The sequence below is a fragment of the Gobio gobio genome, assembly GCF_949357685.1.
Source record: "Gobio gobio genome assembly, chromosome: 20".
NCBI classification, from domain to species: Eukaryota; Metazoa; Chordata; class Actinopteri; order Cypriniformes; family Gobionidae; genus Gobio; species Gobio gobio.
In genome coordinates, this window is record NC_137113.1 from 23,088,003 (window position 1) to 23,232,181 (window position 144,179).

At 39.8% G+C, this 144,179-nt stretch overlaps 4 protein-coding genes across 5 annotated transcripts in view; 1 reads left to right on the forward strand and 3 right to left on the reverse strand.

The window, feature by feature from the left end:
* Positions 1-33,086: 33,086 nt before the first annotated feature.
* On the reverse strand, positions 33,087-39,156 carry bambia (BMP and activin membrane-bound inhibitor homolog a). Its single transcript, XM_079801161.1, has 3 exons — positions 38,285-39,156; positions 36,057-36,335; positions 33,087-35,229 (listed from the first exon to the last, which is right to left on the reverse strand). Exons 1-3 carry the CDS (start codon positions 38,358-38,360, stop codon positions 34,802-34,804), a joined length of 783 nt encoding a protein of 260 aa, XP_079657287.1. The 5' UTR covers positions 38,361-39,156; the 3' UTR covers positions 33,087-34,801.
* A 5,984-nt stretch (positions 39,157-45,140) lies between these two features.
* waca (WW domain containing adaptor with coiled-coil a) lies at positions 45,141-96,841 on the reverse strand. The gene is made up of 13 exons (XM_079801745.1): positions 96,604-96,841; positions 96,390-96,423; positions 95,434-95,617; positions 86,336-86,427; positions 77,549-77,664; positions 72,299-72,414; positions 56,958-57,209; positions 52,323-52,445; positions 49,149-49,297; positions 48,956-49,071; positions 48,454-48,703; positions 46,687-46,814; positions 45,141-46,595 (listed from the first exon to the last, which is right to left on the reverse strand). The coding sequence occupies exons 1-13, from the start codon at positions 96,642-96,644 to the stop codon at positions 46,526-46,528; spliced, it is 1,671 nt and encodes a 556-aa protein (XP_079657871.1). The 5' UTR covers positions 96,645-96,841; the 3' UTR covers positions 45,141-46,525.
* A 3,755-nt stretch (positions 96,842-100,596) lies between these two features.
* mpp7a (MAGUK p55 scaffold protein 7a) overlaps positions 100,597-144,179 on the forward strand; it is a 164,851-nt gene continuing 121,268 nt past the window's right edge. Inside the window, exon 1 of one of the 2 annotated variants that reach the window (XM_079801430.1) lies at positions 100,597-100,824. The gene's annotated coding sequence lies outside the window, so the exon portion shown is untranslated. The remainder of the gene's footprint in view (positions 100,825-144,179) is intronic. The other variant, XM_079801431.1, reaches the window with a different exon arrangement.
* LOC307116914 (uncharacterized protein) overlaps positions 117,686-144,179 on the reverse strand; it is a 39,643-nt gene continuing 13,149 nt past the window's right edge. The window contains exon 2 of the mRNA XM_079801433.1: positions 117,686-119,515. Within this exon, the coding sequence (XP_079657559.1) occupies positions 118,027-119,181 (1,155 nt within the window). The 5' untranslated portion in view covers positions 119,182-119,515 and the 3' untranslated portion in view covers positions 117,686-118,026. The remainder of the gene's footprint in view (positions 119,516-144,179) is intronic.

Consider the following 144,179-nt stretch of genomic DNA (forward strand, 5'->3'; position numbering starts at 1 on the left):
TTTTTCCATAGACATAATGATTTTTATACTCTACAAATTGTATATTCTATCTCCTAACACTAAACCTACCCATCACAGAAAACTTTCTGCATTTTTACATTTTCAAAAAACATAATTTAGTTTGATTTATAAGCTGTTTTCCTCATGGGGACCAAAGAATGTCCCCACAAGGACAAGGATTTCGGATATTGCCTTCTTTGTAGGGCCATTTTATATATATATGCTTTGGGCAATGTTCTGCTGGGAAACCTTGGATCCTGCCATCCATGTGAATGTTACTTTGACACGTACCACCTACCTAAGCATTGTTGAGGACCATGTACACCCTTTCATGGAAACATTTCATATCCTCTTTCAGCAGGATAATTCGCCTTGTCACAAAGTAAAAATGGTTCAGGAATGGTTTGGGGAGCACAAAAATGAGTTTGAGGTGTTGACTTGGCCTCCAAATTCCCCAGATCTCAATCCAATCGAGCATCTGTGGGATTTGCTGAACAAACAAGTCCAATCCATGGAAGCCCCACCTCGCAACTTACAGTACTTAAAGGATCTGCTACTAACATCTTGGTGCCAGATACCACAGCACACCTTCGGGGGTTTAGTGGAGTCCATGCCTCGATGGGTCAGGGCTATTTTGGCAGCAAAAGGGGGAACAACACAATATTAGGTGATAATGTTATGCCTGATCAGTGTATATATATATACACTCACCTAAAGGATTATTAGGAACACCTGTTCAATTTCTCATTAATGCAATTATCTAATCAACCAATCACATGGCAGTTGCTTCAATGCATTTAGGGGTGTGGTCCTGGTCAAGACAATCTCCTGAACTCCAAACTGAATGTCAGAATGGGAAAGAAAGGTGATTTAAGCAATTTTGAGCATGGCATGGTTGTTGGTGCCAGACGGGCCGGTCTGAGTATTTCACAATCTGCTCAGTTACTGGGATTTTCACGCACAACCATTTGTAGGGTTTACAAAGAATGGTGTGAAAAGGGAAAAACATCCAGTATGCGGCAGTCCTGTGGGCGAAAATGCCTTGTTGATGTTAGATGTCAGAGGAGAATGGGCCGACTGATTCAAGCTGATAGAAGAGCAACTTTGACTGAAATAACCACTCGTTACAACCGAGGTAGGCAGCAAAGCATTTGTGAAGCCACAACACACACAACCTTGAGGCGGATGGGCTACAACAGCAGAAGACCCCACCGGGTACCACTCATCTCCACTACAAATAGGAAAAAGAGGCTACAATTTGCACAAGATCACCAAAATTGGACAGTTGAAGACTGGAAAAATGTTGCCTGGTCTGATGAGTCTCGATTTCTGTTGAGACATTCAGATGGTAGAGTCAGAATTTGGCGTAAACAGAATGAGAACATGGATCCATCATGCCTTGTTACCACTGTGCAGGCTGGTGGTGGTGGTTTAATGGTGTGGGGGATGTTTTCTTGGCACACTTTAGGCCCCTTAGTGCCAATTGGGCATCGTTTAAATGCCACGGCCTACCTGAGCATTGTTTCTGACCATGTCCATCCCTTTATGACCACCATGTACCCATCCTCTGATGGCTACTTCCAGCAGGATAATGCACCATGTCACAAAGCTTGAATCATTTCAAATTGGTTTCTTGAACATGACAATGAGTTCACTCTACTAAAATGGCCCCCACAGTCACCAGATCTCAACCCAATAGAGCATCTTTGGGATGTGGTGGAACGGGAGCTTCGTGCCCTGGATGTGAATCCCACAAATCTCCATCAACTGCAAGATGCTATCCTATCAATTTGGGCCAACATTTCTAAAGAATGCTTTCAACACCTTGTTGAATCAATGCCACGTAGAATTAAGGCAGTTCTGAAGGCGAAAGGGGGTCAAACACAGTATTAGTATGGTGTTCCTAATAATCCTTTAGGTGAGTGTATATATATATATATATATATATATATATATATATATATATATATATATATATATATATATATATATATATATACACTGTAAAAAATGGCTGTGAAATCTACAGTTATTTACTGTAGATTTCACAGTAACAGTACTGTAAACGATTTTTACAGTAGAATATTGTAAAGTTTACAGTAAGACCGTAAAAAACACAGTAGTCCAAGCATTACAGTTGAAATCACAGTAGTCAAAGCATTACTGTAAAAAAATCACAATTTAGCCACTATAGTACTGTAAATAGTAAAGTAAACTACTGTAATTTTCCTTTTTTTTATCATATCTTTCTTTGTACCCCTTTCACATGGACGGCCCCAGATTATTGTTGTTCAGAATTCATTACCGGAATATGATATAAATACTCGAAGGTGAGCTTTAAGTCAGGGCCGTGCAGAGAGTTCGTCAGGGGCAGGGGCTCAAATGTAAATGGAAGTAGGGCTGGGCGATATATATCGTGAGATTGTTATGCGCTTCTCATCAGTAAAGCCGGTTAATTGATTAGTAGTAAATCGCCTTCACCTGCTTTCAGATGGCGCGGCATTTACTACAAAGCTAAAACTCCAGTGTTAAATTAAGAAAGAAGTTAGAGAAGTTAATGAGATAATTAAGTGATTAATTTAGTGATGATTGAGCATTATTGAAGACACCTGATGTTAACAAGCAGAATCACTGAAGGAGAAAATCATAAATTGTAAGCCACCGTTATGGGGATGGGTGTGTGCATTAGTTGGGCTCTTGACCCTTATATTCTTAACTTTAGATTTTGTTTGTCTGCTGTTATTGATTTATAGCAGTCAAATTAACAAAGAAAAGTGTGATCTGATAGTGTTGGCTATGTTTTGACATAATCATGCGATGATCAGAAAAATGAAACATTTTGAGAAAGTTTGGTTTAACTTGTTAACAGCAGCTTTGTGATTTTACAGTATGTGATTATAATTTTTTTTCTTATAATCTAAAATATTTAATAAACATCGTTCTGATCAAAAAACTTTCAAATTAATTTATTTAGAAACACAGACATCAATAATCAGCCTGTGAGTCTCAACAATGGTGACAATAATAAAGCATGTTGCAGTGGCTACCACCAATCACAACTCATTAATGGCTCCCATCATGCATTGCGGTATGAATAAATTATGATCTGAATTGTCTATGTAATTTTCTTTTCCTAATTGACTATTCTTCTCGTCACCATTGTTGAGATGCATAGACTGAATCTTGACGTCTGTGTGTGGCTAAAAGAAAAGCTTTTTTTTTTAAAAACAACTTTTAAGAAATCCTTTATATTATGTCTAAAACTTTGTATATTTATGCAGAATCACAGTTATGCTGTAAACCGCAACATAAATTAAAAATATAGTTCAAATGATGATTGTCATAATATAACCAACAGATCACTTTTTATCTTTGTTCTTCTGGCAGTTATAACTCAGATACAGCAGCCAGACAAAATCTAAAGTTAGTAACATAAGGGTCAAGAGCCCAACTAAAGCAAACACCCATCCCCATAACGGTGGCTTACAATTTGAGATTTTCTCCTTCAGAGATTCTGCTTGTTATCATCAGGTGTCTTCAATAATGATCAATCATCACTAAATTAATCACATAATTATCTCATTACCTTCAACACTCTTGAGTGGACTCATATACACTCCCAGGAGTGTTAATTTAACACTGGAGTTTTTGCTGTGTACAAAGAGCCGTAGTTAACTGACAAGCTGAGCCATATCGCATTAATTATCGCTGGCGATACGTCCACGATATTAATGCGATATGGCTCAGCTTGTCAGTTAACTACGGCTCTTTCAACGCTATCTCACGACCAATTCGTACATATTTTACGAGGTGGCTAATTCGTACGAATTTGTACGACCTCACTCGTACGAATTTGTACGTTTTGTCTAAACCCCAGTGACGGGTAGGTTTAGGGGCGGGGTTTGAGGTAGGTCATTCGTAAGAATTCATACGAATTTGTCAACTCGTCAAATACGTACGAATTAGCAAAAATCGTACACATTCGTACGAGTGGGGTCGTACAAATTCGTACGAATTAGCCACCTCGTAAAATATGTACGAATTGCCGTGAGATCGGGTTGGCTCTTTGTAGTAAATGCCGCGCCATCTGAAAGCAGGTGAAGGCGATTTACTATTAATCAATTAACCGGCTTTACTGATGAGATGCGCATAACAATCTCACGATATATATCGCCCAGCCCTAAATGGAAGTACAGTACCCTTACTGTAAAAAGTATTCACAGTAACTTACTGGCCAATCGTTGCCAGTAAGTTACTGTAAATTTTACGGTAAATTTTTTACAGTGTATATATATATATATATATATATATATATATATATATATATATATATATGTGTGTGTATTTATTTATTTATTTATATTTATATTTATATTTATATTTATATTTATATTTATATTTATATTTATATTTATATTTATATTTATATTTATATTTATATTTATATATATATTATAATGCAAGTTAATATTTTATACATTTTGATGACATCAAAATGTTTGCATAACTAAAAAATGTCACTACCATCGCACACAATATCAAAAATCCATCACATATTATGCCAAGTTTATCAAAGACATGATCAGATCTTTATTCTAGGAATGTGAAAAATGTTTTAACATAGATGAAACATAATTTGAAGAAGTTTTCAAGAAGTCAGACATGCCCCTAATTGAGGAATTACATACCGTGAAGTCATAATTGTTCATGGCCTGTAGCTGTATGGTTACTGCGAGTGAAAGACATCCAAAATGTTGTTCATTGCACACCTGATGGAGTATAACCCGTTTTGTCAGTGTTCTCTCAGGCATTTAGACAGGTAGACTCTGGTTTTTGGGAAAAGGGTTATTTTTTAACAGTGACTCTGTGATTTTTAACTCTGGACAACTGTCAATTCCAATTTACCCCCATTGTTTACATTCAGGAGACAGCAATTGTCCAGGTTACTGCTCTTTCTCCATATGGAAGTTCAGATTGTATAACGTCTCGGGTTATGACTATAACCCTTGTTCCCCGAGAAGGGGAACGAGACACTGCGTCATCGTGACGACACTCTGGGGAACGCCCCTTCGCGTAAAGCGTCTGAAGAAACTGTAGAATCAGCCCAATCCGATTGGTGTTGCGTGATGACGTCGTATGTGACGGCATACCCGGAAGATACAAAGAGACGTCTGAACGAAACAGAGATAGCGTTCTTTGCGATGAAGTGAGCGCTCTGATGATTGGGTGGACACGAGACGCAGTGTCTCGTTCCCCTTCTCGGGGAACAAGGGTTATAGTCATAACCCGAGACGTTCCCCTTCGAGGGAACTCGAACTGCGTCATCGTGACGACACTCTGGGGAACGAGTACCAACTATCCCGCACCAATCATACCCACCCCAGTGTGAAGCTGGAACCAGGCACAACTAGGGGACGAGCACTCTCGCGCCAGGCGTCTCAGGGAGATGCAGACTATAAAAACGAATGAAGGTGTGAGGATGGGACCCTGGAATGAGCCGCAGGCCTCATCCTCCGAGCCCCACGGAGGAAACGTACAACCAGATGGTGCCTTCCCAACGTCGCATCACCTAAAGGTGCGTGGAAAGCCCCAATGGCAGCCACATACACCTTAAGTGTGGACGGGGAAAGACCGGCGGAGAAGCGGTCTTGAAGGAACTCCAGCACTGAAGCCACTGGGCAGTTAACTGGGTTCACCTCCCGCTCTCTACACCAAGTGGAAAATACATTCCACTTTAGGCTGTACAACCTCCTGGTGGATGGAGCTCTGGAACTGAGTAGGGTCTCCACAACACCTGCCGACAGGCCCTCTGCTAGGAACTGAGCCCCCTCAGGGGCCAGACCCAGAGATCCCATACCTCTGGCCGGGGGTAGAAAATCGTACCCCTGGCCTGAGACAGCAGGTCCCTCCTCAGAGGGACCTGCCATGGGGGACCGTCCAGCAGGTCGATGATGTCGGAGAACCATACTCGAGTGGGCCACCGGGGTGCTACTAAGAGAAGGCTGACGCCCTCCCGGCGGACACGTTCCAGAACTCCCGGGAGCAGAGCAATCGGGGGAAAAGCGTACAGACGCAGCCTCGGCCACGTCTGTGCCATGGCATCCAGCCCCAGAGGGGCCGGATGAGTGAGGGAGAACCACAGCGGGCAGTGGGACGTCTCTCGAGACGCAAATAGATCCACTTCCACCGGGCCCAGCCGCTCGCACATAGCCTCCACCACCTCGGGGTGGAGCCGCCATTCCCCGGGCCTCAGCCCCTGCCTCGACAGGATGTCTGCTCCCTGATTTTGGTCCCCGGGAATGTACATCGCCTTGAGGGATGACAACTTCCCCTGGGACCACAGAAGGACCTGATGCGCCAGTCTGCAAAGAGGGCGCGACCTCAGGCCCCCCTGATGGTTCAGATACGATACCGCCGACATGTTGTCGGATCGTATCAGGACATGGTGGCCGCGGAGGTCAGGGAGAAAGCTCCTCAGAGCCTTGAAGACCGCCAGCATTTCCAGGCAATTGATATGCCAGGAAGAATGCCGGGTCCCCCACAGACCCCTGGAAAAGCGGCCTTCCATGACCGCGCCCCAACCAGTGAGGGAAGCGTCTGTTGAAACGGACTTCCGGCAACACGACGCTCCCAACACTGGCCCCTGGGACAGGAACCAAGGTTTCTTCCACATGACGAGGGAACGAAGGCATCTGCGCGTTACCCTGATCATGCGGAAAGGATTCCCCCTGGGGGAAAACCCCTTGGTTCTCAGCCACCACTGGAGGGGTCTCATGTAGAGCAGACCGAACGGAATCACGTTGGCTGCTGCTGCCATGAGACCCAGCAGTCTCTGAAACTGCTTCACAGTGAGGCTGCGGCCCAGTTTCACTCTCGAGACCATCGCCAGTATGGACTCCACGCGTGCGGGGGACAGTTGTGCCCGCATCAGCGTCGAATTCCATACAACCCCCAGGAACGTGGTCCTCTGGGAGGGCGTCAACACGCTCTTCTTCGTGTTGAGTCTGAGACCCAAGCACCTTATGTGGGCTAGAACGACATCTCGATGTCGAACCGCCATATCGTACGACTGAGCCAAAATCAGCCAGTCGTCGATATAATTGAGTATACGGATGCCCTGGAGTCTCAACGGAGCCAGTGCTGCATCCATACACTTCGTGAAGGTGCGAGGGGAGAGAGCTAGGCCGAACGGAAGAACCCGATACTGGTACGCTTTTCCCCCGAAAGCGAACCGCAGGAACTTCCTGTGAGCTGGAAGGATGGAGATATGGAAGTATGCGTCCTTCAGATCTATCGTGACGAACCAGTCCTCGAACTGGATCTGAGTCACGATGGCTGGAATTGTGAGCATCCTGAACCTGTATCTCCTCAGAGACCGGTTCAGGTGCCTGAGATCTAGAATTGGACGCAACCCCCCATCCTTCTTGGGAACTATGAAGTACCGGCTGTAGAACCCGGACTCCCTGTCTGGTGGAGGAATATACTCTATAGCCTCCTTGACCTGCAGAGAGCGTACTTCTTGCTCCATCACCCGCACCTGCTCGGGACCGACCACAGTTCGAACCACCCCGTTGAATTTCGGGGGAGGGAAACCGAACTGCAGTCTGTAACCCCGTTCCACAGTACGCAGGGCCCATGCAGATATACTTGGAAGGCATGACCATGCGCCGAGATAATCTACTAAGGGAACTAGCCTCTCGAGGCCAGCCTCGGGTGTTATTCGAGCCCCTACCCCAACGCCCTGAAGCGGCTGACCGGCAGGGTGTCGTCGGGGAAGAGGTCCGTGAGGCGCACGCGGCTGCTGAACTGTCGCAAGTCCTAATGGAGGCGACTGGTTCAGTGCGCGCGCGCAGGGAACCGATGCGGCCCGAAACGTCTTGGACGGCGGGAGCGCAACAACGATTCCCCGAGAGTCCCAGAGTGGAAACGACCTCGATTTGCTCCACCCTGTGGGGGACGACTCTCAGCGGTCCTGCCGAAGCTAGGACCGCTTGGGAGCCTTCTTAGCCTGGATAACGTCCCTCAGGTCGCTCTTAGGCTGAGAAGGCTTCCTGCGAGAGCGCCGTCTCTTTTGCCAAGCTCCCTCGGGAGGGGCGCGGGAGGCGACACTCTGCCTCTGCGCATCGCGGTGCGGGGCTGCCCACCCGGGCCTGCTGTAACTGCAGAGCCCGAGCGGCGAGGGAAGAACTTCTGGAAGGCGGCTGACTGCTTCCTCGCCTCCTGAAACCTCTCGACGACAGTATCCACTGCCCCGCCGAAGAGACCAGAAGGCGAGATCGGAGCATCAAGGAGAAAATGTTTCTCTCTCTCCTTGATTCCCGACAGCGTCAGCCAGAGATGCCTCTCAACGCATACCATTCCAGCCATAGAGCGGCCCACAGCGCGAGCCGTCTCTTTGGTAATGCGGAGAGACAAATCCGTTGCCTTCCTGAGCTCAGTGAAGTCATCCGGAGATGGTCCCTCGCCCTCATCCAGTTCTTTGAGGAGGTCGGCTTGGTATGCCTGCAGGACCGCCATGGTGTGCAGACAACCAGCAGCTCGACCTGCCGCACTAAAAGCCCTGCCGACTAACTTGGACGTGTCGCGGCAAGGTTTAGTGGGCAGCGACGGAGCCTTCAATGATGCAGCGGCCCCGGGTGAGAGGTGGCCCGCAAGCGCCTCTTCCACCTGTGGCAACGCTGCATACCCCAACTCAGCCGTCCCCAGCACATTAGCAAAATCAAGTACTGGGGGATTAGCTACACGGGCTGAGAAGGGTTTTTCCCACGATCTACACAACTCGTTATGCAGATCGGGGAAAAAAGGAAGACCCCGCCGTGGAGGTTGAACCCGACGCCTGAAAAAGCGTTCATCCAGCTTAGATGGTGGCTGGATGTCCACTATTTCTTGTGGCCAATCCAAACTCAGTTTGGCCACAGCGCGGACTAAAACCTCCACTAGCTCCTCAATAGCGGGTGTGTGGGGTGGCGAAAGCCCCACATCATCCACCTCGATCCTCAAATTGTCTGATTCCTCAGAATCAGACAGCCTGAGAATCGGATCCTCCGCCCCGCGGGAAGAAGCCGCATCGCGGGCTTCCACACGGGGCGGGAGGATATCAGAATCGTCAGAGGAGGATAGGGAGGATGCCTCAGCAGTCCCATATCCTCTTGACAGATCCCGCTGTGAGCCCCACGATCTACGGCGCCGCGCTGCCTCAACAGACGCAGGCCCAGAACCGCGGGGCTCACGAGGCTGACCGGTCTCCTCAAAGACGGCCAGCCGCGAGCGCAGCACCCTCAGCGGCAGCAGTTCACAATCACCGCAAGCCGCCCCCTCAAGAGCGGCTTGGGCGTGCTGCACGCCGAGACACTGCACACAAAGCTGATGTGTGTCCGTGCCCGTAATATAGCGCGGACACGGGTGCACACACAGCCTGAAACGCTCGCTCGCCATAGTAAATATATTTTACTTACTTTCACTGCAACAACACCTTCAGACTGAACAAACAGAGCGCTCACGCTGAAGAGCAAAAAAGCTATCTCTGTTTCGTTCAGACGTCTCTTTGTATCTTCCGGGTATGCCGTCACATACGACGTCATCACGCAACACCAATCGGATTGGGCTGATTCTACAGTTTCTTCAGACGCTTTACGCGAAGGGGCGTTCCCCAGAGTGTCGTCACGATGACGCAGTTCGAGTTCCCTCGAAGGGGAACTGGGGGTTTGTTCACATAATTTGTTTGAGTGAAACACATTAAATGCTCTGCGTCCATAATGAATCACACTGTGAAATCACAAAGACTGCATAATCCACACCAGAGGGTACAGTGTCATATTCACCAACCACCCTAAACAAACCCAGTGTTTACAGTATGACCATGACCGTGTCATGCAAACCTGTCTATTAAACAAACATGCAAAAAGGAAGAGGGAGAAAAACACATTTTCCATGGAAGAAAGTAAGTAATACAGGATTGGATCAACACGAGGATCAGTGCATTTTTATATTTAGATGATCTATCCTTTTAAAAATGTTAGTGCATATACTTTATTCAAAGTCAAAAGGCAGTTCATTCTTCATTTATAGGGTTATGAATACATGTCATTTGCATATCATCCAATGTTATTGGAAAGAAAATGAAGACTCTTCTTGATCGACTATTCTTAGAACAAAGGCATCATTACCTTTTCTTGACAGAAATCCTAAAGATAGAAATGCGGAGAAGCTGATATTGCCTCCGAGTTCATGCTTGAGAGATTTATATTTATGTCTCTGGAGCACAAACTCTGTTTCTTCCCTAAAAAACAGAAAGCAAAAAAGAGTGCCCAGCATCAATGCACATTACAACCAGATGTTCCGCCAACCAGAGAGAGCGGATCTATGACCAGACCAAGCTTCCTAGTAAGAGAAAGAAGGAAAAAATGAATTGAATTATATGACATTTCTTTAATAAGATTCACTGGAAGGCTTTCAAAGGCCCTCTTCACATTGGGAAGTTCCCAAAGAGAGAGGAAATGATAGTCTTTAAAATATCAACCGACATGCTCGCAGTGGTTATGACAAAGACAGAGATGCTGCTTATTTTGTGTGTGTGTGATTATACAGAGCGGCTGGATGAATCCATGCGGGACAAAATGGAGATTCGGGAACGGAGATGGTTTTAACGGCGAAAAAAGGCAAAACAAAAATAACTTCTTTAGTTCAGATCCAAAAGGCCCAACAAATGGTTTCCTGATTATATATTTCCTTCTCTGCCCATTTGTTTTGGTTTTGGTTTTGTAACTCACTCAATTCATTGTCTGTGAAAACTGAAACTGTCATAAGGCATTTGTTTTATTTATCCCAGAATCCTATTATTTTTCCTAGTCCAATATAGAAACTGACAGGGGATTTTTTTGTGTGATGGGATGATTGTGTTTGAAAAAGTCTTGGAATGATGCAGTTAGTTGACCTTTGGAAACTGAGTTCTGTAACAGGAATATCTTATCTTTTACTCAAACTAATATTTTTGTCCCCCTCATTTTTGTAATCACAGAAATTAGACAGTGCTCAGCCTTCAGACTCACACACACACACATAAACATGGTTTCAGACAGCATTGTTTTAGAGATAGACACATGGTACTGGACAAACTGATAACTGTGCATACTTGTCTGGGTTTTATTTTTCTTGGATTTAACACACATACGATTAAGTACTTTGCGGTACATGTCATCTGTTAGTCCCTGTTATCCAAGGACAGGAAAAAGGAAAGACAAAAGAGAGACAATGCTCGTTTGCTTATCATTCTACACTTTTCAATGGACATCATGTCCATTAAAGGAAGTGTTTTCTTAAGACTGACAGAAATACTTATCCTGATGTTGTTTCAAACCTGTAAGACTGATGTTTTACAGGGGACATAACAGGAAGGGAAAATTGTGGATGAATACTTGAAGATATTTGGGGACCATTTACTTCCAATGTATGGACAATAAACACATTGAGATTCTCAAAATATCTTCTTTTATTTTCAGCAGAAGAAGTTATACAGTCTGTTTCTTAAGCCTGGAACACACCAAGCCGATGGTTGGCCGTCGGGCAGTTTTTGTGCATCGTCCGACAAAGTTTTCTCAGTGTGTCCCAGTGTGTTTTTTTGGCCGATTCGACATGTTGAATCGGCATCAGAGCTTGTCGCTCAGTCAGGCCATCTGATCATTCTGATTGGCTGTTCAGCTAGTGAATCAGTGCACGAGAAATGCTAAAAATAAGTGTTATATAATGATTTTTGTGCAAGATTTATGTTAAGTGAGAGATTTAGTATATGTTTTGCTATGCTAGTTTCTGTTATGTTGTGTTTTTGGAGGGTTACCATCATGGTGACGAGTGGAGAATGCGGCTTGGTTTGAGAACAGATATTCAGTATGTTATATTTTTTATGCATACTCTATTATCAGCTGATATGCTTTGCTAATGCTATCAAAGTATTGTGTTACCAAGTAGCAAGTTCTCATTGACTTAATTAACCTAAAACTAACCACGTTTCCACTACTAATAATATTTTAATTGAGATTACATGATCATTTTAAATTAAATGTACAAATTAGCTTACTCAATTTTTTCAAGTTAAGAGCAATTGAAATGTATGAGTACAAAATAAAAATCTTTTTATCTTTTTTGATGTTTTTTGAGTTTTGCCAACTTATTTGGGTTGTAATTGTCATGCATATCCTTGATCCTCCTTTAAATATTTGTAATCTCTCTCCACATTTTCCATCCACTCGTTATTTCATTCTCTGATCTGCCCATCTTTTCTACCTCCGCACACAATCTCTGGTCCAATCCTGGACAGAAAAAAAGAAAAGAAAGAGAAAAACACAATGAGATTATTGAGAAGAAAAAGCGAGGGATGGATATTTTCTCAGGAGGAAGACAATGGGCGCTCTCCTCTGTTCGCGTTCCCCCTCTTTCATCCTCAGAGGTCCACAAGGGAAGCTATTGTTAGGACACAATGTGAAATGAGAAAACTTTTGAGAAGACACATCGCATTTAATTAACTAGTGGTAATGATCTCATTACTCTCTGAGTCCAAAGCCCACACACACACACACACACACAGTAGAGAGGTGAGACAGAGGTCAGTAGAGCAGAACCGGCCCTCAGTGCTATTGAGAGAATGAGTGGTCAGTCTTCTCTATTCTCTGTTTTCGGTGCATGGCGGTCCGCTTTAAACTGTGGATTTTCATCCAAGGTTTTTTAGACATTTGCCTTTACTCTAAAATCCTTATCCCTGTCTAAGGGGTCTTCATAATATTTTCTTTAGCAGATAAATAGGCCTAATAGAGAAGAGAATGTCATGAATTCCTGTGAAGCCAACGGCCCAATTCATGTTCCCGCTTTTTTCTTTTGAGAGATGAGAGTTAATCTTTTGATATCGCTGAACAAACATTCTTTCGTCTATTTTCCAAAGCTTGCCTTGTCTGAGAGTGTTTTTGTTTGGTCTGTCGTTTGCTGAATGGCCTGTTATGCTTTTTTTATTCAAGAAAACTACTAGAGAAAGATGTTGCCGCGTTCAAGCACATGCAAACTACAGAATATGGTTCGGATGGAACTATATTTAGATCAAACTTTCGGTGGGTTGAGTGAATGCTGTAGATTACTGATGAAGGACAGACTGGCTAATGGACATTAATGAGTTTTAGGTATCACCAAATGCTATAATCCTTACTGGAATGATGATAGTCTGCTAACTGCAGGGCACATGTTTGAAAAGACGCAAAACAGAATTCAGATTTAACTGATTAACGTCCTCTCCAAGTTGCTATCTGGTCCCTCGTAAAGTCAGTGAGTTGAACTTACGAACCAGTGCTAAGGTTTTTTTTGGCACCAATGGTCTCTACGACCAACTTGGCTCACAATGATTTTGAGAATCTCAGCCCAGATAATTTTCGGAAAACCGTTCTCTCCAACACAGGTTTTAAATCCAGTGATTTTTACTAATTTTAATGTTTATTTTTAGCTTTATTTTTCTTCAGTTTAAGTCATATTAGTCCTTCAACTAATTTTTCTATTTCGTATTTAAGTCCTTTTTTTACTGTATTTTATTTTATATTATATTTTATTATTTCAATTGACAAAAAAAAATCATAACATAACAACACTGTTTAAATCTCATTCAAAAAGATACATTTAAGCACAAAAAGCAAATAACATTTGACATACATCCGGTCTTAATGCTTCTTGACGCGGCAACCTTTAAATGAGTATAAATGAGATTTCGGAGCTGTTAAGAAGATTAAAGGGGAGGATTTAGATTCGGTGAATAACGACTTAAATATTAGTACGTTCCTAAGATCTTTTATTTATATATAGAACATAGCACACAAGTAAATGTGTATTTTTATAAAAAGAACATCTCAGACATTTTACTCTAGAAAAGCTCATTTTGTTTTCCACAGAATTTTGATTTTGAACATCATGAGGGTGAGTAAATCATATAATTTTCATTTTAACCATGGGTTAATTAGAGAGCCTAGACAAGTTAAATGCACTCTCAGAAAAAAAAGGTACAAAAGCTGTCACTGGGGCAGTACCTTTTCAAAAGGTACACTTTTGTACATAAATGGTGCATATTGGTAACTTAAATGTATATATTAGTACCTAAAGTGTACATATTAGTACCTAAAAGGAAAAAAAGTGTACATTTTGAAAAGGTACCGCCCCAGTGACAGCTTGTGTACCTTTATTTCTGAGAGTGTACTGATGGACGGTTGAAAGTTTTTTGAAAACAGTACAAGAGAGACTTTTTGGTGGTGCAGGATAACACTGGATGGACTGATGTTTCCTTATGAGAATGCTAAAGATTTAATGAAAGAAAAAGACAGAGATGGAAGAGAGAGAGAGTGTTCAGTTTAAAAAAAGGGGGATGTTTTATGGTGAGAATGGGGTTGGTGCAGGAAGCATGCAGAGGAGGGTGAGAGAGGGGATTTTTGGCATGGAAGTGTTTCCTATCTCCAGACAGAGAGAGCCAGAAGGATAATGAGCTCAAGGGACCATGCAAACTATCACACACCACAACCTGTGTGTATGTGTGTGTGTGCTTTTGGGTGGAGCATTTGACTTTGCAAAATAACCTCTTATCTGTTTTATCAGACAGAGCACTGGTCACTCTGGACATGCTGTGAAACTCCCCTCACTTTTTAAAAGTTTATATAAATATGAGACTTCTTTCCTATGCGTCTGTGAGAAGATTGTATCATTAAGAATAACAGTGTTTAACAGTCGCTTTAATAGTGGTAAACCCGTTCTGCCATTTTTGTAGCATTATACTGTTAACGCAATATAAGCATCATGACACACATTATTTGATAATATTGCTGGGTCCCCCCAGCATCTCCAGGTATAGGTGAAACATCTCAATACCATGCCAATATTTTAATGTTAAATTAAAATTTTAACCCTGAATTACAATTTCAGTATTTATTTCCTTTTACAGTATATCATGATAAATTAAACACATTAAAATATTAACTTGTTAAATATTACATCAAAAATGATTAATTTAATCAAGTGAAATATTTCAATATTAATTTTAATTTAATCAAGTTAAATAGTTTAAATAGTTTTTTTAATGTAATCAAGTTACATGGCTCTTTTGCACAACAAACTTCTGAGACCATATGTGCATGATAGATGTCAGTTTAACGTTACTCCCTGAATGTTGCGTTCTTAAAATGATACCTGTAACGTCTAAATCTCAGGCATCAGAGTAACATTACATTAAAAAAAGAAAAAAAAAAACAGGTGGATTTTGAAACATGGCTGAACCAAGCCTGTAGCCCTACAACATGTGTGCCTAATCTAATCATTTCAGTTTATAGGCAGAGGTTAATGAGACCTGTTTAATGAGACCTAAAGCCAGCAGTTTGATACTGAAGGGTGTTAGTTTTCACACATATCTGCTCTTTTATAAACACAGACCAACTTCTAATATGAAGCTGCACGTCATGGCACAGGACCTGGCTAATTCATTTAGCATGCTGAAGTACCAGATGAGTCCACTTAAAGTACAGGATCATGTTAAATACCATTTATTCCATAGCCAATATAGGATACTATATGCTACCAATACTACAGCAGATCATTGTTCGGTTTATGCATTTTTGGCTAAATGCCCTGAGGCCTGTTTGCAGCTAATATGTAGACAAATGGAGAATTATCATGTAAACAATTGAGTCATAAAGTCTTTACAGAAATTTCACACTCTTTTTATATATATCTATATTTTGCTAAATATAAATATACACAACCAGTCAAAAGTTTGGGGTCAGTAAGATTGTGTTGTATTATTATTATTCAGCAAATATGTATTAAATTGATCAAAAGTGACAGTAAATACTTTACATTGTTACAAAAAAAATGCTGCTATTTTTAACTTTCGTTTTGTCTATAAAAATAAGAACTGTTTCTTGAACACCAAATCAGCATATTAGAATGATTTCTAAAATCTAAAGGATCATGAGACATTGAAGAATGGAGTAGTGGCTGCTAAAAATTCAGCTTTGCTATCAGAGAAATAAATTACCTTTTAATATATTAATTTAATAATTATATTAAATGAATGATACATTTAATTTAAATATATTTAATATATATATATATATATATATATATATATATATATATATATATATATATATATATATATATATATATATATATATATATATATATATATATATATATATATATATATATATATATATATATATATATATATATTAAATTGTAATAATATATCACAATGTTACTGTTTTACTGTATATGATCAAATAAATGCAGCCTCAGTGAGCGTAAGACACTATTTTCAGAAAACTTTCAGAAATCTTACAGACCCCCAAACCTTTTACTTTTCAAAAATATAAGTTACATGTACACTGATGTACAAACAATAGTGTTCATATAACTTATATTTTGTAAAAGTTGTGTCTGAACATGTTACAGTCTTCATTTTGGTGAAGCATCTGTGACATACAAATGCACCTGTGCATGTGTGTGTCCTGGAAAACCCTAAATTTGATGACATTATCCAAAATCCTTGTTCTCATGGGGACATTTTTTGGTCCCCATAAGAAAAACAGCTTGTAAATCATACTAAGTGATGTTTTTTGAAAATGTAAAAATGCAGAAAGTTTTCTGTGATGGGCCGGTTTAGGGTTAGGGGATAGAATATACAGTTTGTACAGTTTAAAATCATAATTTCTATGGAAAGTCCCCATAAAACAGAAAAACACAACTAGAGGATTTACTCCAAAGGTCCCCTCAGCATCCCAAGGGATAATTCCCTGCAGCCAATGTAAACAGTGCAAATAATGGCCTCTCCCTCAGAATCACACACACATACGCACTCCGCCCAGGACTTAAAGACTACAAAGTGTGTTTGCCGCTTACAGTAAACTCTGACCTGCCCGTGTTTGTCGCTGGTAATTAAAAGGATAAGTGCTCTCTGAAAACACCAAAAGTTTAGATAAGTCAATGAAGACGTAAAGTAAATATTTGTATAGTGTCAGGCTTACTTTAATTAATTGTTTGATAAAATATTGTCTGATAATTATAATAATAAAAACTTCTCATAGTTCCGCAAATATAAATGTGCAAGATATTTGTACCGTTACTTATTCAGGTTGTGAGTATCATAATGATCTTCTGTCAGTGAGTCAAAATTCCAAGTGTTGTGGTCATACAGCCACATGTTCAACCTCCACACAGCACAGGGAGAAGGAGAGATTACAGTGCAACAAACATAGTAATTAAACAGCTGTTCTTCCTCGAGCAGGTGTGTGATTATGTGAGCGTGTCGTCTTTGAGAACTGTCCTTTCTGAGAACTTTCCAGGTGCATGTTAACATTCTGTCTGTGGTATTTACAAACTCAGGAAAACATTCACATGGGAGAGAAAACACGCTCCCAGTCTCACTGTCCAAGAGGTCAGAGAGGCTATTTCTATTATCAGTCACAGGCAATGGGTGAACGATGGGTGAAATTATATATATAAATCAAGCAGTACCCCTGTACAATCTGTTATTGAATGTGAATGATCAAAGATTATACTGAACATGTAACCAAATCTAATAACGTTCATGTTTATGAGAGGCATTTGGTGTTTTTGGATTTGATCTTAAATGAGACTTCATGGAGCCAGTTTCTTAAACCATGGTTAGCTGGTTTGCCACAGAAAAATGTTACTAGGCTTGCTGATCTAAAAGGAAACGCTGCTCATAAACATACACATACCGATCAGGCATAACATTATGACAGGTAAAGTGAATAACACTGATTATCTCTTCATCACGGCACCTGTTAGTGGGTGGGATATATTAGGCAGTAAGTGAACATTTTGTCCTCAAAGTTGATGTGTTAGAACTTAGAAGCAGGAAAAATGGGACCAGGATGCACTATTGGAAGAAGGCAAGTTGGCGGAGGCAGTGTGATGCTTTGGGCAATGTTCTGCTGGGAAAGCTTGGGTCCTGCCATCCATGTGGATGTTACTTTGACACGTACCAAAGCATTGTTGCAGACCATGTACACCCTTTCATGGAAACGGTATTCCCTCTTTCAGCAGGATAATGCACCCTGCCACAAATCAAAAATGGTTCAGGAATGGTTTGAGGAGCACAACAACGAGTTTGAGGTGTTGACTTGGCCTCTACCAATCCAATTGAGCCTCTGTGGGATGTGCTGAACAAACAAGTCCGATCCCACCTCACACACCTTCAGGGGTCTAGTGGAGTCCATGCCTCGACGGGTCAGGGCAGTTTTGGCAGCAAAAGGGGGACCGGCACAAAGGGGGACCAGTCATAATGTTATGCCTGATCGGTGTACATTGCATAAATATATATATATACATTTTACTCATTTACACGTCTGACGTGAAAGAATCTGTTAAACAACCACGTGATGACTCGCATGTAATGTACATGTGCATGTGTTTTTAGATCAACAAGCCTTGTTTAATTTTCTATGGCAAACCAGCAAATCTTGATTTAAGAGAAAAAGTCTCATTTAAGATCAAATCCAAAACACAAACGACATTAGATTTGGTTGCATGTTCCAACTGGGTGGAGAGCTTAAATATTATTTTTCAGGAGGAACTGTAAATGTGTAAGTTCAGGTGTTGGGCAGGAGAACACAGAAAAGAGCAATAACTCCTGCTTTGCACCAGACATACATTAACAGTAAATGTACAGTGAGTGAGAATTAAATAAAATAGCATGAATATGGTTCTCTCTCTATTAAAATGCTCCTAGTGTGTGGTCTGTCTGCTTCTTAAGCGTGTGTGGTCACTGTTAAGAAAGTTCTTACACACTTTCTTCATTTCATCTAATCAGTGGCTGTTTTTCCATTAGCCGAGTGAAGCTATCGGGCCTCGCTTCTGAACATTGACTACCAGTAGATGTCTAACAGATTCAGCTTATAGTTTATTAAAGTTTGGTTTCTCTAAGTGGTGTTACAAAGCTTTGGTTGAAAGAGAGCTCATTTCATCTGTCACTCAATATAAATGATGCCAGCTCCCTGCTGCTGAGATCCTTGGTTTGTTTAATTGGCCAGCAAGCATAAACCACTTACCATACTTGAGTCATAAGGCATGATAGTGAGGCATGTGAAGACACAATCGATCAAATTGTGGCTTGATTGGAATTATAGAAGAAGGTGCAATGTGAAGTTTTATGTATGGCTTTATTTACTGACACATTATCAAATCAATAGTATGGCTCACAGTCAATAAAATGTGAATTGTTTATGTATTATTTAATATAAATATAATATGCCATGTATTTGTTGTCTATTTACATGTATCCATTCTATTTAAATTGCCATATGTTTTGTAGATAATAATTCAATAAAAATGCTATGTGTGTGTGTGTGTGTGTGTGTGTGTGTGTGTGTGTGTGTATATATATATATATATATATATATATATATACAGTACAAATGATTTTAGATGGAACATGGGTTGTAACGTGAAAGGCAGTTGGTGGACCGCAGTTGAAACAATATAACACAGTAGGACATTATTTATATGTCATCTAAATGACAGTTGTGTGTGCTTTTGTACAATAAACACACATTTTAAGAAAAGGCAGCATGCAGTAAAACACGTATGTACATGCACAGCCACACACACACACACACACACACACACACAATCCATAGACGAAATGGTTTTTATACAGTACAAATCGTACATACCATCCCCATACACTAACCTTACCCCTTAACCTACCCATCACAAAAAACTTGATGAACTATGATTTATAAGCTTGTTTACTGTGACACGAGTCCCCATGAGTCAGTGTGCATTCAGGTTGAAGTCCCCACAGGATAGAAAAACATGAACACACACACACACACACACACACACGTTTCATGTTTTATGCGGACTTTCCATAGCCATAATGATTTTATACTGTACAAACTGTATATTCTATCCCTTACCCCCATCACAGAAAACTTTTTTACATTTTCAAAAAGCACAATCCATACCTATTATGATTTATAAGCTCTTTTCCTCATGGGGACCAAAAATTGTCCCCACAAGGACAAGGATTTCGGATATTGCCATTTTTGTGCCATCATTAATAGGGTTTACCTGAACCACACACACACTGCCACAGTCTGTCTAATGCTCAGCAGACATTTGTGATGTTCCTTTCAATCACCCCAACAAAGCCACGCAGTTCAAAATGTAAGAAAAATTCAACCTCTTCAAAAGCCCTTATACAACCTTTAAACTTTGGGTGTGCATGTGTGTGTTCAAGTTTTTCTATTCCGGTGGGGACTTCAACCTGAAAGCACACTCACCCATGGGGACTCGTGTCACCGTGGGGACCTACATTGAGGTGTCCATGAGGAAACAAGCTTATATATCATACAGAATTCTTTTTTTGAAAATGTAAAAATGCAAAATGTTTTCTGTGATGTGTAGGTTTAGGGGTAGGGTTAGTGTGAGGGGATAGAATATAGAGTTTGTAAAGTATAAAAACCTATATGAGTCCCCACAAAGATAGCGAACCAGAGGTGTGTGTGTGTGTGTGTGTGTGTGGTAGGCAGAGTGTAAAGCTATAAGTTTAACAGCAATAGCTGCTCGAAAAGAACTCATAAACATGTCACTAGGACCTTGACCTTGCAGTAAACAGCTCCACTCCCCATGGTACCTCTCTTTCACTCTTTCCTATTTCTTTCTATCTCACCATGTCTGTCCCCTTCTAATCCTTTGACCCAAATTTGTCTTCACATATTTTTTTTAATGTTTGTGATTCTACATCATTCTATAACAAAGCACAACAGAGTCTGGATATCATCTTTGTTTAATTAAATGAATTCTATTGTCATTTGCGTTGAACTGCGCTTAAGCATTTAGTTCAATTCCTCATTCTCTCTCATGGCATCTACCCCGCTCCTCTTGAGCCCGACTCTGCTTTCAAACAATCCCTGTCGTTTAACATTAGCCAGAGAACTGCCATAAAACATCTCAAAAGAATAATTACCAAGCATTTAACCGAAGCAGAGCAACTGTCATAATTCACTTCCCACGAGCAGATGATGCTCAACACGTGGTGGTGATGATGTCGTTCTACAAAATAAACAAACAGATAAATTTTCTCTGTCCGTTTTATGACAAGAGGATATTTATTGCATAGCAATTCTTCAACTGCACAATTTGTTATTCTATTTATTGAATATTTCTCCCTGCTAATGAATTAATATTGGGTTTTTAAGTAGTGTTTGAAGCTCAAGTTTCAGTCTGACTACTCAAACACCTGGCGAAAGTGTTACGCTATAAATTTTTCTTTTCTTCAAAGAAAAGCCGAGCACAATGATGAAAACGTATAGTGATTTTAAGTCCTTCTCAAAAGGCATAATACTTCAGCAAACAGGTCTCTCAGAAGTGGAGCTGTTGCCAGCAGACTCATTGTCATATAGAGCGCTCTGTAACCACACCCTTTAAATAATTGCTCAGGAGGTGTGGTTACAGGTGTGGCCCTTGGCATTCTTCAGTTATCACCAGCTTGACTAAGAGATAATTGCCTTTACAACCTGTAATATACAGTCCTGGCAGAGTGTTTCGATAAGACGCACATAAAAGGTCACGTCCACTGTAACATGGGCTTTCATCTTGATCAAAACCAAGAGCTGGCAAAGAATAAAATACAGATACATACTCAGCAGCTGATTGAAGCTCTCTGTAGTTAAACCACTACATCTTACGCTACCTATTCACTACATACACTTCCATTTTTTTAATGATTTTGAAAAAAGTCTCGCCAAGGCTGCATTTATTTGATTAAAAATACAGTCAAATTTTTAATATGTAGAAAGATTATTACAACTGAACTGTTTTCTATTTATTCCTGTGATTTTTCAGCATCATTACTCCAGTCTTCTGTGTCACATGATCCTTTAAAAAACATTCTAATGAGGATTAGGTGCTCTGGAAACATTTCTTAAAATATATATTTTTTAATGTGTTTTTTTAAATGTAGTCTCTTAATCTCACCAAGATTGATTTGATCAAAAAATACTGTAAAACGTTAGTCTGGATGCCAGCCGAATTTAGCCCCGCCCACAAACTTTTTTGCTCGGGCAATTCGGTCTGGACTCGCTCCATAGAGGAGTAATTATGCCCGAACAGAAACTGTTCGGACCAATGAAATTGTCAGGGCGGGCTTTAGACGATGATTGACAGATGATCAACAGTAACGTAATCATCCACGTCATCGAACGGCTCTTGGGTTGAATTTGCTCTTATCCTAAACGGAGAACTTGTTCGTATATGCATTCACCTTCACTATTTCTCTCAGAAACGATGATCGTGTTGGTAAGTACTCTGTGTATCCTTAAATTATTTTATTACTGGCAAAGATCGTTTACACTCATCTTTTTCTTGTAACGTTACTTAATCCAGCGTGCGTGCAGACAGGGTTTCCAAGTGTTTTTGCAATGTCGCGCACAATTGCTACTCAAAACTATAGCCCAAAACAATAACTTTCCGGGGGGTTCTCCGGAAAAAAATGGCGTTTGGTTGGCAAAATATGTTATTTTGGCAAGGTTGCCTGCTAAAATTCGCATTCCTGGGTTTATATAATCACATAATTGGGGTCGCTTCAACCCGCGGACATGGAGAAAAACACGGACTTGGCAACACAGTGCAGTTGAGTTCTGTTGACATTTGACAACTAACGTTACGCGTCGCTCCGTTGCTCTGATTGGTTGTGGGTCTATCCAATTGAGGTCTTTCCTGGCTCGGTTGCAACACGCCCCATAATCAAAGCTCAATGGAGCGGTACCAGACTCAAATTCTGACTAGAATTGAGTATGGCCACGCCAGGCTAGTAAAACGTAATAAGTTGACTTTACTTAGAAAAAGTGAGGAAACCGATTGCCTTAAAATTTTCAAGTAAAGCAGCGTATTATTTTTTTGTCGGCGAAACTTACAAAATTTGTACAGAAAACTTGTTAATGAAGTATACTTAACTCAAAATTATTAGTTATGTTAACTTGTTATTAGTGCTCACATTACTAGGAAAATATTAGGAAACCGATTGCCTTAAAATTATCAAGTAAGCTGAACTTAAAAAAATAAGTGAAGACAAAAAGCAACAACTGAACTCCATTCAACACTTATTTATTACTTATCAATAGTCTACAGGTACTACACTGTAAAAACAATTAAGTAAGCATTACTTAATTGCATTAAGCTGTTCTTACTTAAACCGTTTAAGTTTTGTCAACTTAATTCTATCTGGGATCTGAGGAAGTGTACTCCCAGAGAGCATTGTGGCATGAATAAATTAATTGCTTCGTTTTTACTATTTTTAGCTTTATTTTACTATTTGTCTTTTGTCAGTATAACCCGAATAATGACAGCAAGTAAATTAGTATAGGTCATATTAATAAAAAAAAAAAAAATAATAAAAAATCCTTGTTACCATTGTTGTGTTTTGCATGCTGAATGTTGAAGTCTGTGTGCGACACACTCAAGCATGGTCAAATGATATTGTGACAAATATAGAGGGATTATATCAACTCAATTACAAGGTAATGCCATAAATACTAGCAAAAATAATGTTAAAAGATCATTATTTTACATTAAATATAGTTATGTTGTATATCATTAATGGACAAATATTATATATATATTAATTCCCTTTTGAAATCATACAATTATGATTTCTTGTTGCATTGCTGCATTAATAGGAAGTTAATTACTATAATTTGAATGAAGTTCCAAGTGTCCAACCAAAGGGAACACTAATCACAATTATGGTGAGAGGAAGTGGAGGAAATGAGTGATAAGTCTATACAAAATTGCACCACCTCAAAAACACTTTGCCCGCCCGCCCGTCCGCCTGCTTGTTTTTTTGCTTTGGCAAAATGGTACTCAAACCAGTCAAGTAATGTTTACTTGAGTTTTCTAAGTAACGAAGGCATAGCATGCAAATAGTTCAGATTACTTCATTGTTTTAAGTAAGTTCAACAAATTATTGGACATTAAGTAAAGTTTACTAAAAAAGTCTTAGTAAGAACAACTGTTGGTTTTTACAGTGACTGTGAAATATTATTACAATTTAAATGTACCGGTTTCTGTTGTAATATATTTTAAAATGTAATTTATTTTTGTGATGGAAAACTGAATTTTCAGCACCATGTAAAACACAGCTGTGCTGCTTAATATTTTTGTGGAAACTGGGATTTTTTTTTATCAGAATTATTTGATGAGTAGAACGTTCAAAAGAACAGCATTTATTATAAATAGACCTTTTTTGTAATGTTTAATCATTTCATAAATGTCTTTACTGTCTTTTAATCAATTTAATGTGCCTTTACATAGTAAGAGTATTTTTTTTATCTTACTTACCCCAAAGTTTTGAGTATCATGATTTCCCAAAAAAATAAATGATGATCCTAGAATTATTTCTAATATATCATGTGACACTGAGTAATGAAGTAATGAATAAGGAATACATTTCATTTTAAAATATATTACAAAACCAGTTCATTTAAATTGTAATAATATTTCACAGTATTACAGTTTTTACTGTATTTTTGATCAAATAAATACAGCTTTGGTGAGAGTAAGAGACTACTTTCAAAAAACCTTAATGTTTCCAAACTTTTGACAGGTAGTGTATATAAAAAAGAAAACAATACTATGTAAACGCATTTGTAATTGATAACATACAGGGTGTGGCTTAGTCAAGTTATTAAACTCTTGGTAAACTGTGTCAAATGTATTGAAAGTTCAAAACAGAAGGAAAAAAATCCAAAAAGGCTAAAAGGAAGTGCTGAGGTACATCAATGTCGGCGCTTTTCAGTGGCAGCGTAGCAAAGACAGAAGAGCGAGAGACACAGACTCCTCTTCTTTCAGTCCTGTAATCCAGGGCTCTGCACTCACAATACACACACATTATATCTTTGCAGGAGGCCTCAGGCTACGGCTGCCAAATCAGGGTGTGTGTCACAGTTTAAAAAGGAGAGAAGAAAAAAGATAAGAGGCTTCTCGGGCCAGGAGCCAATGCTGTCTCTGAAATCCATTATTAGTCTCAAGCATGCACGCAACCTTTAGCGCTTTTTTTCTACCATTCTCACCTTTGTTTTGTTTCCTGCCTCTCACTTCAAATTCATTACAGTACATAAACTGTGTCTACATTTACAAAGATACTGTATTGCCAAATCTGCTCAATAACTTGATCGACTTGAAATCCAGGTGAGATCAGATTTTTTTTTGTAGAGATGAAAATACCATATTCCACATTTTTAACATCATTATCATCATATGATATTGGTGTAATCTCACCAATATGGATTTCTACAGTTCAAAATCCACAATCACTTTGATATTCCTGTGCACCAGGGCCTAAATCTTTAGTCCAGGGATCATCAAAAATCAGATAGACAGACCGACAGACAGACAGACAGACAGACAGACCGACAGACAGACAGACAGACAGACAGACAGATTTGCATTATAAACATAATCTTGACTTTTGTGTAAATGTTTAGACATGAGAGGTAGATGGGGACATCGTTCCGGTTTGTGTTTTGTGGACTTCAAAGCATGTCTCTCGGCTCGAGTTGTTCAAATATTTAGGTTCTGTGTTATATTATATTTAGGTTCTGATTAAGTCCTCTCATCAGAGGACTGTCACTTGAGTTTCCATGCCAACAGGGTTCTTCCAAATTCTGCCTGTATAAATAAGCATTGTGGGATGACATGTTGTGTTTGTTTGTTGGGAGTGGCCTGGTTTATTTCATTGGTAGAACTAATAAATAATCAACTGAGGTATGGAGAATATCTGTTGTTATTGTCAGAATTAAAGATTGGATTTGTAAAATTTTAAAGGTGAACAGTATATATAACTAGAATGTACATTTCCTGAAGAAAATGTGAGTGGTGCTTGCCGTGGCAAAAAAATCCTCTCGGATGCTATGTTGTGTGTACTGGATTCTCACCTGAAACAAAAGAGGCCACCCCCAAGTCTGTACGATGTTCTGGAGCTGAGATATGTCCTATTCATGTGTTTGTACGGTTGCTAGGGTACTCTATATGGTTGCTATGGAGTGGCTATACAATTTATGGGGTGACATTTAAAGACTATTTGCCAGTCTGAGTCAAAAGACCCAACCCCCATGCCTCTACGATGTTCTGATGCAGAGATATAGGTCCTTGTAAACGGTTGCTAGGGTACTCTGTTTGGTTGCTATGGAGGGGCTTGGCAGCATCCAATGATGATACTGCTTGTCTGTATGAATGATATAAACCAACCCCCATGCCTCTATGATGTTCTGAAGCAGAGATATAGGTCTTGGTATACGGTTGCTAGGGTACTCTGTTTGGTTGCTAGGGGGGCTTGGCAGCATCCAATGATGATACTGCTTGTCTGTATGAATGATATAAACCAACCCCCATGCCTCTATGATGTTCTGAAGCAGAGATATAGGTCTTGGTATACGGTTGCTAGGGTAATCTGTTTGGTTGCTAAGGGGGCTTGGCAGCATCCAATGATGATACTGCTTGTCTGTATGAATGATATAAACCAACCCCCATGCCTCTATGATGTTCTGAAGCAGAGATATAGGTCTTGGTATACGGTTGCTAGGGTACTCTGTTTGGTTGCTAGGGGGGCTTGGCAGCATCCAATGATGATACTGCTTGTCTGTATGAATGATATAAACCAACCCCCATGCCTCTATGATGTTCTGAAGCAGAGACATAGGTCTTGGTATACGGTTGCTAGGGTACTCTGTTTGGTTGCTAGGGGGGCTTGGCAGCATCCAATGATGATACTGCTTGTCTGTATGAATGATATAAACCAACCCCCATGTCTCTACGATGTTCTGAAGCAGAGATATAGGTCTTGGTATACGGTTGCTAGGGTACTCTGTTTGGTTGCTAGGGGGGCTTGGCAGCATCCAATGATGATACTGCTTGTCTGTATGAATGATATAAACTAACCCCCATGTCTCTACGATGTTCCGAAGCAGAGATATAGGTCTTGGTATACGGTTGCTAGGGTACTCTGTTTGGTTGCTAGGGGGGCTTGGCAGCATCCAATGATGATACTGCTTGTCTGTATGAATGATATAAACCAACCCCCATGCCTCTATGATGTTCTGAAGCAGAGATATAGGTCTTTGTATACGGTTGCTAGGGTACTCTGTTTGGTTGCTAGGGGGGCTTGGCAGCATCCAATGATGATACTGCTTGTCTGTATGAATGATATAAACCAACCCCCATGTCTCTATGATGTTCTGAAGCAGAGATATAGGTCTTGTTAAACGGTTGCTAGGGTACTCTGTTTGGTTGCTAGGGGGGCTTGGCAGCATCCAATGATGATACTGCTTGTCTGTATGAATGATATAAACCAACCCCCATACGTCTATGATGCTCTGAGGCAGAGATATAGGTCTTGGTAAACGGTTGCTAGGCTGCTTGGTAATGGTTGCTAGGGCGTGGCTAGGAAGTGTTGACGGTGATTTGTGATTGGCTGTTGATGGCCTGAGTCAAACAAACCCACCCTCATGTTTGTAGGACACTTCTATCCAAAGATATCCCTTTGATCTCTTTCAATGGAAGTCTATGGGATCAGTTGCTAGGGAGCTGTAAATGGTTGCTAGGGCGTGGCTTGATAGCTTTACGATGATCCTGAGATAGTGATTGGCTGTCTGAGTAAATTGAGCCCACCCCCTTGTCTCTGAGACACTGTGAGCCAGAGCTGTGGTCAATACAAAATCCCTATGCAATTTCCCATTGTAAGAGAAACGCATGAGTTTTATGGGACGTCCCTCCCCATTATAAGTCAATGGGGAAATTTGAGGAATTTTGGGGAGCTCTAGCGCCCCAGGGGTACAACTTATACCCCATTGCGATGTGTCATCTTACAGGGCCTGTCAGGCTCTTCAAATGTGGTGACACACGAGTTTCTCCGAAATCCTCGCTCGGAGCTATGAGGGGTCAAAGTTTCCGCAATGTTAAATCCCATTGACTTTTCGGCTACTTTTTCGCCCCTGGGGCGAACATCGCACCCCTGATCCCTTAGAAAAGATATAGCACACCATTCCCGTATAAGGCGGTCGATTTGACGCCTCATTCATGGGTCTGTGACAAAATTTGTGGGAGGAGAAGCGCGCCGAAAAAGCGTCCGGAATTATAATAATTATAAATAATAATAATAATAAACCGATCCTGGGTTACATAGTATATATACGCCTTGCTAAACAAGCTCCACGAATATTAATAAGTATGGAGAATAACAATATTGATGCCTTGCTTCGCAAGGCCCACTAATAAGTGTGTTTGAGAGTGATGGTGATGCCTTGCTGCGCAAGGCATCACTAAAACCGTTCTGAGGCAAGATAGTAATAGTGATGCCTTGCTACGCAAGCACCACTAATAATGTATATACAGTATACACAGAGGCGTAGCAAGCTTTTCAAAAGTGTGGGGGATGGAAGTGGTTTGTTTGTTATCAATAAAAACGATGAATACAATGACAGAAGGGTACAAAAGGTATAACATACAAGATATATATATATATATATATATATATATATATATATATATATATATATATATATATATATATATATATATATATATATATATATATATATATATATATATATATATATCTTGTCTTATATATATATATACATACCTCGTTTTTTTTTTTAACCACAGTGTTCTGTTGGGTTCTGATGGCTTGTCACATCAGTTTTTTGCTATTCTATTCTTAGGCGACGGGAACAGAAAGAGGTTAAGGAGAAAAAAAAATGCTTAAAAGACTTGAAAAACCTTACTTAAACTTAAAACTTTACTTAAAAAAACCTTGTACACATTCCTAGTGTATAGTATAATATAAAATATATATATATATATATATATATATATATATATATATATATATATAAAGATTTACACTGGCAGCTCAGAGCTGTACAGCAGCATTTGAGTATGAAATTTAATGAATAGATGTAAAAATAAAACACTACATAAACTTCACTATAAAATATACACTGATTCTTATTAAAGCTACTGTATTCTGTTTTTCAGTCAAGAACAGAGAGTGCTTTTCTATGTCTTTTGTAGTTTTATTAACATTAAAGTCCCCATATTAGGAAATAATATGGAAGTCAATGGCTACCATCAACCGTCTGTGTTCAACAGAAGAAATTAATACAGGTTTGGAACAACATTAGATGAGTAAATAATTACATAATTTTAGAGGCTAACTGTCCCTTTAAGGGCTGCGCTCCTGTCAATTTATTAAGACGTGCATCTAATATATGACACATGCAAATTTACTTTCACTTTACACATAACCGAATGTGTTTATGTTAACCTTGTGTGTATTTGACATTATTAGCACAGTAAGATTACTTAGTCCAGTAATCAAGTGTTTGACAGGCTTTTAGTGCGCGCTCTGCGAGTTAAAACGGTGTATAAGCATGCGAATTACCGGCAAGGCTTTAAAACGCATGCAAATAATAAACTTTCGTGATTGTGAATAACTATAGTTCCGTGAGTATAACTCTGACACCAGCATTGCAAGCGTGTCTAGCACTGTGTATAGTGATTGGATATTTGCTCATATCAGCGCGTAGACTCACACTGCAAAAACAAAACAGCAAAAACAACGCAATTCAAGCGCTTATTGAACCGTGAATGCCATACCGAACGGTTTAATATTATAATGAGAATTGTGGCATCCCTAAAGCGTTTGTGCAAAACTGCGGGAAAACTACAGAAAAAGTGTGGGTGTTGAACCCTCTCACCGGGAAAAGTGTGGGTGTTAAAACACCCACATCCCCCACGGGTGCGACGCCCCTGAGTATACATACACCAAGCCACTTTTGCTGCCAAAACAGCTCTGACCCATCGAGGCATGGACTCCACTATACCCTAAAGGTGTGCTGTGGTATCTAGCACCAAGATGTTAGCAGCAGATGCTTTAAAGGGATAGTTCACCCAAAAATGAAAATTAGCCCATAATTTACTCACCCTCAAGTCATCCTAGGTTTATATGACATTCTTCTTTCAGACGAATAAAATCTGAGTCATATTACAAAAATCCAGGCTAATCCAAGCATTAGAATTGGATTCATGCCCTGTTTTTGAAGTCCATAAAAAGTGCATCTGCCCATCAAATAACGTGCTCCACGTGACTCTGGGGTGTTAATAAAGGCCTTCTGAAGCGAATCGATGCGTTTGTGTAAGAAGAATATCCATATTTAAAACTTTATCAAGTAAACTTTCGACCGATTGCCTTCCCTGTTCAATTTATGGAAAAATTGTTGAAAGTTCCCCTGTCGATCGAAAGACTAACGCGACCAGGTAGGCTCGTCATGACGTCACGTACGCATCTTGAGTTTCACTTTCAACATTCAACACTTTTCCATGGAAGGCGGTCGGTTGAAAGTTTATTTGATAAAGTTTTAAATATGAATATTTTTCTTACACAAACGTGTCGATTCACTTCAGAAGGCCTTTATCAGCACCCCAGATACGCGTGGAGCATGTTATTTGAAGGGCAGATGCACTTTTTATGGAGTTCAAAAACAACTATGAATCCAATTCTAATGCTTGGATTAGCCCGGACTTTTGTAATATAACTCAGATTTTATTCGTCTGAAAGAAGAATGTCATTTACACCTAGGATGACTTGGGGGTGAGTAAATTATGGACTAATTTTCATTTTTGGGTGAACTATCCCTTTAAGTCCTGTAGGTTTTGAGGTGGGGCCTCCATGGATTGGACTTGTTTTTTCAGCACATCCCACAGATGCTCGTTTGGACGCACGCACACAGTCATCCACGTGAAAGAAAACGTGATTCATCAGACCAGGCCACCTTCTTCCATGTCCAGTTCTGATGCTCACATGCCCACTGTTCGCACTCGGCAGTGGACAGGGGTCAGAATGGGCACCCTGACTGGTCTGCGGCTATGCAGCCCCATATGCAACAAACTGTGATGCACTGTGTATATTGCGACACCTTTTAATCAGAACCAGCATTAATTTCTTGAGCAATTTGAACTACAGTTGCTCGTCTGTTTGATTGGACCACACAGACCAGCCTTTGCTCCCCACGTGCATTAATGAAGCTTGGCCGCCCATCACCCTGTCGCCGGTTCACCACTGTTCCACTGTTGATAGATACTGACCACTGCAGACCGGGAACACCCCACAAGAGCTGCAGTTTTGGAGATGCTCTGACCCAGTCGTCTAGCCATCACAATTTGGTCCTTGTCAAACTCACTCAAATCCTTACACTTGCCTATTTTTCCTGCTTCTAACACATCAACTTTGAGGATAAAATGTTCACTTTCTGCCTAATATATCCCACCCACTAACAGGTGCCGTGATGAAGAGATAATCAGCGTTATTCACTTATATATGGTGTAAATACAGTATATATATATATATATATATACTGTATATAATATTATCTCTCGATATATATACACACAGTATACCGTGTGTGTGTGTGTCGGATGTAATCAAATGAACTTGAGACTATTAACTTGATTGGCTAATCACACAGACATTACAATCAGATTGTTAAAAATAATGGCCCTTGAGGCCACAGAATGATTTAAATGTTAAAATTTGAATATTATCCATCTAAAGGAACGACGCCCAGAGGGTACATGGGGAGGGAGCTCAATAAAGCTGCACTCCTGAATAGAAGGACAGCAATGGCAGTTTGAAGTCAATTCAAAACAAATTAAGCTTGTAAAGGAGGCTCAGCCGGTGCCCTTGTTAAATTTGCATGTCAATACAAATGGCCATGCTGACTACTGCCACAGCAATGAGTGATGCAAACAAACCTCATGCTGCTTTTATACAGACCAGTGAGGAAATATGTGTTTTTTATATGATCTTACAAAACAAATCGCAGCATCTCATTCAAAACTCTCTCGATTCATTGTTTATTTAATAAAATGTAAATGTAAAAATATTATACCAGAGTGGCCAGAACATAAAAAAGTGAACAAAAATGTACAAATAGGGAGGGAAAATAAAACTAATTTTGAGACACATAGCACATTTGTGACCCTGGACCACAAAACCAGTCATAAGGTTTTTTTTTCTTCTGAAACTTGAATAAATAAGCTTTCCATTGATGTGTGGTTTGTTAGGATATGACAATATTTGGCTGAGATACAACAATACATTAAAAAAATCTGGTCCAAAAAAAATCTAAATATTGAGAAAATCACCTTTAAAGTTGTCCAAATGAAGTCCTTAGCAATGCATATTACTAATAATAATACATTTTGTATATATTTACGGTAGGAAATTTACAAAATATCTTCATGGAACATTACTTAATATCCTAATGATTTTTGGCATAAAAGAAAAATCGATAATTTTGACCCCTACGATGTTGGCTATTTCCACAAATATACCCGTGCCACTTATGACTGGTTTTGTGGTCCAGGGTCACATTTAGTCTCAGAAGCAGGTGATTGGCCATAGTGAAGCTGAGAACACAATGAGATCATTAGCTCGTCCAAACTCTCAGGCTTTTGTTATCATTAACCGAGCGCTAATAGTCCAGGGGGAGGCTAAACTCACTAATGCTAGCGCCTGTTAAGTGGACCGCCAGCTAATGGCGTCTTCCTGGGGTCTTGACATATACAGCAAGGTCAGCTGAGACACATGGGAGAGAGAGAAAGAGGGAGGGCAGGCGTGAGAGGAAGCTGCAGACAGGACAACACCAGCCAGAGTAATACTGGAAACATTTAAATGCATTAAGTTCAATATTATAACTTTGTTATAGAGCATTTTGAAGGAATTGGTATTTCAATCTTTTGATTCAACTTGTTAATATTACACTATAGCTTTGTATAACAATATAACTTTCTGTAAAGCTGCTGAGACACAAATTTGGAGCTATTCACAAAAAAGTATTTAAATGTTCTTTTGTGTAAATGTAAAATAAATGAATAACAAATAAAAACCTATGAAACTCATTGCATGAAATAATATATCAAAGAGTAATCTACAAACACATGATGCTAGAGCTTTTCTTAGAACAAACTTTACGTTCTAAGCCAATTTTGCAGTGACGTTTTTTTGTTTATTGATGTATGAACCAAGCTAACAGGGAATGTTTGCAGAAATCCGACAAGGTTTTGCTCTCAAATGTTGTTTACAAACAAATACATTTTTGTTCAAAGTTATCTAGTCTTTAATAATGTTCTCAAACTTAATTTTTTGTAGACTTTTCCCCTGAAACATTAATTAGAAGTTCATATAACGTTTTTTAAATGTTACTACTTGTTTCAAAATGTTCAGAGAACATACAAAAGTAACACTCCAACAGAACATTAAGAAATAACATTTTCATACCTTAAGGCCAAATGGAAAAGATAGCAAAACACTCTTAGAACATAATGTTTTGTTAGCTGGGAAGTCAGTTATCCTTAAGTTCACACAGGTGTCATTCATCACATCAACTATGTACATGTTACAACCAGAAAGTGTGCACTTTGTCTTAACCACTAGTTTTAACCACTATATCAATTGGTATTTTTATTTTGCCAAATATTTTGCTTAAAAAATGTGCTTGTAATAAGTGTTTAATATTTTCTAATAATTTAAGTTAAGTGTGCTTTATTATTTTTCTTAATTTAAAATAAGTTTTTTGTGGTTAATGTATAAAAACCTAACACTTTTTTTGCCCTTCACAAAAGTATTTTATAATATAAAGCAGTTTGTTATTTGCTCTCAAGGAGTTGATTTCACCAACAATCCTCAGAAAAAGAGGGGCAGCTGTCACGTGGAGTCTATGCCGTATGCACATCTTCTCCAATGAACTATATCACAGAGGAATGTTAGCAATTGCTGCTGTTCTTAAGGACATTTGGTGTGTGAAGCTGCAAGCATAATTTCAAAGTAGGTCAAAAAAAAAAAAAAAACAGTTTCACAGTTCTCAAATCTGCCCGTGATTTGTGGATTGTAAAGTCAAGCCAGAGTGCATACAAGGGAATTACTGTGTTCAGCGAGTGCAGGCAAAGGACTCTGAACTCACAGCTTACCGACATTCCCTCACTTACTAAATAAATACTCGCTCTACCTCCAGTATTAATCCCAAGAGAGCAGCCGAGAAAGCCAGAGAGATGTAATGTGTCCCTTTTGGAGGGGTTTCAGAGATGACGCAGTCAGATGAAGGGCACTACTTTAGAACAAGGCCTCTGTGTCAGTTTCCCTGCTACTGACTGATCTTCATCACTCAAACACACACACACACACACACACAGTTGAGTAGAGCTAAAAAACACAACAAGCAGAGGCGCGTGATTTGTTACAGTCAAGATTGGATTCTTTATTCATACAATTTGACTACAACAAACCTTATTTGTACCCTGGTGTCAGTGTAAAATTCTTCAAAAAAAGCCGCTTCGAATGCAGCTTTCCAACCATCCCATAGTCATCTTGTCCGTTTTATACAAATGTGCAAAATAAGACCGTCTTTTACGAATCCTTCAGTCTTCAGTGTCATTCCAGGATCCACAGGACACGGCCTGGCGGGTAAAGGGCGGGGTTTGCAGTCCTTAGCCCCGCCCACTTTCATATTCACCATAACCCCACAGTGACCGGCCGTTCTAATTCAAGTAAAGTGCTCTTTTGAGAAAACACAAAGATTTGCGTCCTTGAAATTTCTTCACTCTCTATGGAGACAATAAAATAACGCACAAAGCGGGACGATAATAAAATTATGACAGCAAACTACACGGTTACCCTTTTGTGCCCGAACAAAGAACTTCCGAGTAGTCATACGAACTCCAGCTTGCCGTGCCCCGAGTACATCCCCCAGTGCACCAGAGATAGTAGGCGTTCGCCTCCGCTTCCTCCTCCCGTGCACAACTCCGTCTGCCGCAGTTTATCACAGCCCAGACAACAGTTCTCATGTCCTGTTACCGGCACCATGCACTCCAAGTCCAGCTTGGCCACGTGGCCTTTCTTGGCATGGTGGTGTCCATGAAAACTGTAATGCAGGCGAGACAGCATCTGTTGGCGCTGGGCCTGTAGACGCTTGTTTTCGCTACGGAGCATTCGCAACGCCAGCATAATCAGCAGAACCAGGATAAGGCCACCCGCAATGGGAACCGCTATCACTGCCGCCCGGAACCACACCTCTTTAGCAGACGTTAACTCTTGCACTCTTGTGATCAGGTTCTGATTGGAGCTGTGGTATCGGTCTAGACAGAGAGAGAAAGCAAAGTGAGAACAAAGTGAGATTTGGAGAATGCACTGGAAATTAAAAACAAAAACAGCATGAGGCTTAATGCTAACATGTTACATTTATACTTGTTCCACTCTCTTTAATATCTCAGTGCACCTTTTTCATTAAACAGGATTATATTAATGTGATTCGAGCCGTCTGTCAAGGGACGCTGTGAGAAGCACATTCCAGCACAGTGGGAACGTTTCATGATCCACGTGCAATAAAAAGTATGTGATCTGAATCCAAGTGCTAAAAGGTAAACTGCCGGCTAGCCGCAAACTCACGCTGCACTGGAAACCATTAAATGTCAGCCTGCAGTTCGGAGCCGTGAGAACAGTAAAAGTCAATGTGTGCGCACATATATGTCTGATACTAAAGTATCTGTCACAAGGGTCCATGTTTGCACAGGATTGACGTCAGGCATCAGTAAAGATAATAGCCTACTTCGATTAGATAAAAAAAAAAAATCTACTCATAAGGGAATCACTGTGTCCTATTCAATGCCTGACATTCTGTACCAAGGCAGGAAAACTTAAGTAAGGCTAACAGAACAATTCACCCGGAAATTAAAATCATTCCAAACCTGTATGGCTTTTTTCTTTCTTCTGTGGGATAAAATAGTTCATTGTATGGACATTTTTCAAAATATCTTTTACGTTCCACAGACGAAAGAAAGTCATACAGGTTTGAAACAACATGAGGATGAGCAAAAGGATGAGAATTTTCATTAAAACGTGAAATACACCTATGATACAATCTACTCAGACAGCTTTCGTTTATTGTCACATTTGAGTATCTCACCTGTTGAGTCGCCTCGAGGGTGCGTTAGGTCATGCAGACCCCTGTAGTTACACATATCATCATGGCAACACTCTACGGGAGAAGAGCTTCCGCCGGAAACATCCAAGTTTTTGCTGGAGCACACGTCTGTGTTTAAAAGCGAATCTACACAGCCGTGCGTTAGAGGTGAGTTTGTATTAAGTGGGTCCAGGACCTTAGTGAAGCAGGCGTTGAGCTCAGATTTACACATGTATCCAGTGGCAACGCAGTGCGGTGCGTCACAGTAGCACCTGATCTCTCCTGCAAAACAGAGCAGTCATGTTAGTTAAAAGTGATCATCTTCTGTGATAATAGATAACACTGACATTAATGCACCATCTAGGATGAATTAAATCACAGCATATGTATATATTAAAATATAAATCTGTCCAGATGTGTTTCCGGGAAACTAAACTTTCTTTTGTTAACATTTTAGACTAGCACCAAAAAGTGAAAATTTGCCCCGTAAAGCGTGGGAATGCTGAAATTCCCATCACATCCATTCCAACAGAAATTGAGCATTTTACTAGGAAATCAAACTGTGCAGTTTCTCTAACATTACCAAGATGCTGAAACTGGTTAACTTTATTACCAGGAAGGCATTCTTCATGTCGCCAAATAGGATGTGAGGGGAAAATAAGCAATTAATGCTAAACTATTCTGATCTTATGCCAGAAAAAGCCAAAAAGAGACAGTGTTAACACAGTGCTCTGACTAAGTGTTTGTGTCAGAACACTAATATATGGCAATTCTGTTCAACACTGTAACTGTGTCATGGCATTTCAAGCAAGGGATCCTTTTAGTCTGTCTTATAAAACAGGAACCGTGTAGCTTATAATTAGTGGTTTGTTTGCCAAAGTCAATTTCTTTCAACCCAAATGGAAACTTGTAAAGGGGGGTGAGAGCAGGACTCCTTTTTCAGTTAGCACGAAAGCTCACTTGTGGTCAAACCTGGCATTAAGTCGGAGGGTAACTTTTAAAGGGACAGTTCACCGGGAAAAAAAATCCCTCGTGTTGTTTCAAACCTGTATAACTTTCTTTCGTATGTAGAACACAAAAGAAGATGTTAAGAACATCTCTTTTGTTGCATCTTTTTTCAATACAATGAAAGTGAATGGTGACTAGGACTGTCACTCTGCTTAAAATCTACTTTTGTCATACAGATTTGGATCGACATGAGGAGGAATTAATAATTGCTTCAAGGTTTCCAAAGATTTGGTGTAAAAATGTTCATAACGTGGTCAGTTACAAGACTACGGATTGTTTAACATTTCGCGCTTGTATTTTTCACGGTTAAAATATACGCTGTTTCCGTAAATGGTCGGTCAGTCCGAGATTTTTACCCACCGCCGAAGTAGCACTGCGCGTGGACGTGAAACAAAACACTAAACACACACCACGACACGAACACAAATAAACACGGCCTTTGTGTTGTTGTAAGCTGCTTGTGTACACGGTCCAAGGCTGGACTTACAAGTCATCTCATTAGTGTGAGAAATCACTTCAGTTCTTCTTATCAGTTAGGCTAAATTTATTTATTTAGTTTGAGACCGGTTGTTGTGCTTATCCAGTAATGTATAAATACAAAGCATATTGTTTTTGATACCACTTCCCAATCAATATTTAGCAAAGGCTCCGAAAATGACATAGCCTAGATGTGTTTTAGTGCATAATAGCTGGTCTAAAGTTAGCAATATTATACCACTATAGATCAGTAACTAAATAGCTCAAGATGTTTTTTGGAACATGTTAGCTGGTCAACCAGTCTTTAGCAGCTAGAAACATTTTAAACGTCATATCAACGTGCTTAAGAGACTATATATATATATATATATATATATATATATATATATATATATATATATATATATATATATATATATATATATATATATTCGAAAATGGACGAGCAAAGCTAAATCCGTTCTAAAGGCAGTTAACGCACAGTTGTAAGAGTGAAATTTTAAGATTTATAATGAGTTGTTAGCATATAAGTATAATTTATAACCTAGTAATGTTATATTAACATTGTAGCCACGCGTTGAGACGTCAGTTTTTGTTTTCGGCAAACAAGGCCATTAGCCAACACACAAGTGTTGAGAAATGTATAGCCTACATAAAAATTTTGAATGATTTTTTGTGTGTTTGAGCGCTGCAGTTTTAGATTATTTTAGCGAGTTAGTTCTAATAGTATCGTGTCTCAATGTTACCTTTCGCGAGAAGAACAGCCATCGCACAAAGTTCCAGCTGAAACCAAAGAGAAACCAGGCTGGAATGACGATCCATTTACAACTGCTTTTCCTTGTCTTGATACCCAGTGGCAAGACCCTCCGAATGGCTTGAGTACTTGTTACATATGTCCTACATTGATTGCTGCATTCCAAGGGATCTGTGATCTACTCTGTATCCGAACACAAACGGGCAAAGCCTGTGTCTTGTTCCATCAGAGACCAATGCCGAACTGCTGAGATCCGAGCTACAGGCACATTCCTTGTGCGTACGAAACCAAACCAGTCCGTCATGCGTAAGAAACACGAATATATAAAACTGAATTCAAAAACGGCTTCGTTAAATAATAATAAAAATAAATGAGACATGGACAACTATCCTCGATCCCGGAGCAGCGGATCACTCACTGGTCGGATAAACTTCACTGGATCAGTTTTTGGGCTGTGTAGCCACTCCCACTGGCACGTTCATTGGTCAGACACGTCGACTCATTTGCATACACCGTCCTATTGGCATTGGTATTGGTTCACACAGCGGTCATACAATTTGTCTTTCCGCCTACAGATGCTGCTGAGACAGAATCGCATGATGAGGCAGGTAGCAAGGAGAAAAAAAGATATAATAACATAATGGTTATTAAAATGAAAGCTGGTGTGGCCGATTACGAAATAGAAACCTAGCATATTGTGTCATCAAGATTTAAAGATCTTATCAAAACCATTAAGATCTTTGTAGGGTAGGCTAGTATTAATATGGATTTTATTTTTTTGAGGAACGCATTAAAGTCAGAAGTATGTTTCAGGGCTTTGTCAGCCATATGACAGTGTTTCCCAGGCTGCTGCAGGTCTGCACTAGAGAGTGGATGTAGGCGGGTCGGTTAGAGAAATTAGCAATCCAAAGAGGCACATGGCGCCAGCGAGACGACACAGACAGACAGTGACACTCAATTACCCCCCAGACAATCCCATGCAAAACACACAGAGCACAACGATCGATATCTCAACTGCCCTACCCGCCCTAATGTGTTGAGCACTTTGGTCAGGGCATGTGCTTCCCAATTGAAGGCATTTTGGGCAACCTTGAAACCATAAATAAACGAATAACTGTTGTACAAATGTAACCAAGCCTGCATTATGAAAATTTTAAGCCCCCCCCCCCCCCCCCCCCCCCCCCGTCAAACATAGCCTACGAAGTGTTTCTATTTCAAAATAAAACAAAATCCACAGTTAGAATAGGCTAATTAAAGTGTGTTTTGGTTAAAATTTAGTTCTGTAATTTATGTAAGTTTGAAAAATCTCATATTTGTGCATTTAAATGTTTTGTTGTGTATCATGTAGGCTATGTCTTATAGTGTAGTGGGGAAAAACAGCTGAAAAAAATGTCCTCCCATGTTATAGCACACTGTAAAAAATATTGTAACTTGCAATTGTTATGCTACTTAAGAGCTATATAGCTATATATATATATATATATATATATATATATATATATATATATATATATATATATATATATATATATATATATATATATATATATATATATATATATATATATATATATATATATATATTGTTTGTATGCATTAATGTAGGCCTATTTAATGTATCCCATTCAGTGGCGTTAAATAACAGTTAATACAACCATACGTTTATGAATTGTAATCTTCATAACAGGATTCACTTATACCTTTGTTGGAAAATGGGGATATAGCCTATGATTTTATCTTATTATTAATTTATTGAGGCAAGTTCATGGACAGCCTATGCCGTAAACCGAATTAAAATAAAACTTAGCCTACTTAAAACTGACTAAACTTTAAAAATATTAATACTTAATTCATTAAAACATGTCTTGAATGTGTGGGGAATTTGTAGATAGTATACTGTGGTTTATTAGCCTATAGCTGGAGGTAGAGACGGTCGGCAGTGCAGGAGATAGGGAAGTGTTTGATGATGAGAGACAGACTGGGAGACGCTCACTTCTGATAGACGGCCATCGATTCAGTGTCAAAGGCTAAAGACAAGCGATTCCGCTTCAGGGGACACATTCAGAGACCTACAGAAATTACCGGATTGACAGCAATTATCCTAATTGTTGGTAATTTCACAGAGGCGCCAGTTCAAAACCAGTCCTCCCTTCAAATGGTGCGATTCACACCTCCATAGACTAATCCAAGAGCCTATGTGAAACTGCCCTTCGGAACATCACTACTGATACTTCTAATGCCAGGGTGAGTTGTTTTTGGGGGAAGTTACTTTTTTTTTGCAGTCGTTCTTAATTCGACCCACTTTAGCTAATTCAGCATAGGCCTATTCACTTTAATGTTAAGTAGTTTCACTATGAATAATGACTTTTCAGTAGCCTATATATTTCAGTAATCCACTCTAAAGAACAGTCTAGTCTTACTAATTATGAGGAATCACAAGATAATGAGGAATACAGTAATCAAGGCTTTCATCAGTCTAAATGTTCTCAAGCACATTGCAATTTAACAAATAACACGTTTTTCGTAATAGCTAGTTTAAGTAGGGAACCCACCTTTTTAGAGACATGAGTCATGTTTTAGATAAACACTTAAAACGTCGTCAAAAAATTGGAATATCCGTTCATTAACATTTCAAACAACGGCGTTAGACGATTTGCAGTGTTTCAGTTTGAATGATCAGGCGCTGCTCTCTGGTGTCCATGAGTGGGATTGACCAACTCGGGGTTTTTTTTTCCGCCATGTCCTTGTTCAGGTTCTAGTTTGTTCAAAAAGCAACCACTTACCAAAACATTATTAGTAGGTTACGAAGAGGAGTAGATAAGAAACTGTACTGACATTTGCAGACTAATTGGATGATTTATGCACATGATAAAAATGTCATGTAGGGCGAATACAGGGAACAATTTTTGTTTTTGACTTAGTTGATCAAACATAATATAGATGGCTCAAGCCTTCAAATGGTACAATTTTAGATAGCTCTACACCAAGTTTTTTGTTTTTGTTTTTTACCATGGACCCCTCCTCGTTTAAGGACTTCCCATCCTAAAATTCAAAAGGCATCTATCTTTTATATACTGAAAAATAATAGTATAAATCTAAAACGAGTTCCTATTACGTTACATTATTATAGTAGTGCCCTCAACTAACATTGGCACCCTTGGTAAATATGAGCAAAGGCGGCTGTGAAAATAAATCTGCATTGTTCATCCTTTTGACCTTTCATTCAAAAAATTCTCAAAACGTTGGGGGAAACTCACATTATTAATATTTTTTTCCTCCAATGCATGTTTGGCCACAATTATTGGCACCCAATTATTGCAACCTCCTTTTCCAGAGATAACAGCTCTGAGACTTCTCATAATGCCTAATGAGTTTGGAGAACACCTGACCTGACAAGAGACCAGAGACCATTCCTCCATACAGAATCTCTCCAGCCCCATGTTGGTGCTTCTTCTCTTCAGTTCACCCCACTCATTTTCTATAGGGTTCAGGTCAGGGGACTTGGATGGTCATGGCAGTCTGGCAGAAGATTAATTTTGTGCTCAGTGACACATTTTCACGAGTTCACACTCAGCGTGTCTGGGGGGAGGACTCAGAATTTGGCCCGATCTCAGAGTACTCCCCCCATGTAAGTGGTGAACTAGAAGTGTGGAGAAGGGGTGGTGGAGGGATGCTGATAAACAGTCAACAAACGGAGGTAAGACTGCTGAATATATATACCTCTTATTGTTGATTGGCTGAGTGCTCTCCACTCCTCGTGTCAATTATCTGAAGGTGCTCCTCCCGGACTTTGTTAATAAACATTTTGTGTTGATTTTGATGTTTGTTTTGGATCATTGTCCTGTTGGAAGATCTAACCACTGCCCATTATAAGATTTATAGCAGAAGCGGTCAGGTTTTGATTGTTTATTTGTTGATATTTGCGAGAATCCATACCATGTATCTGAACAAGATGTCCAGGTCCTCCAGCAAAAATAGGCCCACAACATTAAAGATCCAGCAGTATTTAAAGAAGGGTAAGTTCACCCAAAAATTAAAATAATGTATTTTATTCCTCACCCTCATGCCGTTCCACACCCGTAAGACCTCTGTTCATCTTCGAGACACAAATGAAGATATTTTTGTTGAAATCCGAAGGCTCAGTGAGGCCTCCATAGATAGCAATGAAATTTACACTCTCAAGATCCTTTAATGTACTAAAAACATATTTTAATCAGTCCATGTGAGTACAGTGGTTCAATATTAATACTATAAAGCGACAAGAATATTTTTGGTGCGCCAAAAACCCTGAAATAATGACTTATATAGTGATAACTGATTTCAAAACACTGCTGCATGAAGCTTCGGAGTGTATCGAATAAGTGAGTCAATTCAGTGGTTCGGAGCGCCAAAGTCACATGATTTCAGCAGTTTGGCGGTTTAACACGCAATCCGAATCATGAATCGACTCGCTGATTCATAATGGTTCGAATCTTCATGAATCAGTGTTTTGAAATCGGCCATCACTATATAAGTCGTTATTTAGGTTTTTTTTGCTGCACCAAAAATATTCTCGTCACTTTATAATATTAATACTGAACCACTGTACTCCCATGAACTGATTTAAATATGTTTTTAGTACATTAATAGATCTTGAGAGTGTAAATTGCATTGCTGCCTATGGATGCCTCACTGAGCCATCAGATTTCAACAAAAATATCTTAATTTGTGTTCCCGAAGATGAACGAGGTCTTACTGGTTTTTTTCTTGAAACCCTCCAAAACAACATGTGGTAATGTAGGTGCTGTTTGAAACATTTTTTTTGTCTTTCTGACCCCAAGACTCAACTAATCTCTGCAATTCTCCATCTGTGATCCTTTGGCCACTCAGACTATCCTCACTGTGCATTGGGAAGATGTCCTCTTCCAGGCAGATTTGTAACATCTTCAGTTAATTTGGAACTTCTTAATTATTGCTGAATTATTGAGGAAATGGGAATTGTCAATGCTTAAGCTATATATTCTTACATTCGCATTCTATTTTGTGAAGCTATACGATCTTTTGCTGCACATCAGAACTATATTCTTTGGTTTTACTCATTGTGATGAATGATTAAGGGAATTTGGCCTTTGTGTTTCCTCATATTTATTCTCCTGTGGAACAGGAAGTCATGGCTGGACAATGTTATGCTCGTAGTCACCCTGTTATGCTAAAAACACAAATATGAATGGGCATATACTTCAGGCATATTTTACACGTAAGAATGTCTAGGGGTGCCGATAATTGTGGCCAACATGCATTGGAGAAAAACATTTATTTCATAATGTGAGCTTCTCCCCACTTTCAATTGTTTCACGTCAATGAAAGGTTAGAATTTTGTGATTTAAAAAAACTTTTTCAGATTTATGTTCACAGCCGCCTTTGCTCATATTTACCAAGAGTGCCAATAGTGGAGAGCACTGTATATTTTTTTTTACTCACTATATAATGTAGCTTACTGTTAAATGTGTTTTAATTTTTTTATTTATAATAATCAAATTTTTTATTTGTAACTTCATCTAATTGATGAATAACTTTTTAATCATTTAAAAATATTATTTGTTGTTTTTTTCTTTAGACTTTTCCACAGAAGGATATTACATAGGATGCAAATGCTTCCTCAAATATAAATATCTGAAATACATGCTTTGTTGTTATAGTGAATGGGTCTGAATGCCACTAGATAGCAATCTTAAAAAGCACATTTTCATAAGACTTTCCCCCCACCTTGTGTCATGCTTTAAAAACACATTGAGCATTTGATGTCGAGTTACTCGGCATGCCAGCATAACCTTCTCTTCACATCTCCAGACCTCAAGCTGAGGCACATCTGAGTCCTATAGGGAACAGACATCCAGGCTCACCGTTTCCCGTTTCTCTCGGCTTTGAACTGCTCTTAAATGATGTGACGCGTCATGCTGCTGATGTGCTATTAGTCGAGAGGCATTCAGCTATTTAAAGTTCATGGTTGTGTTCCAACCCCTGTTGTTTCTCTTTGTGTCCACTCCACACAGGCAGTATGACATTTATTTTTATTAAGTGTATAAAGTACAATCTGCAGTTGTTTTTATTCCACAGATGGCCCCCGTGTTGGAATATTCGGACAGACTGGAGAAGCATAGAACACGGGCCAGGTAACTTCAGTCCAAACCTGACATGATACAACCATTAAAATGGAAAACCTAAGAAATATCAGGAAGACAAAAAGCTAGCAAATATTCACAAATCTGTAATAACAATGGCTCCTGGTGGACATCACCACCTTAGAAAAAAGTAGGGATGCAACTATATTTAGAAGACCCCATTAAGCTGATCATTATTAGTGACCACAGCCAATAAATGACCTGTATTAAAATGTATATGGTTTTATATAGATAAATTAAAACATTAAATTCATGCTTGTTACGCTAAAAATGCATTTAGACATCGACATATTGACAGTGAAAATTTTAGTTTTAGGAATTGTGCTTTCGTCCATTATTAGTTAGCTTTTATTTTTTAAATATTTAATTTTAGCTTAGTTTTACTTCAACAAACTTATTTCAGTTAGTTTCCAAAGCATGAACAAATATTCATTTTGAGATTTGAAGTGTAAGAGTTTTTAAAAATGAACAGTTGATGATGGCAAAGTTCAATTAAACGTACAAAAAGGGGAAAGAGCATAAACAAAATATCCAATATCGACTGATAAATTAACAAGCAAACAAATATCAACTGAAACCCAATCTGGTAACCAAGCTTTAAGCTTATTTAAGCATAATTTAAATGAATCAGTTAAACTCGACATGGAAGAAATTAAAAGCAAAATGACAAAATACTGACCACAAAAACATTTTTAGTTTAGCATGTTTATTACAATACATACATTTCACATTTGACCTTCCGACCCCAGGTGACCCTGCCCTGACCCAGGTATAACAGGGTTAGTGATGTCCAGTCCTTGGCTGACCCTCAGTTTCCTGTTTTCCAGTAGCACTTTATCCCCCCCATTCCATCCAATCAGGGTGCAAAGGAAAATGCGTGGTAATAATTTATGAATACAACATATCTGATAGACTAGTAATCACTGCAACTTTAATAAAACTTTAACTTCATTATTACTTAGCAACTGTACATAGGAATGAACTCTGGTTTTTAACGCAAGTCGCCACAGCAGCTCACGCTCATTTTTTCCTTTTTCAAAGTACAGTTTTTTTTTTTTTTTTTTTTAAACAAAACAAGGGTACAGAAAAGAAATGAAAAGAAAAAAATAACCTGGAAAGATTAAGAGAAAAGAAAAGGGGATTCTGGGTGACAACCAGTCTTCATCTCCTGCCAAGGGAGGTGAGGGAGGGGAACGACATCGGTTGAGCTGCAGGAATGATACTTTTTCTCCTTTCTTTCTTGCTCACATTCACTCCATCACTTAAGCAGGCACTGGTGTTGACCATGGGCATATCGCTGGGCCATTAGGGGCAGGTAGGAGACCACTGAACCATTGTGGACAAAAATGATGTAAACCCCCTCGAAAGGCATGGGGTGAGGGAATGAAACCATTATAGTGCAACCAGAGAAAGAAATAAACTAACCAAATAACCATGTAGCATTACTACCATTTTTCATATGTAGCGAGAGAGAAATGAACTGGTGGACACGTGTGCAGAGTCGTGAGAAGACAGTGTGTGCATCATCGTCCTCCTTAAACGTCCCGGTCGACTAGTCCACCTTTTCCATGCAGGTCTGGTACATGCTCAAGGCAAATGGTTCACCGATCGTATAACTGAAGAGCATTTGTTTTCTTTTGTTTTTTTAATCATGTCATTTAAAAATCTGCAGTCAAGAGTTCTACATATGGTGACAATGAGGGCACTTGAGATCCCAGTCTGCCTCGGTGCTGATTAGTTTAACGTTTGGATGTCAAAAGCTTTGATAGGCATGTCTTCCCATGGCTTCATCTACAAAATATATTTACAACATGGAAATAACATCTACAAATAATCTACATGTACAGGGACAGGGCAGCTCCTCTGAAAACCTCTCCGCACCCCTCTCCCCTCCCCCCTCAGTCCAAGCAAGACCTCGCTGCAGTTTGTTTAATGTAAGACTGGGCCCAGAGCAGAACGCGACAGAACTTTGGTTCTCCAGGGTTCCGCGCGCATGAAATGGGTTTTGCCCACTCATTCACCTACCCCCTCTCTCCTCCTGTTTCAAGACCACATCGAAAACTCAGAGTTCCTCAAACCATGAAGGAATTTTGATTCTTCAACTTTTCAAGTTCTTTAATTTGTTGTCTCAAAAACAGTATCCTGTCGAGAGAGAGAGAGCAAAGTTAGTACATTTGCTCAACAATGGCCGGCACATGCACATGACAATGCTATACGAGAAAAAGAAACGCACCTCTGCTCGCGCAATGTGGCCTGGATCTCGCACACTCGCACCAGTGAGCGCAGGTTCTTCAGCTCTGTGCAGTTCTCTGACATGTAGATGCTGCCCATGGTGTGAGCCTCTTCACGTAACCGCGAAGCCTGGACAGGAGAGCCGCATGCGAATCATTAGCAATGCAACAAAAAGTTCAATATTTTGTCACACAATGTTTTGTGTGGTCTCAACACTTCATGGCTCAGATGTTGTGCGCCATTTTTCAATGAGACCGTATATAGCGGCAGCCCTTTTCATGTTCCTAAATTGACCTGTCGGTAAGCCCTTCCCTTCAAACCCAGATGAGCCAATGGCAGTTGAGTATCAGTTGCACAGGGACCGGAACTCAGACATCTTTAGGTTTCAGCACCATAGAGAAACATTGGAAAATCCAAAGCTCTCATCGGTTTGATGGCGTTTACGCTACAAAAATGGTAAAACGATGTGTCTGGGATATTGTTACACTGACTCCAGGTATCCTGAGAGGATTTTATGGTTGTCATACTCTCATTAAGTTACAATTAAAGTTAGTGAGTCCCTGCTAATATAAAAACCGAGATAACTAACTGTTCTCGAGTCATGGTAAAAGTGTAATGTTAGGTCAAAAACATAAACAATGCTCTACATTTTAGTGCCTCTCCATATTAAACTGGTTAAATGTAAATTAATTTAATCTTACCCTGCAATTTGTGTTGAGAGAGTTTAGCATTTTGGAGAAGAGAAAACTTCAGAATAATGTCACGGAGGAAGCAATATTGTCAAAATACCATTATAAATTGCATTATGAGGGTGCAAGTAAACGCACTGACTGACAGCTGTCATTGAAAGACAGTTAGCAACTCTGTTTGTCCGAGTTAGCAACAGTAACTAAGGGGGGCGGGGCTTACCAAAGGTCAATTGGAATTAAGACCACTCTTGACTGATCAGATGGTCAGTGCTGTAAGAAACTAGAAGTGCAATTTATTTGAACCATTTCTTAATTTTCTAAATTTGTGCTATGTCAAAATAAGAGTGACGTAGCGAGTGCTGCATACTAGCACTCACATTTGGGGTTGAGAAGATAGTTTATAGATTTTGGAAAGAAGTCTCTAATGCTTACCAAGGCTTATGAGAACTTTGAGAACTATTACTACAATTTTAAACTTTTCTATTTGAATAGATTTTAAAATGTAATTTATTCCTGTGATGGCTAAGCTGAATTTTCAGTTTCATTACTCCAATCTGTGTCACATGATTCTTCAGAAATCATCCTAATATACTGATTTGGTGATTAAGAAACATTTATGATCAAGGTTGAAAACAGTTCTTCTGCTTAATATTTTTGTGGAAACATGATCTCTTTTTTTGGCTGAATAGAAAGTTCAAAAGAACAGCATTTATTTAAATAGATATATGTAACATTATAAACGTCTTTACTGTCAAGTATATATTTTTTTCTTTTACACCTGACCCCAAACTTTTTAATAGTCATGTATGTAGTCATGAAGTCCAAATCACAAAGGGTTTAGTTTAAATGTTTTCTGCCAATATCAGACCATTCAGGGCTCCTCAAACTCGGTCCTGGAGGGCCGCTGTCCTGCAGAGTTTAGCTCTAACCCTGATCAAACACACCTGAGCAACGTAATCAAGGTATTCTGGATCACAAGAAGGTGTGTTTGATCAGGGTTGGAGCTAAACACTGCAGGATAGCGGCCCTCCAGGACCGAGTTTGAGGAACCCTGCTCTAACGGATTCACGCTCTCATACCTGTTTCTCTACATGCTCAGCGGGCCACCCCTGCACATGTTTGATGAGGTTCTCATTGAAGTGTGCGGCCAGCGTGGGTGTGAAGGAACATGTTGCTCTGCCTGGGGTTGCGCCGGCAGGTACTGAGCCCGGGGGCATTGCTCCGCTGACTACACCTGGTCCTTGACCACCACCACCACCACCACCACTATTATTACTGCTGCTGTTACTCCCCATGTGGTTCGAAGCCGGAGATGGACTTCTCTGACTGCTGCAATTCACAAACAGTGAATGGGTCAATGTCTTTCAAAAATTTTTATGGAGAGCAAAACTACTTTGTTTGCACCAAGTCATTACAAATCCATTCATTTTAATGTGATCCTCGAACACCAAAAGCAGCAATACCACAAACAGCCAGAAGATGGCAGCTGACCACCACAAATATGTCGTGCAGTAAATAGCCATAAGCCTTCAATAAAGTTCTGATTGATCGGTTTAATCGCTTCCAAACGATTTATGTCACCTCTGTCTCTGCAGCGTCCGTGGAGAATTGCCGTTGTCGTGATGTTTGTCTGTGGGGAGGGAATGCTGGGACGACGGAGGAGGGAGAGAACTGGACTTAGCTGTCATAATGTTCATCTGAGAAAGACAGGGAGAGAGCATTACAAAGCAATAGTTTCCTTAGACATCTGTCATCCCATTTGACCACTGCATACCTTGGTCTGGGAGGAGACCGGCGTGGTGCTGAGGGGCGGTTTGAGGGAGGATGTGTTGGTCTGTGGCGTGCTGATTCTAGGAGACACGTACGACCGAGGAGAGGAAGCGTCTGATGTCAGAGACATCGGAGACTGGCTGGACTGCTGGGCTACTCCACAGGACAAAAAGAGAGCAATGAGGAAGAGATAAGGTGAAGAGTGCCTTAGGTAATCACAACAGGCATGTCATTGGCAACAAATGCAGTTCTGGTTCTGGCTCTGATTCCAATCTAGTTTTGCGCACTACTGTGTTATTAACCAAGATTATTAAAACATTTGTTAATTGAAAAAGCTAAAAATATTCCCGCAGATTCCACACTTATAAGATGGGAAATTTCCACAAACATTTATTCAATCAGTAATTTGAAAACTGTGAGAATTTCACAAACAGTGACATTGATTCAAAGAGAGAGAGTGATCTCTTTGAAAATGGGCACATGGCTTCATATCAACACTACATCTGTAAAAGTGAGCTGCACACTGCAATAAGACTTTCGCTTGATTTTGGGACAGAATTTCCACTTGCCTAATAGGGCCAGTGTTGCATTGTTATTAAAGTTTATCATGTTCACCTGCCTTTAATGTTTTAACTTGATTAGTTAGGCAAGTACTTTTTGCTGTGGTATCAATACTTAAAGTGAGCTTTAAGTAATAAATGGAAAGTAAAGCTTTTAGGCACATTTGGTTCTTGGTAAGAGTCATCTATAAATCACCAGAATAACCCAAAGTAGTGCATCTTACTTTATTTTTATTGTGGGAAAAAGTTTGAAACTTGCCACACTATCTGAAGGTATTAAAGGCTAACAAGTAGAGTTGCACGGATTGGAATTTTCTTGACTGATTCCGATTTTCGTTTTTTTTTTTGTAAGTGTGACCTGCCGTTACAGATTTTTGCAGATTCTGATTTTCTTTCAAAGAACTATAATTACACAAACTAGCATATACAAACTAAATATGTACTTTTCTACAAAGCAATTTTATTTTCATTAAAAAAAGTAAAAAGACTAGTAAAATAAGAACAAAAACAAATTTCAAACAACAGCACAAATAAATGCAATATAATAAAGAGATATGAAAGGATATATGAAATAAATTATTAATTTGTTTACAATAATAGGGCCCTATGATTTTTTTTAATACAAATTCTGTGTTGTGTATTTTAGTTTTTCTGGTCATCGAATAAAGACATAAAACTAATTATTTTTAATCAAATGATATTTAAATAAACACTTCAAATTTTTGGCAACAACGTGTAAACAGAGGGTTACTGTTAAAATTAAATCATGGAAGAAAAACTGTTATTCCTTTAAAAATAAAGTTAATAATTATTGTATTATTATTAGTAGTAGAAATATTAAATTAATAAGACATACATTATACTGTATAATAGTAATACAATAGTACATAGTACTATACAATAGTAATGTATTTCTGTCAAGTTAAACCAAACTTTTATTTTGAGAGGCTTCTGCGTATATATATGATATGACAATAGTTTCTCTCAAATTAAATGGTAAAATGTTCATGAAATTGAGCTCTTAATCATACATTATGATTATGAAAGCTTACAAGAAAAAGGTAATGGTCACCTTATCTCGCTATTCTGACTCTCACAATTGTGAGTTTACATAATTGTGATATAAACTCACATATTGTAGCAATTCTGAAAAAAAGTCTGAATTTTATCCTAAAAAAATTGGACTTTATAACTTGCAACTGCAGTTTATATCACAATTCTCTGAGAAAAGTAGTTTTTCTGAAGAAAAAGTCTGATTTGCGAATTTATATCACGCAATTCTAAATATATCTTGCAATTCTGACTTCATAACACACAATTGTAAGTTTATATCAAAATTATGTGATTAGCTGCTTACCAGTTAACATTCGCTGCATACATTTGAGCAGTCAATAACATTAGCGAACTGCTGCCAGTGGCAAAACAAGACTAAACATCATAACGTCAAAACACTACTCACGTGTCAAAACTCATTCCTGAATATCACACTTTCGGGAACTAGCGGTTATCTTTTGGGCCAGCAATAAACTCTTTATACTCGGCTACAGAAATAACTTTTAAAAAAAATATTTTCCCAGGACAACAAGATTTTCCAGGACATTTTACATTCTCTAAATTTCCCATGCATTTTCCAGGACTGGAAAAAAATGTTTCATATATTTTCAAGGTTTTGCAGGATGAGTGGGAACCCTGTTTTATCCATTGACTACATTATGAATATCTGAAAACTAATGTTAGAATAGGTCTGATCCCATTTCATATAAGATTCACACACTTTGGCGATGATAGAAAGTGCTACATTGTTTATATAGCAGTCTCTAAATAGATCCACGCATGACTAAAAGTAACTGACAGAGAGCGACAAAGAAACTAATGTTCCTTTTTTTTCATCTTTTTAAAGAGGCATACTTGACATTCAAAAGACTTTAAAAAAAAAGAAGGAAAAAAAAGGAATGAACTGCGAAAGAGAACTAAATTTTGTGCTGGCACACTGACAGCAGCTTTCTGTGCAGTCACAAATTGAGTTCTCTTTCGAGGATTTTTGCACTTAAATGGTCAAATACACAGAAATGTGTCAAAATGCCCATCTTGGCAAGTATTCACATAAACAATTGGTTACGATAGCTATCATTACTGTGAAATAAAATTATTCATATTGTGAAATAAGATTGGTGGTGATATTGCTCACCCCTATCTAACATACACAAATCTATATTCAATATGCAATTTAGACATTACCAAATAACAGATGCTGCATGACAAATCCATACACAAAGCTACTTGAGTTAAAACCAAAAATCATTTTTGAAGCCCATGTGGCTCATCCTTATTTGCTCAGACAGCAGCAGCCAAGCTGGTGTGTGTGTGTGGTCCTTGTTAAGCTACCAACCCCATCTGCTAACTCAAGGAAGCTGACTCAGAACCACACAGCTGACATGAGTCGGCAACACAATCTCGCGCCAACCATCAATCAAAACCATGAGCTCAAGTTATAAAGTTCAAGATCAGGTCACAAAACTGAACTGACCCTAAAACCACACAAAGAAATTTCCAAGCACAAATAAAACAACAGCAGGTTTGAGAGTAAGAGGTAGTAGCAGTACAGAGTGTGTGTGTACCTTGGCTGGACAGCTGGGTAGCCTGGGACAGCAGAGTTGTGATGTTGAAGGCAGACGGACCAGCAGTCAGGATCTTATGGAGCATGGACTGCAGCGAAGCCTGAGTTACTGCAGCCGTGAGAACTACAGAGACACAGAGAACACAGAGAATGAAGCAAGAAAGCAAGGACAAAAGGTGAAGACAGTAAGCAGTCAAAAAAAATAAAATAAAAACACCAAACTGTACTGAAATCATTCGGAGTGATAAATAAAAGGTTTCTACAGTAAAAAGATGGGGTGTAACAATTCACTCATTTTCTCAATCTTGAAACATGTATTTTTGAATCGTTGATTTGTCAATAATCCATTTAATTCGATAGCGATTCAGTGCTTTAAATGATATAAATATTAAATTAGTACATGCACAAATTAATAGAGATGTTGTGCGGCATCATTCGTGCCCTCACAGCTCTCCTTCACAGCCACGCTCTGCACTCTTTACCGCCTTCACTGGATTGCGCTCGCGCTCCGTCCGTTGCTTTCATTTACACATTTTTGAGCAGCCACGTTTGAACTCTAATCAGGACGGCCTCTGCTACTCACATGAATGGATGACAGCTCTCTATCGAGACACGAATAGTCCTGAGTCAAACCGCTCAAGCCATTGTCAACTGCCAAGTCACCGTGGTCACTATTGTTGAAATAAAACGCTTTCATTGCATGGAAACGTCACAGTTATTTAATATAAAATACTGAAAATATTTTACAGAACAGGGTCATACAATAGGCCAACTGAGCAGTTGAAGTAAAACCCCGCTTATTCAAGGATGCACATTTATTGCATGGATGGAGCAAACACAATGTACGAAGGGTACTAGTGAAATAACTACAACATTAACAACACTGAAATAAGAGCGCATGGTTTATCTATCAATCAGATGTGCATTAAAAATGCGTCCGATACTATAGCAACAGTAGACATCCGGCACGCTTTCAGAATCATCATAAGGAAAATGTTCCATAGAAAGAGAGCTTTTCTTTCTATTCCGTGGGGAAAAAAAGTTAGTCTAGGAAAAGTGCATGATATTCTAGTCTCTCCATGGAAGCATTGCATGTTTAATGTACCTGGAACACTAATAAGGTTGTGTATCCATTAACACTATCCTACACAATAGTTAGCATGAACTAACAATACTTTTAAAGTCTTTTTAAAAGTTATGTAAATTTCTACAAATGCCAATTTTTATAGGCTATTAAAATAATACAACTGTGTAATAATCCTAAAATAATAAAGTAATAACATGAACACATTAAAAATGGACAAAAGTGTTTTTTTGTCCACTCTCTGACCCCTGAAGGCCACTGTGTAATTTACACCCTGACTAAGACACATTGGGGGAAGCATTTTAATAGTCCTATGAATGCATGTATGCATGTGTATGTATGTATGTGTATGTATGTATGTATGTATGTATGTATGTATGTATGTGTGTGTGTATGTATGTATGTATGTGTGTGTGTATGTATGTGTGTGTGTGTGTGTGTGTGTGTGTGTGTATGTATGTATGTATGTATGTATGTATGTATGCATGTATGCATGTATGCATGTATGCATGTATGCATGTATGCATGTATGCATGTATGCATGTATGTATGTATGTATGTATGTATGTATGTATGTATATATATATATATATATATATATATATATATATATAAAAATGCAGAATCAAATTAATCACATCTAATTTGAATGTGAATCTAATCGTTCTAAATTGGCAAAAAAAAAAAAATTCATTCTTGAATCGAAAACCTATGAATCGAATCGATTTAATGCCTACCCAAAGATGCACAGCCCTAGTAAAAATAACTTCTCTATTTTAATATATTTAAAAAAAAAATTAACAAATTCAAATTAGCAGCCATTACTTCAGTCGCATAATCCTTCAGAAATCGTTCTAATATACTGATTGGTGCTCAAGAAACATTTATAAATAAATGTTTTGCTCAATTTCGCTGAATTGCTGGGGAAAAAAAAAAATCTTACTGACCCCAAACGATTGTGTTTATTTAACTTTCAATTGCATTTTTTTGTTAAGATAGTGTTATGTTTGTTATGTTATAATAGTAAAATTCCACAGGTACTGGTAACATGACAACCCTAGATCAGACAATATGTTGAAGTTTCAGTCTCAAGTAAAATGATTAAGAATTTAAGCAAACACTTCACCACAGCTTCTACAGGGGGACATTCACTGCAACTACTTAAATTCCAATATTCATGCAGAAAATGATCAGTGATGGGAATAACAGTGTTATAGATAAACGGCGTTACTAATGGAATTCTTTTTTTCAGTAACGAGTAATCAAACAAATGACTGTTTCTCCCATTACAACGCCGTTAGCGTTACTGAGAATCAAATGCAGCGTTACTATAATTGAGCAACTCACTGAAGCGGTTTTCATCTGAACAGGCTCTCTGTCAGTCGGACCCGCAACGTTTTTCTTTCTCTGGTTGATTGGTGTGTGTGCGTGCGTGCGTGCATGCCATGCGTGTTTATGGTACACATAACTGATGATGATTGGTGGGTGGGAGACGAGGTTGAGGTCACACACACACGACCAGGAGTCAGAGCGATGGCAAGTCCAACGACTTCAAAGGTAGCTTTCGCAAACTGGAAGTATAAGCACTACTTTTCCCTCGTTGAGGGGAAAGGTAAAAATGTTTATGTAACGTTAAACTTATGCTCAGGAAGAAAGTGTCTTTCTACGTCGGTGGCAAGTAATTCTAATCTAATGAAACACCTCAAATCACCACATGCCGCCACAAAATTAGTGGCTAAAAACCCAGGTGACCAAAGGAGTAGTATAGTACTGATAATATTACACAATATTTACACTATAGTAGGTCTACTGATAATATTTACAATAATGTATTGAATTTGATAGGCGTCTCACATTGTCCCACAGCAACATTACAATAGTGTAAATTAAATGTACAATGTTTTATAATAATAATTTATTCTATTTAGTGTCCAATTCATTCATTTAACATATTTAATATTGGGGGTTATTTGACATATTTGAACATTTGAAGTAGTTACTTTCCCTGGTAATTAATAGCTTTTATAATGATGTAACTCAGTTACTAACTCAGTTACTATTTGTAAGAAGTAACTAGTAAATATAACTAATTACTTTTTTAAAGTAACGTGCCCAACACTGGAAACGATGCAGCATGATCCAATATTTGAGAAAATTATGCAGCAGTCCAGGCACTGAATGATGCTAATTTCACTGTTTACACACATGCAATATGCAGCAGTTAGAGAGTTAGAGAACTCCAATCCAGACTATTTGGACCGAACTTCTCATTTGCCCGGGCTCTGGCTCTGAGAATCAGCGGGCAATTGTGTATCATAGTTTGCAAATGCGGCCAATGATGGAAAGTGAGAAGCAATGACACGCTCACAAATGGCAATTCACACAGGCCATGTTCAAGAAGCAGCTAAGCTATGATTCATCCCCGAGATGTGAAGTTAAGAGAGGAAAAGCTGACGCACGCCCAGCATGTACAAGAACATAAGCAATTACATGCACCTGCTTGAGTGGTACAAGAAACTAGGGGTATGCGATCATGACAACAACAAAAAAAAGGTATCTCAATATTCACTGGGATTTTATCAAAAACGATAATCAAACGATATTTTGCTGAGTGTTTATTGTGTTGGTACTTTGTCAGGTTTAGGATTGCAGTGGTTAGCTGATTCCTAAAGTAGATTTTTAAAGGTGATTTTTTAACCCCCCTTATAAAGCATTTTTAAACTTAACTGATCATCTTTTGTGTACATTTAATCAATAATAATAGGACACAATAGGGCTCGTTACCAATTAAATTAAATCAGTATCAACAAATTTCATCTTTGCAATGCAGAGGAAACAGAAGCTGCACCTGATGTGGCATTTAGATTCATTTACACAGTTTATTGCAGCTCAGAGGAGACATGAATGCATTTAACCTGCAGTTAAAAATGCATAAATAATGTTTTGTTTTAAACATAAAACGTTGAATATTGATATCTGTAATGATGATTTTAAAAAAATTAAAAGATCATTTAAATATGAAATTAAAACCGCCAGTAGGTGGCAGCATGTAAATGAGTTAATGTTAATGAGCGAGTCATTGAATCATTCATTCAAACGATTCCACTGATACGCAAAACAGTCCTCTGGCTTAGTTTGGAACTATTTTTGTTGACAAAATGGTGCAAAAACAGGCAAAATATAAGTCACTTAATATTAATGTTTATTGAACCGTTGTATAAAATCAATATCACATTTGTAATCATGCTGATATTTGGAGAAAAAAGGGACTCTGTGTGATATTGATTAACCATATTAAATGATATAAATATAAAAAAGACATACGGCGGTATTTTGCCCCCTTATCTTCGACATTGGGGCATTCTAAATGCATTTTAATTGACTAAATCACAGTGAAAGTGTGCACTTTAAATGTGCAAGTGCACGAGCACTGCAGTAGCATAAGCAAGATTTTTAACCTAAGGACTGTCTCTTAATGTTTTGGATAAAAATGTCTGCCAACTGCTTCAGCGATCCATATTCTATCCATTCACTGAGATGCAGTACACTTACCTTCATTAATCTTGGCCATGTCTACACTGGCGTTGTTCAACTGCAGGGCCGTTTGCAGAGCGGGGAGGAGCTGGCGTAAGAGGGAAGGGTCTTGAAGAAGAGTGGGCGGGGCCGGCGACTGCATCACCGGAGAAACTGGCACTGTAGAGCCAGAGGCGCCGCTGGCTGAGTTGACCATGCTTAAGCCAGACGCAGCAGCAGAGGAAGAGGAGGGTGTGAGTGAGGAAGGCTTCTCTGAGGCAATTGAAGACTCTGTTTATAAGGGGCAAAAGGATAAAAGAAAATCACAAAGAGGTTAATGATGTTTAGTAGGGATGGGAATCTTTAGGCACACAATCAGATCCAACTCTAGGAATCAGAATCCGATTAAAAAACATTGTTCAAAAAACCTAGTTCAAATTAAAAAAAAATATATATATTTTTAATGACAAAACGCACTCACTTACACGTATTTGAGAATCGGAATACAAGATAGATGACAAGTTGAGTATTTTAAATAAAAAAAGGAAGTGATACATCTGTAATACAGTGCTATTTTGGCTTATGGGAGTCAAGTGACAAGCATGACGATGTATCGTTCAACATCGCAATGTCTGTCAGCCATCGGCGATGGACGATGGCATCATCTATTGGCCCAACCCTAGTCCTAAGACACAACTGGCTGTGTTTACATTAATTTCACATCATAAAAGCATTTGAAGTTGGATGTCCATTTAACCGCTTGCACAAAATCACGCCCAGCCGCATCCTTCACAACAAACACGCACAAAGAGCAGAAGCATTTGAAAGCAGACGTCTGTTAGTAAGCAAGTTATGTCAAATGTATACTGCATTACAAACGGCATAACTGATGCCTTTGTCAGAGGATTTGGATTTGTATTTTGTGTCAAACATTAAACTATATGCAAGTTTATGTACTTCAATGGTTTTGTGTGTAAATGGCAGCAAGCAAAATACGTCTAGCATACACAATAGTGATGCACGGATTGTGGTTATATCCACGGACACTTCCGATAATCGCAGGGTGGACGGGCCAAGTAATAAAAAAAATAGCATTCCAATTAATTGTGGGTGGATGTGATAAAATATTAAATGGAAATATTAAAGTGTTTAAAGCTTAATTTTTCATCAGGGACTAATTTATAGACTTTTTAAGCTACACAGTTGCAGGATACACTTGTTTAAGCAGCAATTGAGGCAAAACAGAGAGACATTTCAAAAAGGAGAATTAAAAACAAAACAAAAGGAAGGAAAGGAAAGGAAAGTAGACTGTGGGAACATTTCAGAGAAGTACTTAACCAGGACAAATCAAGAGCTGGGTATGTGATCTGTAACAACGGTGAAGCGCTGTATATGACAAACTAATAAAGTCTATATAGTCTTTGCTTACTATACATTACAATTATTCAACTTTGCAATATTAAACGTGATATGGTAAAGTGACAATCGGGTGTGGTTCGAGTTTGGATCTAAATCAGAGAAAATCATAGGTTTGAGTTGGGTGGCATTTTTAACAGCTGATCGTGCATCTCTAGTACACAGTCCCCATCACACAAAAAAAAACTAAGCTTAGAATTGTTTTTCGAAACGATTCAAAATCATTAAGGGTGGGAGGAAAAAAATATTTTCCTCTTCAATGTTTAGCAGATGCAGTGGGGGGAAAAAAATCCTCCAAATTTTCTAAATTAGACCATGGTCATGTGGTGTTCATAAAATCTCAATCTGACACCAAGTAGATCAACAAAATTCAACCCTGAAAAACAGCCTAAGGACACCCAAAACATCTACAGTCAAGATTCACCTGAAAACAGTGGATTAAAAAAAACTGTAAATGAGAGCATGTTCATCTGTTGTGAATTCAGCTTAAGCTGAGCTCCACTGAAGCACCTAGTGAGAAACAAGTGATGAGCGTAAAAATGGAGCAGTTAAACTGTATGAATTTTAATAGTTTAATAACTGCTGTAGACGTCAGGATATGAAAATAGCCCACAATTCCCAAAGCTGGAAACATGGCGAGACTACTGAACATTTCTTAAAGGTCCCATGGCATGGCATTTTTCTATTATTTTATAATGTTTCCTGAGGTGTACTTATATTGTTAGTATGATTTTTACATCATAAAATGTCATAAATTAGAAATAAAAGGCATTTTTTTTCTATACTGCTGTTTGCCCTGTGGCTGAATGCGCTGTTTCAAGAGGCGTGTCTGCTGTGAGACAGTAAAAACGCCCACTGTTGTGATTGGCTGACATCTTTGCATTTGAAATGAGCGGAGGGGGCGGGGTTTAACGAGGTCTACGAGGCACGAGCTGCTGCCAGAGAGATGGATGGACCTGAGTTCACTTCACATCAGTTCTGTCAGTCTCAGTTCAGTGAACTGTTGTAGTTAAAGCATATACTTCAGGTTATTAGTTTATTTTTAGTCGGAGGGACTGTCACTCATGTCAGAAAGATTGTAACTTTAGTAAATTATGGATCAGCGCTGATTGGAGACGCGAACCGTTTAGAACGATTCAGTCCGATTTGGTGAACTGATTCGGTTCACTAAAAAGAACCGATTCAAAATAATGATTCGTTCGCGAACCGGACATCACGGAGAAGGAGCGATTGCTAACAAAGTTATTTATAGTAACTACAGAGTTATGAGAGAGCTGTCAGCGCGAGTTTATTTTTGTTTGTATCTGAGAGTTCTGAATAAACACGAGTCCCAGTCACACCGAGTCCGTCTTCATCATTATTACCAACTTTGTAACACATGCAAAGTACCATTACAGCTGTAGAGATGAACGAGTTACGAGTAAGTGTTGATAATAGCATTATTTTTTAGATATTTTCCTATCATATGAAAGGCGTCAGTGACGCGCATTGAGTACACAGCGCAAACAAAGACACAACAGCAGTAATCGAATGTAATCCAGTTTATTGTGGGGATAGGTTGCCTAGCCGGATACTCTCACGCTTACCCCCCTTCTGCTTAATCTCACGCCGCGTTTGGTGCCTCCGCTGTGGGCCAGATGCAGTACTGGGGGTCGGGATGTTGAAGGACGGGCTGCACTCAGCGCAGTGCAGCCCGAGCTTCGGCGTGTGTGAGGTTTATCTCTAAAGATGTGAGTCTGCTGACATTTTAGAACCGATAGACGCGACGAGGACGTACAAAAACACTGACTCACAAAATAATAAACACCGTTCTGTCGGGAGACAGAGAAGCCGCTGAGTGTGCACGAATAATAAATAATTAGCTACACATCAGAAATCACTGATCACAGATCAGAAGGAACTGAAAAACACTTCTGTTTTCATTTGTACATCCAAACACAGAAACTGCCAGCGTTCATTCGTTCACAAGCAATGATCTCTCGAGCGTTTGCATGGGCGTGCCAGATTCTCTGGGTGGAGGAAAGAGAGGTAACCGTTCCTGCTTGGACGTCAAACCAGGAGACTTCAGGATTGGCTAGTCTGGCCTGTCATTTTCTCAAAGGCAGAGAAATACAGCCAGAACTCGGGTTTACACCGATCAACATTTCTATCCACTTGGGGACAATATTCAGGCTAGGGGAACTCATACTAATGTTGAAAAACCTCATAAAATGACAATTTCATGCCATGGGACCTTTAACAGGTGCCCTCAGAACAAGCGCTCTGAGCTGCTTTAAAAACAATTAAGAGACTACGCACACAGCTTCTCATCATGAAAACACAGCAAGCGTTGGACTCAAAGATATAAAAATCATTACAGGCTCATCTCTGCAAATCTGCCTGGTTGGTCTGTGATGTGAAATGCATATTTGAAATATTTTTAATTAGAGAAACAATATCCCTATTTTTTAATAGGGCTGCAAGGGACATTTTCTTCCAATAAAATATGCATAATCTCAGCGCACAAGCGTACAATTCCGTCACATCACAGAATACACAAATTGAATTTTTGACGTTGTTGAAAAAGACATTGGATCCTGAGCATCTACATTAATAGAGTTATAGAACAGCGTTAATTTTGACAGCTAATTGGTTGTTAGTTTTTTGACTAAAATGCCATTTAGTATTTTTTTTGTCATCTGAATTATTTTAGTCTAGCCTTAGTTCACTTCTCATCACAAGATTTTAGTTGACTAAAATCCAACAGTCAGCAAACAAGAAACAAAAATAAGAACAAGTACATACAATAGAACAAAGATACCAATGACATGATACAGTAAAACAACATCACACGAGCAAGAGTGCGGTTTTCCTGAATACCATCATGATTGAAAATGTGACACTGATTTCATGACCGTTCCATAAATTAATTAACAAAAAGTCACTTACATTTTAGGCCCAATATTTACTGTTCATGTTCTATTTCAGCAGAGAAAATAGTTCCAAACAAAGATCATAGCAGAACCATAATGCATCTCACAGCAACAGTGTTACCGAATGATTCAGCAATTTGAATGAATCGGTTGACTCAAAGATTCAAGATTAAGTTATCTGTAACAGTCGTCTGAGAAACACAGAAACTACAATTTTATTTGATCCCAAAGGAGTTTGTTTGTTTTATTTATTTATTTATTTATATATATAAATAAATTATATTTATACATAAATTATACATTATATATATTTATACATAAATTATACATTATATATATATATATATATATATATATATATATAGGGCTGTCAACGAATATTCTAAATTCGAATATATATTCGAATAGTTTTTAAAAAACGAATTTCGAAGGTGAAAATTAATATTCGAATAAATAAAAAAATGTGGGGAAAAAACGCCCGCGGTAGTAGAGGCGTGGCTGTCTGCTTTGCGAGTGGGCGCGCTAGCGCGCCTGAAGCCTTGTGTACTTTGGCCCGTCTCCAGAGCGCGAGCCCCCGCTGACTGCGCGCGCTCCTCCCCAAACGGACGAGGCGTTTATATTTGACGCGCTCGGCGTTGTGCTTTTCTTTGAAATGACAGATGGCGACTCGGAGTAATTGTTCTATAAACTATCAGGAAAAGCGTCGAGAAGAAGTGGGCTAATGTACACAGGTGACGATATTTATTTTAGTACACTTCACCGAAAACCACACTACAAAAGAATAATGTAAAACAGATCAAAATAAACCTTGATATTACTTGTGACATGAGAACAAAATGTATGTAGAAATGTAACGTTAACTTATACAACTCAATTTATGATATCTAAATGTTTCATAATTTCACTAAACACTTTAGTGAGTTTTCACTTAGTTTCACTTTTCTTTATTAAACTGACTTTTTTATGCTTTTGTAGGCTCGTTTTATAAATATAAGCAACTCATTTGTATGTGCAAACTGGACCACCCTTAGGCCTACTTTGCATCGCCCGCCACAAGCTCTCTGTCTGCAACACGCGAGGCCATAACGGAGAAATTAATTTTGTTCATTTGTAAGGACATGAGAGCGATCAGTGTCGTGGATGGGGCAGGCTTCAGGGAGTTCTGTCAAGCAATGGAACCGAGGTACTGCCTGAATAGATATTGCATGAATGAAGGATAAATGCACTGCTTCCACTGGTTTGATTATTTACCGTTTCATGTCACAGAAAAGTTCCATGTTTACCACAGCACAGCTCGCTCGGAGCGTTCAATAATATGCTGTAAAACTTATATTAATATTTGTTTCAATCACTGAATGAAGCCTGCTATATTTTGGACAAGAGTCGCGACCTTAAATTGCTTGCACAAAACTCTTGATCAGCTCTCGAAATGTGTTTGTTCATTTAAGCCGTTATGAGCAGAGAGCGTGAGGGCGAGAGAGAGTGAGGTCTGCGGTCTTTAGCCATTAGTTGATTTACTTGTTTTTGTGTAGGTAATATGTTGTCAAATATGTTTAAACTTAAATAGACTATCTATATAAGTAGTTATGTCTCTTTGTATTCATTTGTCCTGTTATTGACGTAATGCGCGTCATTGATAAAATGCGCAACCAGATGTTCGAATAGTTCGAATATTCGTGCTTTTTTTAGAGGGAATATTCGAACGTCATTTTTGAGCAATTTTGACAGTCCTAATATATATATATATATATATATATATATATATATATATATATATATATATATATATATATATATATATATATATATATATATATATATATATATATATATATATATATATATATATATATATATATATATATATATATATATATATATATATATCTTCAAACTGTCTTGCTCTCCCTCCCTCGCGCATATTAATCAAAATCAATTGAGAATTGACACGATGGTAAAAGGTTGAAAGACCTAAGTTTCACGCTGAGCATTGGGAGATTTTTTCCTGAATTTCCGCTGGTGTTGCTCTACAAGAGATTAAGTTAAGTGCACCTAAGCATTAAATGACTAGGTTGTAAATAGTTGGTTACTTTTAAAATTAAGTATAGCACAGTCAGTGTGCACTTTATTATGCTGCTTGCTTGTTGCTACTGTGTGCAATAGTGTAATTATTTTATTTATGCTTAAATATTTATTTTCAGAATTTATTTTCACCACTGAACTCTTTTTTCTTGTTCTACCTCACCTGTTTTTACTATTTGTTAAATATAGTTCTTAAATATAGTTTTTTAAATATTCTCATATTTTAAATTATATTAAGCCTTAAAGTTCTGCATAATTAAGGGCGTGCCACTTGAGTGACGGTAGATTGCCACTATGGTCGAGCTACGTGAGCGTGGTTTCAGCTACTAGGCACCTCAGCTCCATCCATGTGCCGCCTCTTTGCCCATTGTCAGTTATCCGGGAGTGACGTGCTGCCAAGATGGCAAAGGCCGGCTTTTAGGCTTCAAAAAAGCTCTTCGGAAACCTATGGGAGATGTCACTGACGTAGTGTCCATATTTTTTTACAGTCTATGGAACACACACAGAAGCGAGACGACCAAATAGCGTTACTGGATTACATGTCATTCACCAGGGAGAAAACTTTACAGTACAGTGAGTAACAGTTCTACAATAACATATGTAAACAACTGTTTGCCTGCCATTCTTGCCCTGTCTACACAGCTCATGAATAAGGCGCTGATGACGTATGATGTCACAGTGTTTCCCACAGATAAGAAACCAATTTGTGGTGGTGGGCGGGCAGGGGTTAGGGGGGGGTATTTGGGGTTGGTGATTGGCACAAATACCGATTTATTTCTTGATTCAGTATCAATTCATATGTATATAGCCTACTGTACATAGAAGGAAAAATAAGTTTGCCTTTTTAGCACTATTTCAAACTATTTTATATGATATTTGCTCACATTCATTAATATTCACTTGTGTGTGCTTGTATAAGTATCATTAAAAATATTAGGATGCAAGTTATTAATGTTTTAAAATTTCACATTTAAAGAAATCTATTGTTTGATCATGTCTAAATGTATTCAAATGCAAAACCTAAAAATAAGTAAGCAGTTATGATCTGCAATACTTTGAGCAACTAGACTAGATACATGTATATTGATTAAAGCCATACAGACACCTATAGTGGTAAACCATGGCATTACAAATTAAATTAATTATTTTTCCAGACACATAATGACTCTAATTTGCATTGGATTTCTCCATTTTAACATTAATTACTACACTAATTGTAATATAAATAAGAAAAAATATATTAGAAGTATTTATTTTTATTTAATTCATTAAATGGTCATTAATGGGCCATAATTATTGCACAAATAACAGACCTATTTAGTACCAAAAGATCTCCTCAAAATATTCACTAAATATTATTAAACTAAAATATAGAACATTTATTTAATTGAAAAATAGTTAAGGTGTATGGTCACATTTGACCACCAATGAGTACAAGTGTAACCAATAAGTGAGGAATACCTGAGGGCTAAATACAAGAAAAACATTAACATTAATGTTAACAATGTTGCATCTCCATCACTCTCCATAATAAAATGATACTGTAAATGTGGTTGACGTAATAAGCTATGCACACTATGCTGTACTGTTTACCAAAACTTGCTGCAAACACCTGAATAGTGAAACTGTTGTCTATCCATTCAAATGTATTGACCCAGCGCTAGAAGTATAGAGAGCTCCGTGAACCACGTGACCGTGCGCGCCGCCGGCAGATGAGAGCATGTCGCCTCTGGCTTTAACTGTTATGCCACATTAGCGCCAAAACGCTATTTATTGTTTGAATTCCGGATTAAAACTTTTAAAAAATGTAAAAGCTTAGACTTTGCTTCATAACAAAAGCAGGTTTGGCGTTTGAGAGCGAGAGACGTGCGTGAGTGACAGAGAGACGGAGGGAGAGCAGGGAAAGAAAGTGCAGCTGAAAGAATACACTGCGTGTTTTAAATAGGGTAAAAAAAAAATTTTTTAAAAAAGAAGAACGACACGCAATATGTGGCGGCCGGTGTTGATTCTGTGGCGCACCGCCACGAATTAGTCTATGTGTGGGAAACACTGATGTCAGCTGCTGAGTGACATGCAAACACATGTTGACTGACAGGGAACACATTTAATTAGGACTAGGGATGAAACGGTATGGAAATTTAACATCACGATTATAGTGACCCAAATTATCACGGTTATCAATATTATCGCGGTTTTGTTCAAATGAGATGAAAGTGTTCAAAAAGAACAGATGCACACACTTAAAACATTTCAACAAGTTTTATATTTGAAAATCAACAAACAACAAATAAATCAAGCAGCTCTATGCACCTTTTTAAACTAGATTATATTCTGTGGGATTTCCTTCTTTATAATGGCCGTTGTCAATAGCAACACATAAATAATAATAATTTGTTGTGAATATAATATCTAATATTATCTCTGTAAATATATTCTCAAGCAATATTCTCATCAGTGTTCAGCAATGATGCATTTAAATCTAGCATATTTTGTGTAAGAGCCCAAACAGTATCTTAATGAAATAATGCATATCCATATTTCCATTTGATTTGACAGTTTATTTAATTAAATATCAAAAGGTGTGCATCATACCTGACACCTAGATGAACACTTTACAGTCAGTTTTATGACTGTCATTCTCTTCAGAAACGTGTATAACATTACCAATGTTGTATGTAACTTTAGAGACGGTCCTTAAATTCACCTGCGTTATGCCAGTCATATCAGATGCGCTGTGGTTCTGTTGTGTTTGTTTGAAACTATTTTCGCTGCTGAAATAGAACAGAAACAGTCAACCACTGTATGATGAATGAATCTCCTGCATACATCGCACGTTTTGAGTGCAGATTTCAGCGAGAGCGGCGCACGCTCTGAACAAAACTCCGGCTAAACTGAACGCCTCTGATTATGAGACATTGCATTCATAAACGCAATAGAAACACGTGTAAGTGGTTATAATGCGCAATGTGATTATTATAGTCTTCTCAAAAGCCATCTGTTATAAAGTTCAACAGCCAGAGTGGCAATAGTGTGCAGCAGAAATAACGTTACACCCGCAAATGGCGGTTGTTAATGTCAAGCCCTGATTATTGTCCCTTAAATGTCACCCTAGTCGTGTCTGAATTTGTTTGTTCACGTTATTATTTCCCAGACGTAGTTTTGGTATTGAGGTCAAAGTCCACTTGCCTTGCGTTCGTAGTTTTGAAGTGTTCCCCCGATTACAGCGACTTTCTTCTGGCATGTTCTGCAGACAGGGTGACCATCTTCGATTAAGTTTCCCTCAGGACTTTTGTAATGTAAAAGCCAAAATATGACCACGCCTCAGATTTGGTCCTTTTAGAAGTCTGAAAAATCTCCCGGCGCTGTCACTGCCTTCTGCCATTTCTTCTCATTAAAAAAAAAACAGTGTTGTGCGCTGCGCTGCCAGACTGACGCTGACTGGGCAAGATTTACCGCGAGTTTTCACAATCGTGATAAATCACACCCGGTTTTAATGATAATTAAATTTTATACGATATTACTAACCGTCACTAAATTTTATTGTGGTTTATCGTGAAACCGGTAATCGTTTCATCCCTAATTAGGACCCGATATACATTTATAAAAACACATTTAGTTTTAGATGGGGATTGCTACAAGGATATGAGGAGACTTTCAACCAGTATAACACAATTTTCTGAAGAGAATCTTAAGTAGGCCATTTCAAATGGTCTGTTAGACTAGTCGGTAACAAAATCCATTTAGTTAAAATTTCCATTTAAACTAACAAAATTTGTTGTAAATCCTCAAGTATTAGTAAAATATTCTCTTAACATTTAATGGACTTTGCATTAAAGTGCTTTAAGCGATTACAACTGCAGACAGAAGACCAACAAATAGATACTGCCTTCAGGGTTTTGACAAACAAATTACTTTGTCATTTGTGAATATTGGATAAGATCTTTTAAAATTCAATCAAATTCAGAACGTTTCCTTAACAAATCATTTAGACTAATTTGTGCTCTGGTTTGGCTGATTCATTGGAGAGAGAGAAAAAAAAAAAGAAGACTTTATTCATACAAAGTTGTAGATTGCTACTCTTGCAGGCTATTTTACCCAAGAGCAATATCTAATTGAAGAAATACTTTAAAGCAGAGCACAAAAAAAAAAAATATTATTCATTACAGAAATTTCCATGACTCAAGTCAAGGAAGTTAACATCTTTTCCAGGCCTGGAAAACGATTTTAAAATTCTCTGATTCTCAGGTTTTCCATGAGAGTGGGAACTCTGTTCCTTAAACCTGCTGCTTAGCATCGAACTGCTTTGATGTAGCCAAGAATTGAAAACAACTCAAAGAGAAGTACTTCTGTGATGACTGGCATATAAATAAGAAAACTAGCAGCATGCACCACAGAAGTGTTTAAAGAGCATTAACACATCATGCTGCATAAGGAAAATACTTCTAGCAGCATGGACAACGAGACCCTGACACTGCTTACATGGGTGGTGCGGATAAGCAGAAGTTTGAGACATAAAAACACTGCAAAATCTCTCATTCTATAAATACAAAACCAATTTGTCATTTGTGGAAAAAAGGCTGTGTAATGACAATTACACAAACACTTAGCAAACCCAATTACAGGGTTTTCCTGGGTCAAAAATGCTCTTCTGTGGTGGCTGACAGACATGGTCATCCACACACTCACACGCACAGTAAAAAGTACCCTACCCACGTGATCTGCAAGCGCAATACTGACAATAAATTTTAAATAAATTCAAAGAAACAGTTTGTAATTTTTGCTTCTCATTTTGATACCTTGATGTTTGTTTGTTTTTTTCAAATTTGTTACACTATTTACAGATAATTGTTTTGGTATATACTCATATCAATTAGGGGTGCACCGAAATTTCGGCCACCGAAAATGGCATTATCGGTTTTGGGCCGGAAAAAAAGAAAAAACAGCCGAAAACGTATACCGAAAATGAATGTCACCCGCCCCTCCCATCCGTGCGCAAGCGCTTACTTGTGCGTTCACACTGCTGCCAGCGAGAGCGTCAAAGTGGCCGGAAGTCATTCATTCTCAATGGGAGCCCGGCGGCAAGCTCCGGCGAGAGCGGCGCGTCTTTGACGATTTGGGCGTCGAGGGGAGTTGAAATCAGGTAAACTTTATGGTAACGAGCTACGATGCGGTTTGGCGGCAACCAGTGGGAATGTAGAAGTGCTCCGCTTGAGATGATTGCGCCGATCAACATGATTGTTTGCTTTGCAGCCCCTTTAAATGCCGTTTCAAAAAATATCAAGCATTCGATCTACGTCAGAGAGGCAGCGCGTCCACAAATCTTTCTACAGCGTCGAAGGCAGGGCGGCCAGAGCGAAGTTTGACGCTCTCGCCGGCAGCGGTGTGAACGCACAGTTAGGTTTCACTCACGGTTGAGCTATTATCACGTGACGCGTCTGCCCAACAAGGATTAAGCATGCCAGCGGTATGAGAACAAATAGATAAGTATCCAGCTGAACTACCCATTGCAAGAAGCGACAATCCCCTTGACTACTGGTGCACGAACGAAGGCCGCTTTCCATTGCTTGCGCGGATTGCACAGGTAATTATCTGCCCCAAGCAGTGTTGCCGTGGTCCATATCCGCGGGTTGAAGCGACCCCAATTGTGATATTTAGACCCAGGAATGCGAATTTTAGCAGGCAACCCTGCCAAAAAAACCCACATATTTTACCCCCCAAATGCCATTTTTCCCGGAGAACAGTGACAGTGCAGTTATTCAGATAATTGTGGATCTTTTTTTGCACAACTGTTAAAAAACTATTTTATTTGAAGGAACATAAAACTTGAAGAATAATATTAGGACTATTTGGTAGGCCTGATTTTTTTAAATTTCACACCCATTACATTCAAGCAATTCTCACACACACACACACACACACACACACACACACACACACACACACACACACACACACACACCTTTTTTAATATTGATATTAGTGATGCACCGAAATGAAAATTCTGGGATGCACTTGGCCGAAAACTGAAGCCAAAAATTAGACAAAACTGAAGCCAAAAATTAGACAAAATTATCAGCTAGTTAATAACTTTGTTCTGGTTTCACCTCACTCCAGTCTAAACTAAATGATTTTAGGCTATTTTTTTTTACTACACATTGTCATAAATAAGCTGAAAGACTGGATAATTCAAACTAATTCTTACTATCCACTCTTAAGTTAAAGTAAATGATTAAACTGATTCGTGCGTTCCGTGTTGGACAGATCATTTGTTCTAACCAGTCGTTAAAATGATTAGGTTCAAAGGACTCATTAGGTCTTGAATCGGACATTAACAGATGCGTTGTGGGCGAATCCCGTCTGTTAGAACATTGCAAAAGATTTCTCAACACACAGAATACACTTCATAACTGGATAGGATGTGTTTCCAGTTTATTGTAAGTATGGTTTATGTCAGCTGGTCAGAGAAGAGTCAACATTTTTTGAGCGACATGGATTCAGTCTTCCGTATGTGAAATATTAGAAAGCCAAGACGATGCTTATTTTGAAGACAGAGAGAGTGTGCACAGGGAGGGCTCTCTGCTCGTTCTCTTGGTCACGAAGTTATGCGCCCTGATCACAAGCGCAGCAATCATCTACATCACTCATAAATCACAATAACTAATCAAATAAGGCTTTGGCGGGACAAAAATTTGTTTTGGCGGCCGCCAAAAATGCTTTGAATTACATGATATACTTTCCTTCTAAACCACAAATGTCTCCAGCATAACCTGCTATCTAAATATCAGTGTATCCTTGCTCGCTCTCTCAGCTTTGAAGCTCAAAAAAAATGGTATTTGGACCAGCCCTAAAGTCAACTAGAGCATAACTAAGGATCTATCGCTTGGAAAGGTCAATGTTAAATCACATCACAATTTTCCTTTACACCTTAATGTGCATGTATATCATGGAGGTGTGCTCCTAAAAAACTTGTCCAATCAATCACAAATGTGATATATGCTGTAGAATAAGACCATCCAACTGTCCCTGAATGTAGACCAACTGCAACCTCAAAAACTATGCACACCCTTCCAAAATATCAAACTATTAGAAATTGCTGAAGTTTATTTTTAATTACCAGTCCCTCCAGAAAAACGCGATTATGCGATCGCGTGATTTAACGCATAATCAGCCAAAGTCCGCATATTCATGCGGGGGCCGCATTTTTTCAAATACGCCGCACTTTCGCCGCATAAATTGCCTATTTCCGCGTGCAAAATATGCGGGGCTATCATGATTTCATAATCCCCGCATTTTCGTTGCAAAAAAAGTCATATATATTAGCAGAAAGTTGAAAAATGTTCGTTTACTTCACACAAGAGCCGCCATTTCCGCCTATTGCCATGGGAACGTTTTGAAGTGACGTGATTACCCGACGCGAACGTCATCGAAAAGCTTCAAACCCCGTGGAGAAACCATAGATACCGGTGAAACCATGATGAAGCACAAACTCCCATTGGCCAACAAAAATAACAGCAAAAGAGCAAAGCAGTTTCCCTGTGTGCTGACTGATTTCAAAACACAGCATCACGAAGCTTTGAGCGTTATGAATCAATGAGTCGATTCAGCGGTTTGAAGCGTTATGAATCAATGAGTTGATTCAGCGGTTTGAAGCGGTATGAATCAATGAGTCGATTCAGCGGGTTGGATCGCCAAAGTCACGTATTTCAGCAGTTTGACACGCGATCCGAATCATGAATCGACTCGATGATTCATAGCATCATGATGCTGTGTTTTGAAATCAGTCATCACTATATAAGTCGTTATTTAGTTTTTTTTGCACACAATAACTATTATCGTCGCTTCATAAAGTTATTGTAGAACCACTGTAGTGAGATGGACTTTGTAACGACGTTTTTAGTAGGCTACCTTTTATGGGTCTTGAGAGTGTACATTGTGCCAATGGAGGCCTTTCTGAGCCATCGGAATTCAACTAAAATATCTTAATTTGTGTCCAACAACATAAAGGGAAGTCATTAATGACAGAATTTTCATTTTTAGGTGAACTAACCCTTTAAGAGATTGCACTTTGTGCATTGGAAGCACTCAAATGTCTGTTTTGTATAGCGACATCTGTAAAACAGGAAGTTATTTATTAATTTTTTCAGAAGTTGTAGCATATTCCTTTTGTAAAGCTACAGAACTTGATTGACTAAATGTTTTGTAAATTTGAGCCATTATTAAGGTCTTCAATAAAACAAGATGAGAACTTAAATATTCCAGCACTTTCTGTGATGTAGTGCTTTTTTTCTCTTTCTCATCAAACCGCAGTTTTTGCAAGTTCCCGCAATTTTAATCGCATAAAATTGCATAAATATCCCACATTTTTCATCGCATTTTTTAAGAAAACGTGCCGCATAATCAAGGATTTTTGCCCTCAACAATCACAAAAAAAAGCCGCATTTTTCTGGAAGGACTGAATTATGCGTCTGAGCAATTGAAAACATTTTTTTGTTTGTTTGTATTATTTTACAACAATTATCTTGTACTGAAAACTATGGCACTGCCAAGAAATGTGTTCTCAGATGCAATCATTGCGGTTGCATGTGTTGATTTTAGATGGACTACAAACACACACGGCTCTATTACAACTCTCAAGCATCAAAACACAAGTCACACATTCTGTGGTTATGGGCATGGACACAGTGCAAGTTTGGTGTAAAATTTGGTGCAAAAAACTAGCTTCATAAGCTGATCTCCAGAAACATAATATAAAGATGTTTGAAAATATATTATGTCCCCTTTAAAAACACAGTCTAAAGCCTAAACAACCGATTCTGGCCTTTGATTCAGATCACAAAGTATTTCCATGGATTTCCATGAACATAGCATTCCCGGTTATATAGATATCTTGTATCACTTTTGAGATTACAACAATGAACTGGACTGCACTGCCACATTACACAGCTGAATGATGTGGGTTTTCAGACTTACTAGAGCTGGAGAAGCTGGCGGGAGTAGCCTGCATTGCTTCACGCCTGTAGTCCCTGTCTTTAGGGAAACTGTTGACCACTGCAGCCGTCTTGGTTGCCTCCTTCTGCCTTTGCTCTCTGAAACAGGAAAGCATTCACAAATGATACTGGCATATGAAGACAACAAAACCACACCAGCTTTACACAGTGAAACAACACACACTCTGGTATAGGCACTAGCGGTCACGTCTCAACTTTTTGCAAGTCACTTCATAAGTGGAAACCATGCTTGTTTCATTTTGCATCTGTAGCACATTTTAATTTCAGCTCACATTAATGGTTCCAGCATTCAATATGCACGTTAGGGCTGCACTGCACTATTAACCAAAACAGATATCATGACATAGCCTTCGTGATTTGATAATCTCTCTAAGCCGTGATTTAATTACATACAGTATGTGCGCTAATATACGTGCTTCTCGTTTCAAAGTGAAGCGCAGCACTTTATTTTTACACATAAGCAGCGTCTTTTGTTTTCAGTGGCTCAGAGCAGCTCTGTGTGAGCGGTGAGTCTGAGGTCACTTATAACATACGGGTCCACAGGCAGCTCTGTGTTGCTGGAGACACTGCAGTTCACGTGCAGACCATGCACTGCCCCTCCCCCACTAGCAGAGTGCTGGAATCTGCTCTTCAAGACAACGGCAAGTTTTAAACTTTCAAAGCATCTTTTAACTGTTTGACTTAGCTGAAATTTTGCCATACACTTTGAAAGTGGAAACTAGTGTTGTCAAAAATATAAATACTGAAATATGTGAAAAGATTCCAATACTCCTTTCTGCAGTATCAATACACCCATACCAGCTGCGCTTTCTTGCTCTCCTGTCCAAAAGCGACACGCACCGCATCCTCTCATTCACTCTGATTAGATGGTGCTTGTGTGACCGGGTCTGAATTTCAGCGCAGGATTGCTAATCATTTGTTTATTTGTTCTTATTTTACTACAGTTTACTTGTCTTTTTTAAATTCAATTTACCATTTGAAATCAGTATAGTACAGTCAGTGCACTTTATTATTCTGCTTGCTTGTAGCTACTGTGTGCAATAGTGTAGTTATTTTATTTATGCTTAAATATTTCTTTTCAGAATTATGCGTAAATATTTATTTATTTTCAGTACGGAACTCTTTTTTTACTTGTTCTACCTCACCTGTTTTTACTAGAAGTTAAATGTTTTTTTAGTTCAATAAATTTTCCTTTTTTAAATTGAGACTTGTAACATTTGTTATCATCATGATCAGTGTCATTTATATGATGTAAATTGAGGGAGCAAAAGCAGTATGGGCTCCAAATATCGGCTCAAGAAAATCAGCACCCCGTATCGGCTAAGGCTGATTAAAAAAAAAAAAAGGTATCGGTTAGGGCTGGGCGATATGGAGCAAAAATTATATCTCGATATACGATATATACCTCGATATCTTTACCGGAAAAATAACCCCCCAAAAACTACTGCAAAAACAAATATGCAAAGTGCAAAGAAGTAGGCAGTTCATGTAGGAACAAAGTAGGGATGCAAAAATACAGTTAGTCCATTTAATGCATACCTCGGTTTTTTACCACGGTTTTCGGTTCGGTTCGGTTCTGATGGCTAGTCACAACAGATTTTTGCTATTCTATTCTTAGCCGAACAGCAAGAGCTTAAGGAGGAAAAAATTAAATTTTTCTTTATTTTACTTAAAAGACTTGAAAAACCTTACTTAAACTTAAAACTTTACTTTTAAAAAACCTTGTACACATTCCTAGTGTACTGTATAAAGGGTTAGTTCACACAAAAATGAAAATTCTGTCATTAATTACTCACCCTTATGCCGTTCTTTGTATAGTTTTTGTGCGCAAAAAAAAAAATCTAAATAACACCTTTATCCAACTTGTTATTGCCTTCCGTGTGTGCCTCCACGACGCATGCGCGAGAATATGACGCAGATCCGGCGTTCGGACAGATGACCCAGAAGCGATTTGTTGACAAGCAGAGGAAGACGCGCGTGTCTAAGCTGTTGGATTCTACATTGATCGTGCTTTAGGTCTCAGCGTAGTTCTCAAAATGGGACTAAAGTGTGCATTTCATGGATTCCCGAACCCCGGCACTACGTCATATTCTCGAGCATGCGTCGTGGAGGCACACACGGAAGGCAATAACAAGTTGGATAAAGGTGTTATTTAGATTTTTTTTGCGCACAAAAACTATACAAAGAACGACATAAGGGTGAGTAATTAATGACAGAATTTTCATTTTTGGGTGAACTAAGCCTATAATACAAAATAAATATATATAAAGATTTACACTGGCAGCTCAGAGCTGTACAGCAGCATTTAAGTATGAAATTTAATGAATAAATGTAAAAATAAAACACTACATAGACTTCACTATAAAATAAACATTGATTCTTATTAAAGCTACTGTATTAGTTTTTCAGTCAAGAGCAATGAGCAAATTATGATTTTCTCTTTGTCTTTTGTTGTTGTATTAACATTAAAGGGACAGTTCACTCAAAAATGAAAATTGTGTCATTGATTACTGGCGCTCAAGTTGTTTTAAACCTGAATAAAGTTCTTTCTTCTGTTGGACATATTTTTAAGAATTTTGGAAACCAAACAGTTGCTGGTCCCCATTGTAGGAAATAATAATATGGATGAAAATCGCTATCATCAACTGTCTGGTATTCAACAGAAGAAATGAATACAGGTTTGGAACAACATTAGAGTTAGTAAATAATGACATCATTTTAGAGGTGAACTGTCCCTTTAAGGACAAGTGGCAGCGTGTTCACTCGGCTGCCCTGCTGTCAATTTAAGACTTGCAAGCATCTAATATACAGACACACGCTGATTTTGCTTTCACTTTAGACATAACCGACTGTGTTTATGTTAACCTTGTGTATTTGACATTATTAGTACGATTTAGTCCAGTAATCACTTTTGTTTGACAGGCTTTTAGTGCGCGCACATTACTTAAGTAACCTTCTCCAATTCAGCAGCAAGCCGCTCTCTCTCTGTAGTGTACAGTCGCGGGAGTTCTTGTCTCGCAAAGTAATGCCGACTAGGTAAACTGTATTTTGGATCAAGTGTTTGAAAACCAACTGTCGGCATTCATGGCAGTAGACATCTGTCTGCTGTTCGTCCGACGCCTTAAAACCGAAGTATCTCCATATAATGGAGCCAGTTGTCCTTTTTTTTTAAGACGAGTTCTGTAGCCTCCGAGCTGGTTGCGGACGCCGCCATGTTCAATGAGACAACACGCGAGGGGAGGGGGAATAAAAGCAAGGAGGCGGGGGGACGAGCACAGCACAGAGAACGCAAACAAGCAAAGTGGCGGAATCAGAATTAAATATAAACAATATATCGATATATACGATATGTCAAAATCCATATTGTGTTGAAAAAATATCTCGATATATTTTAAATATCGAGATATCACCCACCCCTAGTATCGGTCGATCCCTACTATAAACTATATCATATCGAGATCCGGTGATACAATAAGAAAATTTACACTCCATATGGATCAATCTAACAGCCTACCACACAGCAAAACAAAATACGGCAACAGCCAGTCGCGCGTCTGTGTGAATGAACACCGCAGTTTTGTCTGATACACAAACTCGCACATGATGCTCAGTGTTTTCAGCATCTGCCGTCAATATACAAGGACATGAACACATGAACTTCATCTCCAGATATGCTTTGAGATAGCCTGGATGCCAGCCGAATTTAGCCCCGCCCACAATTTTTTTTGCTCGGGCAATTCGGTCTGGACTCGCTCCATAGAGGAGTAATTATGCCCAAACAGAAACTGTTCGGACCAATGAAATTGTCAGGGCGGGCTTTAGACGATGATGGACAGATGATAAACAGTAACGTAATCATCCACGTCATCGAAGGCTCTTGGGTTGAATTTGCTCTTATCCTAAACGGAGAACTTGTTCGTATATGCATTCACCTTCACTATTTCTCTCAGAAACGATCGTGTTGGTAAGTACTCTGTGTATCCTTAAATAATTTTATTACTGGCAAAGATCGTTTACACTCATATTTTTCTTGTAACGTTACTTAATCCAGCGTGCGTGCAGACAGGGTTTTCAAGTGTTTTTGTAATGTCGCGCACAATTGCTACTCAAAACTATAGCCCAAAACAATAACTTTCCGGGGTGTTCTCCGGAAAAAAATGGCGTTTGGTTGGCAAAATATGTTATTTTGGCAAGGTTGCCTGCTAAAATTCGCATTCCTGGGTTTATATAATCATATAATTGGGGTCGCTTCAATCCGCGGACATGGAGAAAAACACGGACTTGGTAACAGTGCAGTTGAGTTCTGTTGACATTTGACAACTAACGTTACGCGTCGCTCCGTTGCTCTGATTGGTTGTGGGTCTATCCAATTGAGGTCTTTCCTGGCTCGGTTGAAACACGCCCCATAATCAAAACTCAATGGAGCGGTACCAGACTCAAATTCTGACTAGAATTGAGTATGGCCGCGCCAGGCTAGCTTTGAGAGACATTTCACAAACTTTTCTCCGTTTCATTTGAGAAAAACAACCTCCAAATACCCACCAAAACTGAAAGATCTTCACGACAAAGCCATCAAAATAAAAGTTGAGAAATTATGAGTGAAATATATCACTACAGTATATTAAAATGTTCTTCTCAAAGAATAATATCAATATCATACAACCAAGATTTTTTTTAATCCAAGTTTTAAATATCTTGCGTTTATAAAACGCAATGTTTTGATGGAAATTCTTGCAATTGCTAGATTTTTATTTGATTACAATTTTAAAATTGTGATTACATTATATATAAATTTGTATTAAATCAAAACACAGAATCCAAAAAGCTAACTCTCTAAAGTGTTAAATTGTGAACAAACAAGGTTTACATTCATTCTCAAGGTCTAACAAATATGGAAAGCATTTTCTTCCCCATTAATGGTAAATTAATATAGTGACAAATGTCAATATTGTATGATATAGGGAAAACAGTGATAATATATTTGGCCATATCACCCAGCCCTACCCATGACTGCATAATCCGAAAGCAAAAAGATTCTAAAAAGCATTTTCCATATGATTGCTGTAAATCTTCTGCAGAAACATACTAGTTAAAAACAGTTTCCACTTGACGATCACCTGAAGTTTCACTGGCTAGGTGCCTGGATTAGAGTATTACATATTAAGCACAATTTGAGATTGAGATGAGGGTTGAAAGCATGCATGTTTAATACCTCTCCAGCCACTCTTTGGGTTTCTCCCACTGAGACACCTCTGTCCTGCAGTTGTAGTAGTACTTCTTCCCTGAAGAACTGATGTGTTCAGACCAATCATCTGCCGGCTCATAGGGCTGAATAGAAAGAAAAACAACAGGTGTGAGGACTGGGAACGTTGAGATCGTTTAAAGGAGACAGGAGGCGTTAAAGACACAAGAGCGGTAAAGGAAGGAAGATGGAAAGGAAGGGTGGGGAAAAGAACAAAGGCAAAAACAAAAGGAAAGACCTTAAAGGGAGGGAAAAGGGAAGACAATCCAGGTGTTTGTTGTTTTTCCTCTGACATAAGAAAAGGCTAAACAGAGCAACAGTATGAGGATGTTTAAAATAAAGAATAAGTCTGGGGGAAAAAAGAGAAGGAATAGGAACATTAGAGAGACAGACAGATGGAGCGTGCAAGTGAGAGAGAGAGCACGAGCATGCAAGCTGAATCCTGATGCAAGCTTGTGTAATATTTGATGAGGTGGATCTCTGCGCATTGCCCCTGCAGGATGCCTCTTTAATCTGCATGAATCCACCCTCCACCCACTAGCAGTCTGACTGTCAAAGCCTCACACCACCACACCAGACAGAGCCGATCATTAAAGCTGAAGTGTGCAATGTCTGTGCAACTACCATCACCAACAGGAATTGCAAAAATAATGACAAGTTTCCTGAATACCTTCCACGTTGGTCAATGGGTCATGGAATGTTTTTTTTTTAGCATGACCCAGTTAGCTGGAGCCAAAAAGCATCTTCCAGCCTTGATGTTAATTCAAAATAAGACATGTATTCTGACGCATTTACTAGGGTCCTCTGGCTCTCGGTATAGACCACCACAGTTGGAACAAACCAGTAGTACCCGCACAAACTAACAACACTGGTTATCCCAATTGTCGATGTCAGGCTGATCAAGATGCACAAGTGTTATGAAAGTGACAGAGTCAAAGAGTTCACACTTTTTGGTGGAATCGATCTACAAATGCCGAACTAATGCATCTCTGCATCATGCAGTGGGATAGAAAAAAACATTTACATCGAGAAGAAAAAAAAAGAAGATCAAGACTCTTAGCAAGTTACAAAAGATTTCTATTTCAAATAAATGCTGTTCAGTTGAGCTTTCTATTTATAGAAAAAATATGTATCATGGTTTACTTAATAATAAAAATGTTTAGTGTGCACAAAACAGTATAGTATGATTTCTGTTACACTCATTTATGTGATTATAAAATATATTTAAAAAAATAGAAATAATTTTAGATTGTAATAATTCACAATAAAACTGTTTTTATTGTATTTTTATCAAGTAACAGACCCCAAACTTTAGAATGGTAGTTTATTTCTCAAATGTAACACATAATACAAGGGTGTTCCTTGGAGAACAATGATTAACACTGTTCATTTCATTGCACACTAAACTCTGTCCTTGAAAGAAACCCCAATTAAGTAGTACATATTTCAAACCAGAAAAAAAAAAACACCTCTGTATGCCTGCCGACAGCTAGTTCTCGCCTTCAATATAATTACAAGGTTTAATACAAAACATAAAATCCTGGGAAAGGTAATTGAGCAGATGAAGAGGGTTTGATGAATGAGGTCATAAAGTAGGTGGAGCATCTCATCATCTTCAGAGTGTGGAAGAGATTTTACACAGCATATCGAAAGTGGCCCCATAACATACAGAATGAAAGACCATTTTAAACCAACAGTGGCACAAGGACAGAGAGAAGAAAAAAAAAAGTCTACACCATTTCAGTACTAAAGGATTAATTTTATGCTGGCTCACCAAACAATCTTGGATTTATAAATACCCCTTTTCCACCAGTGCTAGTGCCAGTTCGTAGTTGGTTCGACTTGTGAGCCTTCTAAGAACCGGTTTGCCTTTCCACGGGCTAGAGAGCCACCACAGAGCCAGGTCAGACTGATCAGCGAATGATATCAAAACACAGCAAGAGCGATTCAAAAGCATAAGATGTCGTATGCTCTCGTTGTTCTTTGATGTCATATGGCGATCTGTCTGCACAGCGTCGATGCATCTCGAACAAGCCTTCCATCAACAATTACGAACGTTGTGTTACTATTGATGCACATGGCTTTACGATCGGCATCAAAACACAGTGAATCCAATGCATTCGTGCAGCTCTCCGTGATTTGTATAGACGGAGATTACAATCGAGCAGCTATTAGCTCCATTAGCTGCTATTTCAAAAATGGCGTTCACAAGTTTGTGTTCGTCTTGTTGGTCACTGTAACCCCGCCCCCAGCCCCTGACACAAGCGGTTCTTACTTCTAGACCAGCAATGTTTTGGTGCTACTTAAGAACTACTTTTCCTGGCTCGGAGCTGGTGCTTTGGGTGTGGAAAGACAAATAACCGATTTGAAACTAGGCTCTGGCTCCAAACCCGCACTGGCTCGGTGGAAAAGGGGTAAAAGAGAGCTTATGCCACAAATATTAGATCCATTCATCAAGTTTGTTGAAATGAACTGTTGTTGAAATGAATAAATTTTTCACAAAACAACCCCTCAACATTACTATGGCTTGGCAGTCTGTTTAGTCTTTAGACACTGAATGCAGTTCAATTTGGCTTCATCCATGACCAAAAAAAAAAGCCTTTTAACAAAAGATTTGCATTACTGCAATTACTTTTTTTAAAAGTGAATTTAACAGAAATCAAGCCACATGATTTCAATGTATATCATAATTTTTACTAAGTTTCAAAACCTTAAATGAATGATGTAATGCTTAACCCTCTCGAGTCGGCAATCACGCCGGCGTGATTGGCTTGCTTTTTTTCTTATCAGTGCCAAAGAGACTCAAATAACTCTGTCGTTTTTTATCATTCAGGCAAGTGCTATACATCATTATAATCTGTTGTTTCTATTTTTTTTTAGTACAGTCACAATAAAAACAAATGGTTGTGCTTTTTGCAAATTAAGAAAGCAAACATGATGCGCGATCTGCAGCCTCTCTGTCAAAGACATTCATTCAGACAGTCTTCAGAAAATGACCTCTAGCTTATTGAATACTTGTCTGACAAACATGAGCCATAAATCTAAAGAAACTCTGAAATGTCAGGTTTTAAACACTGTAAACCAAATCAAAAACAAATATTCTGTGTTTATGTAATCCGTTTGAAAGCAGATCGATGTTAGTCGTTCCTGAGCGGCTCATTATAGACTAATGCACCCACGCCCACTAAGCGCGCGCTCTATTGAGATTAAAATACTGAGGCGACGCCCACACACACATCAACTCAAACAAACACATCGTGCAACGAGGCGCACTGAAGCTTTCTTTGTTTAAATTAGCTCAAAATTACTGTCAGATGTAATTACCTTGATAAACTATACATCATTTAAAAAGATCTAAGACTCAAGCTTCCATTTTTGACCTCTGTTTTATTCTCAAAGACATATAGTGACCGTAATTTGTTAATATGTGTCAGGAGTTATGAATATGAAAACCGTCGGTACCTTCTAAAGATTGTAATACGAGCGTCAGCTGCTCTCATTCATAAAAAACTCTTCATACTGGCAGCCGGAGGGCGCTCCGTGCACATGTAGTCCATATATAGCACGCATGAAGAAGATATCTTCATGCGTGCTATATATGGACTACATGCGTGCTATATATGGACTACATGTGCACGGAGCGCCCTCCGGCTGCCAGTGTGAAGTATGAAGAGTTTTGAAGAGTTTTTTATGAATGAGAGCAGCTGTCACAATTGAAACGGATCGTCTCTTCTTTTATACACATATCCTTTTCAATGATTCTTTTATTGTATCCATAACCTGAATAATCAAGGATAATCAAAATAAATATCTCTTTCTCTGCTTTCATATGTAATCTAGAGATGATTGTAATTCTGTGTGATTTCATACCTTTTACATATTTAGTTTGAGGATGATTTTGTAGTATTAAATCTAGTCTCCCCAGCTGCTCTGGGTTGACCTCCAGCCATGCATGGCTCACTCTCGTGAAGGATAGTTATGGCGGAGTCGCTGTTTGGGTATTGAGTGTTCTCTTGATAAACAGTCATAATCCCCTGACATTAACTAGAGTGTGATGCCCTAGTGCTTGTATGTATGTGCGTTGTATTATTTGTGCAGATCCAGTATTGGAGATGGGCCTTCCTGCAGGCGATGCCAGGCCTATAGACGCCTTTCTATGACCTCCGAGGTCATTGTGATCTAAAAATCTAGTCATGGGGCGACAACTAGTCTACCCATTTTAGTGATATGCTCTGCTATCTATCCTTGTGTGGAAATTTACTGTGACTGGGCATTTTCTCTGCCAATCAGAATCATTCCACATGGCAGTAATGAAGTGGCTAGACCTTGAAAACAGTATAACTGTTCAGAAATTGTATGTACGTTAGACGGAGGCGGGGAGACTGTTAGAGGGAGCGCGGCCTACGAACTCCTTTTGAAGCTGCTTCTGCTGATGAAACTGCAAACTATTCTTCAGTAAATATGTCTTAAAAGGTCCCGTTTTTTTGAAGCTTTGATTGTGTTTACAGTGTGCAATATAACATGTGTTCATGTTTCGCGTGTAAAAAAACAGTATTTTTCACACAATTTACTTATCTGTATACTGCTGTTTTCACTGTCCTCAAAACGGCTTGAAAGATTTCCCTGTTCTATGAAGTCCCTCCTTCAGAAACACGTAACGAGTTCTGATTGTGCCAGCGGTTCCCGTGTTGTGATTCGACAGCAGCTTAGCGCATGCAGAGCGCAAGTTACCGGAAAGGTCACGCCTCTCACCATAACGGGGATGCATGCGCTAAATGATCTCTAAGTACAGCATCTCTGGGAAAGCCAAACAAAGGTGACTTGACTCCGGGATGAAAATAACAGCGTCTCGACGACATGGCGACAAACAAACTATACAAACGCAACACTTCCTCTTATCCACGCGGGAGCAACAAGACCACGCCCCCTTTTTCGCGTACTCTTGTGAGCGGAGGTTAGTCGACAAACTGCTCTACTGACGTAATTAAAGCAGGAAGTACCAGGATGTAGTCCAAACCAGCCGTTCGCTGTAGGCTTTGAAAGGGAACTTCTGTTAAATAAAATATCTCGCTTGGCATTGAACTTCGAGCTTTATAATTTTACAGGTATTATTTATGCTCTAACAGCAACATTACACACTAACTAAAGTTTGAAAAATGGGATCACGAAGAACAGGACCTTTAATTAATCTAACTCCTGACTCTTGGTCTTCATTTTTCACTACTGGTCCTGGGTCCTAAACTGTTACCCTAACACAATCTTTAGAAGGTACAGACGGTTTTCATATTCATTGATCGATTTCTGGAAGCTGTTTATGTCAATGTCTCACCATGTGACATTGGCCATGTATCACCATGTGACATTGACATAAACAGCTTCCAGAAATCGCTCTAACAATGTTAGACTAACATGCAGATAGACAAGTTTGAAGATAATAAACACACAATCGCGACAATATATGGCTTATCTGTGTTATTTATACCATGTTGGGTGTTTTCATAATAGATTATATTTATAATGCAATGCTAATCAAGCTTTTATAATTATGCAGAATACTGTAAAATATATTTTCTGTCAGATTTTTTTATCCAAAGCCAAATGAGATCACATAAGGTTATTTAAAACAATTGGTGTAATAAATCATAAATTATAGTTTAATAAATCATAAATTGTTGTGGCAGAGAATATAGATTGTTTTAAGTTATTTGGTCTACCTTTATGAAGCAACTCTGCACTGTGCCTAAGCAGAATTTCCCCTTGGGGACAATAAAGTTAACAAACTAACTAAGCAAAAACTCACTTAATTTTGATTTCCCCCCCAGAAATGTTTACTTATCTAGTAAATTAATCTTGATTTAAGAATTTTAAATATTTGGACTGGAAACAAGAAAAAATACCAAATAAGAAGAGCATTTTTTGCAGTGTAGTCAAATCTTCTGATCATTTAAGATATAATAGGCCTTTGTTGATTACATTCCAAATAAAATAAACTACAAAAAATATACATTTCCTTTGCTCTGTTGCTCTGTCACAGACTTACCTGAAGCTCATTCATTTTCAGCTCATTAATGCAAGTCCTTTGTTATCTCAGGTGCTATCTCATCATTATTCATTTGATACCACGCCTCCTCGCATATTGGCTTTGTGAAGAGAAACTGTCTTACAAATTTTAAATCAGTGTATTGTTTTATGTGAAGGAGTAGGCTCAATGATTCTCACATCAGTATAAAGAAAAAACTCTATGCAAATATAGACAGGAGTCAAAAGTCTTGGGAACAGATATCTATTGTGTGTTTTGAGGCCTTAATTCTAGGGATGCACCGAAATGAAAATTCTTGGCCGAAACCGAAAACCGAAAAAGAGGAAACCAAGGCCGAAAGCCGTAAGCCGAAACACCGAAAGAAATTATGCCAAATATTAGTACCATTGCATTTATGGCTATGACTGTACTAACTTTACTAAAATCAAGGCATTGCAATTGCATACATTAATATTAAAGTTTCAAAGAATAAATCAATTACAAGTTATGCCAATATTTATTTAGCACATTGCAACAATGCACAGTATAAAATAAAATTCAAACTAAAATGTTTAACTTGACCCCACTCATTTGTACATTAAATAATAATGTACAGGCCTACAGAAAGGTTTTTAAATTAAATGTTCTCTCATAAAAACAAAGTGCATTTAGGTCTAGTGCATTTAAAAATTTTCTCTGTAGGACTACTACAAGAAAGTGCATTCAGAACAAGTGCAACTGCTTAAAGATACATTTATTTTCTCTGTAGGCCTTTAACATAATAGTTTATCAAAGCAAAGACTGCCATAGCCCATATGTTAACTGTAGAATAGGGGTGTAGCGGTACACAAAACTGACGGTTCGGTACAGCAGTTTTACAAAATGGCTTTTTATTTATTTTTATTGGTTAACTGAAAAAAAAAGTCTGTCCTTAAATGAATTAAATTATAACTAAAAGTTTATTGAATATATTGCTCTAAACTATATAGGGAGCCCTTACTTGCACATTAATATTAAAGGTTAAAAACAGAGCCCAAACTATTAGCCTAAATTCAGTTGCTATGTATTTTTAGGTCTAATAATCAACACTCAAATAACATCGTACACAAACATGTACACTTCACATAAGGCAGTTTTTGCAATCACTTCTAAATCTAATTATAAAATAGTTTTTTATCCAATTCGTTGTTGAAATATAATCATTTATACACAGTGTCTGTCATTTTATTTAAACATACATGAAATAATCAAGATGTCATTAACAGGTTAAGTAGAATATAATGAATATAACGGCTAATATAGGTCATATATTTAGTGAAAGAGTTGATTTCTCTAGTGAACTAACAGCTGTGGACACTGAGGTGCCTGAGGTAAATGATACTACATGACTGTTTAGTTTACAGCAGTTATATTGAGGTCTTTCTGCCGTTGAAACACTGACTGAGCGATTACACCACATATGATACGTAACAGTAAGTTGTAATGTATCCTCAACACACCTTAGATGTTCATTCATGTTTATTCTTAAGGAAGAGACGATCGATCGCGCTCACAGATGATCGTGTTCACGCGCGCGCGCTGCCGCCAGATTGAAGTGTGTTCCGCGCTTAAAACATGCCCACTGTTAAAGATTGCGTTCGGTTTCACAGTGAAGTCTGTTCCTCTTCTCATCGAGAACATGAACAGCTCTGAGCTCTCGCTGTCAGTGCTTGTGCATGGAGCAGACGTGGGTGTTTCTCAGATATACTGAAATACGTCCACACCGCAGACATGCCGCTTCAGACTAGCACGTGCAGGTCGCGGTTTCTGTTTGCGTCATCACAACATTTCGGCCATGTTGTTTCGGTGATAAAAGTCTTTCGGCCGAAAACCGAAAATGCACTTTTGGGGCAATTTCGGCCGAAAATTTTCGGTGGCCGAATATTCGGTGCATCCCTACTTAATTCTAAAACTATTTTTTTAGTTTTTTCAAAATCCGTGCATAAACATTTTTCTCTCAAAAATACAAGCATATACATACAAGTTGCTCACATATTATGGTAGCCCAGTTTGTGCTGAATACAGTGTAATTACACTTTTGCCATTAATGTGTTTATAAGCAACTGAAAAAAAAACACAAATGTCAGAGCATGTCAAAACTTCTAAGGGCCCCAAAACAGCTCAGACTCCTAGGGGTTAAGGCAGAAAAAAGCACTAAATCTCCTCTCTACTCTGGTAAAAGTATGCTGTGTCTTGCATCTCCCAGAAGAGCTCATATTATCCACAGAAAGGGGACAGATGGTCTGCACACAGGAGGTTTGCCACACAACCAGACAACACATTTAACAGCAATGCCGAATTTATGCCAGAGATCATTTTGTTAGATCCAAATAATGGCCCATAAAATAACATACCACTTATAAGAAGTCTGAAATATTTTAGCAAATCTGCCAGGATAAATATTTTCTATTTTGACTTCATTGGTACAAAATGAATGTATCCTAATTGCCAATTCTAGTAAGACAGCTATTCAACATGATTTTTGTCAAACTAATAGTACCAATGGCAATTAGGGTATCATAAAATGGTCGGAATTATTCAATAAACATTCATTCTATAACAAGATGATTGTGCCAAAAAGATAAAAGGTTACTGTTGCAATTATAAAAGTATATGAACAAGGCCTCGTTGTTTGCACTGATCTCTGCCTCATTTCAAAATGCAGACAAGTTAGAAGACATTGAGACTGTGGTACTTACCGTGTCTGAAGATTTGTTGGGATTTGAATGAGAGTTGGAGCTGTGCAGAGAGCTGTGGTTATGGGAGTTCTCTTGAGGGGATATACTGGTCCCTAAATGAAAAGAAAAAATATTGTCTGTAATCATGACAAACCAGTTTAAGTTCTTTCTAAAAACAAGTGGAGGACAATGCAAATCTAAAGTCCTTGCACACCGAGTCTGAAATTTTAGTATGCATTTTTTCGTATTTGTCATCCTAAAAATGTGTCACGCACAGAAACCTTGCACACTGATGCATATTAATTAATCCGTTGCAAAAAAAAAAAAAGCAAAACAATACAAAATGGTGTCTTCAAGCAGTGAGCATGATTTTGTTGTCCTCCCTCTTCTCAAAAAGAGAAAATGAAAGAGGAAATATTGGGCTCATCCAATCCTGAAATTGCATAGAGTTCCACCCCCTTATCAAGGAGCTGTGGGATTATCCCGAGCCATTCAAAGTTTACTTCAGGATGTCGTGAACCATTTGATCTCGAACAAAGACTGGCAGTTAGCCTGACGTTGTCATACTCATACAGATTCTAGTCAGAATATGAGTCTGATACTGCCCCATTGGGCTGTGATTATGGGGCGCGTTTCAACAGAACCAGGAAAGAAAATGCCTCTGCACTCAATTGGATAGACCAACAACCAATCAGCGCAACAGAGTAAGTGACGTATGTTGAGCAACGCATAGTTGTCAACAGAACTCAACTGCACGCATGCAGGAAGTAGAAGATGATGTGTAAACAATCTTTGCCGGTGTTGTAAAAAGAATTTAAGGATACTTACAACACGATCATCATTTTTGAGCGAAACAGTAAAGGTGAATGCATATACGAACAAGTTCTCCATTTAGTAAACAAATTCCACCCAAATGCTCTTTGGTGACGTGGATGATTACGTTACTGTTGATAATCTGTCCATCATCATATAAAGCTCGCCCTGACAATTTGATTGGTCCAAACAGCTCTGGTTCAGGTATAGTTGCTCCAAGTCCAGACCGAGCTTCCCGACCTCAAATGTTGTGGGCGGGGCAAAGTTCGGCTGGCATCCAGGCAGTATTTCTAAGGTATGGACACACCCCAAACTGTGGCATCGAAAAGGTGCACGGCAGGCAAACCAGCATACAATATCCATTCCGGGAAGAGCACAGGGAAGTGTGCAAGGATCTTAATTACCACATCTGGTTGGTTAAAACTCACCTAGAACATTCTACTATGATCTACGTAACTAGCTTCACAGACAATATCCCATAATTCATTGTCATTTCCACTGACCGCAAAATCAAGCATCTATATCAATGACTCTTATAGCACTTGAGCTTTTTATGGCTGAATGATGCCGAGACAAACACTTATAGGCCTTCCTATCACTTCCTGCTTACTTTGATTCATTAGAGTCATTTCAGCTTGAACTGCACAAACTTGTTTGCACTGATAAGAAAAAAAACTCTCAAAAACACATCTAGCAAGTGTTCATGCAGCATGATTTCATAGCTAACAAAGAGATACAGAACATGTACAACAGTCGACATTGTAAAGCGATGTATACAAATCAGAATTAAAAATAATTTGATTTGTTCATGTTCTCATTACGTGAGTGTTAAAGCACTATTTAGTATTCTAGTAAGGCCGTTCTTATAATACGCCCACCATCGAAAGATCTTCCCACAATTTAAAGTAACAAACCAGTGAAATAGGATCGTTTTCAGACAAATTACAAGTCTTCAGTGAGATTACTCATTCTGACAAAAACCTAATAATCAGTAGGGCTGGGAAGAGATGAAGAACAGAATAATGATTTTATAATACACCAGACTCACACTCTTGACGATACATCCGGCACACTCATAAATCAGTAACTACCCACAAAAGACTACTCATGGTAAACAAACACATACTGGGTTTAAACTGATGACCAATTCAATAAGCAGATGGTCTGCAATAGCATTTTGGCTTGACCAACAAACCACTGCTAGGCTACCTAGATTACTGTAGGAGTAATTTGTCTTAGTGATCTATTATAGTACATGAGTACACAAATAACACAAACAAAGTTAAACTTTTCATACACTAGGTAATTAACTCACTTCAGGTGGAAAAAAAAAAAAGCTTTCATGGTACAAAAAAGGTCAAGAAAGTCACACAACATTCACCAACTGCCAAACCCTCACTGGGGCATTTCAGCTGCAGGCTTAGGCCCGATCAGACAGAATGCGTTTTTCAGGTTTGACAAACTTTTTGAAGAGGCATTTTTTGGTTGACGTTTCGATCAAACCACATAACCACTGACTATCAGCAGTCTTTCGAATCGGCTTTGGCCGTGACTCTGGAAGACTTGGAGTTAAGCTTAAAGGAATGTGTTAGATATCTAACTTTTGCTGTATCTGGTCTGCAAAACTCCAATCAACTAACTCCGCTGGTGGGAAAACGCATGGGACTCAGCTACAACCCCCTTGTGATTGTTGTCTCACCACTGATAGCGCTCTGGTTGGTTGTAGCGCTGTGGGTCTGGCTTGTCAGGCTAATCTATGTGTGTTTAACATGTGAATTTTGGCTAAAAAAAGTAGTTATACTATGGGCCGTTGGCATGAATTGCACTCTTGATGGAGCAGTAGTGGAGCGCTCTCAGAGCGAGTGAAAACCATGACACGGCGACTCTTACAAATCCGCTCCTCGCTCCATTCAAAGTCACACCGCTCCACTGCTCACTCCGCTCACATACTCTGATCTAGACACACTACTTAATGTTGACAAAGTACACCTTTAAAAGATATACAGATAAAATTTCTTGTCGGGGAAAAGACAAAAATATTGATGACTCATCCTGCACTACACAGATTTCCATCCAATCAGATGCTCTTTAGAATGAGACTGTGGCTTCATCCAAAATTGCATACTTCCCTACTACAGGGAGTGCAGAATTATTAGGCACGTTGATTTTCTGATCATATTTTTTTTCCAGGCACATTTGACCAATTCCAAACCACAGTAATCCTAATAACTACAATTGATTTAGTATTTAATAATGTCTAAGTGATATATAATTGTTCATGAAGGCTGGAAATGAAAATCACCTTATATTCAGGTGTGCAGAATTATTAGGCATGTTTTCTTTTACAGATAAATTGAGCCAAAAAATAGATTTAACTCAGACTGAAAAGTCAAAAAGTATTAAATGCCCATGAGAAGGATGCAATACTAATGCAATACTAGACATTGCAGTTAAGGCGTGACCATTGGACAGTGAAATGCTCGTTGGGTCAGCAGGATCTGACAAAAACATGTGGCGGAGAAAAGACACCTGTTAACTGCAAAAGAATTAAGAATTAAGGTGAAGAATTAAGGGTGAAACCATCAATACATGAAGAAGGCTTTTTTATAGGCTTTATAGGTTTTACAGGTTGAGAATGACTCTTGAAGGACCAGCACCACATCCTCTAGTACCACTGTTTGAAGAATTCATCTTCCAGAATCTGGCAGTACGTTTCGGGAGTTCATTTTAGTCCATCCTGAAGTCCGTTTTGCAGAGATGGACTAAAAATGAACTCCCAAAACGTACTGCCAGATTCTGGAAGATGAATTCTTCAAACAGTGGTACTAGAGGATGTGGTGCTGGTCCTTCAAGAGTCACTCTCAACCTATCTGTCCATAAAGCCTATAAAAAAACCTTCTTCATGTATTTTACAACACTTCAGCTTGTGATTCTTATCTAGTGTGGGTCATTTTTTAGGATTCTTTACCTAACTGAAGTCTCTGAGATCCTGACACCTTGCACTTCTGGAGACTCCAGGTAGGTTGCAGCTTTGGAAAATGGTGGCGCTGGAGACTAAAGGGTTCCTGATGGTTTCACCCTTAATTCTTCACCTTAATTCTTAATTCTTTTGCAGTTAACAGGTGTCTTTTCTTCACCACCTGTTTTTGTCAGATCCTGCTGACCCAACGAGCATTTCACTGTCCAATGGTCACGCCTTAACTGCAATGTCTAGTATTGCATTAGTATTGCATCCTTCTCATGGGCATTTAATACTTTTTGACTTTTCAGTCTGAGTTAAATCTCTTTTTTGGCTCAATTTATCTGTAAAAGAAAACATGCCTAATAATTCTGCACACCTGAATATAAGGTGATTTTCATTTCCAGCCTTCATGAACAATTATATATCACTTATATATTATTAAATACTAAATCAATAGTAGTTATTAGGATTACTGTGGTTTGGAATTGGTCAAATGTGCCTGGAAAAAAAATATGATCAGAAAATCAACGTGCCTAATAATTCTGCACTCCCTGTATATAGTAGGTGAAAAACAGTGTGTGACAAAAGTAGTATGTCCGAATTCACAGTACTGTAGGCATAAAGTACCCAGATGATCTACTCTTCTCTACCCTAAATAACACCTGCAGTTGATGATCACATAATAAATCTTCTAACTCAAGTCTATTAGCAATTCAGAAAAAATGGAGGGAAGAGCCCTTTCATATGACCCAGTCTCACCAAAACTTCCTGTGACCAAGAAATAACTCAACACAAACTGAACTCCTCTGCTTTCTTTTTCATCTGTCAGAAGCGACTATTTGACATGCATACACATGCACACACACAAAACTTTGGAGTGGTAGAACAAGTTGACAACAATTTCCATTAGCTGACATGTGTACATGGAATCAAGGAATTGCACTTTAGTAATTCAAGTCTATGCAGTAAAGTTTAGCTAGAACCTTTTTTTTAATGAGGAGTATTGGTTAGAAAAGCGGGTACACAGACTTGTGTTTTAGGAGTCAGTGTGATGGTTCTTTAGGCATATGACAAAAGTTCTTGGTTGATAAAATTAATCAGAATGCAATAATGTGGTCAATGGACTTTTTTTTTTTTTTTTTTAAATAGGCCAAAGTGGGAAGTGGTAGGTAATTCAAACTATCCGACTTCCATCAATATTTCATATTCACCTTAAACTCCATTTCATCCACTAGGCCTGAGTTTAAAAATTGCTTTCTTTTAACATACCAATATAGTTTCATATTTGCCCAGATAAAACTTTAATGTTGCTATCAGTTGTTGCATTAATAAAGCACTCATTATTTGTACAGAACCTCCCATCCAATAATCTCAAGCTTTGGGATTTTTGTTTCTTTTGATAAAAACAAATAAGCTTTCAAATTCTGTCAATTTAAATCAAAGTTCTAATAGTAATAAACGCAAATTAAAAATATGACGCTTTTTAATGTCACTAAGAGAACAATTTCTCATGTAATCATGTTTCAACTGCAGAAAGACATCAATAAAATGGTTTGTGAACATGTCACACAATGCTCAGTGCATTTTCCCCAGGAAAGTCATTAAATGTCCATAGCTTCTTAGTTAGAAGAGAGAAAAAAAGAGCACTAGAGAGAAACTTAACTAAAACTAGTGATGTCTTAGCGTTGAGAGATTTATTTAGACATACATTAATCATGAAAACTAGTTATGAAAGTCGCCGCTTAAATTATCATATTTCAACAACGAATTGTAGTAGAAGCTAAAAGGTGACGATACACGGGGCAACTTTTTAATCAATGTTGACATCAACGGGCAACCAGGGGCCTATACCATGAAGCCAGTTTAGCTGGCTAACCAGATATGTTTAAGCTTAGTTTGTGCCAATCCTGGGTTTTAGGTACCATTTAAGTGGTTTGGCTTAGCAGTGTTCATCTCCATAGTAACTTACGCTCCACGGCTAACGCAGGTTATGTTCTGAATAAGACATCTATGAAATCGGACCAATCAGCTGTGAGCAAAGTGAAACCTCTGATGCAATAAAGTCACTCCCTCTGTTACTACTCCAAATTAAAGGTCACTACATATCAAATGGTTTTTAAAGACCTGAAATAAATAAATGGCTTTTAACAATGCTTATTTATAATAATAATTTTGAATGATTTAGATTTAATTTATGTAATTATCATACCCATAATAAATTACACTTGTATCATTTTAGTTAATCAATCATTAATAGGCACTTAGTTAAAAATGAATATAAATAGCCTATATACAGGTTATACCATACATAACATAAGCTTTCAAATAAATAAATCTATACAAATTACTACCTACATGTGAGCTTAAATGCTTTCAAAGAGAGCTCTTTTCTTCTTGTGTAAATTTGTTTAAATTCTTAATATTTTTCAATCATTTAATATTCTGCAGAAGAGGGAAATGAATCTCAGTTTCACTGATCCACAGCATGTGATTGGCTGTTCACTACTGATGTCACAGCTAAACTCAGGATCAAAGCCTGAGTTGACAGAGAAAGCTGATGATCAGCATCATGGGACCAACAAAGCCTGAATAGATTGGTTTGGTTTTGTCAACACAAAACTAATCCTGAAACCCTGACTTAAACTACAATTATGGTACAGGCCCCAGGTGAGAAACAGGGCCCACGACCGATCTCAAGAAATGTGTCACCTATTCTCAACGGGAAAGTGCCCAAGCAACATCACTCGGCAACATTGCTCAAAAAGTTGCCAAGCAACATCACTCGGCAACTTTTTGAGCATTGATACGAGGCAATGTTGCCGTCAATGGGCAACCGGGTAAGACACAGGGCCCATGACCGATCTAAAGTATCCAGATAGAAATTTGTTGCCCATTCCCAATGGGAAAGTGGCCAAGCAACATTGCTCAAAAAAGTTGTCCCATGTATCATCACCTTCAGGGCTATGTTCACACTGTCAGAGCAAATCAAATTATTTGTGCATCTGATTGCAATCTTATCTCGATTATTGACCGTCCACACTGAGTATCGCAACTGTTCCAATCCGATTTGTGTCCCGTGGCACGCTTTCATTTGCATGTTTTTTATGGCATTGCATTAGTAGGTATACGCCAAAAACAACAGCTGCAACCTGGAAGGGTTTTCAATACAGATGTTGTCTTATTTACAACATGACAAAGACTATGTTTACATGTGCACCAATAATGCGACTATTTATACTAATCAGAGTAAGGTCTTAAATCTCAGTAAGATTTTTACATGTCATGAGCAGAACTCTTCACTCCAGTTTGAATGCAATTTTCATTATTCGCTAACAAGTATGGTTATACCAGACAGTATGCATGTTACCGGCCATTGTGTTAATCTACTCACAACAAATTCAGAATACATTTTTATGGACGTAGCTTACTGGATATTATTCAGCGCCGTGATGACCATCGCAATGCCTGGTTTGCCTGCTGCCGTCGTGTTCTTCACACCGTCTAGATGAAGATACGGAGCAGAGACTGCGCAGCGAGTTGTGTTGAGAGAGTTTAGTGATTTGGAGAAGAGAAAACTTCAGAATAATGTCACAAAGTTCATTCATGACGTTGTGTGAACAACACACAGTATCCATGTACGTCCGTGCACATGCGCACTTTGGTCAGAATGGTAATAATCTGATTAAGGTGTTTACATGCCTGTTTATTGCGATTAAAATCGGCGTACGCCACCTAGTTTAATGCGACTATGGTTACTACAATTATGAGCTTAATCTCATTAGTTTGGTTGAAGTATTACGTTTACATGAGGTAAAGTTTAATCGCAATTTGTCAAAATCCTATTATAAATCGCATTATGAGGGAGCATGTAAATGCAGTCAATGTGTAGCCGCCGCGCTGGACTACTGCGTCTTCTTAGGCAGCGGCAGAAAAGCAGCAAGCTGGTATGTGTGGCTTTATTCCGTGCCGTCTTAAAATTCAACGTCTCTATTGTAATTTTCTACTCGACCAGCACTTTGTAACAACACAACCATGTTTCTGCAGCAAATTTCAGCATGTTTCCTATAACAACATCCGACACGTTAACGTTTTATGTGCGGTGAGAAAGTGACAAACCATGCGATATCCGATTAGAGTTCAGACTGAAACAGATTTCCAGAAATGTGATTTGAATAAGATTTCAAGCCACATATGAACTGCCTGATCTGCAATTAAAAGACTGAATAAAACTGTGTGGTGATCATTTTATCTAAATATAAATAGCAATTGAATTTAATAATTTGGGCTTTTTAATCCATTTTGTCAACTTTAACCTTTAATATTATAGTAATGGACCATTTTAATGGTTTCCCTAACGTCATGATCCAGCCCTACCATCCACTACAGCACGATATAATTGTGTACATGACATACAGCACAATATGACATGGGTCAGCTTTAACTGCCAGACTTGACCTATGTAGCAGATCTGGTAAATATGAATGACAGATGCAAAGCTTTTACACCACCAATATTCATAAGATGCACTAACAATAATGAAAAAAAAATCCAACGGCACACAGCCAGCAGGAAATGAAGTAGATTTATCGCTTTTGTCCACGGCTGAACAAGTAATACACATGCACATGTCGTCACCACTTTCACAAATGTGTTTTTTGAGTTTATACTGAGACGATTATGGTATCATTTTCAAAAACGTGCACTTTGAAACCAGTTTTCAGGCCCACAAAACGGCATGGTCATCTAAATGAACGGCCAAAACAAAGTACAAAGTTTCAGTTTTTAGTTGAAACGGTGTTGCGTAAACTGCCCCTCACTATCTAAAAGATGATCATTTAAAAGATGGAAGCCAATGGCCAAAACTGTTTGGTTCCCAATATTCTTCTTTTGTGCTCTACAGATGAAAGAAAAATGTTCAGGCATGGTACACGATGAGAGTGAGTAATTCATGACAGAATTACTATCATAAATATGTCAAAAATAAAAGTCACACTGATTTTGTTCATTTTAACCAACTGAACAAGAAAAAGGGAATTCTGCATGATAATTTCATTAGTGATATGAAGCCAAGCCTTCTCCTGTCAGAAATGGCATCATTCATAAAGTAGGGCTGCAGGGTGCATGTAAACAATTGAAACAGGTGCCACGTCAGGAAGTGTGATATCATTTAATGTCTGTTTACTACAAAGACAGCAATCTGTTCAGCTTATGCACAAGATGTTTGATTAGTGTTTACAACAATTATGTACATTAAAATGTACAACATAGATCTAGGCACCTGTGTCAGCCTCAGATCTGTGCCTCTTAACAAATTATCAATATGACTTACAGTCTCCCATCTTACCTCCTTCTCTGTCTCTCCCCCGGTGTGGATGGATGGCTTTTGCTCTGCCATGGCCAGTGCCGTCCATGTGTTTATTTTCTGGACTGTCTGACCGCCGCAACATCTTGCATGGTGGAGTGGTGTCGTTGTCACGCATCTTCTCATGTCTGTGATCGGGGTGACTCTTGGATGAGTACTTAAGAGTCTGTCAAAACATGACATTGTACATTGAACTGCTGCACATTTACTCTCTGACATGCAAGTACTCGAGAGCTGGTTTATAGCTGATCTACGATGGACATTAGCTAGCTGACTAGCTTGTCCAGAATGGTTAACCAGTTACTGACCATCATCTAACATGTTCCACAACACTATAATACTTCACAGCAGCATGTTTGTGTCATAACGTACTTTGCACGTCACTGCAAGCACAGAAAAGCATATAAACATCTTTCACCCAGTATTACATATCATTAAACATCTCTTGATGGTCTACCCAATAATTACACTCGTTTTATTGGAAATTTTGTTGCATTCACTCACTTGCAAGTCGCAACTATCAAGACGACTGTTTATAAACAACCTCGAACCCTTACATTCGTATTTACGTATATAGCTGTTTCTCTAAAGTAACATAATTTAGACATTGAATTGATGATAATACACGTTATTATATTAGTAATTTATAAGTAAATCGCTGTGACATAGAGGCCTGATGTAGCCGCTAGCAAGCTAATGTTAGCCTGTTAAAGTCGCTAGCACCCTGAGCGCATTTAAAACGTGATAAATTCGACGGGCAGGCGACTTATGACAGCACAAATTTATGTTCGCAGTGTAATGTAAATGTGTGTGTCGTTTTAAGCCGAACCCGGGGAGAATAAGGCACTTTTCGGTGTGTTTTGCGCACAGAGGCCTAAACTGCTTCAAAAGCCTGCACTAGATTTACCCCATTTTAATCTTATTTGTTTCAGATCTACCTGATAGGGCTGAGAATCCCTTCGGTCGGTGCACCTACAAAATAAAACAAGAAAAAGAGACAGAGGAATGGTTAGAAACCGATCTTCACGAACAGTGGCAGAATTGCAACAGCTGAATCGGCTTCCTTAAGTTTCTACTTATTTTGGTTTGGCTAAAAATGGCGGATTGTCAAAGCGGAGAAGGAAAATCGGAGTATAAAACAGAGCTCTTTACCCATCGCCGAGTCTTGGTTGTTTCCTTGCATACATTACCATCAATGCCGTGTTAGTGTGTGTGAAGCAGATGTGAAAGATGGGCGGCTTATTTTGATTTTGGAGTGGGCTATCGACGACCCAATCGCGTATTATTTTAATCGTTCTGGCTATTGGAGTCGCTCTTCGCCTCTGCTAGTCAGTAGAGCGCCCTCGGTCCATCTCCCACTCACACATACACCAAAACTCTGCCCCTATCTACAGAACAGCGAAGCTCAGCCTTCCTCACACACCTCAATCCGGGTTATTTCGAAGCTCGCTTCGGCTCGACTCGGCTACTCTCGGGTCATTTCGGCCACTGGTTGAACTGATCCTAAGCAGTGAGTGAGGTAGGGATCTGCGTGGATTTTATCCGCAGGGATAAAACGCGTAAAACCCCCAAGTGCTTCGCATTCTAATAGAGAAATCTGATTTTTGAACCTAACTTCGAGCTTTACTGCAGCTGTTGAGAAATGCTGAGTCTCGGTGGCTGGAATTTAAACTCAATACTGAAATCTACTGGACATTTTGAGTCAGTGCATATGTAGCTATAGCGCCAACGAGACAAATGCAGAAAGGTCCTGATGCAGTATGACTCACTAAAACAAACGAGTCTGAGGAATTCTGGGAACAGATACATGTGAGCGCACTTTTTGAATGGCTAGCTACCAAATCACTTTTCAACATGATCTCTTCAGAGGTACAGAGCCTTCCCTTAAGTTGATATAAAAACATTTTTATTTAAAAGCATTAGTGGCAGACATGTTTTGTTCATCTAACATGAAAGTAACTAGTGTTAAACATTTCAAATGTCTGCCAGCAGCAATTACAGCTGTGAGTTTTCTGGGGTTGTGTGTGTCTCTGAGGCTTTGCACATTTAGACTAGATTTTTGTCTGTGTTTCCATGCAAATTTTGTGCCAACTCTGCCAAATGAGATGGAGAGAGTGTGGTGCAGCATGGACAGCAATTTGCTGCTCATACAGATTTTCGGTTGCACATTAGGCTATTCCAGATTTCAAACTCAAGTCAATTCACATTTATTTGTATAGCGCTTTATATTGTATCAAAGCAGCTTAACAGAAATAAAGTAGGACATTACAGTGTTGCAAAACTCATCAATTAATGAATGACTTCAATTTTAGCTGTAAAGCAGGAGTAGACAATAGCGTCATTGTGCAGCTTTATTTAGTTCAAAGTTGATTCAATTTAGTTCAATAACACTGTCAATGCTGCAAAGTTCATCATAATTAATTTAATTCATATAAAGCAAATCTAATTAAGCTATAAAGAAGCTAGACACAGGACAATATAATTATTCAGCTCAAGTAAGTTAAATATTGATTAAATTGGGTTTAGTGAAAGTGTCGATGTTGCAAAGTGAATCAGTTCAGCCATACAGCAGCTCTTCAGAAGCCTAACAATTCTGAAACGATTTCAAAGGCAGCTGTACAGAAGACAATAGTGACAGCTCAATTCAGTTCTTTTGTTCTCATCCAATAGTGTCAGTGCTTTGGGTTATTGTTCTATTGTGCTTTTAAAGGGCAAAGATCTTAACTTTCAGATCTTCCAGAAGATTTTAGGTTTTGTCTCCCCCCTTCCGACATCATAGGTCTTAGCCAATTTCATTTTATCCACAAACACTTTTTTTTTTTTTTTTTTTTCATTTTTCTTGCAATGGATGATGTTCATAAAAAGGATTTGGCTAAAGTTTTTTCAGTCATTTTATCTGTTTTTCCGCTGTTTTTCTCCTAACACTTCATCTTGAATATCCACAAACAGCATCCTAGTTAACTTTTTATAATCAAGTTATAGTATAACTCTAACCCCGGTTTCACAGACAAGACTTAAACATAGTCTCAGAGTATAATGCATGATTGAGCTGTTTTAACTGAAAGCAACTTGCAGTACCATAACTTAAATTAAGTCAGGGCCATTGTTTTGTCTCAAAATCCAGTAATGTTTTTTTCTAAGGAACGTTTATAAAAGAAACTTAAATGCTATAGTTGAACTAAGGCCCAATCCTAGCTTAATCTTGCTGCCTTAGTGATTTACCATGGTGGATTTAAATGAACACATTGCTAATGATTATTTTAATATAATTGTCATTTCATTTCTTTCTTTCCCTTTTCACTCATTTTAACATTGCAAAGAGAATTATTTATGTATAGATCTGGGAATAAAAATCCTATATGTTTTAATTTTACATAAGAAAATAGTCAAAGGGGGAGAATACTTTCTTGAGGCACTCCACCTGTGATTAGAGGCCTACTGGCTTTTAGAGAAATTATGAATAATTATGACAACTGTTACAAATAAGCTACTAAACAAAGCTATACATTTCACAAGGAATATTACACAAGCTTTTGGGACTCTGTAATGTTCAGAAATAACTTTTTGACATGACATCCTCTTTTGTTTGTTTTATTCTAACAATGGAAGCAGGTGCATCAGCACACCGATTGTCTGTGGCCTTTCATATGAGCTCCTGCTGCCTCTTTGCAGATACAGTTTCCAGAATCAGTTCACTCATTTACATGTACAATAGTGCAAATGTAAATGTAAGTCACACTATCACTATAGCATTCTAAAATATTACCAATTAATCTTGAATGAATTAAATTAATTTGGTCCAAATCGAAAGTCCAAATAAGATATTATGTGAGTTATTCTCAGCACATATACCAAAACCAAAAATTGCAAACTGTAAAGAAGTTTGTTTTCACACTTGCATCTGATTAAGTGCCATAATGTTAAATATTGAATCAAAGTACAGTTTGCATGTTGACTCAGGTTCGTTAAATAACATTAAAAGATACAACTTAATCTTGAAATTAACATATAAATGCATGCTCCAGAATACATTTTCAGTGTTATAACTAATATTAACAAATTAAACCTTATTGTAAAGTTTTACCAAAATTTCTATATCTATAATCATATTTACAGTTTTTTTTGTTGCACTGTTTACACCATAAAAACCATAAAAGTTTTACCAAGACGTTGCTTCTTCTAAGGTCTGTAAAATGGGATGATTAGTATTATAACTTGCAAGCTGATGTGTTTAATTGTTTATTTAATTTGATTTCAATATAATTTCATGGTTGAACCTGAATGATATTATGAAGGACAAGTAGAAATGTCCAAACTTTTCTCCAAACATATGAGTAGTCTTCTCAGTGCAAGTGCCTTAATCTCATATGTCGACCACGAGAGGGTGCTGTAGTCTTAATGTAAAGGTGTGGCGTAGTTTGTGAGTGTTGGGCCCTGTACGCACGTCAAAATGTCTTTCTTTCTTTCTTTCTTTCTTTCTTTCTTTCTTTCTTTCTTTCTTTCTTTCTTTCTTTCTTTCTTTCTTTCTTTCTTTCTTTCTTTCTTTCTAAAACTTACCATTGGCTATAACATTTCAATAGTTATTTGTTCTGAACAGATTAACTGAACATTTTCCATTTGTTGTTGTGTTGAAACCATAGGTTGAAACTGAACCTTAGTTGAAGCCACGAGGCATTGTCTTATTTCAAACTTGTCAAACCAGTCTGCGTTATAAATTTCCTCACTGAAGAAAACCACTGAGTGAGACAACAAGGACTAGCGTGTCGAGACGAATCAAGTCAAGTTACTAGAGATGGATAGGCGAGATATTCAAATAGAAAAAAAAAAAAAAAAAAACTGCCGGTCATGTGCAGAACAGGAAAGACAGGTGTTCTGTCGTCTGAACTCTTAGGGGAGAATCATTCATTAACTCGTGGAAATTACCCCATGCTAAATACTTTCTTCATAGTAACAATGAAACACGTCTTTATGATTTATTTACGTTTGCACACTCTCCCTATAGACGTCTTATAATAAAGCATAATTTTGTAGAGCATAAGGGCAGGTGTGGCATATGATTGATTATGTAACAGCCAATCGGATTTCAGGATTACACTTTGGTCCCACCCTATTTTAGTGAACCGTCCAATCAAGACAAGGATTACTTCCGCCCGCCTGCCTCGTTGAACGTAGATTGTACGAGGCGTTTTGCCTGGAAAGAAAAACACTTTGGACGCAAAGACCTACTCAAACCTGGGATATTTTAATTAAAATCTTATTTTTTTTTTACCTTTTAAAAGCAAAGAGAGGCAACTTTTTCTCTCTCTCTGGAGTGACCGCCCAAGAAACCCAAGACGTCTTGACTGGACTTCCCAAACACAATACACAGCTCGAGTGAGTAATAACTTATTTCTCTTTTGGCACCGCAAACATTTACGACGTTGTTTATTTATAAATATGACTACAAATATCAAATGTTTAGTTCTTGAGGGGAGTGTTAAAATGAGTTTTGTAGAAAACTCGAGTATTGACTTGTTTTTGTGTGTCCGGTTTTGCTCGAAACAACGGTCGGGTGCACTTGACAGCGCGAGTTCTCTGTGTCAAGTGCTCCCGACCGTTAAGTTAAACTGGACAGACAAAAACAATGAAACGAGCCCACTATCCTTGATGCGTGGAAGGAATCGGCTTTATTTCAACATAGTGTTGACGCGGGGATTGACACTGACATAACCGGGTGGGTTCGCCCTGTGCAACAGGGCAAACTCATCGTGAGTGCTCAACTGCTAGGGTTGGTCTGACAATAATCAAGTGAATGTGTGTCAAATAGTTGATTTAAGTTCACCTAGTGCTGCTGCTTCTGAGTTTACAACCAGCCATGTGCTGTTCTCTGATATTTCCACTAGAGCTATACTATGTCCTGTGCTGCGTGTTGTTGTTGTTGTAAGACATGTTCGATAAACTATTACCAGTAACGCTTTACAATAAGGTTTCATTTGTTACCATTAGTTAATTTATCCATTCTTATAAAGTGTTTCTGATAAAGTTAATATGCACACACAATTACTATGATACTCAAATAGAAGTAAATGGCATAATCTAGGTTGTATGTTTTGCAATTCTTGATCATGTGAAATTCATATCATATCTTGACCCTGGTTGATAAGGCCACTTGGACAATTGGCAAATCGGCGAAACAATGCAAACCATAATAAACTGTACAATGTATGTCTTGGCATGGTTTATTCTGTCACCGTGAGCAATTGGGATGTAGTGAAAACGGTCACGTATTCAAGTAATGAAATGACGGAATGCACTCTAACCTTTGTTCAAATAGGTACTGAGAGGTTTCTCAGTCCTGCTGCCCTGTGGGAAACGCTGGAGACAGTGGTTTGTTTGAGACTTGCTATCTGCTGTGTCAGATATCACTGCTCAGAAGTGCCCTGTCTGCACTCCCTCTGATTCCCCTCTTCTTGACCTCTTTACACACACTCTCACTTGTCGTCTCGTAGTGTCAGTTGACAGGCTGACGTTACAGTCCATGTCCTGATCACTCCTTCTTTTGATGGCTGTAACCTTTTAGAATGCAAGTAATTAAACACGAGAGGGAACACAATGCCTTATGCGTGACTTTAACTAAAGTCCTTAGAGGTCAGTTAGCACAAATGTTTTCTGAGACTAGAATGCAGAGAATTCCTTGCATCCCTTTGAATTCCATGAGTAATGTGTACCGAAAGTAGGAAATGTGTTCTTTGGAGGTCCTGCAGGATTAGTGAAATATGAAGGGCTGAAAATGCTCACTTGAATGGAGAAGAAAATCATGCATGGATCATTTCAGGTCATCGCCTGTTTTTGAGCCTGAAACCGAGCTAATGTGTCTTGTAAACACGTGCACCAGTCTAACATCGATAATTATACTGTGACATGGCTTTTAATACAAACATACACTCAGAGAGTATTTACATTTGGTCACATAATGCCCTTTTACTAGTTGTTAGCTATATTGACCATGTTTAAAAGTCCTCCAAGATGTGTTTGAACATGGCAATCATCAGGAGGTGGTTTGCGACTCAGACAAAACGCGGCTCGGTCGAGTGTAAATGGATCTGGTTGTTTAGGCTACATTAACTTTACTTCTCCCAAACAGAATTATGTCAGCATATAGAAGTGTAGGAACCACATAATCCACACGTGAGCATGAGCGAGAAGAGACGTTCAACAGAAGATTTTGCTGTATTTCATTGGCGTCATGACCGGTGTGGACTCCAATATGATGTAGCAGAGGAATAGTGGAATGAATTTATTCTTTTTGCAGAGATTAATTTTAGTGGTCAACTATAAATACACTGTACACACTATTATATTGCAATCCAATTGTTCAAGATCTGAACAATCTGAAGAGCTGTTCTGATGTTTACATAGAAAAGAAACGCTGCGGGTAAAGGAAGACATTTAATAAGACTTCAACATGGTACACCCTCAAGCAGTTTGATGGAACTGTGACTCTTCAGAGAGACAGAATATGAACAAGATCACTAGCTAATTCTAGTTGTCAGCCAACCTAGTCTGTGCAAAATCAAAGATGAGAAGCAGAGGAAGGATTGCATATTGGTCCAGTTAATGTCTGGTAGCAAGTCATCTAAACTGACAGTGGCAGAACAGGTGTCTAATGTGTGTGTTAACTGGCTCGGTGTGTGGCCCAGCGCTACTTGCATTCCTGTGCTGTTGTTTCTGTAGTGGTGAGGTCAAAGCTGAGGAAGAGAGAGAATGTGGATTGTGATTAGAGGTTTTAAGCTGCATTTAGTGTCTTTTAAACGGAAGTTTATACACAGTCGTGGTCAAAACTTAAATGCACCTTGCAGAATTTGTCAAATGTTAATTATTAGAGGATCATACAAAATGCTTGTTATTTATTTAGTACTCTCCTGAATACAATATTATACATAAAATATGTTTACATATAGGCCTAGTCTACAAGACAAATGGCTGAATTTATAAAAATGACCCTGTTCAAAAGTTTGCATACAGATGATGCTGTGCATCATTATCCACAGCTGTTTTTGTCATCCCTTGTTTTTCCTGAGCAGTTAAACTGCCCAATGTTCTTTAGAAAAATGCAGGTACCACACATTATTTTTTGTGTGAAAACTTTGGTTTTCCAGCATCTTTTGCATATTTTAACCCTTTCCATCAGCGTCTGTTTTTTTGAGATCCATCTTTTCACATTGAGGACAACTGAGGGACTTCTAGGTGATTATTACAAAAGGTGAAAACATTCTGTGGTGCTCCAGAAGGAAACACGATGCATATTAATACCAGGGGGTGTAAACTTTTTGAAATATGAAGATCAGGGTCTTCTGAGATGCATGTAAGCATATTTTGTAGCTTCTGAAGTGCAGAACTAAATGAGAAGATTATCTTTAAAACAAAACAAAAAAAGTATGTCTGTTAAAATGTTTTCAACCCCCGGCTCTTAATGCATCATGTTTCCTTCTTGAGCATCAGTGAATTTTCCTACATCTTGAAACGTTCAGTTTTACAAATGGGGACCTCAAAAAGATGAACAAATAATGTTTTTGGTCGTCACATTAAAAATAACTTTTGAAGTGCTGGAAAATGTTTGTCTGTCCAAATACAGACAGGGTTTGTTTGTTTCTTCCAATGTTCCCATTAGCTTCAAGACTTTATTGCAATCAATAAAACTGATTTATTTGCAAATTAGGTAAGTATGATAACTGCATTGAAATATAAATACAACATAGTCAACCATTGATGGTTTTGTTACTGTCGACGTACAGACTGAGAGCTAACAGTTCACTAGAAATGCCCAAGCTGGAAGTAAAACCAGGAAGTAACCATGCATAAAGTCAATCTGACATAATAAATTATGCGTAGGCTATGTTTAATTGGGTAAGAAGAAATTCCATTTTAAAGGTAAAACAACAAAACAGATAAAAGGTAAAAATAATTTTAAACTTATTGGAAAATGTAATTTGTCACTGCTATGAATTTAGCAGAAATATTAGGCTGCTGTCACTTCACTTTACGGACACTGTTCACGGACCCTATATACTGGGGCTGCCCTCGACTAAAGATTTTTCTAGTCGACTAGTTGTTCATTTAATCCATTAGTCTTCTAATCGTGTGTTTATTAAGCCATAAATCATCATAATGAGCCTTTAATTGTCTATACATACTGTAGCCTAATCAGTGCTCAAATGCACACACAATGCTTGCAACAGCATGCTGACAAATGTTATGATTATGAATGTGGCGTGATAAAATCAGCAAGGAGGCCGTTTAAACATTTTAATTTATGGAAGTTGTTTTCTGCTGCAGAGATTAAGTCAGCGATGCTGACTCGTCATTTCCGCAGTGGACGCGCCTATATGCACGTTTCATACGGATTACATAATCTGAGAATATTTGTTTTCCTCTTGAATTGGTTAATTTAAAAAGACATTTCAATCTTTCTATAGATAGCCTATATTTCTCATGTCTGTGAGGCAAGTATACGCTGAGTTTCAGTTAATTTGTTACATGCTCAAGTTCACTGAGACCAAGATGGCAGATCAAGCTCACCCTGATTGTTTTCATTATTTTACAAAAGCACGTTTTGTTGTTATTGTGCGTTTACAAAAATGAAAGTAGGTCTTTTTACAGTTTGTATTACTCCTCTATGACCAAAAATGACAGTGTTTAAAGTTAAATGCAAGTGATCGTGCCAGCGCTTGTATGTCATGCAGTAAGCTTATAAAAATTGCTACTACTTGCATGCTTCAAATGATAAGCCATATTTGAGGTCAATGAATGATGGGCGAATGTTTGCTGCCGTTAACAATCTGTCCGTCACAGCCTGCATGATTTCGCCACTTCCGTTGGAGTTTTGGTTCTGCGTCTAACAGACTAATAAAATCGACCAAGCCTCTTCTAGTCGACTCGCGGTTAGTCGTTCATCTAACGTTTAGTCGACTATTAGGGGGCAGCCCTAAAATATAGAGTTGTTTTTTCCCCCATTCCACTGTGCTCTTTTTCCATTGTTTATCAATGTAAAACGCATTGTAGACAGATGTCTGTCTTTTAAGCGTTGCGCTCGTGTCTCGTTTTTTGCAGTGTGGCGCTCATTAAAAAGTTTCACACTTTTAAAAAACCTGTCTCTAGACTTTGCGCATTTATTCGTTCCACTGAACTGCATCTCCTTAAATTCTCATATTTAAATTCCTAAAGCTTAAAAACATGTGCAAATGATGAACTTTGGTGACTATGCAGCACTGGCCCGATCCGGCAAGTGACACCTCTGTCTACTGTCTCAAGCTTCGTTCACGCTGGCCCCAGCCCATCGGACATTGCTTATTGTCGAGCCCTGGGTCTCATTCTCTGTATTTTGGTGTTTTATTAAAGTGCGTGTTAAATATGAGCAGTGCGGTGGCCTCGGTTCCCCATCATTAACTGAGGGGGAAGTAAGTGAGCAGTTCAGTCATTTAAAAGAATGTGGTGTGAAGGTCATACCCAGCAGAGCACTGTTAGCAGTAATACATTTGTCATCACTATATCTTGCAGCGTGTTGGAGCTCAGGTGTTCGTTTCAAAGAGCTCTGCTGCTTTTAGACTATACAGCAGCATCTGAATCAGTGGTTTAGTTCTGCTGACATGCACATTATTCCACAGATCTGCTGCGTATTTCCCATCTGGTCAGCCTGTGTCTGTTATTCATTGTACACTAATACTTCGATAAGAAAATGTTGCGTTGCCATTGCTGTTTAATAGCCATTTCAGATCGATCACTGTCAGCTCAAACGCACTTTGGGACCAAAAAAATAGTGGCAGCATATATACAAAATTCACCTCTTGTAAGGTCATCAATAAAACTTCACTTGATATATGTGCTCCTGTTCTGCAGACCAGTCATGTCTCTGCCTCTTCTGCACTTCCTGTGAAAGCTGACCCCAGGCAGGCTGTAAAGAAGGTGCTTCTTGAGACATGCAGGAGGCTCATACAACTCATAGCCCATAAACTCTTGAAAAGGAAAGCAGTGTGATGTAGAGATGCACCGATTGCTATTTTCTTGGCAGATTTTTTTTCTAAGAACTATAATTGACACGCATCTACTTTTCTTCAATGCAACATTTTATTTTCCTAAAACAAGTACAAGTAAAAAGTAAGTAATAAAATGAGAACAGAGACAGAATTTTTTTTAAATTGCGGCATTTCTGCCCCAAGCCCCCATTCATTTCCGACCTTGTTTATGATGATTTATGATAATCCAAATAGTATTTCCAGTTAATTTGGCTACAAAGAAACATCAGCAGCATGAGATGGTGTGACGCAGCCATACGCACGTACTAGACCATTTTCACCATGTAAACAATCTTTGAAGTAGTCCGTTGCACACATTTTTTTGCACTTGCTCTGCAGACAGAAGCAAAGTCTTTGACTGAAGGCATGAAAAGCAGCCGATCACAGTACGAAGCGTAGCTCTTGCTCAGTGTTGATGCATTTTTGGGTGTTGTACTTTTTATTCCGATTGTATTATACATCTATTCATGAGAATCAATCTGATCCCTCGCACCAGTGCGCCGAAATAGTTCAGTCGCACGCCATTATTTTCAGTTGCAAATTTATTAAACCAATTTCAAACAACATCAATGCGATATAGAATAAAGAGAGATTAAGTTTTTCAGGTGGGTCTAACATTCAGGTAAAAAATACAACAGAAATGAATAAATAGTCTTTCATTGTAAAATGAAATGGGCTACAGATTAATGCTTACAATTAAAGTAGTTATTTAGTGTCACAGTGTGTTTATTTTTTGTTCCTGTTTTTAGTTTGTCATGTTTTCCTGGTTTGTCATGTGATTCCCTTGCCCTCATGTGATCGTGCCATGTGTTCTTGTCATGTCATTGGTTCTTTGTCTCATCATTGTTCACAGGTGTCCCTTGTCTTGTCATTGGTCCTTGTGTATTTAAATCCTCATGTTTGTCATGGTCTTTGTCTAGTATTGATGTTGTAACCTGCTGTCGGTGAGTCCTATGTTTAGCCACACCATGCCAAGTCTTTGTTCCATGTTTTGCATTTTGATTTAAGTTAATAATAAGACTGCACTTGGGTTCAGCAAACTTGCCTTCAGTGGACATTTGTTACAAAAAACTAGAATCACAACTATGAACCCGGCAGTCACTCTGCTTCGTCTGCGTCAAGGACATCGACCCATTGAGGACTATGTGAAGGATTTCTTGTGCTTCATTGATTGTTTGCCCTGGGATGTTTTGGTTTGGACCCTGATCTTGCGGCACTTATGCCCTCAGTAGAAACCCCTTGTACCCCATGTCAATATATTGATTTCATTTTATTTCTAAGTGGTTCTTGTGGACTGTGGGAATTGTGGAAGAGGGGCTCCATAATTCCACAGTCACGTCTTGCCTGCTAAGCCTGAGCCACCTGTCCATGTCCAGAGCCACGCCATGTCTCCCGTCCACGTTCAGAGCCAAGCTACGCATCTCGTCCAGAGCCAAGTGACAGCCCCAGACCAGCGTCCCGAGAGGGCTCCAGCCCCAGACCAGCGTCCCGAGAGAGCTCCAGCCCCAGACCAGCGAGTTATGAAGATAATGTTGGAATAATGACACAGACATAGCCTGGCTACGCCATCTCATCTGACAGCGTTTGTCCCAGACACTTTCTACTTCAACTGCGTCTGACAGAAGAATTTATTTCTCTGAGGTGTTTTTTTACAGCAACACCAGATCGGTTTAGATAACGTCTCATGTAAACTGTCCACAGAATCGTTTAATCGGAATGACATAAAAGTGTGCGTGTAAACGGGGCAACAGTGAAGAACTTCCACCAGTCCGGTCCGAGCATGTGGTGACCGGTCGATCAGTGCATCTGTAGTATGATGTGAAGCCTCTGATAATGCATCGCTCTAGTTATCAAGTTCAAGACTTGTGGAGAGTCAAGCGTGTTAGGACAGGCTTGTGTAACATCGATGAAGATGTCGCATGTGGTTGTATCCCATTGTGTTTTATTTATGAGAGTTTTCCCATGGACTACTTCTTCATGCATCATAACCAACCTCCTCTCTGCTCAGCACTACTTTTAATAATTTAGTGATACCATAGTGAAGAATGGAGGAACAAGACTAAAATAATCCAATGTTACTTTGTAAATTTGCATTTGTGTTTTTGAGAGGACCTGAAGGAATCATTTACTCTCCTTTATGTCATTTGTAAAACTGTATGACTTCTGTGGAACAAAAATGAGGAGGTTTTGAGAAATGTATTACCGTTTCTGTGCATACATTGGAAGACAATTGAGTCAATGACAGATTTTTTTTGGTTTTGGGTGAACTATCCACCATATTCCTACACCCCATGATGCTTTGTGTGAATTATGGGTGTAACGTTAAGCTGTAATATCATCAGTGAAAGGCTCGCTCTAAAAATGCAAATTACGCAATTATACCTTAATTTACGCAAATTACGCAATTATAAAAAAAAAAAAAAAAAAAAAATATATATATATATAGGGTACAAATAGATATTCGACTCGCCCTTCAACCATCGAGCATTAAAAGTACATTTAAATGTGTAAAAGCATCAACAAGGTACTTTCCACTGCAATAATGGATGGGTTCAATATCACTGGAGTAATGGATATCTGTATTATGTAACGTATGTTGCATTAATCAAAAATGTTCAAATCTTCAGCATTGTGTGATACTTTTTCAAAGTGATTTCTGTCATTTTGACAGAGAATTTTTTTATTTATCTGTGAAAACAAATCTGGAAAGAGACGTGAGGATTTGAGGAGAAAAACGAGAGATTCTTTGTGCATTCCAGTGAATTATTAATGGGATATATTGTAAATTTAATGGATGCCTTTTAAGGAGCAACCAGATTATTTGCAACTAATAGACATAAATGCATAAATGCCTGACTGTGCTAATAGAAAATTAAGTGTGTTTTTCTGTAATGTCTGTATAGTCAAGGGCTGGAACAAACGATTGTTTCCAATCGATTAATTTTGCGATAAATCAAATAATCTAACAATCTATCAAATCTTTTTTTTTCTGCTCCTGATTAATCTATTACAGTGTAGGACAAATTAGGAAAGGTGTTTACTACGGCTGCTCTCAGTCACTTTTTGGGATTTACAGCTGCAACTGCTTGTGAAATCCTGAAATGTTTTGGTCATTCAGGAGATTTAAAGTAGCAGCATGAATATGTTCATTCAGCTGTATGATCGAACCGCTAAAGTCACAACCGCATTCTAACTAACCAAAGCAGTAACCATGGCGGTGTCCATAAAACCGTGAAGTTTTACCACGATCGACAGCGCTCATTAAATAAATGAGTCCAATCGAGGTGCGAGTTCATCCACTAGATATTTTAAATAACCAACAACAGCATTTAATGATTTTGTAACCGGTTGCAGAGAGCTTTGCAGTCATGGCAGCTTGTAAAAAGCAGAATGCTGTATGAATGCAGCCATATTAAGCACAAAATATGAGACTGACAACCGTATTCTAGTGCTGTGTAACATTTCATTGCAATAATCCAAATACTTATGCTGTCGTTTTGAGTGAAGAGAGCCCAGGGATGTTTTTGTGTTTCTTTTCAGATGCTCCTGCATAGAAGTTGTGCTGCTGTGGCCTTTGCCATTTTATTCTGCCTCTGTTTCAAAAAATTTCACACTTTAGATCTGGCTCTATTTTTGTAATGGCTGTCTTTCAGCATTCCCGGGACCCACCATCATTGGGGAAATTAAATAGTGCGAAAAATCGATGCATTCCACCCAATTCAACTCATTTACGTAATATGACGTGTTGTTCCAGCCCTACTATAGTCCTGTCTTTACCATCTTCTGTCTTCTCCTCTGCAACATTTAGTCCTGCACTACGAAAGTTTTGCTGGCTTGGCTTTGCGCTTTGTTCGGAATGCAGCTGATAATACTGGCAACGTTTCAAATGGTTTCTTATTCTTCTCGGCCACGTCTGTGGTCTGCTGGTTCTTTTCGTGTTCAGAGTCTTTAGACATGCTGTCAGTATGTGTGTGTCTTTTGTGCATGTGCCTGTATGGAAGTTTGTGCAATTAGTGTGTGTGCCTTTCTGTCTGTCTGCCTGTCAGTAATCCTCTCGTTATAAGCAGCTGTCTGAAGTGGTTCTTGGCTGCATGTGGCCTCAGCTCTTTGAGATCTCACTCAAAACACTGGGCCTCCCTCCAGACCCCCCACACTAGACCCCAGGTTTGAGTTCAACAGTAGCCAAGCCCCCAGGCTTAAACTCTGCTACAGACCCTCAGTTTACTGCTGCCAAATTTTTCGCTGTTTTCCCCATGCCTAGATTTTGTATTTGTTTGTAAATTAATGAGCATGGAATCTGCAAAAGGAAGTGAATGATTGTGAGTGTGTGTTACAGGATTATTAAGCGTTATGAGGCTGGCCTTGGCATTCAGGGTCAAGCATATGGACATACCATGGGTATGCGTATGATGTGACCAGTCAAAGCGATTTTAGCAGGTGATTTCTCATAATTCATTGTCTTTCATCACTACTATGTGTAAATAACTTGTGATGTGGTTGCGCACAATATGAAATCCTGCATACTTTTATTACTGAGATTTGGCAGTGTTAAAGTGCCCCTATTATGGATTTTATAAGAATCCGTGCAATCTGAAATTTCTTGTGTGGATGAAGTATTTTGGCATGCTAAATTTGCAATTGTTCAAGTTTGTCACCATGAATTTGTAGAGTTGACCAATAGAAAGCTGCTTGGTCTGAAAGCGACCTTTGTGTGAGATGTGCTTCATGCATTGAAGAGCATTAGCTTGTTACTCCAGTGTCAGTGGCTCTAAAGCAGGTTGGTTTATTTGCTTAGTTTGTTGATTAATCTGAGTTAGTTTATCTGATTTGATAAGGTTTTTTTTTTTTTTTTTTTGCATTGCAATGCAATGCAATCTTCTCATAATAAAAATGTGACCAGCAACACATGCTTCAAAGGAGCTTGGAGTTGTATCCAAAAGGTGTTGAGAGCTAAAATGTCTCATGTCAAGACCACAAATACAACAGAGTTTATATTTTCCAGATTCTTTGAGCAAGTTGTCATCTGGTTTGAACCATTTTCCACCTTCCCTTCCAAAAATATAAAGAAGAGTAATACTTTATTTATGTGATATTTGAGCTTCCTTCAGAACTGGGAGCACAAATGGCTCCTCTCTGCTCCGAGAGGAAGCTGCAAATATTGAGCCACAGCGTAATTTGAAACTAGCTTTATCCCACCACCCTGTTTTTAGATGCCGTTTACGGCTTGTTGGCTGAAAACGTCCACAAATCCATCTCTCAACCATAAGTCTCTGCTTAACAGATGTGCCATATTAATGACAGATAGACTTGTACTAGCTTATAGCTTTAGATATTCCTATAATAATTACTGTACTTGCAGTGCTTGAGACTTCAGTCCTATGAAACCGAAGCATAGGAAGGACATATGTTGCGTCACAATTCTCATACTATCTTTTTTCTAAATACTAATTCTAATTTCGAATTTTGTGTCCTAAATCATAGTATGTTGAAATGTATTCCAAAGATACACGGAAGGTCAACTTTTTACAGTTAGAATCCAAAGTGCATATCCGTGCACATTAACTGCTTGTATTGCCATGCCCACAACCCATTACACGATGAACGAGGATTCGATTAGAACTACAAACACAAATAAAAAGTGTTAAACTACAAACATGGCGGACGTGCAAATCTAGACGGTTAAGTAGAGAGGTTTAGATAAAGGGGTTTGATTTAATATTCAGTATCTAACCTGACAAATATATTTATTCAATGTTATCCACGTTCTATTTAATCTGCAACAGCACTGTGAAATTGATACATTTTGTCTTTAACTTTTAAATGGATCACTATGCAAATTACAAACACATTAGAAGAGTTCGCCACATGAAAGACTCACGACTGCGCTACTACATTTCACCTTGAAACGGTAGGGAATTAAATTCAATTGAATGTGGACAATTTTAAGTGTGACAAGATGATTGACAGGGCAGTTTAAACAGAGCGGTCCATTAAAGACACAATTATTAAAAAGTAGCATGTCCTAAAGCTTGCCTATTCTTCTGCTGCACACTAAAAAGGATGTACTTTTTCTTCACAAAAACAGCACATACTTTTAGGGCACAGTACAAGTATGAACTGTGTAGACTGTGTGATTACACACATCATGAGAAAAGATGGTTGAAATACTGGACAAATGCCAACTAATGGTTGTCTGGTTATGTATTTGAATGCAGTTTAGGATTTGAATGAGCTAAGTTGTTTATTTGCTGACTGAACTCTTCAGAGAAATTTGATGTTGTCAGGTCAGAATGTATGTCAAATTGTTTGTTTAAGCCTTTATATTAAAATGACTTATTTCTATAATATTTCTGCTTCACTCTTGCCAGGTGCATGCAAAAATATGCTTTCCCTTTATATTCCTTTGACAAAGGGACTCATTAATTGTATTATGAAAACAATGAATGTGTGCCAGAGCCCTGGTTTAAAACCACTTCAGCTCTGCAGCATATTTTGAATTTTTTAGAGAATAGGGTATATCTGAATTTAAAAGAGCGCCCTGCCCACTTACATTGGAGTAAATTGATAAAAATGGTCATTTTACAGAAAACACTCCCAATTTTATCTCAGTGGTGGAATATTTCATATATCATATTGTATTTATTCACAACTTTATGATAAACATAAATTGTCAAATTTTGATTTTTTTTAAATTTATTTATTTGAAAATCTATAATTTTTAATCTGTTTGGTAGGGCTGTAATCAACCAAAGAAAATCTTGGTCGACTGAAGTCCTGAAATTTTCGACTAAAAATCAACTAAAATGACGTTAGGAAAAAAAAACGTTAAATGAATAAGCTGCACACTGTGCGCAGTACTTGGTAGCCTTGTTGTCTGCCTAAATTAATTATAAATAAACATAAAAAAACTAGTAGGCTATTTGCAGTATATTAAATAGTTTTTGAGATGATTATTTTGCACTGAAATGAGTCTGACACACGAGTCTGTCGGCTCTGACAGCGTCGCATCAAGTGCACCTGCGCAATATCATAGCCTATGACTTCCGAAAATATAGTACTATGTGTTGTCAACTAGATATCATCACAAGAACTTTTGAGGAATATGCAACATAATTTAGACAATTGTTTTTGTCATATGTATTATAATAACTGACAGACTCATTTCAGCCGCTCTGTGCAGCTCGAACATATAACGTTAGGAGCTCAGCTGAGCTCAGCTTAGCGGCTGAGACACGAATAGACTATTAACTTAAAGCTTTTACTCTTAAACACAAAAGGCACGTCCACTTTAATAAAAAGGGAATATTTATTAAACAAGCCAGATCAAGAGCAGAAAAAACGCTCACAATTAAATAAATAATATACAAGAAAACAATAGGTTACTTGCGTAACCCCGGTTCTCTGATAGCATTAAGTGAGGTGTCTCACTATGGATACGCCCCTTCCGCGTATTCCTCAGAAGCCCTATTACATTACGCCAGCCCCAATTGGCTGGCAGACGTGACGTTGTGTCTGGGAGTGGCCTCCCCCTCCCTCAGTATAAAAGGGGCAGCACAACGTCACAACGACATTCAAAACAAGCACACCTCTTCCTCGCTTCACACAGCAAGGAGGGTGATCTGGTGAGACACCTCACTTAATGCTATCAGAGAACCGGGGTTACGCAAGTAACCTATTGTTCTCTTTCAAGCATACGTTTCGGTGTCTCACTATGGGATATCCTAACTCCCGTATTGCCAGATAGCCTGCCTCGAAGTCTCCTGCCAACCACCATAACTATATTCAGGGCTGAACAAGTCATGACTCACGACTCACATTCCTACGCTCAATACTGCATGAGCTAACGTTTGAGCTTTAACATCGAATTTGTAGAATCTTGCAAATGTATTCGGCGAGGACCAACTCGCCGCTTCACAAATATCCTGTATCGTGACTCCTTTAAAAAGAGCCCACGACGTTGACATTCCCCTCGTTGAGTGTGCACGTAAACCAGACGGGGGCACAAGACCCTTGCTAGAATATGCCAATGAAATAGCCTCCACTATCCAGTGCGATAAACGCTGTTATTAATCGGTTTCCCCGTACGTGGTTTCGCCCAAGACACGAACAGCTGGTCATTCTCCCTGAACCCTCTGGTTCTTTCTACGTAAATGCGTAAAGCGCGCACTGGGCACAGCGCATTCGACTTTTGCTGTTCTGATGACGCAAAAGGCGGTGGGGAGAAGGCTCTCAACTCAAGAGGGATGATAGAATTAATTATTTTAGGCATGAATGCAGGATTAGGTTTCAGAATTACCCCTGCATCCGCATGCATGAACTGCATACACGCTGAATGCACCGAAAGTGCATGGATCTCGCTTACGCGCTTCGCTGAAGCCAAAGCTAACAGCAGCGCTGTCTTAAATGACAATATTTTTAAATCAATCTTGTCCAACGGTTCAAATGGGGACATTGAAATAGCATCAAGCACCAATGCCAAATCCCATGAAGGAGAAAGCGGTTTTGAAACTGGCAACGCGCGGCGTGCGCCCTTCATGAATCTGCATACTAAAGGATGCTGCCCAACAGTTTTGTTATCAAAACCTATGTGACAGGCAGATATAGCGGCCAGAAACACTTTTATGGTTAAACGCTTTCCCTTGGTCTATCAAATCCTGCAGAAATGATAGAACGACCGCCACCGAACACTGAAAGGGAATTTCGTGTTTAGCCGTGCACCAACGTTCAAACACGCCCCATTTGCACTCGTAAAGAGACCTAGTAGACGAGGCTCTAGCATTTTGTATGGTCCTGATAACACTGTCAGACAGACCAGTTGTGTTCAAATTAAACCACTCACTGGCCAGGCCCATAGTGCCAGGCGTTCTGGATGAGGTTGAAATATCTCCCCTTCTGCCTGGGACAGTAGATCTCTGCGCAACGGGAGAGGCCACGGATCGTCGTATAGCATATGTATGATCTCCGCCAGCCAGTGTTTCCCTGGCCACCTCGGAGCTATTAGTATCAGCCTCAATCCTTCCGCCCTCACTCTGTAGAGTGTTGGGGATATTAACGCTATCGGTGGGAACGCGTAAAGGAGAGTGCGAGGCCATTCGTGCGCCAACGCATCTATCCCCAGGGGCGCGCTCTGGTCCTTCAGTGAGAAGAACAGAGGACACTGAGCATTGTCGTGCGACGCGAACAGATCCACTGTCGCTCTGCCGTATATGCTCCAAATCTGTTCGACCACTTCCTTGTTCAATCTCCACTCCCCGTATAGAGGATTGCCCCTGGACAGCAAATCCGCACCCTGATTCATTACACCCTGTACGTGCGTCGCTCTCAGGGATAGAAGATTGACATTGCCCCATAAGATCAGTTTGCGTGCTAACGTGCAAGGGAAGTGATCTGAGATCCCCCTGTCGATTTATGTAAGCCACAACCGTAGTGTTGTCTGTTCTCACAAGGACATGATGTCCCTTCAGAAAGGGAAGGAAATGCTTCAACGTCAGAAGAACGGCAAGCATTTCCAGATAGTTTGTATGAAGATCGGCCAGATGATGACCCCATCTCCCATTCACTATCCTGCCCTCGTGGATGCCCCCCCAACCTGACAACGACGCGTCCGTTGTTATGACTTTCCTGGCTTGAACCACGCCCATGGGTACCCCCTGAACCAGAAAGGTCGGGAGTCTCCATTGACGCAGTGCCAACACCGCCTCTGACGTCACTCTCACTCTCCTTCGGGAGTGCCGTAGTGGATCCAGCCTCAGAGACGCTACCCAGCGTTGAAACTCTCTCATAAACAGTCTGCCTAAGGAAATGACTATCAGGGCTGAGGCCATCAGTCCCAATAGCCTGAGGCATGTGCGGAAAGAGACACTTTTTCCCTTCTGAAATTCGGCCAGGCACCGAGTGAATTTTACCACCCTGTCCTCCGACAGTCGTGCTCTGAATGTCACCGAGTCCAGTGACAACCCCAGATATGTTATGGACTGCGTGGGAATTAAAACACTCTTTTCTGTGTTTAGTTGTAAACCCAGCTTCTGTATGTGTTCCAGAAGCATAGCTGTATGTTCTCTCGCATCCTGCTCTGACTGAGCTGTCACCAGCCAGTCGTCTATGTAAGTAGCGAGACGAATACCCTGTTCCCTGAGTGGAGTCAGGGCCGCTTCTGTGCACTTTACAAATACTCTTGGGCTGAGAGACAGGCCAAACGGGAGAACCAGATACTCGTATGCCACGCCAAGGAAGGCAAATCTCAGGAATTTCCTGTGGGGTGGGTATATCTTTATGTGAAAGTACGCGTCTTTCAGGTCGATCGACGTAAACCAATCGCCCTGGCGCACTATTTTTAGGAGTGTAGAATGAGTGAGCATTCTGAACTTGTACTTTCTTAAGTATTTGTTCAGTGCACGCAGATCTAATATGGGACAAAGACCCCGAGTTCCCTTCTTTGGAACGAGAAAGTACCTCGAGTAAAACCCACTGTGGCTTTGCTCGGGTGGGACCACTCTTATCGCCTTCTTGTTCAACAGAGAGGAAATTTCTTCCTGAAGAACATGCTTTAATTCTCCCCGCACCTGAGAATGAACTATCCCTTTGAATTGCGGGGGAGAAGTGACAAATTGCATTCTGTACCCGTACTGTATCGTTCTCAATACCCAGCGGGACTGTGTGCATTCTCGCCACTTGTTTATTTGCAGTGTTCTGGTGCCATCGTGTGGCTGAGTCGTGAACGAGTCTGTGATCTGTACTGCGCATGCGTGGGCACTTCGCGTTTGGACAGAGTTTAAGTGTCTCATCACCTCTAAGGGGGCGATAACCCCCTGAGGAGATGTAATATTGTGTTCTGTCAGTATGTTTTGCAACATTTTTTGTGGCGTTATGTTTTCCAACATGTTTTGGGGGTACAGTGAAAACTTTATTGAGTTTTGAACATGGAAAGTGCTTGTGACTAGTGGGTGGGTGTGCACCACTGCACCGTCTCTCGTTCTTTTCACCGCTCTGCTTCCCCTGGCCCAGCCGGGCTCTGTTTTCCACACAGAACATCTGGAAGTGGGAACTTCGGAACTCGTTCCTTGTCGAACACTGAACCTTTGAGGGTCGGGAGCCAGCGAACAGGGGGGCTGTGGGCTCCCGTCCCTGAGGAAGGTCCCATCAAACTGCCTTCTTCTTCCTCCTTGCTCCCTGATAATGGGCATGAGGATGAGGTTGAGGAGCTGGCTGAACCGTTTGAGCTGTTGCAGGCGGATAGTTCTTTCTAGCCCAGGCAGTTCTCTGTTCCGGTGCTCCGCCCTGACCCGCTGCATTCACGTTCGGTCTCTGCCGTTTAGGAATCGCGGCCTGTGCGAAGGTCTGCCGAGGTGGCGGAGGGGGTGCAGTCTGCGACTTTCTAGGCATGCAGAGTTGCAGAGCCTCATCGTCCCTCTTCTTCTCCTCGCATCTTTTTTGCATCAGTGACAGTGCTGAGCCAAAAATGCCCTCTGCGACCACCGGTGCGTCCAGGATGGCTTCTTTCTCCCTGTCAGAGAGATTGGCCAGGTTAAGCCATCTTCCTCTCTCCTGAATTACCATCGTGGCCATGCCCGCGGCTTGAACCGCGCATCTCTGAAGACGTAGAGAGAGATCCGTAACGACACAGATCTCTTCCCAATGTGTCTGACCTGGCATGGTCGACACTTCGTCCTGCAGCTCCGCTTGGTATGCGGTAAGCATAGAGATCGCGTTCAGAGCTCTGACAGAGAGAGCGACTGCTTTTGTAAGCGCGCTCCGTCATGCTCGACTGGAATCTGTCCGCTTTGGATGGTAAAGTCGGATTTGCAGCCGCCGTACGCTTTGGGTGTAAGTGCGCGGCAACTAGTGGCTCCATGGGGGGCATTCGGAGAAGGCCATCCTTCTCCATCCCTTCCACATCAAGAGCGGATCCTCCCTGCACGGGCATCTTGCTTGTGAATGGTTTGTCCTTCCATGTCACCGCAACCTCCTCCAGCAGCTCTGGAAATACTGGAAGGAGCTGTCGTGCTGCCCGTTTCGCTCTCGACAGCCTCTTGCCCTCATAGCGAGACTTTGCAGTCTCTGCTACCACGGTCGGCCACGGAATATTTAGTTTATCTGCAGCGCGTTTGCACACATCTTGCAGATCAACACTGAGAAGCGGAGAGGATGGTGCCCCGCCCGCCTCTTCCGTGGATCCCGCCGCGACGAGGAGTCGTGCCGAGTGCGCAGGGGGAAGGAAGGGGGAGTCCTCGAAATCTTCCTCTTCCTCAGAGAGAAGATAATCGGATTGTCCCTCTTCCTCGAAATCGAGCGCGTCCTCATCCTCGTCCGTGCTGAGCACACCAGGCAGAGGGACGCACGCGTCAAGCTCTTCACTCCAGGACAGAACTCCCGTGGTGGGCAGCTCTACTGCAGGAATGGTTACCTGCGGAGTGGCAGCTGGAACAGGGCTAGGTGACATGAGGGGATCTTGGCCTGACAGGCTAGCTTGGCGTGCTAGCCTGCGGCGAAGGCTCTTCATGGTGAAGCGTGCGCAGTGTTCACAGGAGCCGGGGTTCTCGATCGCCAATTGGGCATGTTTCAGCCCGAGACATGCAGAGCAGACCTGGTGTGTGTCCTTGCATGAAATTTTGTTCCCGCATGAACACAATCGCACAGAATCTCCCTCACTAGCCGGGATGGTTTGCATTGCTGCGGCCATCGTTGTATCGAACAATCCTTGCAATCGGCTGGAATGCAAATTGAAGGAGCCAGACGAAAAACGGCGTGGTGGCCAGTGGTTCGTCCAGAAGTTTGTTCTTTGAAAAGGTAGGCTTCAAGGCTTCTGGTGTGAAGCGAGAAGAGGTTTTTGAATGTCGTTGTGATGTTGTGCTGCCCCTTTTATACTGAGGGAGGGGGAGGCCACTCCCAGACACAACGTCACGTCTGCCAGCCAATTGGGGCTGGCGTAATGTAATAGGGCTTCTGAGGAATACGCGGAAGGGGCGTATCCATAGTGAGACACCGAAACGTATGCTTGAAAGAGAACTAGCCTTCTTCAATCTGTCTCTCTTCTCCAGTGGGTTGGGCTAATCCAAAAGAAGTAAAAACAATGGGGGTGTTCTGAAGGCAGACTGTTACCTGTGAAACAGGGGTGCTCTGAAAACACCCCCATTAGCAATTAGTGCTTTCCACCTGATGAAATCAACGCGGCGCGGCAAAACTGATGAAATGAACGCAGCAAAAGTAATGAAATGAACGTGGCTCGGCAAAACTGATTAAATGAACGCGGCAAAACGGATTAAATGAACGCGGCAAAACTGACAGTACAGATCCACTTATAGCGTGGTGTTGTGACGCTTCCCCTCATGTGTATGTTGATGGGCGTTCCTCAAGTTTACCGCTATGGGCGTGCGTTTGATCCAGCGGGGAATGAAAAACAAAGGACCCGCGAGAGACTTCTCTTCGCCAGTGGGTTGGGCTAATCCAAAATAAGTAAAAACAATGGGGGTGTTCTGAATGCAGACTGTTACCTGTGAAACAGGGCTGCTCTGAAAACACCCCCATTAGCAATTAGTGCTTTCCACCTGATGAAATCAACGCGGCGCGGCAAACTGATTAAATGAACGCAGCAAAACTAATGAAATGAACGCGGCAAAATCGACCAATCCGAATTTTGGTCGAGCCAGAACGTATCGACTAATAATTGACTAATCGACTGGGAGATTACAGCCCTACTGTTTGGTCTATTTCCCTTGCGAAAGTTTCTGTGGATTCCACTAGGTGTCAGTAAACAGGGGAAAAACCTTATTATCGTTTAATCTTTCAAACGATACCATATATGTCTAGTTTTGTGCTGTACAACTTATAGATTTTTTTCAAATGATTATGATGATGCAATATTGGACCCGTGGGTGGGTCCGTGGGGGGGGTGCAGAGTTGAAGTGGTTAAAGGGATGGTTCTGTCATTTGAAAAGTAAAAAATTCTGTAATTTTACTCACCTTCAAGTTGTTCCAAACCTGTATTCATTTCTTTCTTCTGCTAAACACAAAATAATATATTTTTAAAGATAAGAATGTCAGTAGCCAAACAGTTGTTGGGTCCCATTGACATAATGTTAAATTAGCCATATTCTTCAAAATATCATCTTTTGTGAATTAGCGTCCACATCAACGGACGTTAACGTAAGAAGTCTGCTTTGGGACAATCATAAGTGTTTATGGAGACTACTTGATAACCTCGTGCTGTTTACCGTAGTGATCGACCGATATTGATTTTCTTTATTACTGATACCAATTATTTGCTTGTTTATGTGCCTGATAACCGATTATATAGAAACACTATTTATTTATTTATTTATTTATTTATTTGTATAACAACTGAGGCAAATCAGACCCATAATCGCCTGTGACATTTAACAAATATGTTTTAAATGCTTTGTAGGGATGCACCGAAATGAAAATTCTTGGCCGAAACCGAAAACCGAAAAAGAGGAAACCAAGGCCGAAAGCCGAAAACCGAAACACCGAAAGAAATTATGCCAATTATTAGTACCATTGCATTTATGGCTATGACTGTGTACTAACTTTACTAAAATCAAGGCATTGCAATTGCATACATTAATATTAAAGTTTCAAAGAATAAATCAATTACAAGTTATGCCAATATTTATTTAGCACATTGCAACAATGCACAGTATAAAATAAAATTCAAACTAAAATGTTTAACTTGACCCCACTCATTTGTACATTAAATAATAATGTACAGGCCTACAGAAAGGTTTTTAAATTAAATGTTCTCTCATAAAAACAAAGTGCATTTAGGTCTAGTGCATTTAAAATTGTTCTCTGTAGGACTACTACAAGAAAGTGCATTCAGAACAAGTGCAACTGCTTAAAGATACATTTATTTTCTCTGTAGGCCTTTAACATAATAGTGTATCAAATCAAAGACTGCCATAGCCCATATGTTAACTGTAGAATAGGGGTGTAGCGGTACACAAAACTGACGGTTCGGTACAGCAGTTTTACAAAATGGCTTTTTATTTATTTTTATTGGTTAACTGAAAAAAAAAGTCTGTCCTTAAATGAATTAAATTATAACTAAAAGTTTATTGAATATATTGCTCTAAACTATAGAGCCCTTACTTGCACATTAATATTAAAGGTTAAAAACAGAGCCCAAACTATTAGCCTAAATTCAGTTGCTATGTATTTTTAGGTCTAATAATCAACACTCAAATAACATCGTACACAAACATGTACACTTCACATAAGGCAGTTTTTGCAATAACTTCTAAATCTAATTATAAAATAGTTTTTTATCCAATTCGTTGTTGAAATATAATCATTTATACACAGTGTCTGTCATTTTATTTAAACATACATGAAATAATCAAGATATCATTAACAGGTTAAGTAGAATATAATGAATATAACGGCTAATATAGGTCATATATTTAGTGAAAGAGTTCACTTGAGAAATCAACTAACAGCTGTGGACACTGAGGTGCCTAAGGTAAATGTGATGCTACATGACCGTTTAGTTTACAGCAGTTATATTGAGGTCTTTCCGCCGTTGAAACACTGATTGAGCGATTACACCACATATATACACATGACAGTAAGTTGTAATGTATCCTCAACACACCTTAGATGTTCATTCATGTTTATTCTTTAGGAAGAGATGATCGATCGCGCTCACAGATGATCGCGTTCACGCGCGCGCGCTGCCGCCAGATTGAAGTGTGTTCCGCGCTTAAAACATGCCCACTGTTAAAGATTGCGTTCGGTTTCACAGTGAAGTCTGGTCCTCTTCTCATCGAGAACATGAACAGCTCTGAGCTCTCGCTGTCAGTGCTTGTGCATGAAGCAGACGTGGGTGTTTCTCAGATATACTGAAACACGTCCACACCGCTGACATGTTGCTTCAGACAAGCACGTGCAGGTCGCGGTTTCTGTTTGCGTCATCACAACATTTCGGCCATGTTGTTTCGGTGATAAAAGTATTTCGGCCGAAAACCGAAAATGCACTTTTGGGGCATTTTCGGCCGAGAATATTCGGTGCATCCCTAATGCTTTGTGCTTCGTAAACAGACCTTCCCCCAACACAACAGAGAAAGGTCCTCAGTTACCCTGGATACCAACTGATAAGACATTTTATGGCCCTAAAGAATGTGGCCACATGGAAACGCCATAGTTAAGACAAAGCCTGTAAAAACACACGCTTTTGCCCTTAAGTTATAGACAAACCGTCTATAAATGAACATGCACCCCAGGGCATTGTCTTGTAAAGTGTCCCTTGTATGTTATTTCGTTTATGCATGTCTTATATGAGGTTACATGAACTAGTAAGTTGCTCATATCTCTCGTCTCCTATCAAATTAATGCTCGTTTCACGACTTACACTTTCATGTATGTCCCTTCTTCAGAGGATGCAGTGTGTGTTTGTTGTATTAAATGGAGTATAAATGGGCACAGACCCATTGAATCAAGCTTGAAACAAAGAAGCCATAAAATCTCCCACAGAGGAATTTCCCGCTGGGAAATCCCAATGATCCCATTGGTCAACTCAACCATCGAGGGTGGGATTTCTTTAAGACTCTTAAGAGAGACGCACAAATGCACTCGCTCTCCCTCGCGCCTACATTGGACACGCTGCGCCTGGGGGCTTCCGACCCGCAGGCCACCAAGCATGTTGGGCCTACACACACAGAGCCATGTGCGTGTGGGGGACTGGAAACCTGATGGTAATTTCTCCGTTATGGCCTCTTGTCGTGTTGCAGTCAAAGAGCTTGTGGCGGTGTAAGTGTCAAGACGCGACTGTTTTTCTGGAGTTCCACACATTATGCCATGCTCATTTGGGTGCACATTTTCGAGAAGTGACCTCATGTTGCTAGTGGTCGAATGGTATGCTAACTGTATCTTAAATAGCTTGCATACAACTTTATCTTGCGGCTCAACAATTTTACCTCCTACCGACCAAAATCCAAAGTACTTCCAGGTATGGCTTTAAAATCACTTTCTCTGCTGCGGTTGAGTTGGGCTCTGCACTTTCTGCCATCTTCCATGCAAGACCCGTCAACTTTAAGCAGTGACGCTTTGCCAGACAGTGCGACTCCTTTGACCTGTCCCTGAACCCTCAGGCACACTAGCGCGCCCACTCACAAATCAGACAGCCACGCCTCTACTACTGCGGGCAATTTTTTTTTTTTAATATTCATTTTCACCTTCAAAAATCTTTTTTTTTAAAAACTATTTGTCTCTATCTGGGCTCGACATTAACGCTTGTCCGCTTGTCCGGGACAAGTGGATTTTTTGAAGGGGCAAGTGAAAAACAATTTTACTTGCCCGACGGATAAGTATCCTGGTTAAAACGTCAATACAAAAAATAACTAGGGAATCACCAAAGTGCAATAATGATTCTGCATTCAGTTAGTGTAAGTGGAGATCGATAGTGGATAATAATATAAAACGAACTGACATTAACAAGGTTGTGTTGTTGAGGCTCTCGAGGAGAAATCGAAAATAAATGAGCGCCGCTCATACAAAGAAACTCAGTTAACATACACGGTTAAAATTGTTCAGTTTTTATATTTATAACGTGATACAGTTAAGCAGCATTACACTAACAAGAGTGTTGTTTTCCTGAATACCATCACGACTGAACATGACACTGATTTCATTCACCAGTTCCATAAACATTTAACATTAAGTCACTTACATTTTAGAAACAATATGGACTGTTTTTGTTCCATTTCAGCAGCGAAAATAGTTCCAAACAAATATAACAGCAGAACCGTAACGCATCTCACAGCAACAGTGTGTGTTAGTGAATGATTCAGCATTTTAATGAATTGGTTGAATAAAAGATTCAATGGCCTATTCGTAAACAACCGCCAAATTCTTGAATGATTCAGGCGTTTCACTGAATCGACTCAATGACTCGCTCATTAAGACGGTCACATGCTGGTTTAGTTTCATCTTTCCAACATTTCTTATTTGTATATTCAAAAATATTTAAAATAATCTCATAACATTAATTAAGGCAGTTGTAATTTTTTCAGTGTAAATGATTTAATTTGATTGGTAACAGCCTATAGTGTCTTATTCTAATTTAATTTATTGATCAAATTTAAGAATATAAAAGGAGAGCCGAAGCATACTATGTTTAATAAGATTATGGAAAAATGCCCTTTATAAAAAGGTACAAATATGCATATTTAAATATGTCAAAGCTGATTAAACACTGGTGAGAATATTGCTTCAGTATAGATTATATTTACAAAAAAAATCCGGACAAACAAATGTTTTACTCGGACAAGCGTGTTAACAGGCTTAATGTCAAGCCCTATATATAATTTACAGATCTGCATGCGTCTTGCGGAAGAACATTGCAGCCGGAGCTACTTCTCTCAGTCCCTGCGTGACTCGCCAGAGACAGAAACAGTGCTCCTCTGCAGCGGTTCCTACCTGACCGGGCTGAAATAGTCTCAATATAAACCACTTATAAGTGTACCATAATGGTTCAGAGTAAGACAAAAACACGTTTTGGAAAATGGATTCATGTTGTACATTCTCATTATATAATTTTTGTAAATCTTGAACACAAAAAAAATTTACGGACAGCAGCTTTAAACAAACAAATTGTGGTTCTCATCTTGTCCAGAATCATGCAGCTTTACTACCCCTGTAGGAAACTCAGGCCTAGTCCACGTACATGGTACTCCGTTTTAAAAAACAATCGCGTCCACACAAGCACTGTTTTAAAAAAAATCTCTGTCCACATGAAAACCCAAAACCATGCTATGGCTGCCTCATTTCCACATGAGTCCCATCCACGGCACCAAAGCACTGAGGGATGCCATGGGCTCAGTGAAACCCTTCTACAAGTTCCTTTACTTTGGACTCAGTGACAGTAGTGCATGCTTAATTAGTCTAATAACCTGATGTTTAGTTAAAGTAATGTGTTCGTTACATTAATAAGATTTACGGTTACTTTAAGGGTTGGGGAACGGGAAGTGACGTAAACGTTGGATGTTTTTCTGACACTGTTCGAGGATGTGAGACGAGTTGGCGAGCACAATAAAGAATTAAAGCTAGCTCAAGTAAGAGTCGTATTTACATGTATAACAATTGGCGGCGAGAATGGCAGCTGATTTTCCCAGGCTGTCATTATCTCCCCGGAGCCCTTTTTTGCCCCATCCCAGCGAGCCTACGGTCCCATGGGAACAATGGAAAACGTCCTTTGAAACGTACCTGTTAGCAATGGGTCTCGATGCTGTCCCGACGAAGCAGAACATGGACATTCTCCTGTACTGTCGCAGAGCCAAAGGACAGCGTGTGTTTCGCACACTCGGAGACGCGGATGATTATGCTGCTGCGATGAGACCCAAGACTGCACAAGTTCACACGGCAGAGGCAGATATATCTCCGTGTGCGAACATACAATATACTCAAGTTCAGCGCAGATGCGGAAATTGTGGCTCCACTAGACACTCATCACGTGCTTTGGACTGTCCAGCACGGGGACAAACATGTTGACACTGTCAAAAGCTGAACCACTATGCAAAATGATGTCGGTCAGCTCCAGTTCAAGCCCCTACACAATGAAACCCGCATGCTAACGCTACAGCACCTGCTTTTATCCATTCAATCAACACCAATTCAGCAGGGTTCTCCACATGCGCTGTTAAAGCAGCACTAGGTAACTTTTCAACCTTCATAATATATTTTCAAGACTCTTGTGATGATACATCGACTTACAATAGGTTGAATGACACGTCTGCCATAGCCTGACGGGGGCTGTATCGTTTTTAATCGTACTTTTAAACTTCGGGTTTCGGGTAGTATCCCGAGAACAAAAAGAACTACAAAATTCGACTGCTTTACGGCATATACGTCACTTCCACCACCACCCCCACTTCCTTAAATTCGGACGTGCGAGCCCGAGCCCAACTATAGTTTGTTTGCCGGATGTTATAGTCATGGCCGAAGCAGCACAGAAAAATAAGAAAGCAAAGGTTTTGTCGGAGGAAAGCAAAAAGAGGAAACGAGAAAGTGATCGGATTAAAGTCAGCGGTCCCCTGGCAACTAGAATGGCCAGCACTGTTTGAAGGCCTTGGGTGCTTGGCTGCTCGTTCGGGACTGTACTCGGGACTGTCTTGTAAGAGGTAAAATTGTCCCGCCACCACCGGGGTCTTTGCTTTGGCCAACTCAACCTTGGGACCACATTTAATTGGATTTCTGAGGCGAACTCCATGATGTGCCCCATCATTTGCGTTTCCTCATAGTAGCTTATCTACACTTAAAGTGGCCAGAGGCTGCAGCTGTGGGCTCTGTCACATCCCATTCCATCATTGACTTTCTGGAGTCGCTCTTTTCCTGCTGGGGTCTGCCAAGGTCCTTGACGACAGGGCTCTCAACTAGTTTCTGCTGAGTTTACCAGTTACATCCGAAGCAAAGGGATCAAACGCATACTAACAGCTTACTCTCATCCACAGTCAAATGGGGGCGTAGAGAGATTTAATCAGTCGCTGAAAAATGGTCCGAGAGTACACTTAGCTCAAGGCTGCTCTTTCAACTAGGCTTCATTGCAGACTCTTCTACACTACAGAGCAGCTCAGCATGCCACCACTGGGGTGTCACCAGCAAAACTGATGCTATGACGGGAGCTGGAGTTACCCCTACACAGACTTCGCCCTCCTACTTCTTACGATGGAAACCCTGTGTTGGAAGCCAGGGTGCACAGACAACAGCTCAAAGCACAGGACTGATACAATGCCAGAAAAAAGGCACAGATTCCCAGAATCTCCCCGCTGGACTGGGTGCGGGCTCGGCGGCCACACCGGAAAAACAAGCTCCACACTTTCTGGTCGCAGCACAACTGGTACAAAAGCAGTTAGGTCCAGTTACATTTCAGCTGTCTGATGGTTCTCGTTGGCATTGGAAAGTACTGTGTGCTTCTGGTGTGGATCATACTCGTGATGCTGCACTCCCCTGCTCTCTACTGAGTTTTTTTGTCCCCCCGGCACAGCATCCGGTGGCTCCGCAAGAAACAACTCTGCCACCATCGGCAGCACCGCCAGTAGGGCTGCTCGATTATGGAAAAAATCTTAATCACGATTATTTTGGTCAATATTGAAATCACGATTATGTAACACGATTATTTCACATGACTTTGGGAATGTGTTGTATTTATTAAAAATACACCTTTCAACAATTCAATTGAAATTGTAACATTTGTTGTACTTTTTGAACTATTAAAATAAATAATATAACATTCAATGTTATATACAAGTATAAAAGTATTCACGTAAAAATGATAATCACAAATAAATAAGATCAACAATATGGTTCGGCTAGATATGCTTTTCAGGTACGTCTAACATTAGTTTTCAGGTACAGAAATGTATCAAATGTAAGGTAGCATTGCATATTTGAGTGCATAAATTAAAGATGAATCCTATTAAACTTACAAAAGCTATTCAATCCGGATCGGATATGCGTCGTCTTTATCGACTGTATAAAGTTCACTTAAGGCATATACAGACTATGTCTGCTAGGATACTCATCAAGATGGACATGTTGACATACGTTTTGTGTGAGTTTGTCCGTTCAAGAGCAAGACTTGAAAGAGAACTCAATATTTGCGCGCTGAGAGACGTGTGCGCGCTCTCGGATGAGTGGACAGAGATACATTTCCTCACAGCGCGCGCGGCTTCTCATTCGCGTCTTCTGGCACTAAACCCGGGTGATGACGGTGAAAACGACTGGTCATATTCAAACATACGACAGCACTCGCATGCATTGAACAAAGTTTACAAAGAGAGAATTATTTGAAAAATATGAGGGGAAAAAAGGACGTTTACACGGCACCCCTGCTCTCGTCAGTTTTTGTTTCTTTATTAGATTGTCATAGGTCACTCTGTGTTTAATTTTCAAGTGGTAAAACAAATTCGTGATGTTCCCTTGCGTGCAGCCACTACCATGTAGCAAATCTTGCACGTAGCATGTTTCTGCTCGTCGTCTGATTCCTCGAAGCCAAACTGTTCCCAGACAACGGAGTTGGTTTTGCCTTTTTTGCTCACCAAACGCTGCTGTAACTGCCCTCCTTCTGCCATCTTTACTCGCGCCGAGTTTTTAAATTCTGCACACGAGACTCCCGATCTGAGAAAGTTTGTGGCTTCGGGAGGGGCGGATGAGCGCGTGCGCGTTTCATTCAGAACGCAAGGCAAAATAATCGTTTTTTCTCGATTGTACTATTTTGGTGATCGTTGGGAGGCAAAATCGAAATCGAAATCGAAATTCGATTAATTGCACAGCCCTAACCGCCAGGCAGACCTACCAGACTGCACACTCGGCCTGCACGCTTTCATTTTTACTTAACATCTTTTCACACTTAGCTCACTGTAGGGATGAAACGGTATGGAAATTTAACATCACGATTATAGTGACCCAAATTATCACGGTTATCAATATTATCACGGTTTTGTTCAAGTTTTATATTTGAAAATCAACAAACAAACTAAAGCAGCTCTATGCACTTTAAGCAAGATTCTGTGGGATTTTCTTCCTTATAATGGTCGTCGTCAATATCAACGCATAAATAACAATAATTTATCGTAAATATAATCTCTAATATTATCTCTGTAAATATATTCTCAAGCAATATTCTCATCAGTGTTCAACAATGATGCATTTAAATCTAGCATGTTTTGTGTAAAAGCCCAAACAGTATCCTAGAGAAATAATGCATATCCATATTTGCATATGATTTGACAGTTTATTTTATTAAATATCAAAATGTCTGCATCATACCTGACACCTAGATGATCACTTTACAGTCAGTTTTATGACTTTCATTCTCTTCAAATGCTATTAAAGTTTCAAACGTGTATAACGTTACCAATGTTGTGTGTAACTTTAGAGACGGTCCCTAAATTCGCCACCTTTATGCCAGTCACATCAGACGCGCTGTGGTTCTGCTGTGTTTGTTTGAAACTATTTTCGCTGCTGAAATAGAACAAAAACAGTCATCCACTGTATGATGAGTGAATCTCTTGCGTACATCACACACATCTCTGCTTTTAGTGTAGATTTCAGCGTGTGAGAGCGGCGCGAGTTTTAAAATCGTGATAATCACACACGGTTTTAATGATAATTACATTTTATACGATATTACTAACCGTCACTACATTTTATCGTGGTTTATCGTGAAACCGGTAATCGTTTCATCCCTAGCTCACTGGGAGGGGAGGGGAAATGTTGTATGCTTATTTAGTCTAATAACCTGATGTTTAGTTAAAGTAATGTGTTTGTTACATTAATAAGATAAAATGAATGCCGGTTACTTTAATGGTTGGGGAACGGGAAGTGATGTAAACGTTGGATGTTTTTCTGACACTGTTCGAGGATGTGAGACGAGTTGGCGAGCACAATAAAGAATTAAAGCTAGCTAAAGTAAGAGTCGTATTTACATGTATAACAGGCAGGTAACTGTATATACACAGGGGCAGGACCCAAGTGGACTGTAATAGCTTAATACACTTGCCTTACTATTTTGTAATATTGCATTCTGACAACTCTGTTCTGCAATACAATGAGATGACTGCGCATGTATCTGCTAACAGTGCTTATCACATTTATACAGAGTTATTAAAAGCTACATTCGCCATTGCATAGACTTGACTCATGTAAACAAAAGGGATAACAGCGCACAATCTGACTTCAAACAAAGGCGAGAACGGCGCACACTTCGACTACCCAAGCCGAAATCTCCGGTTTCACCATCTACACGACTACGCTGCAACCGGAGTTTCTTAAAATCTTCACCCTGGCCGGAGTTTTCAAAAGTCTGGTTTCAGTAACTAGAGACTGCGTTTGCATGTGGACGAACAGCCAAACCGCGTAGAAAAAGCTGCGGTTTTGAAATTACCCATGCTCGTGTGGACAGGGCCTTAGAAGTGAAGACCAGGAGACTTGAATGTATATGCAGGCATACATTTGTATTTTGTGGGCATTCAGTGGGCAGTCCTTAAAGGGTTAGTTCACCCAAAAATGAAAATTCTGTCATTAATTACTCACCCTCATGTCGTTCGACACCCGTAAGACCTCCATTCATCTATTGTAGAGCCACTGTGGTGAGAGACTTTGTAACGACGTTTTTAGTGCCTTTTATGGGTCTTGGGAGTGTAAATGTACTGAATGCCAATGGAGGCCTATCTGAAGTCTTTCTCAGCCATCAGCGTTCAACAAAAATATCTTCATTTGTGTTCCGAAGATGAACGGAGGTCTTACGGGTGTCGAACGACATGAAGGTGAGTAATTAATGACAGAATTTTCATTTTTGGGTGAACTACCCTTTAAGTGTTGACCTTACACACAGCCTCTGATGTGGCCACTTAACCAAAGCATCTTTAGACATTACAGGAAATTACCCCGCCTGTGAAGATAATGGTACCACCAAATGGTATAAACAGCACCTAGTCACGAGAACTAAAACTGTCAACATTCACACTAGAGACCTGGCAGGGACCGGAATCAGCCAATTTTCCACATGCTCGGCCCGGACCGGTGACCAGACAGTCAGTCTAATTTTTTTTCTGATTCCGAGCCAGTCCCTAAATAGTTGAGAAAGATAACGCATGTTGTGCCAAAGTATATTGGGTCCGCGCGTGAACTCTTAAAGTGACAGCAGTATAATAATCCTTCTGCTGTCTGTCATGTTAATCAAAGAACAAAAAAGAAAATCACTCTGCTCTCGACTGAATGACTTGTGTAACTTTAATTGTAAGCATTAATCTGGTTTTAATTTTCACCATGTTCGTATTTTATTACTGACTTTTCACTTGTTTTTTTTTATGAAAATAAATAAAATTTAGCATTGAAGAAAAGTAAATTTTTGTATATGCTGTCAATTATAGTTCTTAGAAAGAAAATCAGAATCGGCCAAGAAAATTGCAATTGGTGCATCTCTTATTCAAAGTTTGGCTCACAGTAGGGAGATCAGAGACTGGTAGAACCCCCTCACTAGAAACTCTATATAATATAATAATCAGTAAACTGATGCCATCATTTTCACCTTGAACACCCAATACATTTTAGTTCACTTTAGTTTTTAATGTGGTTTTGTGTCAGGACGTAGGATCAGCAGATTTTTAACAGATTCTTAAATTAGTAATCACACACCCCCTTGTATGTTTGCTGGCATGTTTTTGATATTGCTGATGTAAGCATGGGAAGAGCATTCAGCTGCTTATCACTTCCCGGTAAGCACCTTATAACTGATCCATCTAATTCCACTCCTGCTCTTAGAGATCACAGAGCTGATTGGATAAGTCTGGACAGACTTGGATTAGTCTTTGGCAGGCATTTAAGTTTCTTTTTGTGACTCTTCCAGGATAATTCCAGATCATAAATGAGACCATTGTTCTGAGTGACTGAGTGCGTTTTTTTTTATTTTTTTTTATATAAAGCATTACAAACTGCCAAAACATATTTTATTTTGTAAAAAGAAAAATTTGTACATTTGTCATGGTAAACTTTACGCTTCACATACTAGCTATGTTGAGGGTTGTAATTCTTTGGTTTATGACCTAATGAGACAATAAGCTTAAAAGTGACTTACATTTTCACTTCAAATGAAATGTTGGCATTCTTAAATTAGATATGAAGTTTGACCTGTTTTAGCTAAATTAATCTTTCAGCTTATTGTATAACCTGGTAACCCTGGTTTGTGGAGGTCAAGGGAAAGACCTGGCAGGGTTTCCCCAGTTGGATATCCGTTCACAGGGTTTAATCTCATCAGGCCCTTCATGGAGCACGACAGTCATTAATACATGCAGCCACACAAACGCAGGATATCGATCTCTGTTTGGTGCCTCATGGGTACTGAGGGAATTTCAGGACACTCTAGCACTCAAGTCTCAGGTAACAACAGCACCGGCAACAACAGGCATGATTTGTGAGCATTAAAGGAAGATTGCACTTTTGCGTATCTGCTTACACCGTGACTTTACAAATTTCCAACAACAAAATTTGCTGCAGTGTGACGTCCCAGGCTAGGCTGTGTGTGTGTTTTTAGGTGCTGTTTGGAAAGGGCGTGGTCGACACACCTGACACTTATTGGGTGCAGTATTAAATGTCACTGAGGCCCTGTCCACACGAACACGGGTATTTTCAAAACCGCATATTTTTCTATGTGGTTTGGCCACTCGTCCACACGCAGTATGCAGTATCCAAACTTTTTTTGAAAACTCCTGCCAGGGTGAACATTTTTAGAAACCCTGGTTGCAGTGGTGTTGTGTGGACCGTGAAACCGGAGATTTTGATTTGTTGCATCAGAACCGGAACCGGCAATACAAAAATGTTCAGGCTTCTGATTGGCCAACATGGCTTTACGGTTAGGATTATATTGCCACCTGTTGGTTTTGCATGTTCCTTGACAGCGCTTCATAGCGTGTTTTGCGTTCATGTGGACGCAATAAAAAAAAAAAAAAAGGTATTTTTATCTGAGTGACATATACAACTTTAAAGACTCATAACTCCAAAACTATAGTAAGGAGAGTCAAATGGTAGGTATCATTTGTTAGCAAACATTTTATATTTTTGGAAAATAAAAATTGTATTATATTTGGACAATAAATTGCTGAGAAACTGCTGATAAAAGGCATTTTTTTAAAATATATTTTTAATAATTTTACAAATATTTCTTATGTAACATTCAATAACTCAGGAAGGAAATAGGCCAGCAGAATAATTTTTTTGTTGATGTTCCCCTATATGTGGTCTGCATCTGGATAAAATTGTGGCGATATCATAAAGTAATCAAAAGTTACAGCATTTAGAACAAAAGTAGCCTTTTTGTTCAGTCCTTGACACCCTGAAAAAATCTAGAAAACTGTTGTTTTCTGAGTGACATTCAATAACTCAGGAAGGAAATAGGGCAGCAGAATTTTTTTTGGTGATGTTCTCCTATATGTGGTCTGCATCTGGATCAAATTTTGTTGCGATATCATAAAGTAATCAAAAGTTACAGCATTTAGAACAAAGGTAGCCTTTTTGTTCAGTCCTTGACATTTACAAAACTGTTGTTTTCTGAGAGAAATACACAAATTTAAAGACTCATAACTCAAATTATAGCAAGGAGAGTCAAAAAGTATGTATTATTTGTTAAAACACTTTTCATATTTTTAGAAAATATAAATTATTATTACATTTGGACAATCTAATGCTGAGAAACTGCTGATAAAACATTATATTATTACAATATTATGTATATTATATAATAACACATAATGGGTATCATTTTAAAGCTTAGAATCTCAGCTTTCCAATGAATCGTCTCAGGTTACTTGCGTAACGCTGAGACGCTGCGTCACTTTAATGACGTAATGGGACGCCCTCTGGGTGTGCCGATTGTCTGAAGCCCTTATAGAATCACGCCAATTGATTGGCTGATGGCGCGCACGTCGCCCCACTTGATGTAGTCACCTATATTAGCGCGCGCGCCATCTGCTCCTCAGATTTCTCTGCTGAAAAGGAAGGCCTGTCGGCAGCGCAAGGAGCTTGGCAGCGTACGCAGCGTCTCGTTCCCTACTCAGAGAACATAGGTTACGCAAGTAACCTGAGACGTTCTCTTTCATAGGTTCACTCGACGCTGCGTCACTTTAATGACGTAATGGGAACGATATACCAAACACGCCAAGCTAAAGCGCTGCCGTATCTGGCTCAAAGAACACCAGATAACCTGCATGACTAGGTTAAGCAGACAGGACATGCGAACCCGGAGCCATGTCGAGATCCAAACTATAGAATCTCACAAAAGTGTGCGGAGAGGACCAACCTGCCGCCACACAAATATCCTCCAAAAGAGCCCCTCTAAAAAGTGCTTGAGAGGAATCCACACCTCTGGTAGAATGCGCTCTAATATCAAGAGGTGTAGGTAAACCACGCACCTCATAAGCTAAGGAAATAGCCTCTGTCACCCAATGGGAAACCCTTTGCTTCGAAGCGGCAAGCCCGCGGCGGCCAAACGGAGGGGGGTGAAAGAAGTGAAGAGTAATAACCTGAGAGCGAAATGACGTGGACAAAACTTTGGGCACATAACCCGGCCTAGGTCTTAAGGTAACCTTGACTAGGCCAGGGGCAAAATCCATACAGGTCCCGTTAACAGAGAGAGCCTGTAGATCGCCCACTCGTTTCAAAGAAGACCGAGCTAACAAAAGAGCAACTTTGAGAGTCAGAATTCGCTCAGGAGCTGACTCCAAAGGCTCAAATGGAGCCAAAGTTAGCCCTTCAAGGACCACGGAGAGGTCCCAAGAGGGAATACCAGGGGAGCGTGCTGGTCTCAGGCGCCTAACCCCTCGCATGAAAGATGAAACCAGTCTATGCTTGCCTAGAGGGATTTCGTCCGACTCACTACCGGCAGCTATAGCTGCGACATAGACCCGAAGGGTGGTGGCCGCTGCTCCAGCAGCAAACTTCTCCTGCAGGAATTCCAGAACCGAACCAACCGGGCAGTTAACTGGATCTACTGCATGAGTCGAGCACCACGACTCAAAGACCCTCCACTTGGAGGAATAGAGCTTCCTTGTGGAGGGGGCTCTCGCATTAGAAATGATCTCCTGAACGTCCGCAGAAAGACCAGCGTTTAGTGTCGTTGGCCCTTGATGGGCCATACTCACAACTTCCAAATCTCCGGGTGAGGGTGCCAAATCCTGCCCTGAAGTTGTGTCAAAAGGTCCTTCCTGACCGGTATCTCCCATGGGGAGGAGTCCAGGAGGAGAACCATCTCCGAGAACCAAGTCTGGGATGGCCAGTGTGGAGCCACCAGCAGGAGGCTGGCCCCACTCTCCCTTACTCTGTACAGAACCGCCGGAATCAGCTTGATGGCCGGGAACGCATAGAGTTTCAGATTGGGCCATGGATGCGCGAACGCATCTATCCCCAACGGGGCCGGAGAGCTCAGAGAAAACCAGAGCCGACACTGGGACGACTCCTTCGAGGCAAAGAGGTCCACTTCCGCTTTCCCGAACATCTCCCAAATCTGTGACACAGTTTGAGGGTTCAGCATCCATTCCCCCGACCGGAGCTTCTGTCTCGACAGATAATCTGCAGCGAGGTTTAAGACTCCGGGTACATGGACTGCTCTCAGGGACAAAAACTTGTCCTGAGACCACAGGAGGAGTCGGCGCGCATGCCTGTCCAGGGTGCGCGACCGTGATCCTCCCTGGCGATTTACGTGAGACACCACTGCCATGTTGTCGGTCCTGACAATGACATGATGCCCCCTGAGTGAGGGGAGAAAATGTTGAAGGGCCAGGGATACCGCTCTCAACTCCAGGCAATTTATGTGCCAGGAGAGAACTTCCCCCTCCCAGATCCCCATAGCAGGTCTGCCCTCGAATACCGCACCCCAGCCGGTAAGAGAGGCGTCCGTCGTAACCATTTGGCGACGGAAAACAGCCCCCATACTGACCCTCTTCCGAAGAACGATAGGGTCCCGCCATACTGATAGGGCACGGAAGCAGCCGCGTGACACCTTCAATAGGCGAAGGGCCGATCCTGTTGACCGAGCCCTTGAGCGTTTCATCCACCAAAGGAAAGGTCTCATGTGGAGCAGTCCCAGGGGAGCACCGGGGAAGCTGCGGCCATGAGATTCAGGAGCCTGCGACATGTACTCACCGAAAACATGATGGCCGAGCCTGAAGCGGGCCAAACATGTTACAATACTGGAAAACCGAGCAGGGGCCAAGCGGGCCTGCAACGGAACGGAATCCAGATGAACTCCTAAGAAGGTGGTCTGCTTAGTTGGGGTGAGAACACTCCTGTCGGTGTTCACTCTCAAACCAAGAGACTGAACGTGCTGAAGAACGACATCTCTGTGGTTGAAGAACGACATCTCTGTGGTGAGTCATCAACTTCCTGGAGTGGGCCAGAATGAGCCAATCATCCAGGTAATTGAGAATACGGATGCCCTGGAGCCTCAGCGGGGCCAGAGCAGCATCCATACACTTCGTGAATATCCTCGGTGCCAGGGCGAGGCCGAAGGGAAGGACTTTGTATTGCTAGGCCCTCCCCTCGAAGGCAAATCTGAGAAACTTCCTGTGTCGTCTGACGACCTGAATATGGAAGTATGCATCTTTCAGGTCTATCATAACGAACCAGTCCTCCGCATGTATCTGTGACAAAATAGAGTGTTAGCATCTTGAACTTCCCTCTGTAGAGGGCGAAGTTCAGACGACGAAGGTCCAAAATGGGACGCAATCTGCCGTCCTTCTTCGGAACCAGGAAATAGCGGCTGAAGAAGCCACATTTCTCTTCTGCTAATGTAACCTCCTGTATCGCCCCCTTGAGGAGAAATAAGTTCTTGTTGTAGCACAGAAGCCTCTGAGGCGCTGTTTACTACAGTTTGAATGACCCCGTCGAAGCGAGGGGGGGGGGGGGGGGGGTTGCGACAAAACTGGGGTGTGTAATCGTACTGAATTGTGCGGAGGACCCAGGATGATATCCCTGGCAGAAACTTCCACTCATGGGAGAAATGTGACACGGAGTGGGGTGTTGAGGTGCGGTGGACATACCTGAGATAGGGTGTCGAGCTAAACCTCTAAGGAAGGCGTGGCCATCCGCGAAGGGGGGCACGTGGTGTCCTGGCGCGGAGTGGGAGATGTCACAGCCAGAGTGGGAAGAGGGTCGCTTTGTTTTCCGGAGAAGACCGAATGTGTCTCCGTCTGAACGAGCGGCGGATGGTGAGCCAATCAAACGTGAGGGGAGAAAGCAAAAGGCGTCTCCTTCCTTCAGCGCCGGAAAAAGGCGAGGGTCGGGCCAGTTCTGTACTTCGAAGCGCGCTGGCGGCGAAAGTAACAGAGCCAGATAAGGAGAGCTGGTGAGAGGCGGGCAGAGACGCTTGCGCGGCCTGACCCAGCTTCGGACATGTGCTGAAGCTCTCCTTTTTCTGACCGGAGGGTCAGGAGCGACTCTAAGTGGCCGGAGCAGAACGTTTGCTGGGCCGCTTTGGGTCGATGCGTCTGTGAGGACGTTGGCGGGGAAACGGGCGACCACAAGCTCCCCAGACCGTGGTGGGTGGGGGATGGCTTTGGTCGTTCCTCCTACTGGTAAACTCCCTTCTATAAGAAGGGTGTTCTCTGAGAGGGGGAGGGGCTAGGATAATCATTTGCTCCTAGGCATTGCTTAAAAAGCAGCAGATTGAGATGTAGTTTTTTTACTTCTCAACCACAGTGTTGACCGCCTCCCCAAACAACCCAGACTGCGAAATCGGAGCGTCCAGTAGGAAAACCTTTTTCTATCACGGATTTCCGTGTTTTAGGTTGAGCCACAGGTGGCGCTCTGCCGCCACCATGCCCGCCATTGAACGTCCTATGGCGCGAGCTGTGCTTCGCCGCTCAAAGCCAAATCCGCGGCTTAGCGCAGCTCCTTAACTGCTTCCGGTGTCAAACCGTAGCGCGCAAAAGTACGTCGACGAGCTCCGCGCATGTCGCTGAACGCCGCGCTTCCTGGCCGCTAGGCGGGAGAGCGTCGTCATTACAGGAAGGCCCGAAATTCTCAGTCGGACGCTACGGTAAACACGACATCATCATCCAGTCCGAAGGAAACCGCGTTGCGTGCCTCCAGGTTGGGACACAAATAGTCGTGTGAAAAACTCGACGGGCGGAGTCCCGCGCACGTGCTCTGGGGAGAGAGGGAGAGAAAAGGCGAGGCCCGTCTGCTGGCACTCCACTCCTCGAGCTCTATATCCGAACCCCAGGTCGCGGATCCGAGAGAGGCCTGCGCGGTCTCGGGAGCGCGACGGGGAAAAACGGATGACTCCTTCACAAAAAACCGAGAGCCTCGAGCGGAGGGTTTTGAGAAGGAGATTATTGCAAAATGTGCATTTTGAAAACCCCTGAGCAGCCTCGCGCGCGTGTGAAAACCCCAAACGTTTAACACACTTGCTGTGGGGGGCGTCGTTCGCGATGAAGCGAGTGCACGGCGGCGAGCAAAGACGAAAATCCAGGTCGCGGATCCAAGAGAGGCCTGCGCGGCCTCGGGAGCGCGACGGGGGAAAAAGGATGACTCCTTCTCAAAAACCGCGAGCCTCGAGCGGAGGGTTTTGAGAAGGAGATTATAGCAAAATTTGCATTTTGAAAACCCCTGAACCGCCTCGCGCGCGTGTGAGAACCCCAAACATTTAACACTTACTGTGGGGGGTCGTCGTTCACGATGAAGCGAGTGCACGGCAGCAGGCAACGACGAAAATCCATGGTACTTCACCGCAAGGAGAACAATGTTCCACTATCCGCAGTTGCTGAAGTGCTGGTGATAAAGTCAAATGAAATCCAAGATATTTGGGCCAGATAAACCGAAACCGAAGGGCATGAAATAGCCGCTTCGTGAAGGCAGAGAAATCTGAGGAGCAGATGGCGCGCGCGTGCTAATATAGGTGACTACGTCAAGTGGGGCGACGTGCGCGCCGTCAGCCAATCAATTGGCGTGATTCTATAAGGGCTTCAGACAATCTGCACACCCAGAGGGCGTCCCATTACGTCATTAAAGTGACGCAGCGTCGAGTGAACCAATGAAAGAGAACTATCATTTTTTATATGCTCTTGACGAGCGCTGAGTTATTCATCTAAACCGGAGTGTACCGCCCGCGGGCGCCCTCTAGCTGCTATATAACGTAAATGGCCATATTCTGCTAAACTGCATTGATCAACACATCTGTGAGGAATATCTCGTGATCGACGCAATGGATTATGGTGTCCTTGGTCTCTTTTTAATCGTGGGAATCTTCTGCAAAGAAGGTTGTGCCATGTTTAACGATTGGAGAAAGTTTCATGAAGCTACAAGCGTAAACGCGACTTTAAAGCTACTGTTTATTAGCGTATGTGCTCCTGTCAGGCTATAATGTGTAATAATTCAATGAGGGATATTTTGAATCTGCTGTAAATAAGGATGTGCCATTTTCAACGATCAGAGAACGTTTCACGAAGTTACAATGATAAACGCGATGTTAGTGCAACAATAGCTTATTTAAGAGTATGTGCGCCTGTTAGGTTTTAATGTGTAATAATTCCATGAGCCATATTTTCTGATCCGATTGACGGATTATGATGTCCTTGGTCTCTTTTTAATCATTGGAATCTTCTGTAAATAATGTTGTGCCATGTTTAACGATCGGAGAAAGTTTCATGAAGTTGCAAGCATAAACGTGACTTTTGTGCAAAAATAGCATGTGCTCCTGTCAGGTTTCATGTACATAATTCAATAAAACATAACTTCTGATCTGAGTGGCAGATTATGGTGTCCTTGGTCTTTTTTTAATCGTGGGAATCTGCTGTAAATAAAGCTGTGCCATTTTTAACGATCGGCTTGTTTCATGAAGTTACAAGCATAAACGCGACTTTAGCACAGCGTTAGCATATTTAGCATATTTGCGCCTGTGAGGTTATAATTCAATGAGTGAGAACTTTGGATGAGAGTGACGGATTGTTGTGTTCTTGGTCTCTTGAATCTGCTGTAAATAAGGGTGTGCCATTTTTAACGATCGGAGCTTGTTTCATGAAGTCACCAGCAAAAACGCCAAGTCTAAGCAACTGCTATTTTTGTACTCCGCTCATGTGCTTCTGTGATGATTTCTGTGTGCCATATTTCAACGAGGGATATCTATAGATCTAAAAGACAGATTATGGTGACTTTGGGCTCCTTTTAATCGTGAGAATCTGCTGTAAATAATGATGTGCCATTTTTCACGTTTCATGAAGTCTTGCAGGACTTAACTTACAAAAACTCTCTAAAAGTTTAGTCAAAGCCCAAAACAATTAGGCTTGTTGTATTCTGCTCCACGAGACCTTTCAAATGACAAATGACACATGACTATCTGAGCTGTATGATGTGATTGACACATGGCAGAACATTTAACCCCCCCTCCATAAATTATGATTTTTTTTTTTCATTTTATCAGCAAATAACTCATCACTACTTTGGAGATAATCATAATGGCTACATTCATTGTAAAGTTTAGACTCTAAGCTTTCAAATGACACCTATTTTGTGTTGATCAATGCAGTAGTTTTGAAAAATATGACAATTAATTTTTTTCACAGCTAGGTGGCGCCCTCGGGCGGTACACTCCGTTTTAGATTAATAACTCAGCACTCGTTTTGAGTATCCCAACATGGAGATGCATTGAAAAGCTGAGATTCTAAGCTTTAAAATGATACCTATTTTATGTTATTACATTCAGTGGTTGCTTAGTAACCCCCCCGCAAAGTTTTTTTTCACGGGGGGGGGGGGGGTGTCCCGGGGCTGGGACACTTCGGGTTTAAGGGGTTAAAGGAGAAGGGGAAAAACTCTAGGCCTGAGACTGTTTGTGTGTGAGCGTTGGTTTGGGCCATCGTCTCCAGCATGGAGTTTGACAGTCTGCGCTATGCTGAGTGTCCTGCCCAGTGCGTGAAAATAGAGTACTTTCAGTACATTATGCAAGTGTACTTTTTCACCTAGTGTGCTTGCTGTTGGCCCGGCTGCGCTCGTCCGGTTGTCACCCGCTGACTGGCGCCGCTAACTTTTAGAGTAACTTTGTCTAACAAGATAACTTTACCAGACCCAGCTAACTTTTGAAGAAGTAACCCCTGTCAATACAATTGGATTAGCTGCCTGAAACGGAGCGATGTCCGAATCAACAAACACCAACGTGATTAAATCAGATTATCATTACGTTGTCAGAGGATATTGCCTTTAAATAGAGCAGCACAGGTAAGTCAAAATTTGCTAGCGGCTGGCTAGTCAATGTTAACTGATTATAAAGCTGTCAGTTGCCTTACTATGAGTTTATATTTTGCTATCTTCCTTACCAGTCTTTGAATATTTGCGTTTTAACGCAAGTTCAACCATCATTTGGCTGCGGGATTGTGCCATGGTAGGCTTGTTGTTTCTGTGTGTTACGATCGGGGCAAACCGCATACAATCCCCATCGTGACAAGGCTGAAACCGCAGTATCTGCGGTGTCAAAAACGGGGAAACAAAGCTAGAACGCAGTAACATCACTTACTGCGGTTTGCCTTGGTATTGGCTTGGATTTTGTAGTTACTGCAATTTTGACATGCTCGTTTCTCTAAAACTGGACAAAATTGAACCAGCAAACTTTGTCACAAGACAGAACAGATGTCACAAAGCCCATTTCAAGTCTTAAATTTTCTCTCAATTTTCTCTCAATTTTCTCTCAATGTCTCAATTTTGACCAAATGTGTAGTTACTGCGCTTTGCCTTTGGACGGCAGTATAGTAGTGGGTAAGCAAGGCTGACTTTTGGCTGAGTTTACTTTCCCCCGATGAGGGAAGGGGGTGAGAGGGCCAATGTCAACAGTCACGGTTTGCTAGTGCAAAGACTACAGCTGTGCGTAGCTTGTGCGTTCATTCGGTGCCTGCGTGTAAGAATCAATAGTCTATTTTCGTCAATCACAAAGGGAAACCAAAACGAGGACTGCAGATATATAAACCTTTAAAAAAAAATCAATCCGAGTGATCTCTCTCACCGACAGTCCCGACGCAGTTTCAGATTACATGCTGAATCGGGCAAACTCCTGCTGACATGTGGAACACACCACAAAGACTAGCCCATCAGACACTCACCCATGGCCCGACTTTGGCCGACCGCCGGCTTGGTGTGTCACGGCCTTAAGAAGATCCCATTTTTATATAAGTTTGGTTAAGTGGGATATGAATATTTCCTGTGAACATGGAGTGTGTTGAAGTGGTCTAGAGGTTTATTGGCACCAAACACTACATGCACATGTAGAGAAGAAAGGCGTGAGTGTGGTGGTGGTGTAATGATAGCATGGGTGTAAGGAAGGCCAGGCCCTCTGATCAGGAGACAAGGATGAATTGCTAGAAGACAATGCTATCCTTGTAAGAGCCTAAAACAGATCCAAAATTGATAAAGAGGATAGAATGTGGAAGTGATGATAAGAGAGGATGGTGAGGGAGGCAAACTAAGTTGAGCTGAAGAGCTCTGATTGTGTTCCACTTCCACTGAGATTTGGGTGAGTAGTTCTCATTCAGAAAAAGACACAGCGGCCTGAACTCCATGCAGGCAGTCCTCGCTTTGTTTAAACCTCTCTAAAACAAAGGAGTCCATTATAGAGAAGAGGGGCACACATGCACACATCTATCCCTCCCTTTCTGTCCTTCTCATAGATTTCTCATAGACAATGAGGCTCTCAAACAGTCACCTCATAAGAGCACACTACTGTGGGCTGCTGTCCCGGTTTATGTTGTCAGTGCGGTTGTGTAGCGATTCATGACTGTTCATGACCTCATTTATGTGTTGTGAACTATTGTAGGCTTTTCCCATGGCTCATGAGTGCTGAGTTCCAGTTTATGCTCTCAGAGGGTCTGAAACTAAATTGAATCCTCTCTTTCTCTGTGTACCAGTGTTCTGTTGAGATAACAGAACACAATGTTAGACATTTCTGTAATTTGTAGTTATTTACTGTATATCACCCAGTATAATACTCTATAATACCCAGTACAAATTCTCTTGTAAATAACTGTTTCAACTGTGCATCATGGGAATTTTCTGTGACATCAAATGCATATAGTGATTTACTGTATTTTTAAAAAAAATTATGTATCTGCCGTAACGGCTTCTTTGCCATTCCATATTTGTATTTGTATTTTTTTAAATTAACATTTGGATTGAAAGGATTTGCCTTACACCGTGTATACAATGGCACAAGAACTTTAAGTGGTCTACACTGGACATGTCAAAGCAGCCGTTCATATCCACTTCCAATCCATTTGTCCGTGTCAGAAATTACATAAGTGTTTGGGATTCTGTACGTCAGAAATATAAAGAGGCGTCAATTTACTGTCTGGTATTTGTCGTGTCGTGCTGAGTCGCATGTTGTGTAGACAGTATCACTGATTATAATGGGTTTTGTCGCGTCGTGGCGTTCGACATCCGAGGTAGATGAGGAACCAGCACGGCAGTGCCGCGAGTTTTGCCTGTGGATGGAACTCGGGAGTGGAAGAGCTCCGGAGAACATGTGCTGTTTATTGATGCACCTTACGAAGACCGCTATCCCTGAGATAAAGTCGCTATAAAATGCGCTAAAATGCGCTAAAGTTTCATTATACAAACGACTTTTGTTAGCTTATTGTATTTTCTAATGAAAATTACTTTAGTGAGCAATGCTTAGTTTACATAAAAGTTTTATAGCTAGCCACCTTTTTAGTTTTAGCATTAGTTAATTTTTTAAGGGCAACCGCAACAAAGCATCAAGAAAGACCCGAGCATGCCAGCCATGCCGAGGCTGATAATTCTTGGTAAGAGAAGACTTGCCTTTGATTTTGAGAGGTTTGTGTATTCCATATGGGGGTATGCCTTTTAAAAGTGTGCAATTGGGGCCCGAGCAACGATTGGTGTGAGGGCCCTATTTTAATTGCTTGGCCTATCATTTCTTCTTGATTTTCAGGGAAAATTTTTCTCTTTGTAACACAGTGGATGGTCAGCAAAGGTGTACTACGTTTTGGAGCAGCACCTGGGTTTTGCAGACGGCTTATGTATTCTTTGGCTGATATATTTTTTCCCATTCATTTTTTTTTTTGCCTAAAGATTCTTGTGAGGATAAATCCAGAGGATACAACATAATGCACAGAAAAAAACGGAGTTTGTTATAAGATGGGTAAAGATTCACTGTGCCAGCATTGGTTGACTGTATTT

Excerpts from the sequence above, each read along its gene's own strand:
- waca (XM_079801745.1), bottom strand. The coding sequence starts at position 96,644 with ATGGTAATGTATGCAAGGAAACAACCAAGACTCGGCGATGG. Across the intron at positions 95,618-96,389 it reads GGGATTCTCAGCCCTATCAG|ACTCTTAAGTACTCATCCAA; the intron begins GTAGATCTGAAA and ends ATGTTTTGACAG. Across the intron at positions 49,298-52,322 it reads TACCCAGCTGTCCAGCCAAG|CCCAGCAGTCCAGCCAGTCT; the intron begins GTACACACACAC and ends CCTGTGGAGTAG.
- bambia (XM_079801161.1), bottom strand. The coding sequence starts at position 38,360 with ATGGATCGTCATTCCAGCCTGGTTTCTCTTTGGTTTCAGCTGGAACTT. Across the intron at positions 36,336-38,284 it reads GGCTGTTCTTCTCGCGAAAG|GAGAGATCAGGTGCTACTGT; the intron begins GTAACATTGAGA and ends TCTGTTTTGCAG. Across the intron at positions 35,230-36,056 it reads CCCTCGAGGCGACTCAACAG|ACCGATACCACAGCTCCAAT; the intron begins GTGAGATACTCA and ends CTCTCTGTCTAG.